The sequence below is a fragment of the Heptranchias perlo genome, chromosome 17, assembly GCF_035084215.1.
Source record: "Heptranchias perlo isolate sHepPer1 chromosome 17, sHepPer1.hap1, whole genome shotgun sequence".
Lineage (NCBI taxonomy): Eukaryota > Metazoa > Chordata > Chondrichthyes > Hexanchiformes > Hexanchidae > Heptranchias > Heptranchias perlo.
In genome coordinates this window covers 38,649,149-38,793,327 of record NC_090341.1, presented here as the reverse complement: position 1 = coordinate 38,793,327, position 144,179 = coordinate 38,649,149, and the positions used below count along the sequence as shown (strand labels likewise).

General features: G+C 41.9%; 1 protein-coding gene across 2 annotated transcripts; it reads right to left on the bottom strand.

The window, feature by feature from the left end:
• Nucleotides 1–71,291: 71,291 nt before the first annotated feature.
• Nucleotides 71,292–135,707, bottom strand: ppp4r2b (protein phosphatase 4, regulatory subunit 2b). 2 transcript variants are annotated; one of them, XM_067998909.1, is made up of 9 exons: nucleotides 135,541–135,707; nucleotides 135,323–135,404; nucleotides 105,431–105,601; nucleotides 81,326–81,419; nucleotides 79,108–79,145; nucleotides 78,931–79,011; nucleotides 77,401–77,541; nucleotides 75,104–75,354; nucleotides 71,292–73,149 (listed from the first exon to the last, which is right to left on the bottom strand). In XM_067998909.1, exons 1-9 carry the CDS (start codon nucleotides 135,692–135,694, stop codon nucleotides 72,857–72,859), a joined length of 1,305 nt encoding a protein of 434 aa, XP_067855010.1. In that variant the 5' UTR covers nucleotides 135,695–135,707; the 3' UTR covers nucleotides 71,292–72,856. The 2 variants fall into 2 exon arrangements, with proteins under 2 accessions (XP_067855010.1, XP_067855011.1); XM_067998910.1 differs by lacking the exons at nucleotides 135,323–135,404; nucleotides 135,541–135,707 and adding an exon at nucleotides 133,097–133,223.
• Between the last annotated feature and the right edge of the window lie 8,472 nt (nucleotides 135,708–144,179).

Here is a 144,179-nt window from a genome sequence, read left to right as displayed (position 1 = left end):
TTAGAGCAGAGAAGGTTGAAAGGAGATTTGATAGAAGTGTTTCAAAATCATGAAGGGTTTAGATAAAGTAAATAAAGAGAAACTATTCTCTTTATTTACCATGGGAGGAAGGGGCGAGAACCAGAGAGCACAGATTTAAGGCGATTGGCAAAAGAACCAAAGGGGGCATGAGGAAAAACTGTTTTATACAGCGAGTAGTCGTGATCTGGAATGTGCTGCCTGAATGGGTGGTGGAAGCAGATTCAATCATGGCTTTCAAAAAGGAATTGGATAAACGCTTGAAGGGAAAAAATTTGCATGGCTACGGGGAAAGAGCAGGGTAATGGTACTAACTGATTTGCTCTTACAAAGAGCCAGCATGGGCTCGATTGGCCGAATGACCTCCTTCTGTATTGTAACCATTCTATGAAATGTAGTATCATGCATGTTGGTAGGGCCAACACAGAATACATGTATCATTTGCAAGGAACAATACTGAAAGAGATTGAGCGACAAAAAGATCTGGATGTTATTGTGCACAGATTACTAAAGGTTCATGACCAATGTAGAGAAAGTGTAGCTAAAGCTAACAAGGTATTGAGTTGTATTAATAGAACCATTCATTATAGATCAAAGGACACCATTTTGATACTATACTGATCGGACTGCATCTAGAGTACTGTGTCGAGTTTTCGTTTCCCCACATGGTGAGTGATGCATTGGCCTTGGAAACGATCCAGAGGAGAGGTACAAGAATGATTCCTAGCTTAAAGAACATCAGCTACTCAGATAGACTCAAGGGCCGTGGTCTATTTACTTTAGAGCAGCACAGACTTAGAGGTGACCTGATAGAGGTCTATAAAATAATTAAAGGGCTGGATTCCGTCCCTATTGATAGATTATTCCAGTTTGGGGAGGACCAGGGGGCACGAGTTTAAACTATGGAAGAGTAGGAATAGACTGGATATTAGATGGTTCTTCTTTTCCCAGAGAATTGAGCGCCTCTGGAATACATTGCCGGCTGGTGTGGTGGGTGCTAACTCCCTGCATGCCTTCAAGAGGGAGCTGGACCAGTTCCTGACTGGGGCAGAGACTGCATCATATTGTCTTTATAGATAACACTTGGTTCATGTGATCTCCTGGACTGGTTTCGATCGTCCAATTTTACAAGAGTTTTTTTTCCCTTATTAGCCCTGGTTTCTTTCTGCGGGGGCGGGTGTGGAGGGGTTTAGCCATGATGGTCCCACCATTATGGTGTGGGGCAGGCTTGATGGACCAGCTGGTGTCTTCCTGCCCATCACTTTCGTATGTTCGTATATAGAAAAAAGAACATGCATTTATATAGTACCTTTCACAACCTCATTAGTTGCTTCACTGCCAATTAAATACTTCTGAAGTATAGTCACTGTTGTAATATAGGGAAACGCAGCAGCCAATTTATGCTTAGCAAAGTCCCACAAACACCAGTGAAATAAATGACCACATAATCTGTTCAGTGACATTGGTTGAGGGATAAATGTTGTCCTGGACACTGGGGAGAACTCCCTTACTCATTCAAGTTCTACTATGGGATCTTTTGGATCTACCTGAGGGAGCAGACAGAGCCTCGGTTCAACGTCTCCTCCGAAACACGGCGCCTCTAGCAGTGCAGCACTTCCTCGGTACTGCATAAAATAAGTCAGCATTATAAGACCAAAGATCATATCTAGAAATTAGTGAAGAATAAATTCAGAACAGAAACCAGAAGGAAATTCTTCACACAAAGGGTGATCAGGGTGATCTGGAGTAATCTGCCAAGCAGTGCAGGAGAGCTGCATACTTTGGATATTAAGAATAGTAGAAGGATGAGATTTGTTGTGTCATTCAAGGAGCTTTTTTTCATCCGTACATTATGATGCCATGTTATGTTCTTATGTACCATAAGCAGAAAATATAATTCTTCTCATTGAAGTTTACCAATCTTGCCTTCTACATTTAATTCGATACTGGCATTCCTATGCAATAATCCACACTACTGTCATTAAAACAACTGATATACCATACTTCTGATTTCAAACACACTTTACTTTTGATTTCACCTAGAGAAGAAAAAGATATAAAAGGTATCTTAACAAACAGACTTTTTATATAACTTCTAAAGACTTGGACTTCTTTTAACATGCTAGAGAAAATGAAGGTATTTGATAAATGAAGAAGCATATGCAGTTTTACATAAAGGTAACCAGCTTGAAATGATAATTCACAAACTTAAATAAAAATGAATGTATTCCTTTTTATTAGTCATCTTTATGTCCTGTTACACATATGGAAAAGGCACAAAAAAAATTAAGACAGCCAATTATCTCTAAATATGGCATTTTAGTTATCAAACATCACCAGTCAATTCAAAGCCTAGACATGTATTAGTGGGAAATTTTCATTTTTGTCCAATTAAGAAAAAACTCACAAAATACTGCACTGTTAAAGTTTGGATTGATCCAAGAAAGGAATTACATCATTTAGTATTGCAATTTTCTGTGTCTTAATTTTTAAAATTCAAATAATCTTGAAACCAAATCAGATGCATAGTTTACAAAAAGTGAAAAGAAAATACTGAAACTGCATAAAAACTAGATTAACAGAATTCTTAACTATTTTGCACAAGGCATCACGGCTGTATGGGACAGGCTAAATAGGCCTGTTGCTCTTTTCCTGTCCGACATTTTCGTACATTAGTACGTTTGTGCATTTTCACTTTACAATTTTTGTTTTAAATCAAGGAGTTGATTATACGATAAATAATTTGTGATGTACTTAACCAAAGGACAACATTTTTTAACCTGAGAAAGGTACAGCATGGTTTCAAAATTTCTGACCATTTCATAAGGTATGTAATTTCCCAGAATCACTTCAGAAAAATGCCTAGACCATCATTTGATGTTAAATATTAAAGAACTTGGGTCCTAAAACTTGCTTTACCTCCTCATATTCTTTCATGACAGAGCTCTCACCATCTTCAGGAAATGGTCATTGGAAGTGTTTCTTGAAAATAGCAGACTTCACAGCACCATAACTGTTTAGAATTATAATAAATAAATAACCGCTACATAATATTTATTTTATTATTCTGAAGTGCATCTGCTGAAAACCAAATTGTTGTACTACACCATATCATGATATTATTCTTCAGGTCAAATGTTATTGTGTTACCTGCTATCAGATGCATATGCCAATATGGTTCTTAGATGGTATACATCTTTTGCAGTGTAAGTAATAAAGTTCACTCATCAAAAGAAGGAATTTAAGAACAACCGTGATAATACATATTTCTTAAAATAACTTTTACCAATATAAATAGTTTTCTTGTAGAAACCATTTCTAATCATTTACATATACAGGCTTCAAAGTGCCACATGAATAAACCGATCTTCCACCCAGACACCAATTGCAGTGCATCCCCATTCTGCTCACTTTGACTGTACCTCCCGACCCCACAAACTGGACCAAGGAAGACAACAGCAGCAATATCATGGCAAACACCATTACCTTCTAGATTCCCCCCCTCCACCAAAGTCATACACCATCCCAAATTGGACACGCTCTGCCCATTCCTGGAATTCCTGACCTAACATCATCTGGGAGCACAATCACCACAAGGATGCCAGCAGTTCAAGGACAAGGTCTGCTGCCACTATCTAAGGGCAACTAGAGATGAGCAATAAATGTAGCCTTTCCAGCATTACCCACATTACAAGTTAAAAAATAATAAAAGACTAACTTTGGCAAAATCCTCAATAGATTTTAAATCACTCAACATTTATTATGTGGAACAGTTGAGTGGACTGAGCTAGAAACTATTATGCAATCTTGCAATTCTGATTAAAAGTTCAGAAATTATACAAGCTTCATACTCATGGTTCAGGGACATCATCTGAATCCTATGATTGCCATACAGCACACGTCAGTTCCAACTATATATTTTATATGTGCAGGACAAGAGGTAGTGTATGAAACATGTGTATTAAATAAAAACTGATGAGTTAAAAAGGAAAAAAGAACTTCCAAAGCTGGAAATCTGAAATAGAAACAACACTGAAATATGCAGCAGCTGTGTCAGGATATGTAAAGAGGAAAATTGATTGGATTGGTTTCGAGTAAAGACCCTTCATCACAATCTGAGTTTCTTACTTTAGATACTAATGGGTATTTTCAGCTTTTTTGTTCATGCTGTTGAGCTAGTTTCCAATATTGCAGTTACCTCCTAGATTTAGTTAGACAAAAAAAATGTGTTTACTTATATTGTGCATTACATACTTGAATGATCAGCTAAGCACAACATTACTGTTGTGTAAAAGGCATTGTAAAAGTGACTGACAGCCTCTTTTCACAATAAAACAATAAAAACACACCTGGCATGATTAAAGTGCACAGCATGAAACTGTCAGCAACAGTAAACTGCAGCATAATTGCTCAAATTATTTAAAATAATGGTGGCATTCTACAGTCCCCAGTGGAATTAAAATTGCTGAAAGTGGTAGTCGTGACACGTAAGAAAACATAAGTACTGAGCAGATTTATAAAATTCGCGTTTCTTTCACCAAAGGGATTTGCTTCCTCCTGTGATAATGTTAACATAAAACACATTTAGACAGAGTCTTTTCAAGAGAAAATGATGCTGGGACACAGAAAACTGCCTCCAATAAACAAACCCAGAACATCTGCTGTACAAATTAAAGTACAGGTTTAAATCCCAGGAGAGCAAAGTGTACATATGACTCTGTGAAGTTACATGATTCAATTCTATAGCATCTAAACTTAAAGTAAAAACCAAATCAGATGTGGAAACAGCTAGGCCTCTTGTCTGACAATAGAAATCTTTTGATGCACATTCATTTGGGCTATGGCAACATGTACATTAGATGTTCACATTGCTGTTCAAGCTGCGTAGACAGCTGATCCTACATTGTAATTGTCTCATCTCTTCATGAACACACAAGTTGTGGCATTTAGCAATAGAGCCAGTGACCTGCATCATACCTGTGAGTGTCCGTGATCCAATAAAATTTTCTCAAACTCTTAAATTTTAGCTAAGAGACTGGATTAATCTGTGAACAGTTTAGCTGCAATGCTGGCTGGACAACATAAATAAACGGAGCTACAGCATCCTGAATTAAAGCACGAATAAACAAAATGTTACAATTTGGATGTGCCAAACAAGAATCTTCAAATCCATGTTCATGAAGTTGTTTATTTTGGTTCAGAACTATAAAATATTATTTCTGAATTGGTTGCTAGCTGGCACTATTCATTAAAGTTTTTTTAACTGGGGAAATATGGAGCACCTATCTATAGTACCACAATATTATTGGTCCCCAGAACCAAACGAGGCTTTACTCCTATGGTGCGTGGAGGATGCTTCCATGAAGAAGAATTAGAAGGTAAATTTGTTTATGAGGGTAATGTATTGAAACTGTTAGGTGTTATAATGGAATAATAGAACACTGGGTCATGCCCATGGTTCTCACATGACAAGCTCTCAATCTCAGCCGTGCTATCTCAAAAAGACACATAAATGAAGCTAGACAGTTCCCCAAGGGGAGAGCACAAAAATGAAAAAATGTCACCCGAGTAGTTTTTCCATATTTATTGAGGCTTGGTTATATAAAGGGCTTAGGGCAGGTTGCCCATCTTCAGCGTATGGTAAGAAAACTTAGAAACACGAAGCAAAAAGAAAATAATTATTTATACACACAAAAAATTTTTGCCTGACACACAAAACACAAATTGTCACTATAATAGGAAAGAATCTTTCTGCTAAACAAAAGCTACCTGCTATTCCTTTTGTTGCAATTCAACAGAAACAGGAACAGTTTGACTTTTCAATTAACATATCTTAAGTATTTGAAATTCAAATAGAATGCTTTTAACCTTGTCGTACTCATTTCAAAATCACTGAGAAAAGGTTAGGTTAAAAATGCATTACACTTATCCATTAGGTCAATAAATATTATTGAATACTCTACAAGAACTAGCAAAGGAGCAGAAGCAAGTCAGGGACTCACAAAATATTTCAAAAGCAAAAATGATTAAGTAAATTCTCTACTGCCTTCGGTATCATAGGGTAATCAAATAATGTAGTCATGACAGTTTAAATACATATTGTATTTTTCATATTGATTTTACATTTACCAACTTCAGCCTCAATATTCTGCATACAAATTATTATCTAGCTGTCATTAGTGGCGAGTTTATTGAGGCTGTTTTTTGTTTTATTGTGACATACAATATAACATTAATGAAAGTTGCAATGTGTTGCACAATGTTGAAAAATAACTATTTTCTGATCAATTGACATCTGTGACCTTCAAAATATTTTTCATTGGCTTCTGTAGTAACAGCCTATCTGACAAGCCTTCCCTACTTACCTCAGGGGGTTACTGTCCAGCAAGAGCAATAATGGATTGAGACCCCCTAATATCACATATATAAGAGAATAAAATCAATAGTTTTAATTTTCACATTTAAACCTACCATTTTCAACTGCCGAGCTCAGCAGGTTTTAATAGGCACAACCAATTCCTTTTTATTGTTTTAATTGTTTAAAGCTTAAAGTCAATCATCTTGTGTCCCAGCTTCCTGACAGCACTAGGAGAGTATGCATTAAATGATTTGTATAAAAGGGCAGTGAGATCAAAAACCACAATGTATGTTCAATACTGGAGGAGCTTGATAGATCTACGTATTTCTGGTTATATTGTAATTGTCTCCCACAAGGTCAAAAGTTAACTTAAAAATTCTTGCAAATATAAAATATAATATTCCATCTAGAATCTGTTTTACAGAAGAGCAAACCTCTTGAAATATTGTATTGGAACCTTGTGTTGTTAATAAGAAAACTGTTCATTTGTTTGCCCAATGAAGGATAGTTTCAGAACACCTTCCTAGCTGTAATTATGCTGCATGTAATGAAAATATACTGAAAAAAAATTTAAATTATTAATTTAGTGTTATTGTTGCTAATGTGACTGTGTGTGCTACGCTGCAAAAAACTTAGTCAATGAAGCAGTGCAATACAATCAAAAAGGACAGCCATCTGCACATATAAATTTTGATCTGTATGCATTCTTGGCAGACTCACTCAAAAGTGTGATGACATGTGCAAGTGCTATAGTTCTGGAGAACAAAGAAATATGGAATGCTTAAAGGATATTTGTCTCCTCGAGTATGTTCCTTCCAACAAACTTTGTACAGTTTGCATTCACATGAAGACATGATCTTCTGAGGAAGGTGGCTAACCATCAGATAACAGGTTCTCTTTTCAACCGTTGGCTCTTCATCTTGAATTCTCCATTTTAAAAAAAATCTTCCAGATAAAATTCAAGGAAATTTTTCCCAGAGTCCTAAAACTCCAAGATAACAACTCAACTTTGTAATGTACAGGGAAACTTCTAACTCCTGGGCAGAAAGCCAGCTGGCCACCTGCCTAAGAGCTGAAGTGGGAGGCCTAGTCCATTTTAACAACTAGTCCTTATTAACATTCAGCTGATTGCCCGAAATGGACATCCAGAAGATAATGGGCGTCATTTTAGCACCCGCTATCGGGTGCGTTCCTGGCGGGGGGGGGGGCTCCGAAAATCGGAGAATCCCGGAGTGGGACCGGAGCCCGCCCCGAACCCGCGCACTTCCGGGTTCCCCGCTGACGCGCCGGCATGCGCGCGCAGCCCCCGCTGGTGGGAATCCCGCAGGCAATTAAAGCCAGCGGGATGTCACTTGAAGGTATTTATTTAGGTATTTCAGGTCATTAACTGACCTGATTAAGGGATTATGTGAGGAGGGGTGGGATTTTAGAGCAAACTGGGACTGTTTCCCACACTGGGGGAAACACTCCCAGGTCAAATGGACGTGTTGCAGCTGTCAGCCTGTGGCAGCTACAAAGGTCCATTTGACAGGTGGCGGGGGGAGACCCTCACCCATTGCAGGAGGCCACTCTGTCACTTGGGACAAAGTTTGGCCTCCACCACCCTCCTCCTGACAGTCAAAGTCACCAACCTGCACACTTACCCCGGGGTCCGGAGACATGTACCTACCTTGCGGACCCCCTCAGATGTACATCTTCCGGATTGGGGCCGCTGTAGCTGCAGTCATGACCTCCTCGGAGGGCGAACAGCATCACCAGCCTCACCATCCACGCCGTCCACCTCTGACACGTGGAGCTCCACAACACAGTGCTGTGACACATCCACCTGTACAGCAGGAGGGAGGGCTACCGCAGAGAGAGATGCGTCGCAGAGGGCACTACCCTCGCCACAGGGTCCACAGACCGAGGCTCAGCCTCCTGGACCTCTCTGAGCAGCAGTGCACATGGAGGCTCAGAGTCACTCGACATGTAGTCGTGGACATCTGCAGCCTCCTTCATGCCGAGCTGCTCCTGGCTGGCCCGAGCACCATCTTCTTACCTGTCGCTGTCAAAGTCACCACTGCCTTCAACAACTTCTCCTCTGCATCCTTCCAGGGTGCAACCGGGGACATCGCCGATGTCTCTCAGTCGTCTGCGCAAAAGAGCCCTGTAAATACACCTACACCCACTCTGCAGTGACACAATGAGTGGCATCAGTTGTGGGTCCTCATAGTGATCCTCAGGAGAGGGCATTATTGCACAAACCAGACAGGATTTGCGAAGACATGGCAGTAGTGGTGCCAATATAATATGTAATGTGAGTTGGTCAGAAATTCAATATAAGTAACACCCATGACAAACCCTCAAACACCCTTGTGCATCCCCTTCATGCTCACGACACGTTTGCCTTACGCTGCCTACTGCACATATGTGATGCATGCCCTGTGGCTGTAGCACAGGTAGTGGCAGGTTGAGTGAGGCTGGCCGTGAAAGAGATGCACGAGAGGGTGAGTATGAGATAGAGCCATGAGATTGTATGAGGATTGGGTTGAGTGGTAGTGGCGGGATGAGTACTGGCGAGGTGAGTAAGTGCAGGTAAGATGAGGATGAGGTTTGAGTGGGTATGAGGGGTGATGTGACAGAGTAGTGTTGGCAATGCTGAAGGAGATGTGGGGTGGGGGCAGTGATGTGGCAGACGGAGTGTAGGGGAAAGACTACGTGTACTCACTTTGGCTGACCTACTGAGGTTATTGGAGCGCCTCCTGCACTGTATGCAGGTGGGCGATATGTTGGTTGCGCTGGTGACCTCCTCTGCCACCTCGAGCCAGGCCTTCCTGGTGGCAGAGGCAGGCCACTTCCTCCCGCACGCTGGGAGGAAGATCTCTGTCCTCCCCCTCCTCCTCACCCCATGTATTGATACCTGGAGTGAGGCATCATTAAACTGGGAGCAGCCTTCCCCCTGGGCTGCTCCATGCTGTAATTTTTGCTATTTGTTGCAGCATCTGTCAGTGGAGGACTGCCCCTTTAAATAGAGCTCCTCCAGCTGACAGATCTTAATGCGCATGCGCAGCCCGCCCGACGCGCAGATCAGCAGCAGGGAAACTGGAGGAGCAGGTAAGTGGATCCAATTAGTGGACTGGATGCTACAATCGCACGGGAAGCTGACTAATTTCACCGGGCGCGTTACCCACGCGCCCGATAGCCCCCCCCGCCGAGAACCCGCAGCCCTGCTAACATCGGGCCCAATATGGCTGCAGGGCGGGAAAAGAACAGTAAATCCACTGCTTGGATTTTAACTTCCTTTCCACCGGTTTCCTTTGGGCGGAGGGAGTTAAAATTCCCCCTTACACTTCTCAACCCTAACCAGATGGTTTCCACAGCCGACATTCTGCTGCCCAATAGGACTGAAGCTATCTTACCCCTTGAAGTATTTGGGCCCTGATATTAGCAGGAAAGCGGGGTGGCAGCGGGAAGGGTGATTGGGCGTGTGGGTAACCAGTCGAATAAAATCTGTCCATTTCCCACTCGATCGCAGGTCAATTGGAGCCACTTAACGTGGCTTCCGGGTTTGCCGTCCGAAAGCTGCGCAGCAGGCGGACTGCGCACCCTCATCATAGGCTGTCAGCTGAAGGAGTCCTACTTAAAGGGGCATTCCTCCAATGGCTGCTCCTGGAGCAAACACCCACACACCACAATGGTGCAGCACAGGTGAAAAGCTGCTCCTAGATTTAGTGATGCCTCACTCCAGGTGCTACTAGATGGGGTGAGGAGGAAGAGGCATGTGCTCTACCCGGAGGAAGTGGCCTACCTCTGCCACCAAGAAGGCCTGACTCGAGGTGGCAGAGGAGGTCACCAGCAGCAGCAGCAACATCTCCCACATCTGGATCCAGTGCAGGAAGCGCTTCAATGAACTAACTAGGTCAGCCAAAGTGAGCACACTTATTCATTCTCCTACATTCCATCTTCCACATCACCGCCCCCACCCCCAACTCATTCTGCACTGCCAACACCACTCTATAACATCACTCCTCACACCCACTCAAAGCTCATCCTCAACTTACCTGCACTTCCTCACCTCCCTATTACTCACCCCACCAATATCACTCAACCCAATCCTTATACAATGTCGTGGCTCTGTCTCATACTCACCCTCTGATGCATCTCTTTCACAGTCAGCCTCACCCAAACCAATGCATTCATCGATTGGCCACAACACCATCATTCACTCACATGTCTTTACTTTCTCCCCTTATAGGAGAAGAGAGTCCAGAATACACGGGAGAGGGCGAAGACCGGAGGGGGGCCGCAACAGATAGTCGTCCTCACGGACGCAAAGCAGGAGTCGCTGGAGCTGAGCCGTACCCTCGAGTACCTGTCCGTCAGGGACGCCGAGACTGGCACTCGACAAGCGTCTGGTGACAGAACTTTAACATTCAGCACACACAATATGAATTGATGTTAACATGCCTTGCCATCTTCAGCACCTCAGTGTGCTCATCGCAACATGACACATCTGTGATCATGCTTAATATTGTCTTCTGTTCTCTTACAGGCCTTCAGTGACCGCTGTGACAGCAGAGGGCGATTCCTCAGGAGGACCTGCCGACCTCCGAGGGTGCACCATCACATCTGAGTGAGCCATCTACCAGTGCAGATACTCACATCTTGGTGGGTCCTAGTCCGCAGTTAGTTGGGGTCGCACATGGTGAGTTATCACACACGAGCACGAGCAGACTCTGGTGGTAGGGGCAGCTGTGGAGAGTCCGCATCAGTGGGAGCACTCCTCTCCAAGCTCTGCTCAGCTGGACACAGATTCTGAACCTGGGGGTCATCCTTTTAAAAGGAGAATGATTGAGGGGCAGCAGCACATTTGCGAGATGCTGGAACAGGTGCCACGCGCACTCTCCGCAATCGCGCAGAGGATGGAGGAGTCCAACTCCTGCATGAGTGGAATGGTGGCACAGGTACGGGAGGGAATCTCAAAGGGACGAGAGGGCATCCCTGAGATAGTGTCGCGGCAGGCAGATACACTAGCACTGGCCTTACAAGGCTTCACACATGTCCTCCAAACTGTCGTCCAGCAGCATGGTAGGAGTGGTGTGGCCTGGCCCAGGGGAGGGATGATGGCGAAAGGGGACATGGAAGTGGGGACGCCACTCAAAGCGCCCCCATGTCTCACCCGTTGCCCCCCTCTCAACCAGTACCCACAATGCTGCCTCCTCTCCAGGTGGCCGAGTCTGCCCCTGCACAGGTGCAGGTGGAGCAGTCTTTGGAGGGGCCCTCACAGGCACCGAAACCTAGAGGGCATCGGCCCAAAGTATCTAATCGGTCAGGGCATGAACAAAAGCACCCTGCCACGACCTCTGCTGCAGCCACAGGGGAAGCACCGTGTAGCAGTAGTCAGAAGCGAAAGGCGAAGGTTTTGTAAGCACAAAGGGGATGCACAAGGGTGTTTGACAGTTGGTCATGTTTTTTATTTATATTTGCTTTTTGTTAAACTCACATTAAATATTATTATTGTCACCACTACTGCCACATCTTGGCCATGTTTGACTGGCTTTTGTAATAAGGCCCTTTCATGAGGTTCACCATGAACTTGATGCCACCCATTGGGTCTCTCTACAGTGGGTGTATGTGTAGTTGCAGGACTGTTCTGTGCAGGGAGTTGGCTGGGCTGATGTGGCCGCTGCTCTATCCAGGTGGTGAGGACTGGGCTCTTCACACTGTCTGATGTTAGGAGAACCGTTCATATATCAGTGACTCCCTGGCCTTACGAGCAGTCAGGTGAGCTGCTGTTCACCCCATGGGTTGCTCCGGCTCCTCCTCCTCCTCCACCTCCACCTCCTCAATGTGGGTGGCAGGTGTGGATGGGGTCTCCTCAAGCAGCACCCCTCTCTGTTGTGCCATGTTGTGCAGGGCACAACACACAACTATAATGGTCCCACTCTGTCTGGTGCATATGAAAGCGCTCCCCCAGAATGATCAAGGCACCTGAAGCGTGTCTTGAGCAGCCCGATAGCTTGCTCAATTGTAGACCTAGTAGCGATGTGGCTGTCGTTATATCGACACTGTTGCTCGATGGTGGGGTCCCTTATAGGTGTCATGAGCCATGTGTGCAGGGGGTATCCCTTGTTCCGAGGAGCCAGCCCTTACGGGTGTTCGGTGCATGGAAAAAGGGCGGGATGTTGGACTCCTGGAGGATGAAGGAATCGTGGCAGCTGCCAGGGTATCTGGCGCACACGTGAAGGATTCTCTTGCGGTGGTCACAAATGAGCTGAGTGTTGATGGAGTGATAGCCCTTCCTATGGATGAATAGTCCTGGCTCATGTGGAGGTGCTCACATTGCTATATGGGTGCAATCGATTACACCCTGCACCCGTGGGAAGCCAGCCACAGCGTGGAATCCCACTGCCCTCTCCGTCTGGCTAAGGTCGTTCATGGGGAAGTTGATGTGATGCGAGGCCCTGTGAAACAAGCCGTTGGTGACCTGCCTTATGCACTTGTGTGCAGACGACTGAGAGACCCCGGCAATGTCCCAGTAGCAACCTGGAATGATCCGGAGGCAAAGAAGTTGAGGGCAGTGGTGACTTTGACAGCGACGGGTAAGGAGATGCTGCTCGGCCCAGTCGGGAGCAGCTCGGCACGGAGGAGGCTGCAGATGTCTGCGATTACCTGGCGGCTGACTCTGAGCCTCTGTCTGTAGGCCCTGTTGCGAGGGTAGTGTCTCCTGCGACGTCGCTCTCTCTGTTGTTGCCCTCTGTGCTCTTGTGCAGGTGCCTGTGGCGCAACACTGTGTTGTGGAGCTCCAAGCGGCGGAGGTGGACGCTGTGCCTGGTGAGGCTGGTGATGTTGTTTGTCCTCGGATGAAGTGGTGAATGCAGCCATGGCGCCCCCCCCATCCGCCCCCCCATCCTGACGGTGTGAGTTTGAGGGGGTCCGCAAAGTAGTTAAATATGTTTGCACAGCAGAGTTTTGGGTGGAACGTAAGAATTTTGAGTGAAAACGCAAAGGTCTTGCAGCCAAAACTTTGTCTGAAGTGACAGAGTGCCCTGCTGCAATAAATGAGGTTTTCTTCCCACCTGTCAAATAAGCATTTGCACCTCCCACTGGCTGCTGGCTGAAAAACGTCTGTTGCAACAGGAAGTGTTTCCCACAGCACGAGAGACAGGCTGAGGATCCTTCAAAATCGCACCCCTGCCAAAATATCTACTCACTCAAGTAGTTCAAGTACCTCAACTATCGGAGAAAGTATGCAAATTATCATCCCACTGGATTTAATTGCTGGTGGGACTCCCGCATTCGGGAGGCAGCGTGCACTCGGACATGTCACTGGGGCACCCGGAAGTCAGAGGGTTGGAGCCAGGCTCTGAATCCGCTCGGCATTTAAGCAATTTTCGAAGCCCCCCGCACCCCACCGTCACCCGAAAATCGGCCCCTTGATCATTTATGTCTATATTTATAATCTTCAATTCAATTGAATGTCCAGCTGAAGATTACCTAGCCAGGCGAAAGGGTTCTGCCCCTGGAAACAAGTCATACGTGTCTCCTTTGGTTCCCTTTGCTTTAAAAGGTTAAAAAAGAAATCCTTCCAAATCTTTGATGGTCCAAGCCATTATCTCAGCTTAGCCCCCAGGTGGCCCACAATTGCTGGTGGTCGGGAGATACGCCTGGTCCTCTGGCCATATCCCGGGTCACAGTTAAGGCCCTGGGTATGGGAACTATTGATGTGCGGAGTCCCTGCTCGTGCCCCCAAATTCCCACACAATCATAGTATCATAGAAAATTTACGGCACAGAAGGAGGCCATTCGGTCTATCGTGTCCGCGCCGGCTGAGAAACGAGCCACCCAGCCTAATCCAACTTTCCCGCATTTGGTCCGTAGCCCTGCAGGTCATGGCTCTTCAGGTGCACATCCAGGTACTTTTTAAATGAGTTGAGGGTTTCTGCCTCTACCACTCTCTCAGGCAGTGAGTTCCAGACTGCCACCACCCTCTGGGTGAAAAAAAATGTCCTCATTTCCGCTCTAATCCTTCTACCAATCACTTTAAATCTATGCCCCCTGATTATTGACCCCTCCGCTAAGAGAAATAGGTCCTTCCTATCCACTCTATCTAGGCCCCTCATAATTTTGTATAGCTCAATCAAATCACCCCTCAGCCTCTGTTCCAAGGAAAACAACCCCAGCCATCCAATCTGTCATCATAGCTAAAATTCTCCAGTCCTGGCAATATCCTCGTAAATCTCCTCTGCACCCTCTCTTGTGCAATTACATCCTTTGTTTTACAATAAAGGCCAAGTTTGAGGTTGACCACACTATCCTCCTCCAATTCCTCTCTTCTGTTATCCAGTTGAGTAGGACTGACCTCATCTGTTCCATTCTTATCTATCCAGTCGTAGCAGAGAATCTCCTACAATGGCTTCTCTCCCCGCTCCTGCACCCGTACCTCTGGAGTCCCCCAAAGATCTATCCTTGACCGCCTCCTACATTTCTCTTCCACATGCTATCCCTCAGCGACATAATCCGAAAACACAATGTGAGGTCCACATGTACGGTAATGACACTTTACCTCAACACCACTGCCTGTGTTGTCAGACTTGTTTTCCGACATCCAGTGCTGGATGAGCTGAAATGCTCTCCAATTAGGCATTTGGAAGACCGAAGCCATTGTTTGTGGCCCCCGCTGAGCTGAGCTTCAACTCCATATCTTCTCCATCACCAAGACATCTACTTCCACCTCCATAACATCGCCCGTCTCTGCCCCTGCCTCAGCCCATCTGCTGCTGAAACACTCATCCATGTTTCTGTTACCTCCAGATTGGACTATTCCAATGCTCTCCTGGCAGACCTCCTATCTTCCATCCCTCATAAACTAGAGCTCATCCAAAACACTGCTGCCTGTATCCTAATTTGCACCAGATCCCGTTCACCCACTACCCCTGTTCTCGTTGAAAATAAGCAAAGATTTTCAACCAAGAAAAAATTAAGTAAAAATCTTAACACAGAGGTTATAGTGAAAGCTGAAAGTAGCCAATGTTAAACATTTCAGGAATTTTTCCATATTTATTAATCTTGTTATTTTAGTATATTTCTTTTGAATATTTTTTTCCCACTATCATTTGGTATATGCCAGTAAGTGGAACACAGGAATTTTTACAACTAAAAAAATTGCTCCAAAGTTCAAAAACATGACAGTTCCTACCTACTCTGATTTTTTTCACCAAATGCCCATCCAACTCCCTTAAAATCATTCATGCTATCAGCCTAGATCGCCTCCACAGAAGGTCAATTCTAAGCATTCACCATCCTGTAAGTGAAGCAGTTATATCTGATCTATCTATCCACCTTCCCTCTTCTGAGTTATCATGATCCCTCATTATCGTTTTGGGGGTCATGATAAACAGTTTCTCAGAGTTCAACTTGACAATACCCTTAAGGATCTTGAATACTAAAAAAGATCCCCTCTTGGTTATCTCTAACATAGACAAACTCAGCCTTCCATCTCAGGCATAGGATGCCAGGTATCAGACAGGTAACCTTCAGCTTCATCTTTTTCAGCACCATGTAACATAGCGACCAGAACTGCACAGAACTTTCCAGCTGCCAATGCTCAGCATAACCTTAGTATTGCATCTTGTGATTTGTGTTCTACTCCATGGGCTCGAATTTAGCAGGCCTGCGGGTTCCCAGCGGGTGGTCCTCCGGGAGCATGGTCAACACGCTCGGCGAAATTAGTGGGTTGCCCACGCGATCGTAGCAGGCAACCCACTAATAGGAATCAATTACCTGCTCCTCCGGGGTCCACGGCGCTGGCCTGCGCGTCGGTCGGGCTGCGCATGCGCAGTACGATCTGTCAGCTGGAGGCTCTCGAGTTAAAGGGGCAGTCCTCCACTGACAGATGCTGCAACCAATGGGACAAATTGCAGCATGGAGCAGCCCAGGGGAAAGGCTGCTCCCAGTTTAATGATGCCTCACCCCAGCTATCATCAGATGGGGTGAGGAGGAGGGGGAGGACACAGATCCTCCCCCCGGCGGGCGGGAGGAAGCGGTCTGCCTCTGCCACCAAGAAGGCCTGGCTCGAGGTGGCAGAGGGGGTCACCTGCGCCACCAACATATCGCCCACCTGCATACAGTGCAGGAGGCGCTGCAATGACCGCAGTAGGTCAGCCGCAGTGAGAACACGAAGTCTTTCCCCTACACTCCGTCTGCCACAACACTGCCCCCACCCCACATTTCCTTCGGCACCGCCAACACTATTCTGTCACATCACCCTTCATACCCACTCACACCCCATCCTCATCTTACCTCCACCTACTCACCTCGCCAGTACTCACCCTGCCACTAACACGCAACCCAATCCTCATACAATCTCATTGTTCCATCCCATACTCACCCTCTCGTGCATCTCCCTCACGGCCAGCCTCACTCAACCTGCCACCACCTGTGCTGCAGCCACAGGGCATGCATCACATATGTGCAGTAGGCAGCGTAAGGCAAACGTCTCGTCAGCATGAAGGGGGTGCACAAGGGTGTCTGAGGGTTTGTCATGGGTGTTACCCATATTGAATTTCAGAGCAACAAACAGCACACATTATATTGACACCACCACTGCCATGTCTCCGCGAATCCTGTCCGTTGTGTCCAATAATGCCCGGTCCTGGGTATCACTATGAGGACCCACCACTGATGCCACCCATCGTGTTACTGCAGAGTAGGTGCAGGTGTATTTGCAGGGCTCGTCCGCGCAGATGACTGAGAGACATCGGCGGTGTAGCCGGCTGCACCCTGGATGGATGCGGAGAAGGTGTGGAGGGCAGTGGTGACTTTGCCAGCGACAGGTAAGCAGTTGGTGCTGGGGCCAGCCAGGAGCAGCTCGGCATGAAAGAGGCTGCAGATCTCCACGACTACATGTCGAGCGAATCTGCGCCTCCCTCTGCACTGCTGCTCGGAGAGGTCTGGGGAGCTGCGCCTCGGTCTGTGGACCCTGTGGCGAGGGTAGTGCCCTCTGCGACGCGTCTCTCTCTGCGGTAGCCCTCCCTCCTGCTGTGCAGGTGGGCGTGCAACAACACCGTGTTGGGGGGATCCACGTCTCTGCGGCGGACGGCGTGGACTGCGAGGCTGCTGGTGCTGGTCATGCTCTTCGTCCTCTGAGGGTCTCCACACACTACCCAACTGGCAGGTGTTGGTCTGAGGGGTTGTGCAGGGTAGGTGTGTGGTTCCTCGGACTGGGGCTGCAGTTTCGTGTCGGTCTGTCCTCTGGCTTGGCGGGGGGTGGTGGAGGGCAGGGGTTGCCCTATGTGACGCGGTGGCCTCCTGCGTGGGTGAGGGCTCTCCCCCGTGGAGCGCACCTTGGCACCTGCCTCAGGCTGCTGGCTGCAACACGCCTGGTTGGAGGGAGACTGTTTCCCCCAGTGTGGGAAACTCACTGCCTTGAACCGAAAATCCCACACTTCCTCTTTTGACAGCTGCTTCAGCTCATTAACTGACCACAACGAGCAAGGTAAGTACTCTCAAGTGGAACCCCGCTGGCTTTAATTTCCTGCGGGATTCCCACCAGCGGGGCTTGCGCGCGCAGCCCCGCACGTCAGCGCGGTACCCGGAAGTGGCCGGGATTTCGTCGCGATCCGGTCACGTGACCAGATATCGGGATTTTCGGGGCCACCCCGCTGGGAACCCGCCGGAAACACGATCCTAAAATCGAGCCCCATGTGTTACATAGCCCAAGATTTTATTTGCTTCATTTACAACCACTGTACACCATGCAGATGGTTTCAATGATCTGTCCACTAACACCCCCAAATCCTTTTCCTGTGCTGTATCCTGGAGACTTTATGGTTTCTAGTTCCAATATTTATTCTTCTTCACTTTGCACTTGTCGATACTGAATTTAATTTGTCATTTTTCATCCCAACTTCCCAATCTATCTGAAATCCTCTGCACCTGATCAGCCTGCTTTTGACTATGTGCAACTCCCCCTCCTGCCCCTCCTCACTCCCCACATGGTGTCATTAATAATAAAATAATGAGTAGCCAAGAACCCAGCACTGATCCCTGGGTACTCCCCACGTCATTTCTCACCAGTCCAGTGCAGCTCCAAGTATGACCATCCACTGGCTCCTGATGTACAGCCAGTTACTAATTCACTTCAATGACTGCCTACTTATTTAAAGTTTTTCTAATTTATAGACCAATTCCCTATGTGCTACTGTATCAAAACCTTGCTGAAATCTTTATAAACAATGTCCATGGAGTTTCTTTTATCTACAAGCTCCGATACCAACTCAAAGAATTCTAACTGGTTTGTCAAGTGTGATTCTCAATCCCTATTAAGCCACGCTGACTTGCTCTGATGACTACATACTCCTTTAAGTGTTTCACAATAATGTTCTTCAGAATAGTCTCTAGCATCTTACCCACAACAGATGTGCGGCTCACTTCCCTATAAATTCCAGAAGAATCCTTTTACCCTTCTCTCCACTCCTTTGGTTTAATTCCCAATTCTAATGATTCCATAAAGATCCCACTTGAACGCAACCCTTCTGCGCAGGATATCCAGTCCCAGGGTCTTATCCTCTTTTAGTGCCTTCAAAACTTCCACCACAAATCTAGAGTCATAAGAATTTTATAAAGCCACTTAAAAGGCATTTGTTTTGAACCCAGATTAACATTAAAATAAAGGATTACCTATTTCTATATTTCATTCTCTCTCTCTATGATCATATTTATAGTCCTGTCAGCCCAATGTGATGATACAGTTGAGTTATATGGCTAAATAAAAAAAACACAAATGTTGGATTTCAAATAATACACAATACATAAATGGCATATCTAAAACTTTAATCCCATTCCTCTCACAAGAGGGATTTCTAATCGATTCAGCAATCTTAGCTCAGGATCGTCTTAGTTATTTTTAACCAATTATTAATTTATACTTTCTTTAAGCAGAATGTAACAAGGATGCTTAGAACTGGGAGAGCTCACCGTGGCAGGAGGCTGAGGCAAGTTCCACATTTGGCTGGGAAAGTGGGCTGTGGTCAGAACTGTGCCAGGCCAGGAGACAGCAGATAGACTGGAGACTGTCAAGAGAGAGGGTTGAAGCCAGGGTCACAACAGGATGAGAAAGAGTACTGATGTGGTGTTGCAGCAGGCCAGAAAGCACAATGAGTTCTGACCACAGCCCACTTTCCCAGCCTAATGTGGCTCTTGCCTCAGCCTGCTGCCTTGGCGAGCTCTCAAAATCACTCCTTGGTCAACACACAAGTTAACATTTTACGGCAAAGGGCGATACAGCCACATGTAGTGTAGTTTTCTCTGCCTCTGCGAGGTGATTCAGTCAAGGAAAACTGGAAAACTCACCACTTATAGACAGCTAATAGCGAAGATTGATATTTATGATAATTAAGATCCAATAGCTTATTTGGAAGGACTCCCAACCTGGTTGCTATAGACTTGCTGAGAAATTTTAGCCCAAAAACATAACTATGGATACATTAAAATTATTTTTAAATTATTCTTCTTGGCACCATTTATCAATTATTGGGCCGAAACTTGCTCTGACCAGCGTGGCAAAGCTGTCCATGCATTACAAGCACTACAAGAAAACTTACCCCACGGTCTCCAACGTCCACTTGCTTCCTTTTCATTTTTTTTTTAAGTTCAGTGCTGCAATTTCAGCGCAGGTTCATTCGGAACCAATACAGACTGTGGGAAGCCATGCCCACAGAATCTGTCAAGAAGGGAAGTCACACCCAAAAGCAGACAAGTAGAAATCATTCATTTAAAGTAAATTTCTGTACATTAGTTTAAATAAAAATTTAACACATATAAAAAGCCAAGCAAATGATTTAATGTAATGAAACTTACAGAAGTTAAAAGTTAAAAAAAAACTTTTTAATTTTTAAAAAATAATTTTAATGATCAAAAATGAGTAATATGACATTTCTCATTTTTAAAATTTTTTTTTGTTGTTTCACAGTCATTAACAGTCATTGCGCTTTCAAAAAGTAGTGTAGGGCTGGTATTTTCCAGCAGACCTTTTGGTGGCGTAAGTATCTTCGTTCCAGCTGGGCAGATGGGTAAGTTTACGAATGTTTAATGATTTTATTGACTGTAGTGTAGGTTGAAAAATGGTACCAAAGCAAGCGGGTTCCTCCTTATCTGCATTTGGAGGTGTATGGTTAAACTCATTTCCACTATGATGCTCCAGTTCAAGTTGAATCTTCTAATCTTTTCACTGAAATTGTCTCTATCTGTAGTTACACCACGGCAGACTTCTTTATATTACCTTTGGAAATGTCATCAGCAGCCAGAGAATGGTAAGTAGCACTCAGAGCTTGAGTTTTTAAGCATGCCTTCCCTACAACTGCACTTGGTGCAGCAAAACTGGGACATATTGCACTCACTATCATAGTTAGAAAGCAAGGAATTCACAGCAGAATTAACCTCCAGTTTCGCTTTTGCATTAAATCAAAGTAGCTGCAGAAGAATAACTGCACTAATAAGGCCAAGACTGTACAATCCTTGGAAAATCTAGCCTAGACACACAGACACTAGAACCTCAGAAAAAAATGTTCAACCTTCACAGATTGACCATTTGATCTACCACTTTGCCTGCACACTGACTGTGAGACGTAAGTTAAGTCTGAGAAGGAGCTAGGAGATACGCGTGAAAATGAAAAGAAGGAAGAAAACAAAGAGGAGTTGGAAAATGAAGAGGAGTAATAAGTGGAAAGGGAAGTAAGGATGGAAATTGCAGAGGCCCTGGCCACAATCTTCCAATCCTCCTTAGACATGGGGATGGTGCCGGAGGATTGGAGCATTGCAAACATTACACCCCTGTTCAAAAAAGGGAAGAGGGATAAAACGGCAATTACAGGCCAGTCGGCCTAATGTCGGTGATGGGGAAACTTTTAGAGGCAATAATCCGGGACAAAATAAATTGGTACTTGGAAAAGTATGGGCTAATAAATAAAAGTCAGCACAGACTTGTTAAAGGAAAATCATGTTTGACTGACTTGATCGAGTTCTTTGATGAAGTAACGGAGAGGGTTGATGAGGGTAGTGCAGTTGATGTTGTGTATATGGACTTTCAAAAGGCATTTGACAAAGTACCACATAATAGACTTGTTAGCAACATTAAAACCCATGGGATTAAAGGGACAGTGGCAGCGTAGATACAACAGTGGCTAGGGGCCAGAAAGTAGAGTGTTGTGGTGAACGGTTGTTTTTCAGACTGGAGAGAAGTATGCAGTGGTGTTTATCAGGGGTCAGTATTAGGACCACTGCTCTTTTTGATATATATTAATAACCTGGACTTGGGTATAGAGGGTATAATTTCAAAGGTTGCAGATGACACGAAATTTGGAAATATAGTGAACAATATGGAGGATAGTAACAGACTTCAGGAGGACATAGACAGACTGGTGAAATTTAATGCAGAGAAGTGTCAAGTGATGCATTTTGGTAGGAAGAATGAGGAGAGACAATATAAACTAAATAATACAATTTTAAAGGGGATGCAGGAACAGAAAGACCTGGGGTTGCACATATACAAATCTTTGAAGGTGGCAGGACAAGTTGAGAAGGCTGTTAAAAAAGCATATGGGATCCTGGGCTTTATTAATAAAGGCATAGAACACAAAAGCAAGGAAGTTACGCTAATCCTTTATAAAACACTAGTCAGCTGGAGTATTGTGTTCAATTCTGGGCACCATACTTTAGGAAGAATGTCAAGGCCTTAGAGAGGGTGTAGAAGAGATTTACTAGAATGGTGCCAGGGATGAGGGACTTCAGTTATGTGGAGAGATTGAAGAAGCTGGGCTTGTTCTCCTTAGAACAGAGAAGGTTAAGGGGAGATTTAATAGGTGCTCAAAATTCTGAGGGGTTTTGATAGAGTAGATAGAGAGAAATTGTTTCCACTGCCAGGAGGATTGGTAACCAGAGGACACAGATTTACGGTGATCGTCAAAAGAGCCAGAGGCGACATGAGGCAAATTTTTTTTTAACGCAGAGAGTTGTTATGATCTGGAATGTACCGCCTGAAAGGGTGGTGGAGGCAGATTCAATAGTAACTTTCAAAAGAGAATTGGATAAACACTTAAAGGCAAAAAAATTTACAAGGCTATGAGGAAAGTGCACAGGAATCGAACTAATTGAATAGCTCTTTCAAGCCAGCACAGGCATGTTGGGCCGAATGGCCTCCTCCTGTGCTGTACCTACTGTGATACTATGATAAGAATTAATTGTATTGGAAAAATAATAAAGGTAAAATAAACCTAACATGGAAATACATCATAATGTGTAAACATATTTCAACCTCTCACATATGAAGCAATGTTGCCCTGTGTTATGTATGATTGCGGTTTTAAGTGAATTCTTGAGATACATTGGGTGGTGTAGGTTATTGAGTCAAGGGCATGACTTACAACCACGATGAGAACTTCCATTTGGATGAAAAATTCCTGAAACAAACAATATCTTTAAAAGCTTTTAAAGTTTGCTATTGAAGTTTCAATTTGTAATTTGAGCCCAGAGCAGCTCTACTGAAGAATTAAAATCAATTCCAGCAAAAAAGAATAACAACTATATGGCATTGTCTTAAAGAAGTACTGCTGTCTGTTGAAGAATCTCAAAAAAATCATAAATAAATGAGTAAACAATCATGTGATTATTTTGGATGCTGCATTCTTTTTGAAAAGTGCAAAACCTAATGTTGGAGTGAGAACTTATTCCAGTGGCGAACATCGCAGACTTTTCAGCCCCGATTTTAACCTAACCTGTCTGGCAAGAACAGGGCAAGTTCAGATCAGACCCCCGTTTTACACCCCATCCGATTTTACTCTCCACTGAAGTCAATGGAGAGTAAAATTGGGCGAGGTGTAAAACGGGCATTCGACCCGAACCCGCCCAGTTCCTACCAGGCAGGTTAGGTTAAAATTGGGACTTTCAAACCAGATTGCTCCCATAACAACCTTGCTCCGATAACAATCTAACTGAAAACTCCCCAGTGTAGTGACAATGATTCATTAATTAAGAGTTCCTACAGAAAATAGGATAAACCACTTTCTTGGCCAAAGCAATGTCGATTTTTATATAACATTAAAACCAAAATTTAGTTACTGATTCTTTTTCAAAGATTTATCTGTAAAATCTAAATTTGTGAAGTGTTCTTATTTCCTGAAAGACGGCACATTTTTGCAGCCAACCAATAGATCATGATATTACTGTGACTATTCATTCCATACCTCTCGCCAGCATTCTCACACAAAATCATGCATTTGTCAATATCCTTTCTGTGCAGCAGCTACAATTATTTACCAAGAAGCACAGCCAGAGAAGGTTACTTTACTGCTGTTTACAATGTCCATCACTCATACTGACAGAAACTGTGAAGCTAACAAGAGCAACCTCAACTATGGAATGGCCTTTCACACAGGTCTGAGGTCTCTTCACATCTTTCTGTAGTGGCGTAATGGACATGAAAATGCACAACACTGCAATCCAAGTAGCACTTATAAATATTACCTATGGCGCAATATTCATTTTCCCTGGTCAGAAATGAAACCTTGTAAATTGCATTTTTATTAGTGCCCTTTTCAGGATTTACTGCTGGATGCAAAGAGCCATTTTCACCACAAAAGATTTAGAAAAGCCTCGATGCAGTAATAAACCAAACCTTTCAAAGGATTAATAGATTCAGTACAAATGTGCAAAAGGCTGTTTATTGCAGTCTCTTGCTCAGCGCTGCTCAAGTTTTTCCATTTGCTATCCACTAAGGAAAAATCTTCAATATTGCAGCTAATAAAGACACTCAGATTGAACCGTCTTAGGCTGACACATGATTTGCAAATATAATTCAAATAATTACAGTGAAGAGATAATATCTTTCTTTTCCTGATGCATAGAACAAATTGCATCCATACCAAATACAATTGTCTTTTAGACAGACAAGCAGGACTCGTTATTAAGGCAAATCCAAATTAAAATTGCATTTTCTTTCATACTTTTGACAGCGAATGAGATAGTTTCAAAGCTCATTTTCTATAAAATCTAATTGATTATATTCACTCAACGGACTCACAGACATTTCGTCAGAGGCAATGAAATGTGGCTATTCTGTCACTGCATAATTTAATACCCTATCTCTGTACCAGTCCACAGTAAACACAGATTGAAGCAAGGCAAAAGACTCTATTTGTCTGTAAATAGCCTCAAGACTATCTCTACATGAAGACAGAAGACACATGAAAACATCATTACTAGCATATTTTATAACCTCTGGGTACCTGCTGCTATACTGCAGTAGAAAGTGTAATGAAATGGTTTCTGCCAAATTTTTATTGAGTTATTTTCTGTCAGAATTTGTTTCATCCACTAAAATGCAATGTTTTAATCCCGCAAATAAGGGAAAAAAGCTGCTTATTACAAAGTTTTAAAACCACATTTGATGCTAATTAGTGACTTATTCAGGAAAGGTTCTATGGTTCTTGAACCAGAATTAGAGAAAGGAAAATACTGACTGCTTAATATGTTTGGTATACAATGTAAATACAGTACCATCGTAAAATTTAGACTTCTCAGATCTAAAAAAATCTATTTTTTTCCATTTCCATTCCTACCTTCAATCCCCACGTATTTTGGCCTATTTTCAGAATTTTCCAGGTTTGATTCATGAGAGACACAAAAGGGGGGGGGGGGGGGGGAATCAAGTTCACATTACAGGGCTATAAAAAAAGAAAGGTAGCAAGACTTTATTGTATAAATGCTAGTTCCAATCTTGAGTCTCTACAGTTTCGTGGCTTTCAAGGATTTTTTTTGCTGCTGTTTTCATCTTGTTATTTAGCTTTATACAGATTGCATATAACCCAGTCACAATTACAGAACAATTATACTGAGAAAACCCTTTCATTGATTTCTTTGAACAAAAACTTACATTTTAATTTTAAAAGATATGCTTAATAACAGTGTAATTAGAAAATTGCACCTTATGTTTAAAGAAATGGTGTTCTGTTATCAATACATGAAACATGTAATACCACTCTTTGGCACTTCAAGTTGAATTTGGAGAATCATACTGATTGCTTTTACAAAGGTAAACATTTCAGTAGCTTAAAGTTAAAAATGGTCAGTTGCCAGTTGGGTTTTACTTTTGCTTTTTGTTCAGTGTCAGTAGCAGTGGTGCACCATTACTATCAGCTCCACTTTCAATCACCAGATAAGCTATGACAATTGATTACAGCACAGTTAACAACCTACATGCACAGGACAGCCACATTGCAACAGCAACACGTAATACAGTTTTAAATAAAAGCACAACACAATTACAATAATATTCTAAAGAAATCTCATTAGGAACTAGTCTGCAATTGGCATTTAAAAATGTCAATGGAGTTGCATGATAGGAACAGTGCATATAACTGCCAATCCACTGCTAAAACCAACTCGGGATCTTTTGTTCATCCCCTCTCCCTTTACCCCACCATTGGCAGCTGTGTTTTCAGCTACCTAGGTCCCACTCTCAAGAATTCCCACCCTAAAACTTTCCATCTCCCTCTCCTCAAAGACCCTCCTTAAAACACAACTCTTTGATCAAACTTTTGGTTATCCCTCTTAATCTTTCCTTCTTTGGCTCAGCATCGATTTTTGTCATGCCACTTTGAAATACCTTGGAATATTTTTCTTACGTCAAAGGTGCTATGTAAATGAAGTTATTGTTGCTGATTTCATTAGTTATCTAGCCCACATGTAGTACAAGCATCATAAGCCAACTTCAAGAGTTGCACATGCTCACTTACTTACTCATTTACTTCCAGAAATAGAAGACTTCATAATCTTGGTAAACTGTTCAAACTTAAAATTTGAAATATCACTTGCAGATATACAAAACATACATGTATCTGGTATTTATTTTGAAATAACTGGCTTTGAGTGAGCTACTGATACAAGTACAATCTTGGAATTCTGATTACTGCATAAATCATTTAAGCTTTGACTTTACAGTAATAACAACATCCCTGATTGGGTTACAACAATGCAACACACTCCAATCCATCGCCTATTCTAACTATATATCTACTTACATAATAAAAATTTGTGTACAAATGTAGCTTTCTAACTTTCTTTCTGATTGATCCCACTGGCCACATGATCAATAATACCATGTGGTTAGCAGAGACGAATCACAAGCTAAATATAGATTAGTTCATCCACCCAGAAAGACACGACAGTCCCCTCATTGCAGCAACCAATTGTTTCTTAAATAATTCCAAGAGTTTCACATCCACTACTATACCTGCAAGTCTATTGTAACTGATGATCACTCTTTGCACGAAAAAGAACTTCTTGACATCAGTCCTAAATTTGCCTTTCACTAGTCCGAATCCGTGTCCCCATACCCTACTCTCACAAATTTGTTTTAAGTAATTTTCCAGATCTACCTTCTCGAAACGGTTTATTATCTTATGCATCTTTACAAAATCACCTTCAGCCACCTCCTGCTAAGGCTCAATCTTCATACAGAAAATCTGAACAGTACTGTATTTGCAACACGTATATTTCTGAACACTTGGGCATAAAAAAAATCAGCCTTACAATTTGACTCTTTCATCTGTGACAATGTGTTAAAGGAACACTGTATGATAAGTCTCTACTATGGGGGTAACTTTAAACTTCGGCAGGGATGTTAAACTGGCGGTATCAAATCGGCCACCTGTTATACACCCCACTCAATTTTCCTTTCCATTCAATGGGGTGTATAATGGGCAACCAATCCACTACTGCCAGTTTTACGCTCCCACTGAAGTTGAAAGTTACCCCCCATTGTTCCTATCCTGGAATATGTAAGGAGACTTGACAGGGTAGATGCTGAGAGGCTGTTTTCCCCTGGCTGGAGAGTCTAGAACGAGGGGTCATAAACTCAAGATAAGGGTTCGGTCATTTAGAACCGAGACGAGGAAAAATTTCTTCACTTTGGAGGTTGTGAATCTTTGGAATTCTCTACCCCAGAGGGCTGTGGATGCTCAGTCATTGAGTATATTCAAGACCGAGATCGATAGATTTTTGGACACTAAGGGAATCAAGGGATATGGGCAAAGGGCAGGAAAGTGGAATTGAGGTAGAAGATCAGCCATGATCTTATTGAATGGCGGAGCAGGCTTGAGGGGCCATATGGCCTATTCTTGCTCCTATTTCTTATGTTCTTATGAGACAAATTCCCCCATACTTGAATATTAAAACAATTTCTAAGTGAATTAATTTTTTCTTTAAACTTGCCATATGGTGGCCAGACACCCAATCTTGGTCACTACCTTCACAAGACCAATCTTTGGTTCCCTTCCACTACTCTACCGAAAGTACTAGGTTGAGCAAAATTTATTGCATATCAGTGCCTTGGCCTTGGAAGTGGCAAAAAGCATGCTAAATTAGTTTTAAAATTTATTTTGAGATAATCACTTTAAAAAACATAATACATGAGTTATCTTCATCCTTGAATACTCGCACATTAGCATACTTTGTCAAACTAAACAAATATTCCAGGATATGTTAATCGCTCTTTCACTGTGAGAAGCTTTGCAATCAAATTGAACAACACTGGCAATTCTAAAATTATACGCGTAGATACATTCTTACACAGATTCAGTGATAGATTATAAGGAATCACAAGGCAGAAACACAATCTAGAAATGCAATCAACCATAAGACACTCGTAGTTTTTTTTTTAAGATATTTGAACCCCATTACCTTTAAATTTATTATTTAGCCTATTCCTATCCACTGTCCCTAAATAAGGAGGATGTCATGCTGATCTACTTCTTGTGTTTGGCTTCCCACTGTGCTGGAGAAAAAGGTCTTACTGAAAATATTAACTCCACCACAGATATTTTTTAAAATTACATACACTTAGATTTAGGTTTCAGTGGAAAACTCTAGTCCATTTCAAAAAAATTCTGCGGAACACACAATGTGAATTTGCCCTTTATAGAGAACGGAGGGGGAATTTTGAATTCCCCGGCAGAGAGCATTCTGGGGAGCAACATCAGGAGGCCTGGCTGATGTGAACGGCCAGGCCCATTTACATCCCGTTGACTAACTGCCTGCCCGAAACAGATGGAAAGGGGCAGCTGGCCGGCTACCAGCAGATCGGATGGCCCGGAGACCGCCTGTTGGCATTCAAGTAAGTGGCAAGACTTCAGCTCCTCCAGCCCCACAAAGGAAAGTTTAACGCTTACCTTACAGGGCCTCTTCTTCCTGCAGACCAGATTTCATTGGGCATGGCAGCCGCAGCAGGAGCCCCACTCAGGTCAGTGCTTAAAATGTCATCAGGGTCCTATGCACCTCCTAGCACCTCGAGTTGTATAAACGGATGAGGCTCCCACTTGAATCAGGCGGGCTTCTTGGCTGTCCAAAAAATCAGCAGCGTGGAAATTATCACAGGCCGGGAATGGAACAGTAAATTGACCCACCTCATTTTAACTCCCACTCCACCCTATTTTTGCCAGGTTTGGGGTGGGGAGTGGGTGGAGGCAGAGCTAAAATTCCCCCTTTGCAGTTTACTCCTGTTCCACTTGCATAACAAGATTCCACCTGTTAAGTTTGCCACCATGATTATCATGCAACGATCAGGATCATAAGACATTTCAACTATATCTCAATAGTTTCTTATTTGTCGTGGATGAAGTTTATAGTATAACCAGTGTAAAAATTAATTTTAAAACTTTTACAGAACCAGCAGCTCCCTCTAGTGATAACTTTAAATATTACTGCAGTTTCATAACAGTTCCAAATAATTTCATCCATCCAGTATTTTACAAATGCAGAATAATGTACAGTTTTTATTAAACTATATTTAAATGAATATTGGTATCTCAATGGGTTTATTAAGAGTCAAAGTGAAATAATCTATTCTTGTAACACTGTACATCTTGCAGAGCATACCATGACCACAAGTATTAAAATAATCGGACAGTTCTAGGCTCGATTCCCAGTCTGTGCTGAGTTGCCTGATCTTAGCCAGGGAAACAGTAGGGATTCTATAGTTATTTTCAATGCTCCTGAACTAGGAAGGCAAAATCAGCCAGGGCTCTGCCTCTGATCACTATCCAATGGCCCCATGCAAGAAAGTTCCCATGTGAGGGCTTGGCTATGGTACCCCCATGATTGAACAGACTGCCAACACTCAATATCTAGGCTCGCATATGAATAATGATCAGTTGGGTGAGGTATTGGAGGGCATCTTATGTCTGTGGAGCCATACCCTGACAAGGAATCAAAATATTCAAAAGAGGAGGAAAGGGAATAAGGGTAGGAAACTGGCAAAAAAAAAATTCTTGCTTTACTGCTGTGAAGATCTGTAGAAAATATCATAGCAATAGCTTCACCTTTGATTTTAATAAAATGCCACTAATGGTGCTGTAGTTTCACAGTTGTATTACTGCATAAATGGAGTCTGACTCTGTTGTCAGGGACTGAACTAACAATGAGATCAAATGGAATGAGACTCCCTGTGGGATGGAGTCTTACGCGTTCTCTGACACTAAGAGTGCATTCAAATTCCACAAGTTAAGTTTGGACAATTTTTCATTTGGAACCACATTGTTTAATGTAATCAGCAAAACAGATTTTATAAAGTGGGCAGTGCAGCATTTTTACATCTTTTGTAGAAAACCATTGAAAAATTATGGAAATTTCAATTGTGAAAAATAGGAACTGAAATGTTAAGCAAGTCTTATTTTGGACAGCCATTGCAATATATTTGAATACAATGCTCATGTTCCTGCATTGAAATATTTTTACATTTTCATTGCCTTGAAAAGAAAGAAGGAAATAATTTGCATTTCTATAGTGCCTTTCACATCCTCAGATAATCCCAAAGTGATTCACTGCCAATGAATTACTTTTTTGAAGTGTAGTCACTATTGTAATGTACAGAAATGTGGCAGCCAATTTGTACACAAGGTCCCACAAACAGCATTGAGATAAATGACGAATGACCATAAAACATTTTTTTCTTGTGACGTTTCTTGAGGGATAAAAGTTGGCCAGGACATCAGGAGGACTCCCCTGCTCATCTTCAAATACTGCCATAGTATCTTTCACATCCACCTGGGGGGGCAGACTGGGTTTCAGTTTAACATCTCATTTGAAAGGCAACACCTTTAGCAATGCAGCATTCCATCAGTACTGCCCTGAAGCGTCCATATAGATTATATACTCAAATCACTGGTGTGATGCTTGAACCCACAACCTCTGACACAGAGGCAAGAACGCTACCACTGAGCCAAGGTTGACACTTTGTAGCACACATACATTTTTTAAAAATACAGTATTGCCAAAATAAACTGAACTGCAAAATGTCTCAGAAGTCACAACATCCTTGTTAGAAAACTTTGGCGCAGAAATGCTTCTGCAATCTTCAGTATATTGAAAACAGAGTAAAATATCACAAAATGAGTTACCGGGCATTCATTTCAAAAGGGTTAGGGTTAGGGTTTCAAATGGCATAAAACATGTGAGCAGAATTTAAAGCATGACAAGCAGTAGCTCTAAACAGAGCAGGATAATGTTTTATCTTCAGTGCTCAAAGACCAAACCAATAATTCTATCATTTTCCCTGTCACCCTTTATTCTAGAAGGATACATCATTTTCTTCAGTTAGTCATTCGGCTGCGTGGGTTGATCACTTCCAAGCTATGGTGAGGCAAGCACGACAAGAAAAATGAGAAGATTGAGAATAATAGAAAACGCGCTCATTTGTCCTCATCAACAACTTCAAAGATTAACAAAACACATATTTTGCACAGTGATGGAATAATGCAGCCAAGTATCAGCTTGGCTCAGTTGGTTGTACTCTCTATCTGAGTCAGAAGTTCAAGCCCTACTCCAGGATTTGACCACATAATCTAGGTTGACATGGTGTAATACTGAGGGAATGCTGTATTGTCTTTCAGCTGCTTACAGAACAACAGTGGCTGCACTCCATAGTAATTAATTGGTTGTGAAGCAATTTGGGATATCACGAGGATGTGCAAGCTGCTTCTTTCTTGTTTCTGGAATTCAATATAGTCCAAAGCCGTGCAGACCAATGGACTGGATGGGGATGCCCGCTACACAAGAGTTCATCCTGTATAACATCATGCAAACATCGCAGGACTGTCCATCCTCTGTAAGATCACAACATTTGCAAGTGCTTAAGTTAGATTTTAAAGTTTATTCCAAGCATGAGAGCTGCTTTAGCTGCATCTTAATATTCTCTATTAATCCAAAAAATCTGCATGAAATAATTGGTTCATACACTACCTGTCCCTGCCTACACAAGACATAGGAACACAGGAACAGGAGTAGGCCATTCAGCCCCTTGTGCCTGCTCCGCCATTTGATAAGATCATGGCTGATCTGTGATCTAACTCCATATACCTGCCTTTGGCCCATATCCCTTAATACCTTTGGTTGCCAAAAAGCTATCTATCTCAGATTTAAATTTAGCAATTGAGCAAGTATCAATTGCCGTTTGCGGAAGAGAGTTTCCAAACTTCTACCACCCTTTGTGTGTAGAAATGTTTTCTAATCTCACTCCTGAAAGGTCTGGCTCTAATTTTTAGACTGTGCCCCTACTCCTAGAATCCCCAACCAGTGGAAATAGTTTCTCTCTATCCACCCTATCTGTTCCCCTTAATATCTGATAAACTTCGATCAGATCACCCCTTAACCTTCTAAACTCTAGAGAACCCCAATTTGTATAGTCTCTCCTCGTAACTTAACCCTTGAAGTCCAGATATCATTCTAGTAAACCTACTCTGCACTCCCTCCAAGGCTAATATGTCCTTCCGAAGGTGCGGTGCCCAGAACTGCTCACAGTACCATAATCATAGCCACTGTCTCTTGGAAATACTGAAATAGGCTCCCATACCTGTCCAGGCAACTGAAGCAACTCTTCAGCACCCCAATTGTTATCTCAATGACCTGTCTGGTGGACACGTGTTGGCCAGGGGCTGCAGTAACCTGAGACATCAGCTGCTGACACACAGGCAAGAGCAACTTTTGAACTGAAGTAACCTGAGTTCAGTCGCTGGCCTGAGCTGGCTGGAACCGGTTTGAATTAGCTAAGTTTTGTGAAAGACAAAGGAGATGTGATAAGACACAAGTCCTTATTTAGAAAAGGAGTAATGAGGTAATGCTACCTAAGTCCTTGGGACAGAGCCAATGAGGAGAAGACACAGACTAGGCGAGCAAGCCTAAACCAACAGGAGAGAGAGAGAACACAGCTTGAAGAGATAAGATTCTGAATTAGAATGAAGAATCTGGGGCGTGGAGCCAGAGCGAAGACTCCGGAGACCAACCATTGCAGAAGTGGAAGAACCTACGTCAGGGACGTAGAGACGACGTCAAAAGAGAGAGAGAACAGAACGCCTGGCCAGCGTCAGCTCTCCTTTTCGAATATTATCCTTTATATTCTGTGACCACTCAGGGAGTGTCAGAGAAACCTAGTGGGTGTGCGTTTAGATCCTAGTTTGGGTATAAAACTGTATAACCTGGTGCAAACTATATGTCTATATCTAACCAGACGTATAGCGTTTAGATCCTAGTTTGGGTATAAAACAGTATAACCTGGTGCAAACTGCATGTCTATATCTAACCAGACATATAAGCTATATGGATATGATCTAACGGCGTGAATAAAGTGAATTGAGAGTTAAGAGAGAATTGACTCTTCTCCTCTTTGTACTAAGCCAATAACCGTAACCGGTGACCTCCGGTTAACACATGCTTCATTGTACCTCTCCTCTGCCTCAGTCTGTGCCATCTGAAACGGTGTCATAAGCCACTGCAGTGGGGGGTACACCTTGTCATCAATAAGCCATCCATCAACCGGTTCACTTTCCCCATACATGTGGGCTATTAAGGAAATTTGCACGATAAAGGCATCATGACACGCACCCGCGTGCTGTGGTTAATGTGCAGCTAGGCATCGCAGACTATCAGCACATTAAGGGAGTAGAATCCCTTCATGTTCACGTAGCTCAGTGCCTTTTTAAGGGGAGCTTTCAATGCCGCATGCATCCCGTCAATCGCTCCAAGCACCTTAGGAAAGCCAGCGATCCAATAGAAGGTCAGTGCCCTCCGACTTTGCTCCACCAGTGTCATTTCAAATTCTATGAACGCTCCAGTCCTACGGAACAAGGCGTCAGTCACCTGCCAAATGCTGTCCCTCACTGCCCCATGATTGATCTGGCACAGGTCCCCCATGGATACCTGGAATGATCCACACCCACAGAAGTTTAGGGCCACAGTGACCTTCATCTCCTCTATAATGACTCTGCAGTTTGTGGACCAAGACTTAAGATCATTTTGCAGAAGTTCACATGGTTGGCCAATAACACCCTTAGTGAATCGTAGGCGGCAAACAGCCAAATCCTCAGACATCTCCTCGTATCTCATTTGAGCCCTGTATACTCTATGGACAGGGTACCTGTGAGACGGATGCAGCCTTTTCCTGTGACGCTTAATTCTTTGGACCTCAAGTCTCCAGAACTCTCTCTCTTCTCTCTGCTCCTCCAGCATTAGAAAGAGTTGTGGTAGCGCCAGAAAATGAGCCATCCTTCAAGTTTTTACAAAAAAAGTATGATTTCTGCAACAACAGGATTGACTGGAGGCTTTAATTCATTGCTGGTCAGCTGATTTGCACTGGTTTCATGTGACCACGAGTGCCTGTGCGCCAGAGTATCTGGGCGCAATATAAGGAAACCGCCTCAACAAGCACAATTGGAGGAATCTCGTGTTTCAGTGCTGGGGGAAGTGTCCAGTTTTGTGGGCGGGGACTCGTTTGGACACATGGTTCAATTGACACAATTAAAAGATCGCGGATACTCGTGCGTATTATGGTTACGAGCATAACTCATTTATACCCAAATTTCTGCCATCTTTTAAGCCGCTTAATGCGCTGGCGCCCAGATTACGCATACATCTGGGCGCAAATCACGAAGAAACTCCGGGCCCTCGTCTTTATCAAAATGCAGTTTACTGTTTTAATGACACTATCTTTAAACTATTCACCAATTTAATCTATTGCTATTTGCAAACAAGGTTGTAGACTTTTAATGTCATGAATTGTTCATTGAAATCTGATTGACCTATATTTTTATACACTGCAACATTTCAATGTGAAGCTTCATTACTCAAGTCAACAGCAACCACTAATCTCCAGTCCCCAGTGAAGCGGCTAAATCAGAAAATAATTTCTAATACTTAATTCAATTTCTACTCTAGACCTCTCAAAGATATTCCTCTTTTTCAATCTTGATTTATATGCAAATATAACATGCATTCAGAATTCAAAGTTATATTATAACCATTGCTCTGACTATCCTTAACATTTAAATATGGGACTACAAAAGCAACATAGACCATTCGTTATAAGCACTGTTTATTCCAGCAAGCTGCTGCTGAGCATCTTGTACAGGCAATTGACAACATAAGGCTATTCTTTCCTAGCAACTACTACGCATCTGTTTCTCTTGTGCTAATGTGAATTTATTTTGTGAGTTTCTTGGGTACAGTAAATAGATGCATTGTGGAGACTTAACATATGTTGTCACAGTTGTAAACAGCTTGAAATTTCACACTGTAACTTTTATCTATCCTCAACATACCAAGAATTTTAAAAAATATGCAATCATCAGCAAAGTGATGGAAGGTGTCGTCGACAGTGCTATCAAGTGGCACTTACTCACCAATAACCTGCTCACCGATGCTCAGTTTGGGTTCCGCCAGGACCACTCGGCTCCAGACCTCATTACAGCCTTGGTCCAAACATGGACAAAAGAGCTGAATTCCAAAGGTGAGGTCAGAGTGACTGCCCTTGACATCAAGGCAGCATTTGACCGAGTGTGGCACCAAGGAGCCCTAGTAAAATTGAAGTCAATGGGAATCAGGGGGAAAACTCTTCAGTGGCTGGAGTCATACCTAGCACAAAGGAAGATGGTGGTGGTTGTTGGAGGCCAACCATCTCAGCCCCAGGGGATTGCTGCAGGAGTTCCTCAGGGCAGTGTCCTAGGCCCAACCATCTTCAGCTGCTTCATCAATGACCTTCCCTCCATCATAAGGTCAGAAATGGGGATGTTCGCTGATGATTGCAGTGTTCAGTTCCATTCGCAACCCCTCAAATAATGAAGCAGTCCGAGCCCGCATGCAGCAAGACCTGGACAACATCCAGGCTTGGGCTCATAGGTGGCAAGTAACATTCGCGCCAGATAAGTGCCAGGCAATGACCATCTCCAACAAGAGAGTGTCTAACCACCTCCCCACGACATTCAACGGCATTACCATCGCCGAATCCCCCACCATCAACATCCTGGAGGTCACCATTGACAAGAAACCTAACTGGACCTGCCATATAAATACTGTGGCTACGAGAGCAGGTCAGAGACTGGGAATTCTGCGGCGAGTGACTCACCTCCTGACTCCCCAAAGCCTTTCCACCATCTACAAGGCACAAGTCAGGAGTGTGATGGAATACTCTCCACTTGCTTAGATGAGTGCAGCTCCAACAACACTCAAGAAGCTCGACACCATCCAAGATAAAGCAGCCCGCTTGATTGGCACTCCATCCACCACCCTAAACATTCACTCCCTTCACCACCGGCGCACTGTGGCTGCAGTGTGTACCATCCACAGGGTGCACTGCAGCAACTTGCCAAGGCTTCTTCAACAGCACCTCCCAAACCTGAGACCTCTACCACCTAGAAGGACAAGAGCAGCAGGCACATGGGAACAACACCACCTGCACGTTCTCCTCCAAGTCACCCACCATCCCGACTTGGAAATATATCGCCGTTCCTTCATCGTCGCTGGGTCAAAATCCTGGAACTCCCTTCCTAACAGCACTGTGGGAGAACCGTCACCACACGGACTGCAGCGGTTCAAGACGGCGGCTCACCACCACCTTCTCAAGGGCAATTAGGGATGGGCAATAAATGCCGGCCTCGCCAGCGATGCCCACATCCCATAAACAAATAAAAAAAAGTTGCTTTTTCAATTTTTTTGCTCAGCACCAACTTGATTATATTAATTAATCCACATTCAATTTATTTTTACTGCAGCAAACTTGTAAATCTTAATGGACAAAGCAAAATAATGAAAAGGGTGGCATCCAATATTTTAAATATCACTATAGCAAATACTAAGGTTACACCTTTGTACTGAAGGAAAATATTTACTGTTCAACAAAGCCTACTTCAATTCTTTTCCTCGATCTGAGAGCAAATCACAAATTAACTTCAATAATCTTACACAAATGAAATTCAGTTAAGTCTTTATTTACAGAAGCAAAACATTCAGAGACTTCTTACTGTGTCAAGTCAAAACAAAATGGTAAAGCATTTACAGCTTTTATGCATCACTCGTATACATACAGCCAAGTAAACCCAAAAAGAAAGCACTAACAAATTAATGATGAATTTCTGTCCTGGAATTTCATTTTAAAAATTTGCATTGATATCGTGCCTTTCACAACCTCAGAATGTCCCAAAATGCTTTACAGTCAATTAAGTGCTTTTGAAGTGTAGTAGTCACTGTTGTGACTACTACACTAGAAAATTTCATACATGATAGTCAAAGGAAAGGTGGGGCCAATTAAGGACCAAAAAGGAAATCTTTTTGTGAAGACAGAAGGCATTGCTAAGATACTAAATGAGTACTTTTCATCCGTCTTCAGTAAAGAAGAGGATGCTGCTAATGTCATAGTAAAGGAGGAAGGGGTAGAGAAATTGGATAGGATAAAAATAGAGGATGTATTAAAACTGTTGGCAGTGCTCAAAGTAGAAAAGTTACCCGGTCCAGATGGGATGTTGCTGAGGGAAGTAAGGGTGGAAATAACGGAGGCTCTGGCCACAATCTTTCAATCCTCCTTGGATATGGGAGTGGTGCCAGAGGACTGGAGGTTTGCAAATTTACATCCCTGTTCAAAAAGGGGCAAGAGAGATAAGCCATTACTGGCCACTAACATCGATGGTGGGGATACTTCTAAAGACAATAATCCGAGACAAAATGAATTGGCACTTCAGAACATGGGTTATGTGGAAAGACTAGACATGGAAAATGGAAAGGAAAAGAGTGGAGTGTAAAACAGGATAAATATTCTACGTTCTTTTCACAAAAGCGCCTATTTGTAAATCAGAATAAGGTTGACCAAGGCCAAGCTTCTTTATACCAATACCAAATTTTGATTTAGATAAAATATGTTTAACACTCTGAAGTCCCTTCTATTACCACCTAATCCAAACAAACAAACTATAGACTATTGACTGGCATTACCATGAGAGATTTGATCTTCAAAATCTCCCCAAATTTCTTCAATAGTAATGAAAAAAAGGATCAGAAATTAAGATCTAACAAATGTCTTCAAATGAGTTACAAACATACACTGCATTGGAGAGTTTTGGATTGTCATAAATTGAGAATCTTGTATGGTTCTGTACATTGTGGTAGCCATTATGCAGTGTGATGAAAGAGTGGATGTCATTCCTGAGTAAGGCAGATAAGGTTAAACAAGGGAATTATATTCTATAAAATGGAAAAAAACATTGCACTAATCTTGACACCAACAACCCAAGTCTAGCATCTTAATTCCAGATAATCTTTACATGTCATGCAATTTGAAAAGTACCTTCAAGCTTCAAAGAGACAACCACATCCCATAACATCGAAGTGTTTTCAACACACAGCACTACCATATGCTGTCTATGGCTAAGAAATTCCTAAAAATATCCACAGAAGTGTCATTACAATATAACCAACAGACACCAAAGGAATAAATTCCATTAGCAACCATGCAATTTCAAACACGAGATGTTACTGAATATATATTCCAATAAATTGCACTAGAGCACTCATGGCTAACCTAGTTTCAAGCCTGTATAGATTGTGGACTTGATTCAAAATAACTCTAACTGCAAAGAATTAACGAAATCTACAGTGTAGGATTTAACGTTACATAGTTTTACAACTTCTATCTTGGATGCAATTCTATTATGGTCTAAGACTTTTAGTAGCTAGACTGGTTGCTCTATACTCTAAATATTTACTAGACTAATCTTAAAAAGGCTGGGAATTATCCAACATTTAGTCTTAAACACATACACACGAGTGTTGTACATATCCCACAACTAATTATACCCATGTGAAGCACTTAATAGACCTGGGAAGGTGAGGAGGTGGAAAAAGAAAATGTCTATCATGATTATGTTCAGGCACCTCCTAAATGGTGACTCATAAAAATATAGACTAAGCTGCAACTGAAGTAGATAACTGAGCTTTTTTTAAAGCCGAATTTGAATCAATATATTTCAACTACTTTCAGGAGCCACTATCTAAGGATGTTTACAAGATATCATAAAAAGTAACAAATGTCTGGGAGTGTGTCCATGATCCCATATCTACAAATATTACCACATTTAATGACAACTTTGATTTCAGTAAAAGAAGCTGAGAGGAAAATAATCCAACAAACCATGGAAGTTTTGCATTGCTGTTTCCTACCCTGTTAAAATGTTTGATACTTGCAGCAGTCAGCAATCTTGCAAACCACCCTGACAGAGTGCCATACCTGACACAGATTTACAATGCCCCCAGCCTCTGTACTGTTTCCAGTTCGCTCTGGACATTGCCTCCTTACGCCATATACCCAAAAATCCCACTATATGTTATTCTGAGGTATCGAGCAAGTTTGAATGTCAGGATGTCTGCTTTTTTGCATGACTGTATGGGGACCCAATTCTAGCCTGCACAGAAAACTTTCTTTTACAGATTGTGAAAGAAAGGAGACAGAAGAAGAAAAGGCACCAGAAGATAATGGAAAGTATGGCAAGAAAATTGAAATATATGAAGAATTGATGGATAAACGAAGACATGATTGTGCAGTGCACTGCAGTGCCAGCTTGCTGCAGTTTAAATGGTAGGATGTAGGGCAACATCTGTAATCCCCAAATGGCCAGTTTCCCATCTCAGCCATCCGATGTAAGAAAATGTAAAGCAGAGACTAGGAGCTTCTCTGCATATCATGGTCATTTCAAACGTAGCTTCAAAGCTGATTTTAAAAAGAAAGGAAAGATCAGTATCTTTACTAGGGCTGCTTTTGCACACTTCACAGTGCCTAGATTCAGAGTTCCTAAATTTCATGTTTTAAAATGAAATAATTCATATGTTATCCATAAGTACTACATGCACATGTAAAGTAAATTTCTCAGTGCAGTGAAATCTGATTTGTGTCCCTATGGACATTCGTTGACCAGTTCAGCTTCAAAAAATTCATTCGGGTTTTGTAGATCCTAATAAGTTAAATTATACTCTAAATTAATTTACTACATCAAGTCTGTAAATTAAACAAATCCACATAACAAATGTTTCTAAAAAGGTATTTTATTCAATGCATTCTAGAATAGTTATCCGTGTTCTATATAGATTATGACAAGCAAATGCAAGGAAATAAAGTAATTTGATGTTCTAATTATTCTATTATTTTACCTCTTTCTACATTGAAAGATGCCAGGAGCTATGTTCAATTACAAAGTACAATTTTGTGAAGTTATGTGGATGAAAACATATTACTGTGCTGCAAGCTACAAAAGCAATTCAGCACTTAGTAGATTAAACAAGATGTTATCTGCACTAACAGCAGTTATGCTTACCCAGAGGTTTATATCCCCCACAGATAGCCTTAGCATAATTCTACGGATGGGAAACTTAGCTAATGTGGAAATTATGAAAAAATGCAAATTGATGACTAGTCTCTCATAAATTCATTTACAAAGTTATTTATATTAAATAGGTTGAACCACATAAAAGTCTAATGAATTCCCAAAGAATCCTTTCAACCACTGCATTTCAAAATGGAAAAAGCCAACAAAGGTAGTCAAGTCAAACAAAATGGCTTTGAAAATGAATGCTCAATATTTCAATACAAATGTGCCAAACCATGTTTTAATACATAAAAGTGAGTTAAAGATACCAACACTTCTATTGCTCTTTTTAAAAAAAAAATCAGCAGTTAATAAACTTGGTACATGATGTATGCAACACTGCAATTTGAGTTAAATATTAAAAAGGATATACCAGAACTTACATATCCCTGCTTTGCTGGCATAAATGTTTTGGTTCTGAATCCCCAGTTCAAGGAACTAGCTAGTCAAAGTACATTTGAAACACAGCAAGTTTTAACTTTGGCTTATTTTGATCCAGTCGTGCAATGTTATAATGACCTCCTGTAACATTGCTTACAAGCAAAGAGAAAAGGGTTTAGTAGTGAGGATTTAAATAACTTCTTGTGCATTTATCATGAAGGTAACACTCCTTCAAGATCATACTGCATCCAAATATGCTGGCAAGGAGGAGACTGCTCCAATCAACATCCTGGACAGCATCAGTACATTGAAGACCACAGTCCTGATTTTAACTCAGGGTGTGAGTGCAGTGTGCAGGGGTGAGGGCAGGCGGGAAGCACCCATGACTGTGCCGGCTTGACGCCCAGGCCATTTTACCTCCCAGGCCTCATTACAATATTACAGGATGGGCTCCCATCTGAATCCGGGGGGATTTTGCAAGGCAGGACACTGCCGCCAGGGCCTTGAGGAAACGGTCCCTAGCACTAAGGTAAGTTGTGAGGTGGGGGCGGGGGAGGGGGGGTCCAGAGGCAATCCTGGTTGGAGGAGGAGAAGGGAAGCCCAAGTTAGGGGAAGGCCCAAGGTTTCCTTGTGAAGCCTGGAGGAGCACTCCCACTCCTCCTGGTCCTCAAGGAAATATTTTGTAAAATTAAACGCTTTAACTTAACTTGGCCTCTTGTGGCCCCCCGATTGTGCCTGCTGCCAGGTTTCACTGGCAGGTCTGGCACTATTCGCAACTTGTGCGATCCAAAGTAAAAATCGTGTTAGGATCAGAATTACCTCATCGGATCCCGACTTTCAAATATTAATGAGGCCCCTGCCTGCCTGCAGCAGCTGCCCTAACACTGTCGAAAACTCATCGGTTAAAATAGCAGAGGATGTGAATGTGTCGGAACGCAGCGGGAAGTTCCCGACCGCCATTTTAATCACCTGCCCACTGTGTTCCTGCTGGGTGGACAGGGTTAAAATGTCCCTCAAATATTTGGTAGAGTGTGGGACAGAGCAGGTGAACAGGCCAGGAACTGAGAGGCAGTGAGAGAGTTGGGCTGAAAGACAGTTGATGGGCTGAGATTGAGAGGAAGTGGACAAACTGCAAGCGGTAGAGGTGAACCTAAGCAGTACTTGTGAGACGGCTTAAGGCAAGAGACCATTAATGGAGGGGGAAGGTGGGTGGAGAAAGAGACTGGGGTGTGGGGGCACTTCAAGGAGAAAAGCAGGCCTGGAATCACATTCTAGAATGCTGAAGGAAGTCCTCTCATCAGAATCAGATGTTACAGATGAACAGCTTATAAGAAGGAACAGAGCCAGAGAAAAGGGGGCGGAGAGAAAAAAAGACCTGTAATTTGGCAGAGGACAGGAGATGATTAAATGGCAGAAGTGATGCTGTGCAAGACAAAAGGAGGCAATAATGAGAGAAATTAGATAAACAAAAGATGTATCTGAGACCCAGAGAATGGAAAGCAGAATAGCATAGGGGGAGGGAAGCATGGAAAATCTGGCAAAACTGAGAAGGCTCCTGTTGCCCAGGAGTGTGGCAGAAAAAAAAAGCTGGTAGATGCCAGAACTGCAGACCACCATGCCGGCCATGAGGATCCCCACCACAAGCAGCAGCCCACAACCATTCCAATTCCCAGAAGTGCTGGCACGCCCATCCTACAGTACAAGCATCTATCGTCAGAAAGAAAATGGGAGCTGTGGTTAAGGCTGAAGTTGTTAAAGTCAATGTTAAGGCCAGAGGGCTGCAAAGTGCCTAGAAGGAGGTTAGGTGCTGTTCCTCGAGCTTGTGTTGAGTTTCATTGGAAGAAGCCAAGGACAGAGAGGTCAGATTGGGAATGCGACAGAGAATTAAAGTGGCAGGTGACTGGAAGCTCAGGGTCGCACTTGCAGACTGAGCGGAGGTGTTCAATAAAGTGATCACTCAATCTGCATTTGGTCTCCCCAATGTAGAGGACCCTATCACGAGCAGCGAATACAGTATACTAATTTGGAAGAAATACAAGTAAATCACTCTTACCCGGAAGGAATGTTTGGGGCCTGGACAGTGTTATGGGATGAGGTGAAAGGGCAGGTGTTGCATCTTTTGTGCTTGCAAAAGAAAGATGGGAAGGAGCCAGGGGAAGGAGAACAGGTATTTGGGTGATAGAGGAGTGGATCAAGGTGTTACAGACAGAATGGTCCCTTTGGAATGATAAAAGGGGAGGGAAGGATGTGTTTGGTGGTGGGATCGTATTGGAGGTGGCGGAGGATGATCCGTCGAATATTGAGGTTGGTAAGGTGGAAGGGAGGACAAGGGGAAACCTTTCGTGATTCTGGGACGGAGGAGAAGGGGGGAGGGCTGAAGTACAGGAAATGAGATGGACGCAGTCGAGGGTCCTGTCTACCACAGTGGAGTGGAATCTTTGACTGAGGAGAAAGGAGGAAATTTCGGAAGCTCTGGTGTGGTAGGTGGTATTGTTTTTTTTTCACAATATATTGCTTTATACTTACCCACAGATACAATACTATCAAGATTGCTGTGGCAGTAGAATTTGCAATTGTTTATGAAAGTGGTCCTCTAAAGCTGTCACAAGACAATATGTAGTAGCAGTTATAACAGAAATTATCAGTTGTACCATATCATTTGGAAAGAACGGTTAATAATACGAGAATATTTTCACTGCTATGCTATCCATAGTGTTGTTAGATGGTTAAACAGAATTAATGTCTCGTAGAAGTTTCAGTTTTTTTCGGGGAGTGCGACAAGTTCCAGTCTGCAGAAATAGTGCTATTGAAGGGTTTTTAAAAAAAAAATGAAGTATTTGAAATACACCAGCCACATTATAATATGACATGACCTAGACCGTTGTGGAGAAATCCAGCTTATAATAGTGATTGGATGGGGGAGAGGGCAGGGGCTGGAAGGACAATACAATTATGGTTCTTCTTTACCCAATGAGTTCTGAACAATAGCTCTCAGTGACATGACTTGTTTCAGAATTTCCCACACAAATTTAGTTCATAAAAAGGACGTTCATTTTTAATATAATTGACAAAATTCACACAATATTGTTATTTGACATTTTCAAGCTCTTTGACTGTATTTTTGACCTGAACCACAGTTAGTAGTACATCTCTCTAATTTTTAGATTGGCCTTTGCTAAATAGTCTGATTTGAGGAATAATCAATGGCTTACAATAATCATATCTGTGATTCTGAACCCAATCAAATTAGATCCCTTATATTAAGTACAACAGTAAGTCTGCTTATAATTAGTTTTTTTTTCCCTATTGACTATCTTGCATTTTGGGATCTATGCAGCCAATGAAACCTTCCTGTACGGATTTTTAGAACACTATAATGTTTGAAAGTGATATGGAAATGTTTTGTGTTGAGTGTAAGCTCCTTGTGACTTCATTCCTGAGTTGAGTACTGAATTAAAATAAAGTACAACTGGATTGCTGGTTGGAGAGTAGTTTATCATTAAAATAAGGTTTTAATTCAGCAGCAGCAGTCAGTATTGAAGTCAGAAGCACAGAAAATCTCCAGTGACAATACATATGCCAATATACAGTGCTAAAATATTAGGAAAGAAAAGGTTATTTGGAAGTATTTTTTTTTAAAAAGATGAAACTGGCTAACTAATGTCACAAGTTTGGGTCATACCTCAGTTTTTTTTCCATCTACCTGACTGAAAAGTGTGGGGGGGATAATATAAAGCACACTCCAGATCAAAACTGCCTTAAGGTGTGTTACTCTCAAAAGGTGTTAATCTGCTTAACTGAAAAGTATAAAAATACAATTTAAGCACATTCCAGATTTCTTTTATCCTTCAATTAATTTCAATTTAGGGATTTTGCTCAACTCTTATTTTTGTGGCAATATTTATTTTGAACACGTAATGGAGGACTTTAAGGTACCTAAATTTTCCTCCCCTTCCAAGTAACCAAACCAGACCACGGAGATGGTAATTTAATTTCCCCAGATCGAACAGAGGTTTAAAGGGTTAAATCCAATAACTTTATAAATTTTCACAATAAATCAAATATAAATTTGTACAGTGAAAAAAAACTTTCATTTATGTTGCATTTTCTTTGTCCTCAGGACAGACCAAGTGTTTCACAGCCAAGGAAATACTTTTGAAGTACAGTCACTGTTGTTTTGAAGGCAAATAGCATCCAATTTGTGCACAGCAAGGTCCCACAAACAGGAATGAGAGGAATGACCAGTTAATCTGTTTTTGTTGACGTCTGAAAGAGGAATATTGGTGACTCCCTGCTGTCCTTCGAATAGTGCCTTGCGATCTTTTACATCCACTTGAATAGGCAGATGAGGCCTCAGTTTAACATTTCATCCAAAAGATGGTGCCTACAACAATACAACCCTCCCTCAGTACCACACTGAAGCATCAGTCTCAATTAGATGCTCACGTCCTAGAGTGGGGCTTGAATCTACAACTTTCTGACTCAGAGCTGAGAATACTTCCACTGAGCCAAGATTGACACTAAAACAGACTATATGTAAACTATGATGTTGGTTATTTGGGAATTGGTTAATATCCAGAATGCACCTGAAAAAAAAGCATCAATACCATTCTTACCAGGTTTAATGTTACAACCTGGATTGTTACACAAGGCAACATTTCATTCTGAATATTTGACGAAGCATTTTGTTTTCAAATAAACACATCTAAATTGATCGAAAATAAAAATTCTCCTTCAATAGTTGTAATAGTCGGTATCAAGAACTGGCTCACGTAATATTGTCAAACAAGCGATATACAATTAGTTCCATATGTCCTTGTTAATCAAATAACTTCAGTTTTAAAATAGTTTTCTCAATCAATACATATATTATTAATCCTTTCTATTACTTTTCGTACTTTGATATATTTGTATTCTGTACCCTTTGGAGGCATAAATGTTCTGTAGCTCACTGTTTGAAAGTACAATTTCAATATTTTTGGATTAGCATTGCCAGTTGACATTTTAAATATTCAGTGTTCAGATAGAAAGGTGAAAAATAAAATTAAACTAAGTGGCAAAATGAAAATAGCCAGCCTGAAATTAGAGTTTGAGAGACAACTGCACAGGGAGAAAGCACATGGCCACCCATGATGTTAGCAGTTCTCCTATTTTTAGATTACATTATGGTGAAAGCCAATAAGAAGGCAGATTCACAAATTTAAAAATTCATACATGCATATTAGACAAGCAGAGCCACAGAATTATGAGTGATATTTACAGTCCTACACTGATTTAAGAAATGTTGTTTTTGACAGGAATATGCAAATAAAGGTTCTCTGGAGTGATGTGGGAGGAAACAGTATTCGATGTAAACCCTTTCCTTATGCCTTCCATTTTATTATCTTAAGGTGCTTTATTACTTTTGTTAAACTTACGATAATTTAAAACAAAGTGGGGTAAAAAGGAGAAAAAATGCAAATACCGGAAATCTGAAACAAAAGTGGGAAATGCTGGAAACAAACAGAAGGTTTGTCAGTGTCTGAAAACAGAAAAGACAGATTAATGTTTTTGTTGGAGACTCTTGGTCAGAACTGTGACCCAGTTCCAACAGGGGATCTCTACTCAAAATATTAACCTATCCTTTATCTTTTCAGATGCTGATGGGCCAGATATGGACTTCAGCATTTCCTGCTTCCATAACTTAAAACATTTGCTCTCATCTTTGTTCAAAATTGTAATAAATGTTAACTGTTTTAAAATTTTTCGCTTGTAACTTCAAAAAGTTTTGTGGAGGTGAAGGAAGGTGTGTCAGTCTTCATAATAACCCAAAAACCCCAAAGCCTTCTTTTACCAATTTTGAAAGGTAATAATTAGTTGAGATCAAAGATAATTTGGAGCATTTATAAATTCTACAATACGTGTCCAGGCCAAATCCTCGCAAAGATTTTTTGAAACAAATGATCCAAATAACATACACAAATGATTTTGAACAGAACCTGATCTTCATGTCTTTTCTCTAGTGAGAGGTACTACATCAAGATCACACGCAGCAGTTTGAACAGCAGGAAACAGGGAGCATTCCACTAGGCACCAAGATGTCACATCTCAGAAGTGAGAATCACTCATAAAATGACGGCTCCTGCCAGGACAACAGGCGCAGGGCAGGAGAATATTAAAAGTAATTTTATGAAGATACAGTCTAAAACATTGTGCAAGCAGTTTTGATATGGGACTGTATAAATAATAATGCAACTCTCAATTAAGGTTATTCGAAGACCTTATATTGGATTATACAGTTGATCTCAACAATTTATCACTTACAGGTATAAAGTGAAGTTGACTACATGTAACATTACTAAACCAAGTTTATCTAGAAAATGCTTTCATATTTACACTGGCTCCCAAAAGAAGTGAATTTCCTCTGCTTATATATATCATACATCCCCAGTTTATTGCTTGACATTTTCATTATTGAACTAGGAACTAAACTTGACTTTTGATGATGTTCATTAACTAGTTTCATAACCTGAAATTTTAGATAATGAACAAAATACACATGACATTCAAGAGAATCACTTTTGTTTACCACCTAGTTTGGTCACATAAAATAGACAATGAGGAGAAACAAATGCATTTCAGAGGGCTTTATATAAATATTTTATGAGGAATAAGAATAGGTTGTAAAACAATTTACAGGGATGTATTTCAGTGTTCTTATTTATTATCTAGGGAGAGCATCATGTAATGTTTATTGTGTGTGAATGAGATTTTTATCAAGTTGAGAAAATCAATTTAAGGGGAATTATATTTTGTTGTGGTTCTAAGTATTTCATGTCTGCGGACTTCCTTCTACTTCAAATCTTAACAGTTTGTTTTTAAAACGTTCTGGGTGGAGAGATATTCCTTCTTTAAAAGATATCCATCCACGATGGAAAATATCTTTATGTGGGGGAAAAAGTCACATGCTCACTGAGGCTAAACCAGAAGAACCAGAAGTAGCGCTCCATACTGTTTGCTTCACGCACAACATGTCACATCTGCAAACAGCAGTAATCCAAGATTGTGCAGTTCGAAACATCCGGTATGCGACATTCCTGCCCTTTCAGACTGCAACTTAATAGATCGTGGATCTGGAGGTGTTTGATTGGAATATCCCCCAGCATGGTCCCGATGCTTCGGGTAGTGGACAGGCAATGAAATGCATTCTTCTCATTGTTAAGTATAGGCAAGGACACAACCATATCCAAGAGAAAGCTAGCAATTAAATAGTCTTGACCACACTTTCCTGACCTTTGCTAGATTTTATGTTGATTCTAGAATGATACCTTTTCATGGGTCATACCCAGGTGATTTATGTTTCTCATGGGTGCATTTGTATCTTTTTCCCTGACCCCTCAGTTCAGGTTATCATAACATTCACCAATATTACCCATGATCACCTAGGGCGATGAGATTAGACATTTTCCTGCTTCTATTTTATAAACTCAGTAGCTTCCTCGTGTCCAATTAAGTTACACGTCCACATAATATTATCATACAATCTTGCCATTTCATTTCAGTCATGAGCCCTGAAGGAACCTAATCATACAATAAGCTATATAGAGCATTTTTATGGTTATCTATTATATTTACCATTAAACACAGATCATTTCTTTTACAGCCCGGTCCAATGCATCATTAATATTTTTACTTATTTTATTAAACCCTTCTTGGAACTCTTTCAAATATCATGCATATTATCCATGCCTACCAGGAATGACATCACTTTTCATGATGACTGTACATTTGACAGGAAAGGGCTTTAAGTACTTTAGATTGGAAACCTTTAAAAGCAGATTTCTGAGTGTCATGGCAAAATGTCACTATTGACTGACAGACTAAGCATGAATGTCGGACAGTTTGATAAAAAAAAAGAAACCACGCAAATTATAGTCCTGAAACTCATCACAAATTACATCTGTTTACATTTTTAAAAAATGCTCCAGAGACTTCAATAAAGTCACTTTCAGATTGGGAGCCTGACCAGCCATTCTTCACAATGCAGTTTGATTGAGGGACTGACTCCTGTGGCTAAACTGAAATTAAAAATTTTGAACTAAGAGATTTAGTCAATGGGCAGTAATTTGAGGCACTGTTTTCAATTGATCTGTAATGTGCATTCATTGCTTCTTGTGTGAGAAACAAAAGATTTGATACCTGTATTTTCATTCTTAGCAGATTAAAATTCATTACAACAGGTGTATTAATCCATTCAGTTACATCGTAAACGAATGGCGGCATTGGGACATTTTCCACAATAAACGTACATACCACTCCATATGCAGTACAATTTAATTCCTTCCACCTAATAACTTAAAGATTTCAAAAATCTCAGATACTTTCAATGGGAAGTTACTGAGGGAAAAAAAGTGAAGACTGATAACTGCTGAGCATGAAAGAGACACACTACATTAGGAAGCAGACATGCTCCAAGGAAATCTTACTGTCTTGGGTTAACCCAGTACATCAGCCACAGGTAGTTGCTGGTAAAGAGCAGTCTGTACCATGGATCTTTTTCTTTAAAAAAAAGCTGGTTAAAAAGATTACTTAATAGCCAGACACTGCTCGGGTAAATATTCACCAATGCAGCTACCTTCCTCTTGAGCTAAAGATACAGGCCCCAATGGATTGCTAGGCCTTAAAACCAGCAGATCTACAGGGGCAGGAGGCTGGAATTTCGGGAAGAAAAAAGACCTGCCAGTTTTATACAACATCTATAATTATCAGGATGCTCCACACAAATTAAATGTACAACCCTTCAGATCACTCCATTTATCATTAAAAGCACAAGTCTCAAATCCACAAGCATCTTTCTCAGATCCAGTTGAATGTCGTTTTCAACAAAATAATCATAAATATTTCTGATAGCAATAATCATAAGGTTTCTAGAACTATATAATTGAGAAGTCAATTCAACTCACCATTAGGCGTTCTCCTTATTTATTTTATTTTTCCTTAGTCCTATATTAACACTTCTTCTAAGAGCCTGAGGTGCAAGATGTGGATGGCTGCTCTTTACGAATATGAACCTCTTAGGATGGAGATAGCACTCATCTCAAGAGTTTTGAATCCAGGGATAGACCGGTGACAGAATGCTTCAGTGGGGTTGGAATCTCCACAAATTTGCCTGCTGACTTTTTTCCAGCTGTGAAAGCATCTGATGGGACTGAGCAGAGAACTCTCTGGTGCTACTATCCTAAAGGAAGACAGAATCTTTGTAGGCTTTTCCTGTTCTTTCACCAGGCATGGGATCAGGATATTGGTTTCCACTGATCTGCAGGAAAACTGACATTATGGAATTACCAGTATCCCTTGATTGCTGGGAGAGAGTATATAAAATATCTTGCAATCCCTCCAAAATGATGCCCTGGAGGACTTGGAACCTGGTAGATATTGCTCTTTGGGGTAATGATTTGACTCCAGGCCTCTGTGTTTGTGGGACCTAAGCAGAGGTTCCTGCAGCTACTACTCACTCCAGGTTATTCTACGTTGAGAAGCTCTCTCTCATGTTATCACAAAGGAGGGCATTGGACTCTGCTGCTAGTCCTGCCACCTGCTTCACATGAGAGGCATTGCAGTGCCTTTGTATGAGTTTCATGCTTTGCTAGAGTCCTTCAGGGCCCTTGAGATCATTGTCCGAATGCTAGGGACCGTCATTTCCTTAGCCTCTGCTCAGTAACATACTTCTGCACTTCCATTACCTCCTCCTCTGGCTCCCTTATGTGTCATACAGCACCCAGTGTCCATTCCTCATCTATACAATCTATATCCCCCGAGTGACTATGTGGGCCGGTGAGTGAGAGGGTGAATGTCAGTATGCATGAATTTCTACTGGCTGTCCCTTCCACTGAGGGTCCTGTTACTAGCTCATTTTTTTTCTCTGCCTCTTCTTTCTTGATTCCAGCTCCTATTGAGAGAGAAAAAGACAGAGAAATGTAAGTTTGCTGCTATCCATTTTTTCCTTCCTGTTCTTCTCATGCAAGGATCTTCTCAGAGTACAAGAATCAAAAAACTGATTTTTGTTTTGATCAGCGAACATTAGCACTTGTTCTGCATAAATCAATTGTGGGTGCAGAACCTCCCACCACTTCTTCCCTGATCACCTCAGCTGAATCCCTGTATCTCAAATGCCTTTTCCTGCTGCTGGGTTAATGGATGAATGTCAGCTATTCCTCCTATAGTTTCTTGTTCCCAAATATTATGTGCCATTTATTCCTACATGAGAACAAAATGTTACTTTCAGGCACAGACTCGTTTACTTGACAACTATTGGAGAACTTGCATCACGTCTGTTATGGAACTTCATAGAGAAAATGATTCTTCAAATGCCTTGCAGAATTTTCTCGTGATATTATTTTTAATTGTTCCACGTGAAGGAGCCAGTATAGTTCATTTAGTTCACTGGATTATACCATTAAGTTTGTTACTGCACTTTTAGGGTTAATATCAGTCTGTAAAGTTTAGAATATCTATGAATGGCAGTTTCTGATCCAATTCATTGATGTAAGTTAGAAGAGTGTGGTGTCCCAAGACTGAGCCCTGGGACACCACACTCAGTAATTCCTCCACCCTGATATAACTATTCTAACAAGTACCTTTTCTTTTCTACCCATCAGCAAATTTCCTATCCACACCCAAGATTTTCTCTGAATGCCCACAGCTTTGAGCTTAACAAATAGAATTTTATCGGGAACTTTGTAAAACGTCTTCTGAAGTCTATGTGCAACACATCATATGGGATATCAATATCACAGTCCACTTGGGATATCAATTCCTGAAAAAAGGAGGTTGGTCAGGAGGATTTACCCTTTCTGAATCCATGTTGACCATACTGATTCCCATTAGAATTATTTGAATCAGGAAGCAAAACCACATGCAGATACAGGGAGATCTTAGGAGCAGAAATATCTAGCGGTACAAATCTGCCATCAGGATGCCCCTCCTCAAAAAACCCACCCTTGACCCCTCTGTCCTTGTAAACTACTGCCCCATCTCCAAACTCCCTTTCCTCTCCAAAGTCCTTGAACGTGTTGTCACCTCCCAAATCCGTGCCCATCTTACCTGCAACTCCATTTTTGAATCCCTCCAAACAGGTTTCCGCCCCTGCCACAGTACTGAAACGGCCCTTATCAAAGTCTCAAATGACATCCTGTGTGACTGTGACGATGCTAAACTATCCCTCTTCAACTTGTCTGCAGCCTTTGACATGGTTGACCACACCATCCTCCTCCAGCGCCTCTCATCCGTCGTCCAGCTGGGTGGGACTGCGCCCGCCTGGTTCCATTCTTACCTATCCAGTCGTAGCCAGAGAATCACCTGCAATGGTTTCTCTTCCCGCTCCCACACTGTTACTTCTGGAGTCCCCAAAGGATCTATCCTAGGCCCCCTTCTATTTCTCATCTACATGCTGCCCCTCGGCAACGTCATCCGAAAACACAATGTCAGGTTCCACATGTACGCTGATGACATCCAGCTCTACCTCACTACCACCTCCCTCGGCCCCTCCATTGCTTCTGATTTGTTACACTACTTGCCCAACATCCAGTATAGGATAAGCAACAATTTCCTCCTACTAAATATTAGGAAGACCGAAGCCATTGTCTTTGTTCCCCGCCACAAAACTCTGTTCCCTAGCCACCAACTCCATCCCTCTCCCTGGCCACTGTCTGAGGCTCAACCAGACCGTTCGCAACCTTGGCGTCCCATTTGACCCTGAGATGAGCTTCCAACCACATATCCGCTCCATCGCCAAGACTGCCTACTTCCACCTCCGTAATATCGCCCGTCTCCGCCCCTGCCTCAACTCATTTGCTGCTGAAACCTTCGTCCATGCCTTTATTACCACTAGACTTGACTATTCCAGTGCTCTCCAGGCCGGCCTCCCATCTTCCACCCTTTATAAACTTGAGCTCATTCAAAATTCTGCTACCCGTATCCTAACTCGCACCAAGTCCCATTCACTCATCATCCCCGTGCTCGCTGGCCTAAATTGGTTCCCGGTCCGAGAACGCCTGATTTTAAAATTCTCATCCTTGTTTTCAAATCTCTCCATATCCCTGGAACCTTCAGAGATTTCTGCACTCCTCTAATTCTCGCCTCTTGTGCATCCCTAATTTTAATCACTCCACCACTGGCGGCCGTGCCTTCAGCTGCCTAGGCTCAAGCTCTGGAATTCCCTCCCTAAACCTCTCCGCCTCTCGACCCCTCTCTCCTTCTTGAAGACGCTCCTTAAACCCTACCTCTTTGACCAAGCTTTTGGTCACCTGTCCTAATATCTCCTTATGTGGCTCGGTGTCAAATTTTGTTTGATAATGCTCCTGTGTAGCGCCTTAGGACATTTTACGACATTAAAGGCGCTATATAAATGCAAGTACTTGTTGTTGTTGTAGTAGTAGAAGGGCTTAAACGGAACATACATACACAGACACCAATATTCTACCATTGAATTCTAATTACCTCACCACTGCTTCCAGTAAAAAGCTGGGACTCATATAAACTACTAAATACCGTTTTGTAATATTTGTAACCTAGATCATTTGATCACTCAAGTTGTATTGGAGGCTAAATGAAACATGTTATTATACACAGTGTGATCAAACAGTTAATATGTGAAAGTCCGCTGAACGCAATGTACTGAGACAGCAATGCACAGTTCTTGAGAATATTTCATACCTCAAGTCAGTTATATTGATGTATTATGTCTTAATCAGAAATTTAATATACAGGAATGAATGGAAATGGATTTGTTTCAATGTAATTATATGGTTTTAAGCAGAATTGACCTGTTAGTTGCAATCCACTGCACGAAGCAGGACAGTTCTATAAGGCGAGGCAGACCACAGTTGCATCTCCTGTGGACCACTTGATCAAGGCCTTGTAATATAATTTTACTTCAATAACTATTGGAAAAATACCATTTCATTCAATGTAAGAGTTTAAAGTTATTTTTTATTAACAGACCAATGCTGCCCTTTTGCACTATGAAGTAATTAGGAATGAGAGTAAATGACCTTGAAATCATTTATCATAGTATCATAAAGGTCAGTTTCTAAGTAGGTTAAACTCTCAATTTAATGAGCAAAAATAATCTGTAGAAAAACACAATTTGCATAATCCTTTCAATAATCCCTTTTAAATGTTAACTGGCCATTATCAGATAAACCATAGCCATAAACTTTCCTTTAAGGTTTTTATGGGAAGGTGGGGAAGAGCATAACTCACAACTCGTAATCGCATTAGACAGCCATAATGTATATACATCAACATAAACAATCATAAAATCCAGAATTTCTTGTACAAGGTATGACTGGGTCAAACAAAGAATGCATGAGGTAGTCAATTGCTTGCCATTAACAGAGAATATTTATGACTTAGTGAAGAAAGAGAGTTCTACTAAAAGGCTTTATCAGCAGAGCTCCAAGAAATGGTTCATGAACACAGACATAAGCCTTAAAACATATCAATGTTGACCGATAGATTTTGTTGAGTAAGGGTATCAAAGGATATGGAACAAAGGCAGGTAAATGGAGTTTAGGTACAGATCAGCCATGATCTAACTGAGTGGTGGAAGTGGTTCGAGGGGTTGAATTGTCTACTCCTGTGCCTATGTTAATTTACTGAGTTTTTGGAGAAAGCAACATTCTAGGTTTTATATTTTTCAAAAATAAACAATAAGGCCAATAATACAATCAGAGGTACACCATGTTCACAAGGCTCATTCAAGGCTCCCATGATACACCTACAGTGCCCAGTCGACTAAGTGCTCATGTAGAACGGACACTGCAAGAGAGGTCACTTTCAGTTGGGATCTTATTGTTAAAGCTACCACGAACTGTAAAATCAGTGATATGGGTTGAAGCTCAAAACATCAGTGTGAAGACAGTTTAAATTTAACCACTTTACACAGAGGCTGGTAAACAACTGGAATGGACTGCCCAGGGAGACGGTGCAGGCAGATAGCGTGGATTTTCCTTCTCCCCCGCTGGCCAACTGTCACTTTCTGCCGAAAATGGCTGAGCAGCTGATTGGCGGCATTCAAATGAGTTAAAATCTGCTGGGCCACCAACTCACTGCCGTGGGGGATTGCCATCTGTTTCCACCGAGAGCTAAAATTGTCCCTTTGGTTTATGGTACAGGTGCGTTCAGTGGGCTTTGCTCCAGTGCTGGCCTTAGCTCCAGTGCTGGCCTTAGTGAAAGTGTGTTTAGTGTGCCTTCTCTTTCCCTCTAAGTGTTTTACCCAGTGGAAGGAGGAAGTGAAGTGAACGGCTGCTGGATGTTGTTGTAGGCTCTTAGGAATGGAGGTGACCCAGTAACAACTTGTGCTCAGCACCAAGAAAAATTGGTCAATTCAACACTATCAGTTTTGGTACCAGCATTCCATATTTTCCAGATTAGCTGATTCAGAAGTTAAAAATGAGAGAAGGATGGGGAAAAAGGACACCTGAGGATGGGCATAACTTTACAGATTAGGGTATTTTGGAACACAATGTAAATACAGAATTTCATGAGGCTGCAGGAAGGGAAGGACAAACTTGAGCAACAGCAGGTGTCACTGCAGTGTATCCGTGAGGCTGACAGCTATATGGATAGCACGTTTCAGGAGGTGGTCACCTCACAGCTTAAGAGAGTGCAGGCAGAGAGGAACTGGGAGACCACCAGACATACAATGAGGAGGAGGCAGGTAGTGCAGGAGTCCCCTGAGTTCATCTCACTCTCTAACCAGTATTCAGTTCTGAATACTGGTTAGAGAGGGAGTAGGTTCCTCTGCGGAGTGCAGCCAGAGCCAAGACCATACCACCATGGTATAGGGGTGGGGGGGGGGGGGGGTTTGGGGGAGCTGAAATTTCAGCAGAACAAAGGTGATAGGTGATTCTATAGTTAGGGGGAGCAGGCAGGCATTCCTGCAGCCGCAGACATGAGAGCAGGATGGTATGTTGCTTCCCTGGTGCAGGGTCAAGGATGTCGCTAAGCGGCTGCAGAGCATTCTGAGGGGGGTTGTGGCAGGGGGGTGAACGGCCGGAGGTCATAGTCCATAACAGTACCAACGACATAGGTAGAAAGAGGGATGAGGTCCTGCAGGAAGATTTTAAGGAGCTACGCAAGAGAGTAAGAAGCAGGACCTCAAAGGTAGTAATCTCCTCCCGGTGCCATGCGCTAGTGCGTACAGAAATAGGAGGATAGAGCAGATGAATGCGTGGCTGCAGAGATGCTGGAGGAGGGAGGGCTTTAGACTCCTGGGGCATTGGGACCAGTTCTAGGGGAGGTGGGACCTGTACAAGCCGGACGGGTTGCACCTCAACAGGGCCAGGACCAATATCCTTTGGGGGGGGGGGGGGGCGGGGGGCGTTTGCTAGTGCTGTTGGGGAGGATTTAAACTAGCTTGACAGGGGGATGGGAACCTAAGTGTAGATTCAGATGGGACAGAATCAGAACTGGAGATAGAAGGCAGAAAATTAGTAAGTGACTTAGGAAGGCAGAGGAAACAAAGGTTAGAAAATAAACAGCAAGGGAGTTTGGCAGTGCTTAAAGGTAGATACCTCAATTCATGGAGTATAGTGAATAAGGCAGATGAGCTGAGGGCACAGATAGATACGTGGCAGTACGATATCTTAGCTATTACAGAAACATGGTTTAAAGAGGGGCAGGAATGGCAGCTCAACGTTCCTGGTTACAAGGTTTTCAAACGAGATAGATAAGGGGAGAAAAAAGGAGGGGGAGTGGCAATTTTGGTTAAAGAAACAATTACAGCTGTGAGGAAGGAAGATATGTTAGAAGGATCATCAAATGAGGCCATATGGGTTGAGCTAAGGAACAAAAAAGGGGCAGTCACACGACTGGGAATGTATTATAGACCCCCAAACAGTCAGAGGGAGATAGAAGAGCAAACATGCAGGCAAATTTCTGAGAACTGCAAAAACATTAGGGCAGTAATAGTAGGAGATTTCAACTATCCTAATATTAACTGCAACACAAACAATGTGAAGGGTATAGAGGGCACAAAAATCTTAAATTGCATTCAGGAGAACGTTTTTGGCCAGTACGTAGCAAGCCTACCAAGAGAGGGGGCAGTTCTACATTTAGTTTTAGGAAATGAGGCTGGGCAGGTGGAAGGAATATCTTTGGGAGAGCATTTTGGTGTTAGTGATCATAATTCAGTTAGTTTTAGCATAGTTATGGAAAAGGACAAAGATAGAACAGGAGTTAAAGGTCTCAATTGGAGTAAGGCCAATTTTACTAAGCTAAGAAGTGATTTAGCAAAAGTGGACTGGAAATAGCTACTTGAAGGTAAATCAATGTCAGAACAATGGGAGGCATTCAAGGGGAAGATTCAAGCGGTGCACAGTAAATATGTTCCCACAAAGAAAAAGGGTGGGGCTATCAAATCGAGAGCCCCGTGGATGTCAAGGAGCATAAAGGGTAAGATAAAGCAGAAAAGGAAAGCTTATGTCAAACATTGAGAGCTCAATACTACAGAAAGCCCCGAGGAGTACAAAACGTGCAGGGGTGAAATTAAAAAGGAAATTAAGAAAGCAAGGAGAGGGCATGAAAAAATATTGGCAAGTAAAATCAAGGAAAACCCAAAGATGTTTTATAAATATGTTAAGAGCAAGAGGACAGTTAAGGAAAGAGTAGGGCTGATTAGAGACCAAAAGGGTAACCTGTGTGTGGAGGCAGAAGATGTTGATATGGTTCTTAATGAATAACTTGTGTCTGTCTTCACAAAAGAGGGGGATGATGCAGGCATTGTAGTTAAGGAGGAGGAGTGTGAAATATTGGATGGGATAAACTTAGTGAGAGAGGAAGTATTAAGGGGATTAGCATTTTTGAAAGTAGATAAATCACTAGGGCCGGATGAAATGTATCCCAGGCTATTAAAAGAAGCAAGGGAGGAAATAGCAGAGGCTCTGACCATCGTTTTCCAATCCTCTCTGGATACAGGCATAATGCCGGACGATTGGAGGACTGCTAACATTGTACCATTGTTTAAAAAGGGAGCGAGGGATAGACCGAGTAATTACAGGCCAGTCAGTCTAATCTCAGTGGTGGGCAAATTATTAGAATCAATTCTGAGGGACAGGATAAACCGTCACTTAGAAAGGCACGTAGTAATCAAGGACAGTCAGCATTGATATGTTAAGGGAAGGTTGTGTCTGACTAACTTGATCCAATTTTTTGAGGAGGTAACAAGGAGGGTCGATGAGGGTAGTGCATCTGATGTAGTCTACGTGGATTTTAGCAGGGCTTTTGACAAGGTCCCACATGGCAGACTGGTCAAAAAAGTACAAGCCCATGAGATCCAAGGGAGAGTGGCAAGTTGGATCCAAAATTGTCTCAATGGCAGGAAGCAAAGGGTAATGGTCAATGGGTGTTTTTGTGACTGGAAGGCTGTTTCCAGTGGGGTTCCGCAGGGCTCAGTATTGGGTCTCTTGCTTTTTGTGATATATATTAATGATTTGGACTTAAATGTAGGGGGCATGATTAAGAAGTTTGCAGATAATACAAAAATTGGCCGTGTGGTTGATAGTGAGGAGGAAAGCTGCAGACTACAGGAAGATATCAATGGACTGGTCAGGTGGGCAGAAAAGTGGCAAATGGAATTCAACCCAGAAAAGTGTGAGGTAATGCATTTGGGGAGGGCAAACAAAGCAAGGGAGTATACAATAAATCGGAGGATACTGAGAGATGTAGAGGAAGTGAGGGACCTTGGAGTGCATGTCCACAGATCACTGAAAGTGGCAGAACAGGTAGATAAGGTGGTTAAAAAGACAAATGGAATACTTTCTTTAATTAGCCGAGACATAGAATATAAGAGAAGGGAGGTTATGCTGGAATTGTATAAAACAATGGTTAGGCCACAGCTTGAGTACTGTGTACAGTTCTGGTCACATTACAGGAAGGGTGCAATTGCACTAGAGAGGGTACAGAGATTTACGAGGATGTTGCCTGGGCTGGAGAATTTTAGCTATGAGGTTGTTCTCTTTGGAACAGAGGAGGCTGAGGGGTGATTTAATTGAGGTGTACAAAATTACAAGGGGCCTAGATAGACTGGTAGGAAGGACCTATTTCCCTTAGCAGAGAGGTCAATAACCAGGGGGCATAGATTTAAAGTGATTAGCAGGAGGATTAGAGGGGAGCTGAGGAAACAAATTTTCACCCAGAGGGTGGTAGGGGTCTGGAACTCACTGCCTGAAAGGGTGGTAGAGGCAAAAACCCTCAACTCATTTAAAAAGTACTTGGATGTGCACCTGAAGTGCCATGACCTACAAGGCTACGGACCAAGTGCTGGAAAGTGGGATTAGGCTGGGTGGCTCATTTTTGGCTGGCACGGACATGATGGGCCAAATAACCTCCTTCTGTGCTGTAAATTTTCTATGGTTCTATGACAAATCTGTTCAGCAGGGATTAGTGTCTGGCTACTACAGTCCAGCAACTTGGTTCTAATTACTATTGTCCTTCAAAAATATCCACTTGCTACACTGAATTGGTGACCTGAGTTCATTCACACGTGGTCTTTTAAACTATCAACAATTAATTTTTAACTGTTAGTTGTATTTTAAGAACTTCAGAATATTGTGAAACAGCAGTATCTTTTGGAAACTGCCTGAATATCTTTCTCAGTACCTCTCATTGAAAATAAACTTTTCATTTTGTTAGGGTGAACCATATTAGTTCCAAACAATACATCATTTTAAAAACAATATTACTATCTGCTCTGTACGTGAAGTTAAACACGTTTATTAGATTTTATAGTCTGCTTGCAATACATCATTTGAATCCCTACAACAGATAAATAATGTTTTATAGCTGTGTTTTTACTGGAATAGATTGCAAATACAACAGAGGTGACAACAAATGTTTTCATAGAGAAATTGGTTTATCTATTACCATAAATGAGTAATGGAAAGAACCCGCGTTCTCCAGCCTGACTGAGGCCTCTTGGAAGGACATTTCCACAATTAGCAGCAATCACATCAGACTATTTGATTCACTTCTCCTCAGTGATCAACCTCTCCCAATGAATCTGAACATTTTATAATCATAAACATGCTACTTAATTAAGATAAACATTCATTGATAAATGGTTTATTAAACTTGCATTCAAAGTATTAAAGTAACCCACTCACGAAGAATGGATTCATCCTCCATCTGCTTGGGTCATGGGCTCTTTGGAAATGTTAATAACACAGATGCTACCTGGTAATTTTGATAGTAGCAACTATCTAAGCTTTTTAACATCTTTTATGCTGGTTGAAATCATTCTCAACTGGTTGGGAGACATTGATTTACAACGTACATTACTGTTTTAATACATCTCCTGGGCTCTTTACAGAACTGGCTGCCAGAACTTTTCCTGAGTGACTGAATTCTTGTACATCATCAATCAGAGAGCAGACTTATTTCCGAGAAACAAACCTATTTCTCAAATTTACAATCACATTCATGGAACCTGTAAATATGTTCAAAAAGCTGTAAATATCCTTTCTTTAAAATAAATTTGCAAAATTATGCTACAGCCATGAAAGTATTAATTTTAAACAACTTATGCACCTCAATGTAGTGCTTTTTCAAAGTGTTACAGTTAATAGTAATTGGAATTTGTGTTGTACCATGATGTCTAAAAGTATTGTTTAAAAGTTATGCAATGTATCACTGTCTTCTGTCCCAAGTCATGAGGGTTGGTTGCTGTACATTACAGGTATTTTCAATGTTGTTCCTTGGTCAACCAATAGACGTTTGTATGGTGAAAGTTTTCAATCATTTTCTGAATTTTACCAAGGTTGGTAAACCTCATCTTTCGAAGGGGAGGCAAAATGTAATCATGTTCTTATATTTGAAATCTTCATGTTCCACCCAGAACTACATTCTTCCCATACAGCAGCCATTGTTATTAGAACACTACAATCCACTTGCCCATGAGAAGAAATTAACATTGCAAAATCAAATAACGTTATGCAAACTGTAAACTGGCATGTATAAGAAATCCCTCTCATACATAGAAACAGATGTATGTTATGCACAAAGATGACTATAAAATTAATTTTTCAAGGGGATGCTACGTTGATTTTAATTCTTGTGAGGGAATTATGACAGTTATGATGTAACACAGCTTTAATGATTACATAAGCAATATTTTCCAAATATTCAGAACTGTATCTTATGTACAAAAGCAGGCTGCAATAAGATTTTGCACACAAGCTAAACACAATTAAAATGTTATTGAAAAATGAGATCATTTTACATTCCAAACCTTTTGCAATATAATAATGACTAGCAAAACAGGTTTTCACTACAGCACCTGAGACCTTGTGTTGGAGTCCCAGAGGTAACCAACACTCAAAGTCAGTTATATCGTATGCAATAAATTTAAGTCAGTACTCAGCTGCACAGCTAGTCAGGGTATCCTCACTGAACAAAACCTATATCCTGTCCATCAAATACTGACAGTTTGCCTCATCCATGGTGCAGGACTGACCTTAATGTTTTGTAGACTATTCAACAACCTTGTTAATCCAACTTTCCAAGTTACAGCTCAAGCCTAAAGAGAAGCAAAAGGAGGGCACGTAACAAAAAAATGCTTTGCTAGAGAAATTAAATGAATAGAGAAATGAAGGAACATACTCAAACAACAACAGATTTTTATCACCAGGTTTTTCCACAAAAGTCTAATCATGCAGGGGTACTACTATAAACAAGACAATTGAAGCAGTCACCTTGGTCAGTTTACAGGAAACATTTAGTGACCATGCACTTACTCTGCTAAAATATGAGCCAAAACTTCACTTTCATCTTCTCATATTTGCAGCTTGATTATAACTGAAAACCCAGTTTAAAAGCAAGACTATCGCACTTAACATCTGTACTATGTCAGTTAGATCAGCTGCCTTACAATACTCCATTAACTGTTATTATATATATAATATACTGCTCACAAATTCTAAAACACCTGTCTATTCCTGATCCTCACCCCACCACACGCAAAGCTTATATTTTAATTCCTAATTTCCAGATATTTTCAACTGAAGACCCTACATTCTACATCTTTGTTACTGGGCCAGAAATCGCGCGCGAAATAACGGAGGAGCTCAACAGCGCTCTGTTTTTAGTGGCAAATTGAAGGAGCAAGATCCCGCATTCGCACATGCGTAGTGAAAGGCAAAAATCTGGAACTTGCTCCGAGTGGTTCGCCGGCGATATGACAACTTCAAATTAAAGGGCCATCGCATGCTGCAATCAGAAAAATCATTGAAAAATCACAAACTTGCTTATCTGCCCAGCTGGAAAGTAACTAATTACACCAAACAGGTATGTTTAAAATACCAGGTCTAAACTAAGTTTTAACAGCGTGGTAAGTCTTAATGACTGCCAAACAACTAAAACTTAAATTTTAAAAATGTGGAGTTTCATATTATTCCTTATTTTAATAGTTTTTGGTCATCAAAAAAAAATTAAATTAATTATTTTTTTACTTTTCCCTTCTGTCTCTTTAATTTAGTTCAATTTTTTTCTTTAGCTTTTTATTAAAAAAAATATTTTTTTTATTTATAATGACATACAGAATACTAACTTTAAATGAATGAAGTCTGTTTGCCTGTTTGGACAATGCAGCCTGAATTTGTGGGCGTGACTTCTCTTCCTCACAGATTTTGTAGGCGTGTCTTCTCCTCACAGACTGTTCCATTCAAGTCAACTCATACTGCTCAGAGGCTGGGTTAATAGCACACAATTTTTTTTTAAAGTTCAAATTCAAGCAATTCCACACCACAGAGCCTGCAGTAAATATTTTCATTAATTTAATTGGCAGGAGCTGCGGTGAGCGTTGCCTCGCCGCTCGGAGCAATTTCTGGCCCAGCATAAATATACTCCCACGATCATAACTTGTCATGTTCACCAATAAAAAAATGTCCACTATCTGTAAATAATGAATGCTTATGGCATCATCTGCGGTACTGTAACAAAATTAAGGCGTAGAGTCTTCAGTGAAATGTTCTCATTCACCTCCTAACAGTTTGCCAAAACCAGCAGCATTGGCAATAGTGTGGAAATAGGCTGTCTGGCTCTCCACCACAGGGAGGAAAAAGTAAGCATGTCCTCAGAAAATAAACAAAACCACGAGGTAAAAGTGAAAGGGTGTTGTTATTTATTCAAAATGCATCCCACGTGTATCAACCTTACCTACATACGCCTGTTTTTAACCTAACACTGTAATTACAAAAAGGTTTTAAAAATATATTGTAAAAACTTTCTGGAAGCATAAAAATAAAAAGTGACAAGCCTGAAAACTGAACCTGTGAAACAATCACGATTTAAAAAAAAGTCATTCAATGTAAATAAACAATTCCAACTGTGCTGGGTCAGGCTAGGAAGGGCCGTGCAAAACAGAAAGTGCACTGGCCTATCTGTGAAAATTAGTTGTGCATTTTTGTTCACTCACAATGGCGTGTACTTTCAGTACCGGAGTTCCGTATTTGTTTGTCACAAAATGTTTACCTGTTGTACAAATCACGAACCGAAAGTTATGACTGCCAAGTGCTATTTCCACGACTGCTTCATGAGCCAGGTGGAGTGCTGGGATAGTGGGCACCCAAATAAATCACACCTGCGTGTGAACATGAATCACTGCGCATGAGCAGCTTCTCGACAACACTTGCCGGGATGTTCAAAAACCAATCTGAATGCTTTTAGTACAATATTTATTTATGTAAATACAGTATTAAAACACCACAGCTGGTGCAGAGCTGTCTGGGTTACAGAAATCCGTCGGGAAGTTTTGCTACATAAAACACAAGTATAAACTTCATATAAAAGTAATGCAAAAATGCATTTGAAGGCTGGCCCCAAATGTGAGTAATAATGCTCAAGAAATTAGAACTAGATCTTATCTTGTTTTTTTTTGCAAAACTTCTTAAAACGCGATTATCACAAAGTAGTGATGTGAGCTGAAAACAAATATTCTTAAATCAATTTTTATGTTCAGATTTATTTCCAGTCAGACTGCAATAAAAAAGACAGCTCGGCCGCAGTGCCGCCTTTGATTTTCATTGTCATCCTTTGGTTGTATTTGAATCTCATTGGTATGTAAAGTGTGGACCTTTAATAACTTTGGGCATTTATTTATACATATTAAATTACTACTTACCCTATAACACATAGCAGATGATCACCAGTGGCCCGCACTTTATTTCCTTGGAGACTAATGTTCAAAGTCTGTAGTTAAATGGCTAGCAATGACACACCGCATTATACCTAATACCTGTAACTTTGATTTATTTCCTCGGAGACCCTAAGCAAATTCTAAAATAAATTAAAGAAATAATGCTAATCTCCCTGATCGTATGTACAATGCAATAAGGCTAAAACCAAACACCAGCTCTCACTATTATTGTATCAATAACACTCAAATGGTATATTACTTAGACCCTTAATTATTTACAAGTTCCTCTCCAGTGATTTGCTCATGAAATATACAAACATAGCAAATCCTACAAACTGCACTATCCTGCACAGACGTAGATTAAAACAATAAAACAGAACATTAAAGCTTATGGTTCGAGTGGGTTCTTGTTTATTTCTTCTGGTCCGTACTGAAAACTGTTGGAAATCGAAGTTAATTATTTCATATGCAAACTGTCATAATTAGTTCCATCTGAACTTTCATTGTGTTTATGAATGTAAAGTATTTATTAATCCAAAGTGGCATTGCAATTCTCGGATTTTTTGTTTGGTCAGTGTGGGTTGTCCAACATGCAAACAAACCCATCACCATGCTTAAGTTTCTAATGCCAGTACATCAGTGCAAAACCAAATAGAGTGCTAGGATGTACTGCCAGGGCGATTAAATACAATACAAAAAAATGCTACACTGTTTGTATGAAACCTTGATTAAACCTGATTTAGAATTGTGTGGCCAATGTTGGCCCTATCACATTATGGTTGATAAAGGCCCTGGAAAAGATTCAGAGGAGATCCAGTAGATTGATAGCGAGTTTCAAGGCTTATAGTTAAAACAATAGGTTTAAAGTGTTGGATTTTTTTTAATTCTAGAAAAGCGTAGACTTTAAGGAGACTTGATCAAGATTTTTAAAATAATGAAAGGATTAGATTCAGTCCATGCGAATATGCTGTTTGAGTTAAATAGGTTAGGGAATTCCTTAACCGCCATCACATAAGCATACACTAGGTTACAGGTTAGGATGTATTTGAGGTATTTCGTTTCACAGAGGGTCATTGACCTTTACAACAAATTGCCAGCTCGTGCAGCACGTGAGGATTTGCTGCAATCAAAAGTGAGCTGGGTGAGTTCCTGTCTGTGGCCGACTTCACTACATATAGAGGGTAGGTGGAGGACATGTCTCCAAGTCACTGTGCTCTCCTGGAACGTGTTTGAGCGCCTTGAAAGGTCAGCGAGGAATTTCCCAGTTTTGTTTCACCTAAATTGGTCCAGGGTTTTTTCCGCTGCTCACAGAAGATTGTGTAGCTGGCTGGCTGGGGAGGAGGGAGGGTGGAGAGGAAATGCATAAGTTACACCACAAGAGCATGGGATAGACATGATGGACCAGCTGTTCTTTTCCTGTCAGTAGTTTTAATATGTTCATAAAACAAACTACTAACATAAACATAAGCAGAGTTTCCAGTTAGCAGATACAGGGTGCACACTCACTAACTGTAGGAACCCCAAGTATACACAATGCTAATGCTGAAATTTAACCATGACATTTACCAGATTGGATTGGCTGCAACCTCCCATTGCCAGGCTGTTCTCGTGGAGCCAACTGGACTTGAAAGACGTACGATTCTTCTGACTTTGCCCTTTTTACATCCTCCCTCCCATCATGTCATTGGCAACTATGCCTTCATCCGCTTATAGCCCACTTTCGAATTCCCTAAGCGCCTGCGCCTCATAACCTCCCACTCCTTTAAGACCCTCCCTAAAATTCACCTCTTTAACCAAATAGTTAGTCATACTATTGGCTTCTTTAGCTCAAGTCAATGTCCCATTTATCTCTCATTACACTTCTGAAGTGCCTTAGGACACTTTTCTACATTAAAGGCGTTATATAAATGCAAGTTGTTTTATACTGAAGGTGGAGTTCCTTTTGGCATTTTTAATAAATGTTATGATTTTTACAAGAATACTTCATGCAATGCGAGGCCTAACCAATATTAATCACATGCATTTTTGTCCTGTTCTGTGATGTCAGGTTTAATAGAGGTAATCCATCATACTCCTACTCACGGGATATCTTCTATAGCAGGCGTATGGTCCGTGTCCTGAAAGTAATTTATAGTTAGCCTGCCTACTCATAACACATGCTTTGTTTTGAATATTTTCATTGATTTTAGCAATGCAAATTATATGATTACACTTTTGACATCGAAATTTATTTCTGCAACCTCTGGTGTGACCAATTGCCAGATTTACATTCGCCACTTCTGAGGAGCTGCTGAGCAAACACTAGGCACTTTCTTAAAGACAAGGGAGAACCACACTTCTGCTCTCACTTACTGATCAGCAACTAGTAAAAATAATAATGACGGCTTCTGTCTGTAGATGTTTCTATGCATTTTGAAGTACAAGTTAACACTTCAGTACAAGACTGCGGGAATGCGACATTACTGGAGGTGCCGTCTTTTGGATGAGATATTAAACTGAAGCGCCCAGTGCGCCTGCTCAGGTGGACTTAAATTACCCCGTTGCACTATTCAAAGATGAACAGGGGAGGTAACCCGTTGTTTATCCCTTAACTACCACAAACATATTATATGGTCACTAGTCACATTGCTATGCCCAAATTAGCTGCCATGTTTGTTTACATTAGAACAGTGATTACACTTCAAAAGTACTTCATTAGCTATGACGCACTGTGAAATGGAGGATGTGAAAGATGCTTAAATGCAAAAATAGGTGCTTAGCTGTTGTAACAGAAGTGCTCCAGAACTAAAGTTTGGTTAGTTTTAGTAGTTTTATCATATTGTGTCTCCCCAGCTTTTATTATAAAAGCAATCCTCTGCAGTTACCTTTCTAACAGTTCTTTTAGGACGTAGTGACAGCTGAAAATATATTTTTTTTATATATAACTACATATCAGTGAGTGCATTAATACCTAGCAACCAAGGACATTTCTATTACTTAGGAATTTTTATCTAAAGTAAATTCATTCTTAACAGTAAGAGTTGTTCTAAACCCAGCATGTGCAAAACCACAAAACACATTTATCCCAGTCAAATATGAGTGTTTCATAACATTAATCCTGACTTTCATGAACCTGCAAATGAGTTAAAAATTTTTATATGAAAAATCACTTTAAAAACAAAGTATTTTAAAATATTTCAGTTTAGTGAAGTTATTTGAAACGTAGTACTTATAGAGCATAACAGTTTCAAAATCTTCTGTACCCAGGAATTCTTTCACAGCATGCCCATATGCTCTTTTGTATTAGAATTAAATAATTCTGTTAGAACCTTTGTATTAAGATACAAGACTGTACATAATTCAATCAAGAAATTTTGATAATAATGCCAAGCCAACTGTTAGCATGTTTGGTGCTTCCATGCTGAGAAACACAGTACAGCACACATACTGAAATTTATACATCATTTTCATTAAGTACCACAAAATGGCAATCACCATGTAGATGATCATTTTATATCAGGAGTTCTTCCATGACATTGCTCACAGGTATTCTGGAACTTGGAGTCTGATCTCACATTTATTGTGATCCTGCTTGACAAGTTCCATATGAAGGTCTATTCGTTAAGCTCACAGTTGTGTCGATTCAGGGTAAATCTTGGGTATGGGAAAAAAAGGGTTAAAAAAAGGTATTTGTTAGCGGTGTTACATCAGGGGTGGAGGGGGGATTGGGGTGCACCCGGATGCAATGTTGCGTCGGTGACTGTCTCGAATGTGCGTCAATGACTTGGATTCAGAAACTCAATGGAATCTGGTCGAATTTGCAAATACCAAACGAGGTGAGGCAGTGGAATGTCTAACTACTGCAGAGCAACAAACAAAGCCAATAGAATGTAAACTATACAACCAAAACAGTAGAATACAAATCAGGGAAGTCATGATTAAACCAGAGTTCTGGTCAAATCACACTTTGTCTACTGGTTCTGGTCACCATGACACAAGGAAGACATTCAAGTCCTGAACAAACCACAAAGGTGATTCCCAGTTTTAGAGGTTTTAGTTCTGAGGAAAGAAGAGAGAAACCTGGGCTCTTTCGCCTTGAAAGGAAAATCTGACTACAATCTTGAATACCTCTCTGAGGTAAACAGTATGGGAAAGGTAAATCCAGAACATTAATTTAAATGGAAAGTAGGGCAAGGTGTCACAGGTTTAAACGAAGAAAAGGTAAATTTATGATGTCAGGAAGTTCTTCAAACAAAGTGTGATCAATACATGGAATGGACTCCCAGATAAAGTTGTGGAGGCATAAACCCTGGAATCATAAGAACCAATTGCATACTGCAATGGAGGGACTTTAGGGTCATTCTAGATGGATGGACCAAATGACGTTTCAACTCTAATTACCCTGTCACAATGTTTTGCTCATCATTAACACAGCAAATTTACTGAAGTAATATATTGGACGGGTGAATTGCATAAAAATTACAAATACCTTAGTTAGGTAAATAATAATATCTTTTGCTACTTTACAAAAGCTGCTTAGGGATCATAGAAATTACCATACTGAAGAAGGATGCCCATTGCACCTGTGCTAATGCTGGCTCTTCAAATGGAGCTATCTACTGTCATCCCATTTTCCTGTCCTTTCAATCTTTTTATGTTCTTCCTTTTCAAACGTTCTTCCTTTTCAAACACTTATCCTACTCGCTTTTAGATTGTATGGCTTCTGCCCCAATAGCCACTAGTAAAGCATGCCTAATTGTAATTTTAAAAATCCTTCTAATTTCCCCCCTGCTACTTGTAAATCTTGAGTTTATGCCACTTTGTATGCCACCAACCAATAACAACAAATCTTAATTTTATCAACTCAAATCGTTCCACAATGTTGAAAGCCTTCCTTACCTTTGTTTCAGTGAAAAAAGCCAATCTTTCAAGACTCTTATCCCTGGTATCATTCCAGTGAAAATTGTTTATTCATCCCTTCTCCCCATTCCAAACCTAACTTTTTCTATTCATGTCAACAAATGAAAAAAAAAACCCTCCCTTTACTTCCCATGATGGAGTTGTGGTCCTTGCTTATGCAAACGTAGCATTCCCCAGGAATATTTTTCCACTGTTAAGTCGGCAACAACCAGCACCTGAACAGATGATCTTTTGTACCATTATCAGGGCCTGACTGCCTCACTCTGGCTGTAATGTCTGAACTCGGCATCAAAACACCCACTGCTTAATCCTGACCATTATAACTCTACAAGAAGTCATATTTGAAACCTGAGCTTTTTTTTTTGCCTGTTCCCTAGCCTGAGGCAAGCTGCACTTCTAGTACTGCCCAGCTAAGATCAAGCTATCAATACATTGAAGAATGACATCAAAAGATCTAACAAAACAGTTTTTAAGTGAAGATGAAGTCATGTGGACCAGTGCTGTAATATAAGCACTTATTTATTCTGGCAGAACACTCAGAAGTTAGTGTCGTTCAGCTTAATTTTCAAAGTTTTAAACAGAAATTAAGTTAAGTCAATAAAACAAATTATTTGTCTGGTGGAGAGTACACAAGGCAAAAATAAGGAACTTTTGCTCCAGCTGACAACTATAGGAGACGCAACCCAGAAATAATTTTAATAGTAACAAAAACCTTAAACACTATTTTTGGTCTGACTTATTTTAAAGGGGTTAGAAAACAAACCTCCAGAGAAAAACAAACTTAATCATCAAATTTAGCGTGGTAGATTGGCACTTCAACCCGTCCTCCTACAAATTTCTGGTCAATAGAAAACCCCTGCACAAGGTAGAATGGGTTTAGGAAAGTGCAAGGAAAGCATCATATGCAACTGCATAATGGAGATAGAGGAGGGCTTTTGAGGTGCAGGCTGGAAATGCAGAGTTAGAATTTTTTTAAACAATGTAATTGTTATTAAGTTGAAGATATGGAAGAAATATTCAACATGCAAGGATTTAAGCTTGGACATCTCTATATAAATGCAACTCTAGTCAAAGTTTACTTTTAAAAGATTGAATTGGGACGAAAGTTCCTTTCACTATGCACTGCCTGAAAGGGTGGTTGTAAACAATTTTACAACACCAAGTTATAGTCCAGCAATTTTATTTTAAATTCACAAGCTTTCGGAGACTTCCTCCTTCCTCAGGTAAATGTTCAGGAGCTCCTGAACATTTACCTGAGGAAGGAGGAAGTCTCCAAAAGCTTGTGAATTTAAAATAAAATTGCTGGACTATAACTTGGTGTTGTAAAATTGTTTACAATTGTCAACCCCAGTCCATCACCGGCATCTCCACATCATGAAAGGGTGGTGGAAGCAGACTCAGCTAACTTTCAAAAGGGAATTGGATAAACACTTGAAGGCAAAAATTTACAAGGCTATGGGGAAAGAGCAGGGGAATGGGACTAAATGGATAGCTCTTTCAAAGAGCCAGCACAGGCACAATGGCCGAATGGCCTCCTCCTGTGCTGTACCTACTATGATTATTATTTAAGCAGTATTAAACTAATGCCAAGCTGTAAATAGGAGCATCCCACAACATTCTTCTAGGTGAACAGTAGGAAAACCCCAGTTCATCCATGCACTACTTGCTCTTCTAGCTAGTATTGCATTATGGGAGGCAGATCATGCCTATTCTTTCTTTGCATAGTTAGAATGAGAGTTTGTGCTACATTAAGGAACCCAGATGAGTTTCACATACTATAAAACAGACAAATATGAAGCCAGAGCTGCAGCACAATTTTAAACATGAGCCAGGAAATAAGAACGATGTTGTGCCATCCATTACTCATTATCAGGCTTCAGTCAGTTGTGCAAACCCAACCTCAAAATACACGAATGCTCATGTAACACCCTCTCCCCAAACTTCATGTTTTCACATTCACTAATACTTCGAATACACTATATTGAAAGGTAATTATAGACTAGCCAGTTGAACAATAGTAATGGGGCTAAGCTACAAAATAAACAAGTTAGGTTAACTAAGCCAGCACAGAAGCACTGGTGGAGGCAGAATCTAACAGTATTTAAAAAAAGGCAGTGGACAAATTTTTGGAAAGGAAAAATGTAAAAGTGGATTGAGAAGAGATGGGAAATGGGACTAAGTTGACAGCCAGCACAGCCATGACTGGCCAAATTACTACCATATGTGCTATAAAATTCTATTAACACTATACATTTTAGTTACTAATTAAAAGCTTTTCTATAAGGTGAAAAGAAATGCTCATTTAGAATCTTTCCAAATAATAACGTTGGGCAACATGACTGTTCCTACAAATTGAATTTCTTCCTTCAAGGCAAAAAATGGGCAAACTTTCAGATGGCTTTTTTTTGGTCACATTTACAATCAAAGAAAACAACCAACTCAACTCCGGTTTTCTGCTTAACTGGATCATAAGTATTCAGCTTATTGAAAACTAGGCTGTGGAATATGCATTCAAATATGTTACACAAAGAGCTCGGTTGCAAGTCATGCTGGTGTAGTAAAGATTTCCACAAGAAATTTGGCCTTCTTCCGCACACTCAAGCACAGCAGTGCACGAAACATGAACGTGGCTTTTACAAGCAGAATTAGTGGGTACACTAGATAGAGAAAATTCAAGTCCTCAATACTGCTAAAGTTCTGCCAGTGATATTGACAACAAGATTAAGATTCAAAAACATTTTTGCTGATCAGATTGGTAAAAACTTGTGAAAACTATTGTTTAATTAGCAACTTAAGATGCATATTCTTCCCAACCACAGCACTGAGGAGAAACAATGTTACAGCGCTTATGCATCCTGTAAAAACTTTACATACTGGTTAGGATGAAGACTATTAATGCTCTCATAAGAAAGTGAATTTAAGATCCCACAAAACTATATCTTTAGAATATTCACTTAACAAGTGCAAAATACTACATTCACAGGAAAGACAAAACTGTCAATCTTGCAGATTGTCAGTTACGTGCAGTCATTATGGCCTCTGGTAAACCTGTGCAAATTTTATCAACGGGAACTGGAGTGTATCTCCAGACTCTGTGTCCAGATATAACATTTATTGCTTTATATGAATACTGTATTGAAAGCCAAAGCATTCAGTTTACACACAAATTATACAATTATATAACGTTTCACAAAGGCAGTGAACAATTACAATCTACAAAATCTACTTACAGAAATTTAAAAATTCTAAATATCAAAAAGTACAGTTGCCAGAAACAAGTACAAACTTGACAGCCAGTAATTGTGACTGAAAGTTACAGTTAAAGAATTTTGAATTTACAAGCTGGATATCAGAAAACATCAGAAGTACAGATTAAGATTTGTGCTTTGAGTTCTCATCTCCAAAAATGTACAACCACTGGCTGTCAAAATGTAGTAGCATGTTCAAAAATATCTCATTCACTTCAAAATTTTGTACAAATCACGGTGGTTCAATGCACCCCCTAAAATTGCATTACCAGTACATAAGATCTGGCACAAGACTAAATTAACAGGTTAATCGCAGTAGCTCTTCAATGCAGTCAGTGGTGTAAATGTAACAATGCTGTCCGCATGCTACAAAAAATATAACTGGAAGGAACTTACTCAAATATTCAGAGTGTTCTAACCACTGAGTATAAATTGAGTGACTACCTCCCACTTTTTACTGCTTGAACAGTGAATCAAAAATGCATTTATTCTGCAACCAAAACAAACTGATTTTGAAACAAGTCCTAAACTATGCTGTTTCACATTAACGTGAACCACACACTCCCTTTTGATTAATGAGTCCCATCAATACAGGATCAGAAGTAAATGAAAGTGATGTATAGTTGAGTTTTTCCTGGAATGTGTCTTAACCTGTTGTTTCAGCAGTGTTTAAAGTATATGTATTAAATGTTGAAACAATGACCATGTAGGAAATTAAATTTTGCTGAAGAGGTTTAAAAACTAGACAAAAAGAAAACTATGGTAAATGGCCTAGTCCAATGAATTGCAAAACAACTTGACAATTATAGTTTTACTTTCCAGTTTAAAAACTTTCTCTAAATAAAAATCTATACACAAACCACTGATTTGACCAAACAAAAAAAAAAATGGGAGCAGTAGATGAGACCTGAAGGAGCTGGTTTCACAGTTCTCATCTAGTACAGCTCTTCCAGGTATTTCTTGGAGAAGGTTTGTCCCTCCTTCTCCTGGAAAACAAAGGTCCACTTTATTACATAAAATTTTATACAGTGTAAAATCAACACCTCATGGAAAATACTGCAGAGTATCTCAATATTTAGTCCTGTTCCATTGGTTCTTCTGTGGCATCTGTACTGTTCTCCATTGGGCTCTCAGAAGGCATCTCTGGAGTTTCGGGAGGTGTATCTGGTTCTTCTGTACCACTGCAGTCCACGCTGTTACTAACAGCGTCAGTGTTTTCACTGATCTCACTTGCCTCAGAAGTTAATGTCTTGGTTGGCTCAGATTGGTCCATTTGGTTTTCATCTGAAGTTTTGACATTTTCAGATGAAACTTCAACTTTCTCTTGCTCAGATTCAAACATGGCTTTCACTTGTATGCTCGAGGACTCTGGAAAATACACAAAATGCCATCAGACGCCACTTTTTCTCCAGTGCAGCGCAGCTGCCAGTTTTCAATTAAAGAAAAAGATCAATTGAAGCCATTGTAATTAGGCAGACATATACATTGAAAAAAAAAATTGGTGTGCAAGAGATTTCATGTATTTCTGTTCAGAAATTAACTCCAGCACTTCCAAGAGAGATCAGCATATATGTTTGTGACATCTGACACTCGTGTGCACAGAAGGAACAGCAAATAAATCTATTCACAACATTCACATTTTGATGCGTAAAAATAGAATGACCTGTTTTTACACATCAGAACAGTAGTGGACAACTGGAGAACAAGCAGTTATTGGTAGCTCAGAGGAAGGCAAGCTAAAATTGAAAATTCTAAAGATGTTCCTGAATTCAGGCCCATGAACCATAATAATTTGATAGTGCAATTTTAGATGGGAACAGATACATTTGTTTACATGTGCCAGTTACTTCACTAAATCACTTCCCTTCACACTTCCCACTGATTTACAAATAAAGGGGCCTTCAAAGCCAGGTCAATCAGTCCATGTCATTCTTTTTTTTAAAAAAGTGTACTGTTACCTCCAAAATGGTAGGCAACAACCAATGGGGGCATGCAAGAACTTCACTGCTTTATTTGTTTCATCTATACAATACATGAATTGAAAATTTACACACTGGTCAACCCTGGGATCTAGTCAATTCCTTGGATCTATCAGTGGCTTAAACATTAAAAGCCTTTAAGAAGTCACAAAGAGAGATGTCACAAATGAAGTTCTGAATGTTAATATACACTCACTGGAATTTTAAGCAGGAAAAGTTGAATTTAGTGGATCTTAATAAGGTTAGTGAATCCAAATGCTACAAAAGCCAGTTATTTCTTTGTATTTTTTTTGCTGCAGAAAAATATTATGATGTGCCTGCCTGAGAGTGGTGGAAGCAGATTCAATAGTAGCTTTCAAAAGGGAACTGGATATATACTTGAAAAGGAAAAGTTTGCAGGACTACAGGGAAAGAGCAGGGGAGTGGAACTAAATGGATAGCTCTTTCAAAGAGCCTGCACAGGCAGGATGAGCTGAATGACCTCCTTCTGCGTTGCAAGATTCTATGAATTCCTGCTATATATTACATACATCATAAGGGAACAGCAAAACAAATGTGGATACTTAAATCACTATAGAAACCATCAATGCTACCCAAACAAAAAATTCAGAGAGTTTCAAAACTCAGTTTATTTCCTGTACTGAAACAAAAGCAGATAAAATTGCCAGAATATCACTGTGCTGATTTCACGAGAAAATTCATGAGCCCCATGGATGAACTATGAAATACAGCCATGAAGTAAATCCTATTAGTTATGTATTATTTCATTCACTAGCGAGAAAGTTGGAGATGATATAAGACGACAAAGGAATCCAGAGAGCTGGATTAAATGTAACTAATTTTGTGTTCAAGACCATTATAAGTACTGCTCTTAGACCAATGATTGCAGACTGCAGTGCACGGCCACATGTGATTGATGCCCAGAGGGAAAGGAACACCCTAATTGTGTGCAAGCAAACATGCAGAGAGCTTTGCTTGTTTACCTGTTACATTTTAATAGTTGGAGAAAGGGAGAACATATACTTAAGGAATTTTAATACCGAAACCCATAAGTCTAATATTTTTAAACTTAGTTTCTCACTGCTGTAGTTGTACTGAATCTAACAAAGCCAAAGTGGTGCAAGATTACTTCCTGGAGTCTGGCCTGCACTTTCAAGGCGTAATCCTAGTTTTCAATTTCTCACTTGGCTTTAGTGTACTGAAGACTGAAACTGCTAATGTGACTACCAAGCTGCACTGTCACTTTCCTATTAGTAGTAGAATAGCACAGCAAGTTTGCTAATCAAAAGGTGATTCTAGCTGACTGTAGTCCTACTGTATATATTGAAGGGGGTAAACAGTACCTTGCTTATCTACGTTAGCCAGATCCGTCCATTCACTCTCGTCTTTGGCTTCTTCCTGCTTGCCTGTGTTCTCAATTTCTTCAGGCATTTCTGAAGAACTCTCAGAATGTGCAGGCAGGTCTTCCTCCTCATTTTCTGTGTCAAATTTCAGTCGTTTCACCTCAGGAGCCTCAGCTTCCATTGTGTCCTCTAAATGTTTATTTTTCGAACAGCTACTCTGAATGTCTTCTCCGTGGGATGTGGGTGAATCACTGTTTAAAAATAAAAACAATCTTACAATAAAAATGTGCAACCATTGTAATGATGCCTACACAAGTCAAAATATGGCTTGAACCTGCCAATAGGCCTAGGAACACAACCAAATTTAATAGTAAAGTCCCTTCTCCATTATTCTCCCCAAACCCAAGGACCTAATTCTCAAAATAACCTTACTGGTGTTATCAAAAGCAAAATACTGTGTAGGCTGGAAATCTGAAATGAAAACAGAAAATGCTGGAAATACTCAGCAAGTCAGGCAGCACCTGTGGAGAAACAAAGTTAACGTTTCAGGTTGATGACCTTTCGGCAGAACTGGAAGAAGTTAAAGATTTAACAGTTTTTATACAAGTACAGAGCCAGGGAAGGGGGAGGAAGGGAAAGAACAAAAGAGAAGATCTGTGATAGGGTTGGGGGGCAGGAGTGATTAAATGACAGAAGAGATGATGGTGCAAGGCAAGGAGGGTGGTAATGGGATAAGTAAAGAAACAAAAGATGGGTCTAGAGGAGCTATAAATGCTAACAGTAGAATCCTCCTCTCTTTTCCCTGGCTCTGCACTTGCTTAAAAATTGTTAAATCTTTAAATTCTCCCAGTTCTGACGAAAGGTCAGTGACTTGAAACGTTAACTCTCTTTCTCCACAGATGCTGCCTGTCTGACTGATGCTATCTTTGGCCCAGTACACACTTAAGATGCAAAGGTGCTGACAACGTGGAAACTTCAACCCCACATTTTACTTCATCGTGTTCAATTGTGCTCTCTGAACACGGGACAAATTCTACTGCCACACTTAGAAGATGTATACCATTACCAGTTCACACATTCGGGTCCTGAAGTGGCAGACTTAAAATAGTGCTGCTCAGTCAGTTTTATAATAGGAATTTTAGACATTGTAACGAGCAATGTATTATTCTCCTGCTAAAGTGGAGCAGTGTTTCGTCTAGTAAGGCCACAAAGTTCACAATCTGAGGTCAATTAGGTTATTTCTTACTGCTGAGGAAGTTTATAGATTTAAATTCCTGGCGCCATCTCAGAAGAAACCAGCAGTAAATCACTTATTTTTAAAAATCACTTTAAATTGACAGATTGTCGTTGTTTTAGAAATATATGAGTAAATTAGCTGCAAGTGTGACATTAGTGCAATGAACACACTAGCTGCAAGACACACAAACACATTATGAGCAGACCATTTGAACACCTAAGATTACAAAATGTGCCACTACATCCATTTTTGAAAGTGGTGTACTTTATGCAAGATGCTATTTAGCACAAACTCAATGCTTTTAAGGTACATTGCATTGTAGGTTTCAAACAGAATTCCGTATTCCTCAGTAGACTAAGAAAATATCCAATTGGTAGTATATATACTACCATTCCTCATTGTCACAGAATAAAATGGAACGGAATTTGACCTGAAACAGATCTGTTTAGATTGTAATGGACAAAAATCGAAGTTGATGCAGGAAGTTGCTTTCTGTCACCAGACATCACTATTCCATTAAATAATATAGAGGACCGCCAGAGAATAATAAAGAGCCCAACACAACAAGTTGGTAGATTGTGGATAATTACAAAACCCTCAGGAGGTATAAAGTCAGCATAAAATACAACTTATAATTTCAAAGTATAAGTGACTGGCTTCATATGCTCCATAAAGATTTTATTCACACAATAAACTAAGACTACTGTTATGGGAAAAGAAAATGACAGATGAAAGTTGTGGTATTTTAAAAAATGAGTAAGATTTGATCTAGAAATTAGCTAACAAATATGTTTATACTGAATGCACAGGTTAACTGGTTCTACTCTCATTCTGGTTGCAGCTTTGCAAAATCAGTTGCAGACGACACAGTATCATTTTTAGTTGAACTAGAACATTTAATTATTGCTTTCAGTAGAAATTAATCATTTACATTGGTCCTCAATAGTATCAAGAACTTTAGTGGGATGACACTTTCACACACCCTAACTAAGTGAATGATTTACCTTTTATCTGTGTTTTTACAGATTACCAACTCTGTTCAAAGATTTGTAAAATATACCTGTGAGATTTGTCTTCCGTTTGTTGCACATTTATTTCTCTATCAGAGCTGTCCGGCAAACCGTTTGCTGTTAAAGGGCTTGATAATGAAACCTTTGATCGACTCAGAGGCCTTGGAGTACCAGGACCATTTATATTAGATCTGAAAGCAAAACAAGTACTCCATACTTAGATTCTATTGAACTACATCAGGAAAACACACAAGCAACTCATCTGATCCAGTTAGACAAAACAATTGCACACCAGGAATTAAAGAATGATTGTGCACAGTAAATGTTAGTGTATATTCTGAATTTTCAAGCCCATTGAATATTTCACCAACCATATTTGTCTGCAAAACTAAATAATGCTCCACATTTGGTAAAATGCTAAAAATAAGCTTGAATCCAGTTATTTATGCTTATCTACTAATTTTAAAAAAAAATCCACCCAACCATCTTTTTCATACACCATCCTGAGCTGAAGTGAAATCAGATCTCCCATTTATTTGTTACCACCAGAGGGCCCCTTATTTTGATTTTTGCTCAATGGAGAAACACCTGGAATTTCATGTAGCACAAACAAATCCCTCACTATGTAAATAAAACTAAATCCAGTGGTTCAAAGGAAATTAAACTACGCAAGTTTTAACTGAGGGCACAAGTAAACATATGCAGCTTATTTTCAGGCTCAACCAGAAGAACAATGTGAAGTTTACTTCAAGGTTTCACCTATGGCATGCCACCAACACCCTGCACAATATCGAAGTTATCACTGACATCATGAGAAATGATCAGATTTTCAGGTGCAAATGACAATGTTTGACGCTTAAAACCACCACTTAAATTACACTTTCCCATTTCTGTTCCATACTTGCATTTCACTATTTTCACTGAAAATTATATGATGTCTCACCTTTATTGTTGTTTTTAATATGTTCACATTTCCTGTCCTCCCTTTGAGGTTTCTATTTTCCTCTTGGAAACAAGCACAGAGAAGGTGCACAGGAAGGGCCCACAAGTATGAATTAAGTCGACAACAATTGCCTGTTCAGGAACAACTGAATGTTTGAGTGTCCTCAAGAGTCTAACTGTAATTAGACAACCAGGAAGGCATTCTTCACAAAACCCCTCAACAGTTAAACAGAAAAAGCCGAAATCTAAGAGTTGTTAACGTAACAGCGGCAAGATATAAAATGTGACAACTATTTCCAAAGCACTCACTCTGAATATTCAAGAAACAGAAATAGAAAGTGTAGTTCTACAGGTTCAATTTACAGGGTGAGTAGTAGTAGACAAAGACTTGCAATGATTTGGAGCTACAGCCTACAGCTACCTATCAACACTTTATCTGCCACATTTGGGACAAAGTCATCACTTTTCACCCTGGTAGCCTTGTAAGTATGCCTTTAAGGAAAAGCATCATAGAACAGCATTGGTTGTTTTCAAAAGGCTACAGCCTGGATCACCTATTTTTTAAGCTAAGGGAATAAAAAGGTAATCTTTTACAAACAATTGACAATATCACAAAAAAAACAAACACTGTGGCTCACCTGTCTGTATAGCCAGTATGGCTTCCTGATAGCATGATGCCATTCACTCGATTCAAACTATTCGAGCCAAAGTTGTACTTCCTAAAGAAATTATCAGGGAGATTTTAAATCCTTGAAGTATTATCAAATTCTTGGAATGAAAGGTTTGTACCATAAAATATTTTAAGTTTTACTTACTCTGTAGAGGGATACACACAGCTGACAACCATTACATTCTGTAAATTTACAAAAAGTACACAAGATTAAAGACAAGAAATTTCTACACCCAAAATCTTACTATGATAAAACTTCATGTATTTCATTAACATTTCAGCTACATAGTAATATGTTCAAAGAAGCATGTTTTATGCTTACTGGATTTCAGACATTAATAGTCTTAAAGATTTAGTGAACTCCTGTCTTTCCCAGATATTCCAGTTGAGATCAAGAGCTCTGTGAGATGACAAATGTCTCCCCAGATAGAAAATCAGCCAATAGCAAGATAACTTGCTTTGTTCTGGTGCGCCTCATGACTATTTCAAAAACAGCAAGGAAGAGGCAATAGGTCATGATCACATTCTGTCGGTTAAACAGGAGTATCAGGGAAAATAACAGGGGAAGAAAAATCAAAATTGCCATTTGACAATATGATACAGGAGGTAATCTGACTAATCCAGTTGAATTTTTTTGAGGAGATCACTATCATGGTGGATAGGGGATTGTCTATAGATGTTGTCTATATAGATTTCCAGAAGGCATTTGATAAGGTTCCACACGAGAGATTATTAGCATAAGTGAAAGCTCAAGGCATTGGAAGTAACCTTGTAACATGGGTCGATAATTCGTTGGGAGGTAGAGACAGAGAGTAAAGATGAAGGGAATGTAAAAATAAAGGGTTTTCCTCAGGAATCTGTACTGGGGTCTTAGCTTTTCACCATATATATTAATGACGAGAGAGTTGCATATCCAAGTTTGCAAATTACATCAAGTTAGGAGGCATAGTAAATTGTGTGGATGGGAGCAGGACTTGACAAAGGGACATAGACAAATTAAATGCGTGGGCAAAACTGTGGCAGATGGAGTTCAACGTGGGGAAGTGTGTGGTCATCCCCTTTGGACCCAAGGAAGGCAAATCGGGAAGAGACTAGGAACTGTTGAGGAGCAAAGGGATTTGGGTGACCATGTACACAAATCACTAAAAGTGAATGCACAGGTACATATTCAAAGAAGTGAGGAAGTGATGCTTCAGTTGTACAGGGTCTTGGTTAGCCCCCATCTGGTGTACAGCATTCAGTTTCAGGCACCGTACCGCACCTCCGGAATGATACGTTGGCCTTGGTGGGGGAGGGTACTTCACAGATTCACCAGAATGATACCAGAGTTAAAGGGTTAAATTATAAGGACAGGTTGCATAAACATGGCTTGTATTCCCTTGAGTTTAGATGGTTGAGGGATGATCTAATCAAGGTGTTTAAAATGATAAAGCAATGCGGTAGTGTAGATAGAGAAATTATTTCCTCTGGTGGGGGAATCCAAAACAAGGGGGCATCATCTTAAAATTAGAGCTAGGCCATTCAGGAGTGAGATTAGGAATCACTGTCACGCAAAGGGGAGTGGAAATCTGGCACACTCTTCCTCCAAAAGGCTCTGGATGCAGGGTCAATGAAAATTTTCAAGACGAAGATAGATTTTTGTTCAGTAAGGGTATCAAGGGAAATGGAGTGAAGACAGGTAAATGGAGTTGAGGTACAGATCAGCATGGCAGAGCAGGCTTGAGGGGTTGAATGACCTACTCCTGGTCTTATGTTCCCAGAGTTTCAAAAACATTCATCTCTGGCAAAAGACAACTTCTGATAAGATTTTTTGTAAAATCACAATGATAGTCTAGTTTTATTAACTTTTTCACATTGCAGGTAGCTCTTTTTTTTTAGGGCAAAAGGCCATATTTCTTTCAAAAACAATCGGTGGGGTATTTGATTTAAATCTTTTTACTGATTAGATTAAGTGATAAATCCCTCATATACACTCAGCAGAGCTAAAATCCAAGCGTCAGCATTTGGAGTTACTACAACCATAAGAAAACAAAAAAAAAGTCTCTCAGCAATTACATCAAGCTACCTTACTCAACAAAGTCAATCGAATTAAAATAAAGGCATAAACTCCTAAAGTATCAACATATGTATGAAATGGTTTTTTTGGTTTCTGAAGATAGTTGGGGTAAGAACAAAGTGGTAGAAGAAACAACCCTCTTATTTGGAGCCTCATGGATGTAATTTCACTGATTACCACCCTCAAATCTTTTGAAAACTTGACAAAACTTGAATGGGTACAACCAAAGTTTAGTGTTAAAAAGGGGAGACAGTGGACTAAGTGGTTAGTAATAAAGGTGAATAGCAGTTTCTAGATTCTTGGTTACCTTTTCAACTCCCCTGAGAAATTTGTCTGTCCCAGTGTAATTCTTCTTAGGATCTGTAAGCAGCTCACATAAACGCTGGATAGTGAAGGGAATACTGCAGACACAAACAAGTACATTATGCATTAACCAGAACATGCAACAAGAGCTGAGATAGGGGAAAAGTGCATGTTTTGGAGGTAAGGAGGCAGCTTTCAAAACAGAGGAAAATTTTAAGTTTGTGCAGAAGCATCTGTTAAATTTAATGAGTTTTTAAAAAAAATTGTAACATTTATTAAAACTGTGAGCCTAAATTCTCTCTGATTCCAATTCCCAAATCTGCCTCCCCCTCTCAAATTATTCCACTGAACTAGATCATAGCTTGCACAGCAACTAAGACATAAGACAGACAAAATCCCTTACAGACCTAATGGGGAAGAAAAGGAAAGCTGATATAGATTTACAGCAAAGTGACAATTTTGATAGTTCACAAAAATAGGAAGGAGATTGGTGGAATTATTTGTTGCTCAATGTCTTAATCAATCCATCCCACATCAAGAGTTAATACCAGCTTGTCTCAGTGATAGCACAATCACTTCAGAGTTGGAAGGTTATGCATTCAAATATCATTTCAGGACCTCAGCACATAAGGGTGCTGCATTTTTGAGGTGCCATCTTTTGGATGAGACTTCAAATCAAGCTGTTCAGGTGGATATCAAAGATCCTATGGCACTATTTTAAGCTCTCCCAGAGTCTTGGCCAACATTTATCTCTGAACCAGCATCACCAAAAGCAGATTAACTGGTCATCCATCTCATTACTGTTCGTGGGTACTTACTGTGCAAAAATTGACTGCCACGTTTGCCTACATTACAACAGTAATGACATTTGAAAAGTAATTCAATGGCTGTGAAAGGGCTATGGACATCTTCATGACATGAAAGGCACTATATATTTGCAATTTTTTTCTTAGACATTTTACTGTGCAGTCTACAGTTTTATGCATGAATTTTCTTGAAAAAAATGAGTTTGTGTACTTATGAGTTGCAGAGAAGTTTTCCAAAAAATCTGAACCGAGAATGCATTCAATTTTGATTAAGTTTTGGTTCTAAAACAAAATCTGCAACGGTTTGACACCAATTCCAGAGGTACTATAATGACTTGCATTTAGGTTGCCGCTGTACATAGGCTCAATCCCAGTTTGACACACCACCCCAAGAAAAATACAAAAATAAAAATTTGCAGTTTTAAAGATAGGTTTAATTTCAATTACATACCAAGAATCAAAATTAATACACTCCATAACTTTCCACAAAAAATTGCACTATCCTATTGTGAGCATTGTCCGTTAGAAGGTGGTGTAAATAAATTGCAATGCTGGCTACGATATGTTCTTCCATTTCTCCACCCCCCCACCCCCAAAATATATTTACACCTCAAGTAAAGTGGCAGGGACACATGGATATGGCTGAAGTTATCAGTATTTGCAGCTATTTGGAGCTGTATGGCCCAACAAAAAAAAACTTACATTTAACTGATCCTGAAATCAGCAGCTGGGAAAAATGCCTGTACAATTCAGCAGATTTCTAGCAAGTAGCAGATATAAATTCACAGGAACAGAAAAAGCAGATGCACTTCAATACTGCAATTTTTATACCAAATTAGAAAGAGCAATGCTTATACAAATGCTTCACATTCAAAATTAATCAAAGCATATCACATTACTTTAGGAAGTGTTCAATGGAAAGTGTTAAAAAGTTATTAAAATATTGTTTCAAGATGGCACCTCAAAAATGCAGCACCCTTATGTGCTGAGGTCCTGAAATGATATTTGAATGCATAACCTTCCAACTCTGAAGTGATTGTGCTATCACTGGGACAAGCTGGTATTAACTCTTGATGTGGGATGGATTGATTAAAGACATTGAGCAACAAATAATTCCACCAATCTCCTTCCTATTGAAGTGGAACCATTTCCAAAACATATTTGGACACCTAAACCTAGAGCGCTGGAAATGTTATTACAACATTCAGCTATTCTGGCATTGAAGAGTAAAGCCTCATGGAACAGATTCTATTAAAGTTCCATACAATCGGTCAATAATAGAAAGTTTTGTTTCTGCCATATGCAATATATCTGTAGGGCACAAAGCATCTCAATTGGCTCAAATTTGCTAAAAAAAAAACAAATTAAAAACTTAACATTAACTGTTGACTCGTCTGGTGTAGCTGAATTGTTGGAGAGGAAGTAAGAGCTTCAAAAGTCAAACTGAAGAAAGCTCAAAATACTAAATGAGCAGCTTCTAGACGTATTCACCAAAGTGGGTAACTGCTTGCTACTCATTTTTGTAATGCGCCCAATATCCTAGAAAAGTTAGAAGTCAATATGGTAGTAAGTTAGTGACTAGAAACTAAAATCTGAGTCAGGTGATGTGTATCCAAGGGTACTGGATACCTGCAGGAATCTTTGGGCTCTGGAAGGTTTTACAGGACTAGAAGCATGCATAGATGATGCTTATATTTAAGAATGCAATGAGTCTGACCCAAACAACTACAGGCCCATCACCCAACGTCAGTAATGGATGAAATAATTGACACTGCGTTAGGGTTAGGCTTACGACATTAGGATTGGGGTTAGGGGGTGGAGGTTAGGGTTACTGCATTGTGTTAAGAATTGGAGTTAAGGGTTGGGGTGGGAGGGTACGCTGCATTGCATTAGGGTAACACGACTGATTTAAGGGTTAGGGTTGCACTACATTGCATTAGGGATTAGGGTTGTACTGTCTTCGGGTTAGGAGATTAGGGTTAGTGGATTAGGATTAGGGTTACGGTTAGGGTTAGTGTTCAAGGGTGTGGATCAGAGTTAGGGGGTTAAAGTCTGGTCAAGGGTGAGGGCATTAGGCTTAGGGTTCGTGTGTTAGGTTTTTGGGATTAGGGGTTAGGGACACTGCATTGGTGTTAGGGTCGGGTTTAGGGTAAGGATTATTGTTACGGGTTAGGGTTTGGAGTTAGGGTAACACTGCATTGGGGTTAGGCTTAGTGCTACACTGCATTGCGTTAGAGTCAGGATGAGGGGTAGGGTTAGGGTAATTGCATTAGGCTTGGGGTTAGGGTGAGTTAGAGTTGTACAGCATTAGGGTTAGGGTATGAGGGTTAGGGTCAAGGTATTGCGGGCAGGAGGGCAGTTACACCCTCTTGTGTTCGTATTCTCACTCAGCCCTGGAGCTTGTTGTCACTTATACCTGCCACTTTTGGTTGGCCTACGCTTTACCTTACCACCGGTCTTATTTTTCTTGCTGATCTTTTCTTGGTAGTTGCTTAATCGGTGGTCCTTTGATCCCTAACGGAGGTTAGGGCACTGGGCTTGTTCCTGGATTTTACTAAATTTTGGCCCCAAATAGTGGTTGTTTGCTTGTATATTGAGTGTTTTATTATTGGTGTTGGAATTGTATCCCTTGATTTCTTTAGAGCAGTGTAAACTTGAGGTGCATCAAATAATTAAAGGGCTGGATAGAGTGGTGGAGCCTGGACTGCTCTTGACTGGGGCAGTGCTTATATCTCCTTTTCCTTTGTGAGGTTGTCCAGTTCATGTTGGTCTCCAATACGATGATCTCCAGGGTCTCAAGACCATGCTCCATGAAATGTCAGGTGGTAGGTTTGTATACATCCTTCATTGTAATAGTACTGAGGTGCCCAGTGAGCCTCATCCTTAGACTGTTCCCTGTCTCTCCTATGTACTAGATGTGGCATTGTTTGTATCATATTGCATAGACAACGTTGTGCAGTTCACATGTAACTAGGGCTGTTTTTGCTGTGTTCCTTTTTTTGTATCATGTTTTGGATAATCAGATATTTTTTTAAAAAGCATACGGGATCCTGGGCTTTATAAATAGAGGCATAGAGTACAAAAGCAAGTAAGTCATGATGAACCTTCATAAAACACTGGTTCGACCACAACTTGAGTATTGTGTCCAGTTCTGGACACCACACTTTAGGAAAGATGTCAAGGCCTGAGAGGGTGCAGAAAGGATTTACTAGAATGATTCCAGGAATGAGGGACTTCAGTCACGTGGCTAGACTGGAGAAGCTGGGGTTGTTCTCCTTGGAACAGCGAAGATTGAGAGGAGATTTGATAGAGGTATTTAAAATCATGAAGGGCCTGGACAGAATAGATAGAGGGAAACTATTCCCATTGGCGGATGAGTCAAGAACCAGAGGGCAGAGATTAAAGGTGATTGGCAAGAGAACCAAAGGTGACATGAGGACAAACTTTTTTGCACAGCGAGTGGTTATGATCTGGAATGGATCGGGGGGGTGGTGGAGGCAGAATCAATCGTGGCTTTCAAAAGGGAACCGGATAAGTACTTGAAAGGACAAGATTGGCAGCGTTGCAGGGATAGGGTGGGGGAGTGGGACTAACTGGATTGCTCTTGCAAAGAGCCGGCACGGACTCGATGGGCCGAATGGCCTCCTTCCATGCTGTAACCTTTCTATTCTATGAAAACAAAAAACATTCACTAAAACAAATAAAAAGCCACCCAAAATCTTAAAATACCTTTCAGGTATTTAGCATTTATGACCATTTGCCATTTTCTGTTCTCATCCTCTTCATCTCCCCGCACCCCCCCCCTCCTCCCAACAAATGCATAACATTGCTCAAGTAAAACAGATCAAGACATTTTGTACACAGTGTGCTCAGTTGCAAAAGGAATTTAACATATGACATGATAGTATGGAGCTTTCTTTTGAAATCTGATCAAAATTAAAAAGGAGAAAGTTAACACTTATAGATAAACAGGATGAAACACAAATACCCTTTCGCTGGGAGTACCTCATAGCACTACTGAAGAGCAAGAGTTATCAAAAATAGTATACATAACAAGTGCTTTTGAGACTTCCCAACAGCAGAACCAAGTCTCTCCAGAGAAATAAGTTATTCGGAGCAATTCTGCCAAGCAATAGCACCCTGGCTAGCTGGTCACCTCATCATCCAACTAAGTAAATTCCATTACCCCTCACACAAAAAAAAATTTCACAGGGTACACGATTTACAGCTTCAACAGTTCAGGAATAGACATGTTGCAGTTCTATCCACTGCTCCAAACCGGCTTCCTTTCTCCCTCCTACAAGTATCTCCATTTCTGCATACTCTGTTACACACTAACTGAAAGAGGTAAACAATTTGCTCATAAGTGTCCGTTACTAGCCACCAGGAATCATACAAAGGGTATCTAGCTTTCCTTCCCGTCTCTGGGGAAAGGAGTGTACTTTCCCAATATAAAAAACAGAACTGACAATTATATTGAGAATACTAGAATTAAGCAAGTTTAATTACTTTACAGTCAGTTGAAAATAATGTGCTGAAACCATCTGAATTTTTGGCCAGGTTTCAGTTTAAATGATAGAACAATTTAAACTGTTTATTTTCAGTAACAATATAAATTTTAGGTGCACAAATTTAACATGACTGGTTAAGCAATTAAACTTATTGTGATAATTTAAAAATTAAATTATGTTCCATCTAGTGCATAGCTCAAAACCGAGGCAGCAGTTAACATCACTGGATGACAGCAAATTATAGTTGCAAAGACGAACATTTTACCACCCTGTAATTTTGAACCGTTAAGACTCAGTCTCCAAAAGGAAAGCTATTTATAATTAAGCCATATTGACAATTAGATCCTCCCTCCCAACACCTGCACCTGTTTGCTAATTAACAAACCTGCATATATCCAGGGATGTAAACAGTTACAGAGCAAAAAATACCATAATGACCAATTATACACTGCACTATATTATAATAATTTTTCCAAAATCGGTTAAGTTGAGAGGTTCAACTTATGAAGAGATTCAATTTCAAACACCTTAACTGGCCTGTCCAACTTACCATGGTGTAATGTTGAACATCATGTCAGCATTATTGCATTGAGTAACTTTGTTGATGAAGCAGCTGAACACGTTAGCTAATATGTCTGAAAAAGACTGCAATACACTGCAAGCTTCGCCAACGCAGAAAAATCAAGCAGTTGTTCAGCCTTTTGAGAATTGAAACCTGGACAAGTCTATGTTGTTCCCAGAAACAGAAAAACAAACTGCTGCCATATATTTGCAACAGAAAGCATTTTAGAAGGCACCATCTGAAAAACGAGTACGAGCGTAAAACAGTTTGTGGAAGAAACACGGGGGGGGGGGGGGCGGGAGGGGCGGGATAATTAGGCCACGGTAAGGCAAAGTGCAGTAAACAAAAATGTCCCCAATGATGAGTTTGACGCGAGTGAAGAAGGATAGGCGTATTGTTTCATATGCTCATCAGTTTTCCATTGTAACATTGTACAACAATTAACTAGTACCTGCCAGATGATTAGATGAAAAAGCTGGTAGAATACCAGCTTGAAATCAGACTGTATAAACAGCATCATTCATTAGACGGAATGGACAATGTAGATGAAACTCCTGTGTACGATATGTCGAGCAACACCACAGTGAATGCAAAGGGTTACTTTAACATTTCCAGCTGAACGGATACTGAAAGACAGCACATTAGAGTAACGGTGGCAGCCACAGCAATGTCCTGTTTGTAATACTGAAACAAAAGACACCACCCAGCTGACATACACAAATTGTCCCAATAGGGCTAGATGACAGAATTTAACATGGGACTGGATATTAATTGCATAGAATCAAAAGGTGCCATGCAACACAAACATGTTGTCTGTCATTTAACATTAACTGTTAAGAGGCTAATTTATCAATGCAACACTAATTTGGCTGTGCCACCAGGAAGGATGCCTAGTTAACTGCAATCATGAATACAGTTGGAAACAAACTATTTAGAGATGCTTTGCATATCGTAGCACAATTAAAACTGCAGGTTTGGAGTTGAACCATTTTTCTTCCAGACTAAGGGGAAGCATTATGAATATACATAGGAACAACCCATATGTGGCTCAATATAGTATTTATACAATGAATCAGGCACACTCCATCACCCAACCCCATGGGTTCAGTAATGTCCAGAGCGCTTTTACAAGCAAACTTCAAAAAGGAGCACGGAGCGTGTACCCATTATAGGCAATATGTGCTGTCCGAATAGTTAAACATTAAAAACTAATCCTGTGAAAATAAAGCCTAAAATTTAAGTTCACAGAAATTAAACATCAAATGCCTATTTTAATTCAATGATTCTGGTCAATACAATTGATAAGATTACACAAGTACAGAAATATTATTTCCCACACTTGTATTGACTATCTGCGCTTTGAGCACATCGAACAGCTTTTAATTTCAACGCCATCATCCAGTAGGACTGCAATGTAAATCAGGTAGCACAAATGCATCCACAAACGGAAACCACGACACCAAGTGGTTTGGATTCCTACATCCAGAAACAAACTGCAGCTGGGGAAAAGTAAACCGTGCCACCACTTTCTGTCAGGTTACCATTTTATTCTGGCGCACAGCTGGACTAAGCTGTGCGAATCAGCAATATAATTTTGATATTGCTGGACTGTAAGGACATATCCCCCAATTATCAGTAAAGATCTGCAAGCAAAATGCTGGAGTCATGTGACATTTATGCATGGAGTTGCGAAATCTGCCTCAAAGTATAAATGGAGTGAATTTGATAGAGAAACCAGGCCATGAAGGTCCCATTTATTAGAACACTGGCTCTGGAGGCAGCCAAGATTTGACACCTGCCTTCAGTTTCAGCAGCACCGAAATTGAAGGCAAAAGCAGTAAAGAGAAATTGCACCTGCCAATCTCAATGGCCAACATTCTCCTGACTCTTGCTGTGCAATAATTCTCACTTCTTTGGAACTTTCTCAGTGTTTGAGCAAATTATTGGAGCAGTAAACTTGTTCCAAAAAGGCCAGCTGAGTGTTCATGCCAGCTGAGTGACCATCAAAGCAATTTTTACATTGCTGGCTTAAGTCATCTGAGAAGAGCCAGTGATACGAGCGGGGACGACTGCCCAATACTGGAAGCAAACTATTTTATTTTATTATAAGCTCATGAAAAGTGGGTTACCCAGTATCTGTCCCAGACTATATCCGACCTGGAGTAATTCATAAGGGAAGAAATCAGAAAGGAATCAACAGTAGCATCCCAGCATAATCTCTAGTTTTCAGTATTTTTGTCTGTTCACAGCTTGTCTATGATAACTCACTGCACATTTTTCTACTTATGTTTTTCAGCAACTGAATTCCACACAGATGGAAATATGTCCTAAATATACAAGAAGCATGTGTGCATAGCTTATTGTGCAAACTTTTAGTACCTCAAAACTATAGAATCATTTACCTGTCTGTCTTGCTTCCTCCGACAGGGTTTCAAAATCAAAAAGCTTAGCAGCAACCCAACCATCACTACTTAATTTATCTTGTGATCTCCAGTACTCTTCAAACTTTGCAGGGCGCTGGATGATGGGTTTTAGCTGATCTTCTACATTACTCAACAAAAAATCCAGAGATTTACTAAAAAGTTAGATTTAGAAATGTTGGTTTAGGGCCCAAATGGCAAGAAATATTTTGCCAAGTTGATGATCTTGTTAAATGCAGTATCTTATTTCCATCTCTTAAAGACTATGAATTGTGCAAACAGAGCTCTCTAGTGGCAAGAAGTAGATACTGGATCACTCAGTAACTCATTGAACATTTCTGCCAACATCCTGGAGGGTGGCCATACATTCTTTATCAGTTACCTTTAGCCCTTGTAGTACAGCTTCACAAAAACCTCACAAAGAATGACCCACACCCTCTGTTGAACTATGGGGCTGGCAGTATTTTTTGGGAGGGGCGGCGGCGGGGAAAGACGGTGACGGTAGGAATAGGGGAGAGTGAGTGTGGAGGAATGAATAACAGCACTGGAACTTATTTTCACCAGCTTCTAACAATCATTGCTTGGATTAGGAAAAATAGCCAACATCGTGATTTGTTGCTGGAATCACACTGTTTTGGCAAAAGCCGTGCTTGCCATTGTCTGGGAGCATGTATTTCAAAATCCTATCATTTACATGCAGGATCCCAAGTGCTCAGTGATTCCAGGGCCATAAAAGCCACAGAGATTCTCTCATTCTTTTCGACGCTCCAGATGCTGTAGCAGGGAATTGCTCTGCTCTGACTCTTAGTGCTTCCTAATTGCACTTGCTATGCAGTGGCTGGGACCCATTTTGTATTTGGCTAGGTACTTTCAGTGCAATTAGCAAAAGCACAGAGTCAGCATTGTAAATACAGAGCGAGTCGAACAGAGACTTAGTCCTAGCTACAAACTGCAAGTATCAATAAGAGCAAGTACAGATACACGTATGTTACATCTTAGACTGGACAACCTCCTGCAGTCTGCCCAATAATACTCTGCCACTTGATCAGCTCCTGGATTCACTCCCTCTTTGTGACAATCTCCAAACCTGGACATCGATTCATCAGTATGCTGAATAAACATACACCCTTCAGGGAAAAGCATTAAAGCAAGTGGAGAAAGATGATCTGGGCATTCTAGTGCACAGATCTCTAAAGGTTCATGAAAAATGCCGTGAAGCGATAGCTAGAACAAATAGGGTGTCAGGGTGGCATTTGCAGGACAATTGACTACAAAACAATACGTACTATTTTGACCTTGTACAAGACCTTGGTGAGGCCTCAATTAGAATACTGTGTCGTTTTGGTCTCCTCTCGTGGTGGCCTTGGAAAGGGTGCAGAGGGCCACTTGACTAATTCCCAATTTAAAGCATCTTAGTTATCAAGATAGGCGAATTGACACTTTAGTGAAGCATGGATTTTTTTTCCCTCAAATTGATCTGGGTTTTATGCTGGTTTTTCACCTCTCCTAGGAGATCATATGGTTTTGGGTGGTGTGGAGTGTGTATATCATGAGACACAAGATATCACAATTGTGTGGGACAGGCTGGATGGATCTGAGGGTCTTTTCCTGACAGACAAGCTGAATTCACCTCGAGACCCACAAGACCTCGAAATTAAACTTTGGACACTTTCATGTCCTCACCTCCGTTCTCTGTTTACAGCAAAGACAACTCTCCTCGACTTTATTATGCCTGTGTAACCCGAGTTCCCAGTGTCCATTTACATGCACATTTTTGGCTATTGCTCCAGACCCAAGCCTACTACTTTTACCTTGCTTTTTTTTCCCCTCTTGGCCGCCTCTCAAAGGACCTTGTTCGGTGTCTCCACCCCTTCCCATCACCCAGTGATGCCACTTTTTATTTCTCCCCCCTCAAGTACGTTGCCCCTCGCCCAATCATTATCCCAACCTATCACGACTCGTCTGCCTTCTTACTCTCCAGCCGCCATCCCAGGTCCACAGCAACCCTCTGAGCTTCAACATTCGCCGAAGGGTCCATTGAGGCCCCAGTCATTGCCTCCTCACAAGCTTTGACCCCAACTGCCCCGTCCTCCTCTCGCCAACCTTCCTGCCTAGCATTCCCACTGGGGACTAATCTTGCCAATCGTCTTCCCAATCCACTCACTTCCTCACCACTGTCCCTTCAGACTCTGCCAGATGTACATTTAACATCACTCTTGCATCTCCCTCCAGAATTCCCATTCCCCACAAACATGGCCTTTGCCATCCATGACCTTATTGTGGACAACTGCATTGACATATTGGCTTTGACCGAATCTTGGCTCCCAGGTGGCGACATCTTGTCCTTCACTGAAGCTTCCCCATCAGACTACATTTTCTGTCATCTATCCCACCCAAACAACCACTGTGGCAGTATGGTCTTCAAAACCAAATCACAACTTGGTCTCTTCCCCCAACTCCTCTGGTACCTTCTCCTTCAAGCATCTCACCTTGTTCCACCTCTCCTTCAAAAACCTCGTTCTCAACTACCACCCCACTCCCCCGCCGCGAGTATCTCATGGAGATATACTCTATCACCCTACGACCTCTCTTGACTCCTCTACTGCCTTTGTGCTGTCAGACTGCTAGTCCAACATCCAGTATTGGGTGAAACACAATTTTCTGCAGTTAAATATTGAGACGACTGAAGTCATCATCTTCAGCTCCTCAACAAGCTCCAAATTCTTTCCACTGATTGCACCCCCCTCCTCAACCACTGCCGCTGGTTGAACCAGACCGTTGGCAACTTCAACGCCCTATTCGATTCAAAGCGGAGTTTCCGAACTCATATCCTCTCCGTCGCCAAGACCACCTACTTCCATTTCCATAACATTACCCAACTCCGTCCCTACCGCAGTCCATTTACTGATAAAATCTCTATCCATGCTTTTGTCACCTCCAGGCTTCACCATTTCAATGCTCTCCTGGTTGGCGTCCCATCCTTCATAAAATGCAGCTTATCCAAAACTGTGCTGCGCATAACCAATCCCACACCATGTCCTGTTTATCCCTCACCCGATGACCTATACTGGCTCCTGGTCACCCCGCGACTCCAATTAAAAATTCTCAACTTTGTGTTTAAATCGCTTCATGGCCTCACCCTCCCTAACTCTAACACCTCCTCAAGCCCGACAACTGTGATCCTCTGACTCTGGCCTCTTGTGCATTCCATCACCAAGCCCCCACCCCCATTAGCAGCTGTTCTTTCAACTGTCGAGGCCCCTTGCTTTGGAATTCCTTCCCAAAAAAGCCCTGCATCTCACCACCTCCCTCCCCTCCTCTAAGATCCTCATTAAAACTTTTCTTCTGATCAAATTTTTCGTCACCCCTCAAAAATATCTCCTTCTTTGGCCCAACATTCATTGTGGTCTGTTAGTGCCTCTTTGAAGTACCGTTCTACCTTAAAGGTGCTACATAAATCAAAGTGTTGTTATCGTCCAATTATCGTTGGAGATGGAGTACTTCTTAAATAATTCTTAGCCAAATGAATAAAAAACGCAACAAAGGAAGCTTGAGTGACTGTCGTCTATGGTTCTTCGACAGAGGTCTTGTAGACTGCTTCAAGGGAAGCCTAAAATGGAGAAATGTCTTTGTAAGAAATGGAATCCAAACAGAAGAACTATGGGTCTCAAAACAATGTTTCATAAGCCACTTATTTGGTTATAAGCAAATATGTGGGATTAAACTTTAAAGAGATGGGAGTACTGAAGGTGCAAGCTTCATTTTCTACATGGACTAGGGGAATGCTCCTGCAGAAAATACAACGGAACCATTACTCAATAGAAAAACAGACAATACAAATTTGCCATTTCTTCAACCATGGACAGACTAGCTGCTGAATCTATATTGTTCGGTCATAGAATTTCACCAGGCATATTGGAGACTCTGGTCTTACAGGTGCCACAGAATTTTTCAGAGCCTGATTTCACAGCTGCATCAAGACCAATTTAAAAAATTGCGCAGACTCCAATTAGTGAACATTAAAGTTGTACCAATGATAACAGTTGAAAGGCAACACTTCAGTAATGTTTTAGCCAACTATCAGTTTGACTCTTAATAGCACTGTTGCTGAGTGAGAAGGTTGTGGGTTCAAACACCACTTCGGGATTTAAGCAGGTAATGTACGCCAATATTTCAATGCACTACTTAGGAAGTACAGCACCATTAGAGGTGCCATCCTTCTCATGAAATGTGAAGCAAAAGTCACATCTGTCTGTTCAAATATTCCACAGTAGTGTCTGAAGAGCAGGGATTTCACCCTGCATCTTGACCAACATCTCACCTTTGAGTAAAACCACTTAGGGATTAGCTGGTCAACTCACTGGAATCTTGGGAGTGCACAAAATGGTTGCCACATTTGCCGACATAAGTCATGGCACTTCAAAATAACGGATTGCATGCAAAGTGCTTTGATATGTTGAAGACATAATAAGCCACTATATAAATGGAAGGTTTTTTTCACTAATATCCTTTACTGTGAACCAAAGGCTCAGATCTGAAGGTGTACTTGTACTTTATAACCCATCACTAACAGTTAAAAAAATTATGTACAAGAAACCGATAAAAAGAACATGCATTATTTGTATAGCTTACACAGCATGAAGCAACTGTGAACTAAAGCTATGTTATGGAACTTTTTGGCAATGCTGGCAACAGCAGCACTGAAGTAAATGAGGCAGCAATACCCACCAAAAGTACCTCCTGAGGCAGAAGGACCCAATTCAAGTCCGGGCATTGAAGAGAGTTTGTCAGTGGAGCAAACAATAAACTCGCCCCTGAAAGTTTGGTTTTCAGATTGCTGGTTCAAAATAAAGTAACAAGCCACAACTTTCAAACAGCAAACATGCGCAACAGTTTGCCTGCTGCTCTAGTGGTGTGCAATCCGCCCATAATATAAGTAGGATGGATGGACGGATTCAGAAACAGTCTTGTGTAAAATATTGCTTCTGTAAAAATTACCTGCCTTCTAGAGTAATCAAAAAAAGTTAATGAAATGACATTAACCCTTTGAGCACACTTGAACTTGTCTGAGAACTGGGCTCTAGAAGTTTCAAAGAATACTTGTTTAGTAACCTTCTTGTTGGTTTGATGCATAAAAAGTGTCAAAGCCCCTCATCTCAATTTTCTAAGCCTGGGCTTGGACTGGATAAAAGTCAGCTTTACTCATAGAAAAACCTGTTTGCACCTCCAAATTGGATGATGGGAGCTATGCTACCAAAAAATAAGCAAAAAAGTTAAAAAATTTATCTTTAAAGGGAAAATGATTAAGAAAACATTAAGTTGTAATATCCCAGATCTTGCTGGAGTGGGGTAACTCACGGTGTGTCCCGTTTGTTAAACTTTTTCCCTCACCCTTCAGCTCAAAAACAATTTGCTGGAAGTGCGAGCTGATAATGGCATCTGGGACCTGAATGAACGATGGGTCCAACTCCTTAAGCAATAAGATTTAAGAATTGAGAAAGAAATAGGAACAATGGAGAAGGAGGGTGAATTAAGAGTCAAATCAGGTACAGAAAGAGGGATAAAGAGAGGGAACAAAACATTGGATTGAGAGAGAGAGAGAGAGAGAGAAGAGACAACGGGAAAGTAAGAAAACAATTCAAAAATTTATTTTAAATCTCTAAGAGGAATTTATTACATGCAGGAATGAGACTAAACAGTTTAAACTCTTCCCTTTCTGGGCCGGAAAGGTTGAATAGCATTACATTAACAATTATCGTGTCGTTAAAAGGGTACTTACATTGTTAAGTACGAAGCCTAACTTTCTGCGGTGAGCTTAATGTGCAAATCCAGCAAGTCCTTATAAATAACGGGGAGGTCGAGGGTGAGCCGCCATTTTCACATGGAACAGCAACTTGTGGCGACTCACAATTCAGGGGTCATCTCTTCCTCACCACAAGTTGCTGGACGATTTATACATTAAGGGTGAGTGCCATTAAACTCGCAATTATTTTGTCAGCAAATTCTGGGTTATTATCTATACAAAGTAAATTTATGTGCAGTGAAAAATTTAAAATGGTGCACAGAACAGGAAACAAGAATGAGGGAATGGGTTAAAGTTGTGCCGTTCCAATTTATTTTACTTTTATTACGATAAAGCTTTTTCTGATTAATTGCATTAATGTTTCACCACAATCGTGGGCTGAAAATAAAAGTCAACCGAGAGAAAATTTCTCTGCATTTATCACCAGCTTAATAGTTAAATCAAAGAACAATCTGGTCTGATACACAAACACAAGGTTCTCTCAATAACTGATCAACCTACAAATCAAGTAGCAATTTCCTTTTGATCTTGCCCTCTCCCAAAGATGAAGTACATTACAGCATGCTTTATTAGGCAGCAACAGAACTTCTGTGACTTGTCCAAGTAATCATTCTTCACATGTAACCTTGGACAGTGAACAGCAGGGGGCCATTTGAACATAGGGTTCATCAGAACAGAGCTCAACACACAGCCTTCATCCAGAGCTACAAACATGCACGTTCAGTCATGATTATTAAAGTGCAATCAGCAGTGGGAATCCTCACTTCTTTATCCACTCTTTAACCTAAGGAGACCCAAGACCAATTGTATATTGCTCATGAATATCTAATCCTAATAATGTTCAACAGAAGAGATCATGAAAAAGAAAGTTCCATCAAGATTGCAAAGGCTGCAGTTTCACTTGTGGACAGAGGAGGGAGCATTGGAATCTAGTTTGCATAGAAGAGTCACAATGGCAATCCATGCAGGCTTTTATGCCACCAAAAGGGTGTTGCTAGTACTTGGTAGAAATGTCCTCTTTATCAAAGCAAGATCTTCCCTCTGGCTGTACATACCGAAATTTTAAAAATAATTGAAATTGTGGCTCCTGCACTAGTTTAACTGACTAAGAATAAGTATTGTGGCATACGGACCAGTTAGTTCCCAGGTTCAATCACTGCTACGTGCTGAATTAGCTCTTAACCAGTGCAGCGGTAGAGGGTACTACAACTGGCATCTGCACTTACAAGTCAGTATGCAAGTCTTCATCTGAACCTTTTAGTTTGTCCTCAACTAGTATCACCGGGCTTATTTATGTTTGTGCACTTAAGGCAACATGTTTTAACATTGTACGATACTCTTAATTCATCATATTAAATTGCTCCCATCATCACTACTAGTGACAAACCTCTAATCCTAATGCAATACGTCCCCTTGCTATTATATGACTCAAATTACTTTCCAAACAACTTTTGTTTAGAAAGGCAAAATCTATTTGAATTGCTGGGTGTTTTGCCGAGTAGTCAGAGTACAAAAAATTCAAATGTCCACTATTAGTCACTGCTGAAATCAGAGCGACAGTACTGAATCCCACAGACTATCGCATGCAAGCCAGAAATTTGTAACAACTGGTGGCAGCTACCTGGGATCCTGATTTGCAACGGTGACACAATCACAATTTATAATATTGATAATTTATAACTCAATGGACAAAAACAGAGATATTTAAAAATGTCGACCAGATCAAGAGGCAGAAATTGAATTGCTTGATGTAAGAACAATGTAAATGTGAAGCCAATGAGAAAGAGAAACAATACCAGAAAGAGGCTGAGGAGAAGGAGAAAAAGCAACATTGGACTTGAACTGGCAGAGGAACACACATCAATAGCGAATCCAGTCAGTGACCTCGCAGAACACTTCGCTTATATTTTTTTTAAAAATTATCTTGACACTTTTATTCAGGCATTCGAATAGTCAGCTTGTTACCATAAGTGGGATCAACACATATGGGCCAGTCATCCAGCAACTTTTCTTGGATCAATCCAGCAAACAGGCTGAATTGTGATGTTGTAAAATGTGCTGTTCTTAATGCATATGAATTTAACACCAAAGCAAACAGACAGAAGTTTAAGGAATTAAGCAAAAATGTGTTCAGTACATATAGAGAAACTTACTGAATCATAAGATGTATGGAAGCATAGGTCAAAAAGCAAACATGTAACAGATTACAAAGGATTTAGTCACCAAATGTAAAAGGACAGCTTTTTGGAAATAGTTGCAGAGAATTTAGGTACTTGGTTACTTAATCTGAAATGTAAAGCAGCTGGGCAAACATGCCAAGCAATTTATGATCTCACAAGCATAGGTGGGCTGATACACGTTGAGACAAAATGGCTCATGCCATCCCACTGATGAACCATTCGGTGAGCCAGCAGCTCAGCCTATATAAAGCAAGCCTGGATCAGGGCAGCCAAACAGAATTGCAAGGGCTGAAGATAATGAAATCAGGTATGTTAAGTATGGAAAGGTAGGCCACAAGCTAAGCCTCTGCTAAAAAGAACTAAAGTGACATTAGCACAAGCGAAGAAGCTGATTGGTGAGTAGCTAGTGAGTGTTTTTTTTTAATTTGAAGTCTTTAGTTTATTTCTGTTAAGTTTAGTTAGTAATCTAATAGAGAGGCATGGCAGGGCACCTCAGTCCCATCGAATGCACATCTTGTTCCATGTGGGAACTCCAGGACGCTTCCCGGGTCCTGGACAATAACAGATGCAGAAAATGTCATCAGCTGGAGGTGCCAGAGCTCCAGGTTTCGGAGCTTGAGCAATAGCTGGCATCACTGCAGTGCATCCGTGAGGTTAAGAGCCACGTGGATAGCACGTTTCAGGAGGTGGTCACCCCACAGCTTAAGAGTGCAGGCAGAGGGGGACTGGGTGACTGTCAGACAGACAAGGAGGGCCAGACAGGTAGTGCAGGAGTCCCGAGTGTCATCTCACTCTCAAACCCAATACTGGAGAGGGAGATGGTTCCTCTGGGGAGTACAGCCAGAACCAAGTCCACGGCACCACAGGTGACTCAGCTGTACCAGGTTTTGGTGTGGGGGGGGGGGGGGGGGAGAGGGGGTGGAGAAAAGAGGAAGATTGGGAAAGCAATAGTGATAGGGGATTCAACAGTTGGGGAACAGACAGGCGTTCCTGCGGCTGCAGATGTGATTCCAGGATGGTATGTTGCCTCCCTGGTGCCAGGGTCAAGGATGTTACCAAGTGGCTTCAGAACATTCTGAAGGGGAAGAGTGAACAGCCAGAGGTTGTGGTCCATATCGGTACCAACGACATAGGTAGAAAGAGGGATGAGGTCCTGTAGGCAGATTTTAGGGATTAGGAAAGAGATTAATAAGCAGGACCTCAAAAGGCAGTAATCTCCGGATTCTCCCGGTGCCACACACCAGTGAGTATAGAAATAGGGGATACAGCAGATGAATGCATGGTTGGAGAGATGGTGCAGGAGGGAGGGCTTCAGATTCCTGAGGCAATGGGACCAGTTCTGGGAAAGTGGGGCCTGTATAGGCCGGATGGGTTGTACCTCAACAGAGCTGGGACCAATGCCCTTGCGGGGAGGTTTGCTAGTGCTGCGGGGCGGGGGGTTTAAACTATTTCGGCAGGGGTTGGATACCAGGATGTAGCACTGGAAAGGAGAAACAAGGTGCACAAAGGATTGGGAGAGAAAGATAGCTCCAGAATAAGTAATAATATGGTATTAGGTGGGTTCAGGCTAAGAAAGTACAAGCCTGTGATAGGTTTAGAGTGCATATGTGTAAATGAATAAAGCGTGGTAAATAAAGTTTGTGAACTGCAGGCGCAAATAGCCATATGGGAATAGATTTTAGGGATTAGGAAAGAGATTAATAAGCAGGACCTCAAAAGGCAGTAATCTCCAGATTCTCCCGGTGCCACACACCAGTGAGTGTAGAAATAGGGGATAAAGCAGATGAATGCAGGCGCAAATAGCCATATGGGACTTAGCTTAAAAAAGGGCAGGATTGGGTACTAAATATTCCTGGATACAAGGTGTTCAGGAAAGATAGGGCAGGAAAGAAAGGCGGGGGGTTGGTAGTAGTATTGATTAAGGAGAATATTGCTGTGCTGGAGAGAAAGCATGTCCTGAGGTTTTGGTGGGGGGGTTGCGGACAAAGACAGAATCTATTTGGTTAGAGTTTAGAAACAAAAGAGGTGCCATTATATGACTGGATGTGTTCTATAGGCCACCAACTAGTGGGAAGGATATAAAGGAGCAAATTTGCAGGGAAATTAGAGGTGTAAAAGCCATAGAGTAGTGATGTCAGAGGACTTCAACAATCCTAATGTGGACTGGGATAGGAATAATAAGGGACAAAGAGGGGGAGGAATTTTTGAAGTGTGTTCAGGAGAACTTTCTTGACCAGTACATTTCCAGCCCAACGAGGAAGGAGGCATTGCTGGATGTCGTTTTGGGGAATGAGACGGGCCAAGTGGAGCAAGTGTTAGTGGAGGAACATTTAGGGAACAGCGATCATAGTATTATAAGGTTCAGAATAGCTATGGAAAAGGACATGGACCACTCTAAGGTAAAAATACTCAATTGGCGGAGGGCCAATTTCAGTGGGATGAGAACGGATCTGGCCCGGGTAAATTGGAATCAAAGATTGGCAGGCAAAATTATAATTGAACAATGGGCAGCCTTTAAGGAGGAGATGGTTCGGGTACAGTTTAGGTATGTTCCCATGAGGGAGAAAGGTACGGCAACTAAAGCCAGAGCTCCCTGGACGACAAAAGAGATAGAAAGTAAGATCAAGCAGAAAAAAAGGCATGCATGACAGATGTCAGGTTGATAACACAATTGAGAACCAGACAGAATATAGAAAGTTCAGAGGGGAAGTGATAAAGGAAATAACAAGGTCAAAGAGAGTGTATGAGAAGAGACCGGCAGCAAACATAAAAGGGAATCCAAAAGACTTCTACAGGCATGTAAACAGTAAACGGGCAGTAAGAGGAGGGATGGGGCCGATTCGGGACCAAAAAGGAGATCTACTTATGGAGGCAGAGGGCACAGGGTACTAAATGAATACTTTACATCTACCTTTACCAAGGAAGATGCTGCCAGAGTCTCAGTAAAGGAAGATGTAGTTGAGATATTGGATGGGCTAAAAATTGATCAAGAGGAGGTACTGGAAAGGCGAGCTGTACTTAAGTCACTTGGTCTGGATGGGATGCATCCTAGGTTGCTGAGGGAAGTATGGGTGGAAATTGCAGAGGTACTGACCATAATCTTCCAAACATCCTTAGATACGGGGGGGGGGGGGGGGGGGGGATGGTGCCGGAGGACTGAAGGATCGCAAATGTTACACCCTTTTTTGAACAAGGGTGTAAGGATAAACCTAGCAACTACAGGCCAGTCAGTTTAACCTCGGTGGTGGGGAAACTTTTAGAAACAATAATCCGGGACAGAATTAGCAGTCACTTTGACAAGTATGGATTGATTTGGGAAAGCCAGCACAGATGTGTGTTAAAGGCAAATCGTGTTTAACTAACTTGATAGAGTTTTTTGATGAGGTAACAGAGAGGGTAGATCAGGGCAATACAGTTGACGTGGTATATACGGACTTTCAAAAGGTGTTTGATAAAGTGCTTGTCATCAAGATTGAAGTCCATGGAATAAAGGGGGCAGTAGCAGCATGGATACAAAATTGGCGAAGTAACAGGAAGCAGAGAGTAGTGGTGAACGGTTGTTTTTCAGACGAGAGGAAGGTGTACAGTATTCCCCAGGGGTCGGTACGAGGACCACTACTTTTCTTGCTATATATTAATGACTTGGACCTGGGTGTACAGGGAACAATTTCCAAATTGGCAGATGACACAAAACTTGGAAGTGTAATGAACAGTGAGGAGGATAGCGGCAGACTTCAAAAGGATATAGACAGGCTGGTGGAATGGGCGGACACGTGGCAGATTAAATTTAGTGCAGAGAAGTGCAAAGTGACACATTTTGGTAGGAAGAATGAGGAGAGGCAATATAAACTGAGGGATACAATTCTTAAGGGGGTGCAGGAACAGAGAGACTTGGGGTATATATGCACAAATTGCTGAGGGTGGCAGGGCAGATTGAGAAAGCGGTTAAAAAAGCATATGGGAACCTGGGCTTTATAAACAGAGGCATAGACCACAAAAGCAAGGAAGTTATAATGAACCTTTATAAAACACTGGTTCGGCTGCAACTCTAGTGTGGTGTCCAATTCTGGGCACCGAACTTTAGGAAGGACGTGAAGGCCTTAGAGAGAGTGCAGAACAGATTTATTAGAATGGTTCCAGGGATGAGGGACTTCAGTTATGTGGATAGACTGGAGAAGCTGGGGTTGTTCTCCTTAGAGCACAGAAGGTTGAGAGGAGATTTGATAGAGGTGCTCAAAATCATGAGCGGTCGAGACAGAGTAGATAGAGAGAAACTGTTCCCATGGCAGAAGGGTGGATAACCAGAGAACACAGATTTAAGCTAATTGGCAAAAGTACCAAAGGCGACATATGGGAAAACTTTTTTACGCAGCAAGTGGTTATGATCTGCAATGCAGCCTGAAAGGGTGGTGGAGGCGGATTCAATCATGGCTTTCAAAAAGGGAATTGGATAAGTACTTGAAGGAAAAAAACGTGCAGGGCGACGGGAAAAGGGCGGGGGAGTGGGTCTAGTTGGAATACTCTTGCAGAGAGCCAGCACGGGCTTGATGGGATGAATGGCTTCCTTCTGTGCTGTAACCATTCTATGATCCTAGTCTTTTAGAAATCTGCATGACCTCCAAAAGTAGGAGACAGCTGGTTATGTGGTGACTGCAGATGCAGAGAAATTGACTCCTTACCTTCACCCAAAAACAGTAAATGAGATGAAAGGGGTTACAGGATACCAGCTGTTCCTTCATGACAGTTGAAATCTTGCATCAGGTAGGCACACACTATTGTAAAGGGGCAAAGATTCAGGGATTTCGGAAAACCAGAGATACCCATGGCCAAAATTTGGCTGGAATATTTCACTTAAGCAATAGTGGCAGTCTATTTGTCTATGCCATTTGAGGTATTGATTGGGGATATCAGATACCAAAGGGTTATAGACAAGCTGCTCAGGAAGGCAGCAGCAAAGGTGTCAGTGAAAAGCAAGTCTCATTAGTTCAGCAGGAAGACATGGGAGGTGGGGGGCTCACATGGGAAACCCATGGGCAACACCTAGCTGCAATAGGAGGATAAGGATGGACGTTCCAGATGGCTCGGAGGAACCTAGCAGGCAATTCAGGGCCAGTTAGCCAAAGCTGACAGACCCTTCTGCACCATACATGTAACTGTAATTGGAGTAAGTAATCGGAGATGCTCAGCCCTTGAGTAGTACATCGCTCCAGCAGGATTCCACACATCCTTCGCAACCTTGGGGTCCAGGAAGATTTTCTGCCATAGTGGCATACCTAGTAGAGGGTGACAGCCTTGCCGAGGAAGCCACAGGGTTCTCATACGTAAGACTTGTCGTAGGGCAAGGGAGGAGGGGTGCACGAAGGGAAGGAGAGGGAGAAAAAGACGTGTCACATTTTGGGTTGTTGTATATTTGGCCGATGAGGGATTTTAGGTACTTTATATTACAATATTGCTATTAAGGTAGATTTATCTCAAGGGACTAAATCCAGAGCATAAATTCTAGGGATGCAAATTAGAGGCAAATCTAGGTTGGTGTTTCTCACATACCACATCAGCTTGGGACAATGACGTTTGTTAACTCATCCAGAGAGGGAACTGGGTGTATGTTAGAATGACTTCAGTCATGAGCCCAGCAGATGCTGCTTCCAGGGAAGCCCATTTCTCGGAGGGTGGCAGCCAGTTTGATTGGCAAATTATCAAACAGAGCACAAGGTACGGGTCAGGTCAAGTCCTGGACTTCCAGTTCGTAAGAATTAAAATACTCTTTCTAGAATGCATTCCTTAAGCAGTTTGACAACTGACAGGGCTCATGGGCAAAATGGTCTGTTATAAACCTATATGGTGACTAGTGGATGGTACAGATCAGCAATCCACAAGTGTTCAAAACTCTAAATAGAACTTGTAAAGGGAAGTTGTAGCAGGTACATTTTTCAGACCAAAGGTCCTGATGGACAGAGGTCATCAATCAATATCAAGGACACAATGGAGCAAACGATTACACAGAATAACTGAGGAGATGTTCACAAATCGCCTGTTTATCTAGAACCTGTTAAGGCTCCAACTAAGTGCAAATTAGTTAGCATTTAGGGCAATGACTCTGTATGCCTACTAATTTACAGAATAACCTGACCTGTCCTGCAGACAACTAAGCTCCAGTCTCTTATTTCAAATATATTTTAAAAAAAGACAGCTTCCATTTTAACTTTAGATATTTTTAGAACACTTAATTAAATGTTCCATAGAACCATACAAGTTTACCTCTCAAGAAGCCAGGCAATTTGGCCCATTGCCTGTATACCAGCTCTTTGCAAGGGCAATCCAAAATTAATTCCACAGCCCTACTCTCTCCCCATACCCCTCTATCTTCCGCTGCTTCAAATATTTATCCACTTTTCCCTTGTAAGTTTTAATGATTTATGCCTCAACTATTCCCTCTGGAAAAACATTTCATGCGCCAACCCTGTCTACAACACAAATTCTCAACCTCTGTCAGCTAGTGTGAGGACAATTTTAAATAGATGACCCCATGTCACTAACTAGAGGAAATAGTCTTTCCCCACTGGCCCTATGAAAACCATTGATAATTTTTTAAAACTCAAATCTCCTCTTGGCCTTCTATGATTGTGAAAATAGTCCTAGTATCTCAAATCTCTCCTCATAACTAGTTTCTTACCCCAGGTCGATTTGACAAAAGACAAAAAGTTTGCTATCACAGTAAGAAAATGATTGCAGTGACTTGAAAACAAATGCACATGTATCCACTTACACATGCAAAGCTGTTTTAAAGTCCATTGAGCTGCTGTTGAAACTACCTACAATAGCAACATGACAGTGCTACAGGGGTGGAGCTGCGAGCCAATGGGAAGCAGTTATCAAATATAAAAGGGCCATCAACTACACCTTATTAAACAAATAGCTGTTCAATAAACAAAACTTGACAGACATTTTACAGCCTAAAAATTGGTTACCTTCTGCATTCTGTCCTATAGGGTACAATATAAATAAAAATTCAGCAAACTGTACAATTTTGTAATGTAGCACTGAACAGCTTTTTTAAAATATACTTTAAAAAAAGTAAACACAATTGAAAAAAAGTCCCTGGAAACAAAATTTCTTTGGGTGTATCATAGATTACTGATTTCAAGGAATCAGAAATAATGGGCCAGGAATTGCTCCCGAAATAACGGAGGAGCTCAACAGCACACTCAGTTTTTAGTGGCAAATTGAAGGAGCAAGTCCCGCATTTGCACATGCGGACAATAAACGCGGAAATCGTGAACTTGCTCCTATTGGTTCACCAGAGATTTGACAGCTTCAAATTAAAGGGCCACCGCATGCTGCAATCAGAGAAATCGTTGAAAAATCATAAACTTGCTCATCTGCCCAGTTAGAAAACAACTAATTATACCAAACAGGTACGCTTAAAAATACAGGTCTAAACTAAGTTTTAAAAGTCTTAATGACTGCCAAACAACTAAAAATTAAATTTTAAAAAAATGTGGAGTCTAATATTACTCCTTATTTTATTAGTTTTTGGTCATTAGCGCACAATTTTTTTTTGAAGTTCACAATCAAGCAATTCGACGTCACAGAGCTCGCAGTCAGTATTTTCGTTAATTTAATTTGCAGGAGCTGCGAGCTGCGGTGAGCGTTACCACACCACTCTGCGTGATGTCTGGCCCAATATTTTTAAATAGACTCGAAACTGGTAGTATAGCTGTCTTGTAAGCAAGTATTTTTACACATCTTTTAATTGCTCGTGCATTTTCAATGCAATACGAATTAATTGAATGGATTTTTTTTAAATCACCAAAGTGAGCAACTTACCCCGTAAACCCATTAACAATTTTAAGAATTCGGTCCTTCATTTCTTCATAAGGAACGTATTCCACATTTGGATTGGGTGGAGCTCTGAGTTCAGGGGCTGAGGCTCTGAAGTCATCCATGACTTTCTCCAATTTGAATACAAAGTAGCTTTTAAACTGTGACCAAGGAATCCTGAAATTACAAACCCAGGTAATAAATTAATGTACAAAAAAAGTGTCTTGGGCTAGATTAATAACTGATCTTAAATCAGACTAGACAATAGAATACCCTGACAGACTCTCATTCAGTCTTGTCTCCCAGCCCCACACTAAACCGAAAGCAAAAATAAAGCCAACAATTCCTGTGGAGTTCTCAGTTTAGCACATACATAAATCCAACCTAAATGTTCTGAACTCAAAACCTAATCAGAAACTTTAGTTTGCTTCCGAAGTGACATGCTGCTTTGCAATTTTTTTTTTAAATTGACATTTGTAGAAGTAGTCTTAGACAATCCCAATTTTTTCAGGGAGTAACCTGGCACACCATCTATATTAAAAATCTTGTCTGCATCCACTTTGGATTCTACAAATCCTGACTTCCTGTTGCCATGTTCATCACACTTGTCATCATCCCCCATTATAAATTCTTATGTTCACATTTATAATAGCAACTGTTTACGTAAACTTGGCATGCTGTAATTACACCCTCCTGCAAGTGGTGACACAGAAGCACTTCACCTTTGTACCCTACCCCCACTTTTCCGCTGGTATTGCAGAGGAACTCCAAATCTGCAACCAATTCTGCTTCCCAGTTTATCCCACTATGAATACCATCAAATCCAAGTACTATATAATATGGACAGAATGTACGACTTTAAAATAGGGACTGAATTACTTCTGTGCCCCCAGTCCATTTATGCCAGCCCTCCAACCCCCCATGCACCTAAAGACTATATTTGGTGTTCACTGGCAATCAAGATCGTCACAGGAACTCAACTAACGATGGATTAAGAATTGCTTTTATTAAATTGAACAAATCCTGACCAATAAAAGCTTGCACGTCATTAGTTTTGATTTCATGATGCTAAGATTTAAACAGCAAACAACTCTATACAAGTCTCACCATTTGAAACTGCACCTTGTACGGCTACTTACATTAAGCATTGGGTTCCTACCAGCACGGAATGCAATTACTAGAACATATAAAATCAGAATAGTCCAGTTTCTCATCTCAACTAGGCTGTTTCAATAACAAGGAACTGGCAACCTATACCGAAAGCTTCGGCCAACAATCATCCTGAAACCCAAGTTAGCAGAGGTTCTGCCGTAATATACCCATTTCATGTGATTTTCCATGAAGACTGATAACAGATGCTAGCCAAGGTTTCCGATTGCTGGACTGGAGATATTATCTTGACTGCCTGCCCATTTGTTACCAGCAAAAAAAGACACTGAGGTGATAGTTTCCATGCCAGAAAGCCTCCAGCAGATGCACTCAAACTCCAAGTTCATTCACAATCTCAGAAAATGTTCAATCTAGTACAAATGCACAAACACAATTAAACAAGATGATGCAGTTTCAATGTGAAACAAAACCTACAGCAATTCATTCTGCATAACAACTTTTTATATATAAAATGTTACAAATTTGTAACTTTGCTATGAACTCATGAAACATGTAATTCATGCAATTGTTAAAATGCTGCACAGAAATAAGAAAAATAGCAGCATAATCTCTATCCTTCAAAATTAAATGGTGCTGGCACAGCTGAAGTCTGCAAATTGATGTTTTGCAAGATTCCAGTTAATTAAAGCTTCCTTGCTGTTCCAGGTTATTTCTGGCCTGTCTCAGTGCAACTGGGAGTAGAATTCTGCCATTTGGAAGAAAAGCACAGCTGATCAAAGCACCTCCATAACCCTTGATAAATGTCAGTACACCGTGTCAATAGGTCCACAACAGAAAACGCAGCTGTACTTCAAGTCAGGAAAAACACACTGACCAATTGGTGTATTTTTTTAAGCTTTAAGGAAAAAATCAGATTGATGCAATTCACAGAATTTACCATTTTAGTACACTTGCTTCCATAACTCTTCATTGCAGTCTTCAAAAAAGCATGCTGTAGCTGCTGTTTACAATAAAAGTTAGATTTAATCAATTTTGAACAAAACCCACACTTTTGGCTTTCATTTATTTCAAATGATCTGCAGCTAATCGAAACGGGACTAGGCTGCCTGCTTCTGCTATTATCCTGCCACTCCCTTCTTTTGTCACAGCAATTTGTTAAGCTAAGAGCAGCCCTATCCCAATTCTAAGCAACAAATTTATTTAAAGGTAGGTGCAAGAGACAGACTTATTGTTTGCTCCTGTTTGTAAAAAAGTGGTATTTCGAGACAGAGATGTGGAATCCTGTTGTTCTTCATTACACGAATTACAAATAAAATTTGATTACTAAAAACCAAACCAACAATCTGTGCATGACAACAGCTAACAATAATGACCCAGCAACTCAGTGCAACAGGGAAGTCATGATGTGGAGATGCCGGTGATGGACTGGGGTGGACAAATGTAAGGAATCTTACAACACCAGGTTAAAGTCCAACAGTTTTATTTGAAAATCACAAGCTTTTGGAGATTATCTCCTTCGTCAAGTGAGTGAGTGAAAGGTTCTCAAAACCTTTCACTCACTCACTCAGAACCTTTCACTCACTCACTCAGAACCTTTCACTCACTCACCTGACAAAGGAGATAATCTCCAAAAGCTTGTGATTTTCAAATAAAACTGTTGGACTATAACCTGGTGTTGTAAGATTCCTTACAACAGGGAAGTGACAAGGTTTTGGTTAAATGGGAGAAAACAGAGTAGGAGTTAACAGTGTTTTAAAGTGCTTGGAAGTGGGTAGTAGTGGCCCTTAAGGTTATGTTCACTGTCTATCAACAATTTGAATATCGGCCTACAGGAAGTGGTGTCAAAATTTTCAAATGATACCAAGATAGGAGGTAGTTAATACCGGCATGGACTGGTTGGGCCAAATGACCAGTTTCAAAATTGTAACTTCTATGTATTTCTATGACCCAATCCAAAGTTGTATCAGGATAAACCTGTTAAGTGAAATACCATGAAATGAAAGGAAAATGTGGCCATCCTTTACAATATTAAAAAATGTCTCATTTCTTGCTGTATTAACTGTTCTGATTAGTCTCAATTCATCAAATGTAACTATTTCAGCAGGTATCAGTGCAAAGCCGATATACTGAACACAAGCTATTTAACACAACCAATATCATGCGGGAAATCCCAAAAAACTCCCTAATTCAATCATGACTGGGTCATGCAGTTTGGACTGGAGTGGTGGAAATTCCATATTTAATATCTTATGTGCAATATTTTATACTGTAATTTGTACCAGTATTGTTTAAAATGCAAGAAATAGGTGTGAGCTAGAGTAAATGGGAAAGATATTTCAACAGAGAAACATAGAAAATAGGAGGAGTAGGCCATTCGGCCATTCAATATGATCATGGCTGATCCGATATCTCAATACCATTTTCCCATTCTCTCCCCATACCCGCCTTGATGCTTTTTGTGTCCAGAAATCTATCTAGCTCCTTCTTAAATATATTCAGTGACTTGGCCGCCATAGCCTTCTATGGTGGAGAATTCCACAGGTTCACCACCCTCTCAGTGAAGACATTTCTCCTCATCTCAGTCCTAAATGTCCTACCCTGTATCCAGAGACTGTGATCCCTCATTCTGGACCCCCCCCCCACCCCCAGCCAGGGGAAACATCCTCCCTTCGTCCAGTCTGTCTTGCCCTGTCAGAATTTTATATGTTTCAATGAGATCCCCTCTCATTCTTCTAAACTCGAGTGAATACAGGCCGAGTCGACCCAATCTCTCCTCAAACGACAGTCCTGCCATCCCAGGAATCAGTCTGGTGAACCTTCGCTGAACTCCCTCTATGGCAAGTATATCCTTTCTTAGGTAAGGAGACCAAAACTGCACACAATACTCCAGGTGTGGTCTCACCAAGGCCCTGTATAACTGCAGTAAGACATTCTTGCTCCTGTACTCAAATCCTCTCGCAACGAAGGCCAACATACCATTTGACTTCCTAACTGCTTGCTGCATCTGCATGTTTGCTTTCAGTAACTGTTGTACAAGGACACCCAGGTCCCTTTGTACATCAACATTTCCCAATCTATCACCATTTAAATAATGCTCTGCCTTTCTGTTTTTCCTTCCGAAGTGGATAACTTCACATTTGTCCACATTATACTGCATCTGCCATGTATTTGCCTACTCACTCAACTTGTCTAAATCACCTTGAAGCCTCTTTGCATCCTCCTCACAACTCATGATCCCACCTAGTTTTGTATTGTCAGCAAACTTGGAAATATTACATTTGGTTCCCTCATCCAAATCATTGATATATATTGTGAATACCTGGGTCCCAAGCACTGATCCCTGCGGTACCCCATTAGTCACTGCCTGCCACCCCGAAAAAGACCCATTTATTCATACTCTCTGTTTCCTGTCTGTTGACCAATTTTCAATCCATGCCAGTATATTACCCCCAATCCCATGTGCTTCAATTTTGCACACTAACCTCTTATGTGGGATTCTATCAAAGGCCTTCTGAAAATCCAAATAAACCACATCCACTGGTTCTCCCTTATCTATTCTACCAGTTTCATCCTCAAAAAACTCCAGTAGGTTTGTCAAACATAATTTCCCTTTCATAAAGCCATGTTGACTTGGTCTAATCCCGTTGATATTTTCTAAGTGTCCTGTTATCACATCCGTATAATAGACTCTCGCATTTTCCCTACCACTGATGTTAGGCTAACCAGTCTGTAGTTCCCTGTTTTTTCTCTCTCTCTCTTTTCCCCCCCCCCCACTCCCTTTTTTAAATAGTGGGGTTACATTTGCCACCCTCCAATCTGCAGGAACTGTTCCAGAATCTATAGAATTTTGGAAGATGGCAACTAATGCATTCACTATTTCCATGGCTACCTCTTTTAGTACTCTGGGATGCAGATGATCAGGCCCTGGGATTTATCGGTTTTCATTCCCATTAATTTCTCCAGCACTATTTTTTTTACTAATATTAATTTCCTTTAATTCCTCCTTCTCACGAGTCTCTTGCTTCCCTCGCATTTCTGGGAAATTATTTGTGTCCTCTTCCGTGAAGACAAACCCAAAGTATTTGTTTAATTGCTCTGCCATTTCCCTGTTCCCCATTATAAATTCTCCCGTTTCTGACTGTAAGGGACCCACATTTATCTTCACTAATCTTTTTCTTTTTACATACTTGTAGAAGCTTTTACAGTCCACTTTTATGTTCATTGCAAGTTTACTCTCATACTCTATTTTTCCCCTCTTAATCAATCTCTTGGTCCGTCTTTGCTGAACATCATGCTTATGAAACCATTTTCACTTCTTCCCAAACATCACATCATTAAATCTTCCAAATAAACATCATGGATGCAGACTGTCCCAAACACGTCACTAAAATGTTGTGTAGACTGCTAAAATCCCAACTCTCTCACTTAAGCATTTAGTGTCAATCTTGTTGGATCTCAATCACTTTTCAAATAACACCATCATAAACTATAGGAACTTATCTAATTTTAACTGGTTCTGAGGAATGTTTTAGGGACCGCTTCCATACGAGTCCCTGCTACCAACTTTTATCAAGCACCAACAGCTGTGTGATAGCCCAGTTCTTTTTTGACCTACATCATTGCAAAAACTGCTTCAAAACTGCTCCACCATAAAACAACAACCACCCCAACCCCTGAGGGAATGGGTCAGGAGGGATTGTGGTGAGTGATGACATTATCATTTGAAAATTAAAGACTGTACAAGTCACGTAATCTTACTTTTTTCATGATTCAGTATCCCTAACGCACCACAGAAGTCATACAAACTAGTACAATTTAGGAGGGAGGCCATAACTGAGATAGCCCAATCCATGCTATCAAAAAGATCTGCTGAAAACATGGTACTGAATGTTTACTGATACAGGCAAGAGTCATATCTGGTAAACCTGTGAGGGATATTCTGTGCAACTGCGTTACAGATACAGTCAATGGAAACCTAATTAAGAGAAGTCCAAATAGCAGCAGCCATGGGATAAAATTAATGGCCCTAAACTGGACCTTGGACATATAATGGCTAAATGATAAAACGGAGGATTGTATTAGCCATTTTGCCACTTGCTGCTTTGTCAGTGATTTATCAAAGTTCTCCATTCTATCCATTAATGATAGTTGCAACTTTCTAAAGTCCCAAGTTCAGTCAACATAAAAACAAGAGACTACTAATTCTGTCTTCCACGAAAGACACTTAAAATCACACAAAATGTTTTGACCAGTATACCCATAGTTTAAGGATTACATTAAGGCCCCATGATGAACTAAGGGAAGTGTATGCAACGTTCATATTCCAGCTCACATAAAATGAGACAGGAAGCGATGACAACCAACAAGACATGAAGTTAATGGTTCATGAGGTCATGATGACAGTGACATACTGAAACAGAATTGGGCTTTACACCTAACTCAGTCACAAGGTATTCTGGGATATAATGAACCTCAACTGTGGCAGGGAGAATAAAACGAGCCATGCATCATTCGGCAAACTTCTGCCACTGACGCAACAAAACCTCAACCCGGAGCAGGATCTCAGCCACCAACGTGGGAAGATCTTCATCAAGAAGCTGACTCCGCAAAATAACCGTGCTACCAGCCAAAGGTTTTCGGACTTTGGATACAGAAATGGACATGACCTACCTCCCCATGTCCATGCAGGGGAGAATAATAGCTCTGCTCACTGCCAAGATCACAGAACTACGAATGACCACACTAGTCTAAGGTGATCAGAAGTTTCACCTGGTCGACACGTGCCTTCTGCAGCACCAAAGGGATCGGGGAAACGAGAGGAAAACAATGAAACTTGGCTAATCTTGTGCCGCATGAACATAGCTTCTATCCTGTGGAACAGAGCTGATGATTATCTGGAAGTCTAATAATTTTGATCATTGACCACACCAGATGTGAAATATTCCTTGAACCACCCGAGGATGGATCTTCCACTCTTGTGGACAGTCCACTCCCACCAGATGAAAGGCTAAGAGAGATAGCCCTTAGGGAGGTTACCATAATGTTAGCCATATCAGGTCCCAAGACAGTAAAGACACGAGTCTCCCCATTTGTTAATGCAACAAAATAGTGAGGTTATCTGTCCAGATGCAGGGCATTGTTTCTTGGAAAAAAACTGCAAGTTAGTTAGTGATTCAGGTTAGGTTAGTGATCAGGGACAGTAGGATGTGACTGCTAGTCAGGCAAGTGAGGGAACCCCAGATGCAGTGGTGGAGGAGCCTCAGCCTTTGCCCTTGTCCAATAGGTACAAGCTTCCTGAATGGATGGGATCAAAGACTGCAGGGAGGATGGCCTAATTGACCATGGCACTGTGGTACAGGGGGCCATTCAAGTTGGGGGGGGGGGGGGGGGGAAAGAGGAGAAGCGAAAAGGAATGTGGTAGTGTTTGGGGATAGTATAGTCAGAGGGATAGATACTATTATCTGCAGCCTCGACCGGGAGACCGGAGGCTGTATTGGCTGCCCAGTGCCAAGGTTAAGAACATCCCCTCGCAGTTAGAGAAGAACTTGAAGCAGGAGGGGGAGGATCCAGTTTTCGTGGTCCACGAAGGAACCAACAACATAGGTAGAACTAGGAATGAGGTTCCGCTGAGGGAGTTCAGGAGCTAGGGTCCAAATTAAAAGCAGAACCTCAAGGTAATAATATCTGGATTACTACCTGAGCCACACACACAGGGACAAACAGATTAGATGGTTAAATGCGTGGCTGAAAGAGTGGTTTGGGAAGCAGGGATTTCAATTCATGGGGCACTGGCGCTAGCACTGGGGAAAGAAAAAGTTGTTCCGTTGGGACGGGCTCCACTTAAACCTGGCTAGGACTAATGTTCTGGCGAATCGAATAACTAGGGCGGTAGATAGGGCTTTTGAACTAATAAGGGGGAGGGGGAATTCAGGTTAGGGTAAATTTATAAGTCTAAAGTCAAGGCTGTACAGCAGAGTAGCAATTTGGGTGAAAACAAGCAGAGATTTTCAGGAAGGGACAGAAAGTTCAACAACGGTAATAGGGCATTAGTGACTAAGGTCACATCAGGGAAAAATAGTAAAAAGTTAAAATTAAAGGTGCTATATCTGAATGCAAACAAATGTTTTGCATCTGTCCTCACAGAAGACGACACAAAAAAACATACCAGAATAATGGGGAACCAAGAGTCTAATGACAGTGAGGAACTTAAGACAATTAAAATTAGTTTTAGAAAAAAAATTACTAGAGAAATTAATGGGACTAAAAGCTGACAAATCCCCTGGACCTGATGGCCTACATCCTAGGGTTTTAAAAGAGGTGGTTGCAGAGATAGTGGACGCATCGGTTTTGACCTTTGAGAATTCCCTAGATTGTAGAACGGTCCCAGTGGATTGGAAGGTAGCAAATGTAACCCCACTAATCAAGAGGAGGGAGAGTCAGGCCACTTGGCCTGACATCAGTAGCAGGGAACATGCTAGAATTTATTATTAAGGATGTAGTAACAGGGCACTTAGAAAATCATAATAGGATTAGGCAGAGTCAACAAGGTTTTATAAAAGGGAAACCTTGTTTGACAAATCTATTGGAGCTTTTTGAGGGTGTAACGAGCAGGGTCAATAAGGGAAAACCAGTGGATGTAGTATACTTGGATTTTCAAAAGGCATTCACTAAGGTGCCATACAAGATTAGGGCTCATGGGATTGGGGGTAATATATTAGCATGACTTGAGGATTGGTTAACGGACAGAAAACAGTAGGAATGAACAGGTCATTTAGGGTTGGCAGGTTGTAACTAGTGGGGTGCCACAAGGGTCAGTGCTTGGGCTTCAACTGTTTACAATCTATATCAATGACTTAGATGCGGGGACAGAGTGCAGTGTATCCAAGTTGGCTGACGATACAAAGCTAGATGGGAAAATAAGCTGTGAGTAAGACTCAAAAAGGCTGCAAAGGGATTATAGACAGGTTCAGGGAATGGGCGAGAAGGTGGCAGATGGAGTATAATGTGGGGAAATATGAAATTATTCACTTTGATAGGAAGAACAGAGAAACAGAATATTTTTTAAAAGGTGAGAGACTAAGAAATGTTGGTAGTCAGTGGGTGGGGTGTCTTTATACATGAATTACGAAAAGTTAGTATGCAGGTACAGCAAGTGATTAGGAAGGCAAATGTAATGTAATTTATTGCAAGGGGAATGGAATATAAAAGTAGGGATGTTGTACGACATTTGTACAAGACCACATCTAGAATACGGTGTACAGTTTTGGTTTCCTTATTTAAGAAAGCACATAATTGCTTTGCAGGCGGTTTAGAGAAGGTTCACTCGACTGATTCCTGGGATGAGGGGGTTATCTTATGAGGAAAGGTTGGACAAGTTGGGCCTGTATACATTGGAGTTTAGAAGAATGAGAGGTGATCTTACTGACAAGTATAAGATCTTGAGGGGACTTGAAGGGGTAGATGCTGAGAAGATGTTTCCCCTTGTGGGAGAGACTAGAACTAGGGGCCACAGTTTAAAAATAAGGGGTTTCCCATTTAAGACAGAGATGAGGAGAATTTTTTTCTCTGAGGGTCGTGAGTCTGTGGAACTCCCTTCCCCAGAGAGCTGTGGAGGCAGGGCCATTGAATATTTTTTTTAAGGCTGAGTTAGATAGATTCCTGATTAACAAGGGAGTCAAAAGTTATGGTAGGTAGACAGGAAAGTCGGGTTGAGATCACAATCAGATCAGCCATGATCTTATCAAATGGAAGAGCAGGCTCGAGGGGCCGAATGGCCTACTCCTGCTCTTAATTCGTATGTTCGTAGGTACAGCAAGCTATTCGGGAGGCAAATGGTATGCAAGCCTTTATTGCAAGGGGGTTGGAGTATAAGAGTATGGAGGCCTTACTGCAATTATAAAAGGGCTCTGGTGAGACCACATCTGGAGTACCGTGTAGAGATTTGGTCTCCTTACCTAAGGAAGGATATACGTGCCTTAAAGAGCGTACAACGAAGATTCACTAGATTGATTCCTGGATGAGAGGGTTGTCCTATGAGGGGAGATTGAGCAGAATGGGCCGATATTCTCTGGAGTTTAGAAGAATGAGAGGTGATCTCATTGAAATGTATAAAATTCTTTGAGGGTTTGACAGAGTGGATGCTGAGAGGCTGTTTCCCCTGGCTGTAGAACTAGAGGTCATAGTCTCAAAATAAGGGGTTGGCCCTTTAGGACCGAGATGAGAAAAATTCCTTCACTTAGGAGGTTGTGAATCTTTGGAATTCTCCACCCCAGAGGGCTGTGGATGCTCAGTCGTTGAATATATTCAAGGCTGAGACTGATGGATACTTGGACACTAAGGGAATCAAGGGATATGGGGATAGGGCCGGAAAGTGGAGTTGAGGTAGATCAGCCATGATCTTATTGAACGGCAGAGCAGGCTTGAGGAGCCATATGGCCGACTCCTGCTCCTAATTTCTTATGTAAATTTCTGCCAAGACCTGAACTGTGAATTAGCCAGAGCTACATTGGCAAACGGGGTCATATTCACTTACTGCACACTTCAAAGTGTCTACAGCTGTCCCAACCACCCATAAGCAGCTCACCATCCCAAATTGGCAAGCTTGCTGCAGAGGCCAGAAACAGTCATGGGCAACAACTATTTTTCCCTGATTGCAATTTCACAACCGATCAATATAAACTGTTGATTTCACAACTCAGCAGGGACACGGATGGATTAATCCAATGATTCCTAAGTTAATATTTTTGGACAGCAACATTTTTGAAAAATAAGTGACATAGACTTGCAAACTGGTTTTCCTAGAACCATAGAACCACAGAAATGAGACGGCACAGAAGGGGGCCATTCGGCCCATCGTGTCCGCACCGGCTCAAAGAACAACCAGGTGCCCATTCTGATCCCACCTTCCAGCACCTGGTCTGCAGCCCTGCAGCTTACAGCACTTTAGCCGCAAGTCCAGGTACTTTTTAAAGAGTTGAGGGTCCTTGCCTCTACCACCAATTCGGGCAGCGGATTCCATACATCCACCACCCTTCTGGGTGAAAAAGTTTTTCCTCATGTCCCCTCTAATCCTTCCGCCAATCAGCTTAAATCTATGTCCTCTAGTTCTTGAACTCTCCGCTTGGGGAAACAGATACTTCCTGTCTACTCTCTCTGGGCCCCTCAATTTTGTGCACCTCAATCAAGTCACCCCTCAGCCTCCTCTGCTCCAAGCAAAACAACCCAAGCCTATCCAATCTCTCTTTGTAGCTGCAATTTTCAAGCCCTGGCAACATTCTTGTAAATCTTCTCTGCACTCTCTCCAGAGCAATTACGGCCTTCCTGTAATGTGGTGACCAGAACTGCACACAATACTCCAGCTGTGGCCTTACCAGCGTTTTATACAGTTCCATCATTACATCTCTGCTTTTGTATTCTATACCTCGGCTAATAACGGACAGCATTCCATATGCCTTCTTCACAACCTTATCTACCTGTACTGCCACCTTCATGGACCTGTGCGCATGCACTCCAAGATCTCTTACTGCCTCTACCCCTCAATATATTCCTGTTTACTGTGTATTCCCTTTTACTGTTTGCCCTCCCTAAGTGCATTACCTCACACTTCTCCGGGTTGAACTCCTTTTGCCACTTTTCCACCCACTCCACCAACCCATTGATATCTTCTTGGAGTCTACAGCTATCCTCTTCACTATCAACTGCATGGCCAATTTTTGTGTTGTCTGCAAATTTGCCAATCATGCCCCCTACATTCAAGTCCAAATCATTAATACATACCACAAACAGCAAGGGACCAACAATGAGCCCTGTTCGAGAATTATAAATGAATGCTCTATTAATTAGGAAATTCATATTTTTTCTTTCAAATTACCTTTCACAAGCTAGCTGTTCAGCAATGAAATGTTATTCCATTATTAGCCCATTTTATTTATAGAAGTTTACATGCTCTCAGATTATAGTTACAGACAACGTAAAAGCTATACACATTTCACAATACTTGCTGATAGATGCAGTGATAGTCATACAGTTCTCTCTATTAGGGCAAGGAGTGTTCAATGACAAGGCTTGGTTACCGCTGGTCACGGGGCTGGGTGCTTGTGGGGAGGAGCGAGGTGCTGCAACAGGTCACAGCAGTGACCCCTGGTGCCAATACATACTTCAAGTCTGCCCACATAAACGTAGTTAGACTGAGGTCTTGTGTTGAGATTATACCTTATCTTCTGATTAGCATACACTAGATTATAAATTTGGCTAGACTTTAATCAATAAAATTATTCACTCAAAAAAACCAATCGAGAAGGAAGAAAAAGTTCCAGATAATCCTGTGCATGGCGAGGCATGCTGTTTGCTTTCATAGCACAGAGAAGAATTTCAAATAATTAACTGACAAGCCACCTACACATGTAACCCAACAAACAAAGTGCTTCCAATTAAACATCAGCAAGACCAAAGTCATCCTGCCTGGTCTTTGCCATTGATTACACATTTTAGCCTCCCCAAATGTTTGTTCAACTCGAAAATTCCTGCTCAACCTGAGCAAAGCTGCAAACCCCACATTCAGTCCATTACTAAGACTGCTTATTGCTAACTTTGAAGTATCACCCATCGCCATCCAAATATTCTCCTCACTACTGCTGTAACGATTACGCATGCCTTCATCTTCCGTACAGATATACAGAAAAATAGATAAATGGAAAGACAGTGACTGCACAATCGAAAGAGACAAGCGAAGAAACTGCAAGAGCCCCGACACAAACTCCATTCCCGAGGCACCGACTCCATCCCTCTCGCTGGGCACAGTCTGACGCTGAACCAGACAGTTCACAACTGTGGCATCCTGTTTGACCCTGAGATGAGCTTCCAACCACATATCCACTCAATTACCAAGACTGCCTACTTCCACCTCCGTAACACGGCCATCTCCACCCCGCCTCAGTTCATCTGCTGCTGAAACCCTCATCCATTTGTTGCCTCTGGACTCAACTATTCCAATGCTCTCCTGACCAGCCTCCCATCTTCCACCCTCCATAAACTTGAGCTCATCCAAAACTCTGCTGCCCACATCCTAACTCACACCAAGTCCGGTTCACCCATTACCCATGTGGTCCCGGACCTAAATTGGCTCCTGGTCTGGGAATGCATCAATTTTAAAATTCTCATCCTTGTTTTCCTACAACCCTCCAAGATCTCTGTGTTCCTCCAATTCTTGTCTCTTGTGCATCCCCGATTTTAATCGCTCCACCATTGGCAGCCGTGCCTTCAACTGCCTAGGCCCGAAGCTCTGGAATTCCCTCCCTAAAACTCTTGACTTCTCCTTTAAGACGCTCCTTAAAACCAACCTCTTTGACAAAGCTTTTGGTCACCAGTCCCAATATCTCATGCAGCTCGGTGTCAAATTTTGTTTGGCAATCCCTTCTGTGAAGCGCCTTGCGACATTTTACTACATTAAAGGCACTATATAAATGCAAGTTGTTGTTGTTAAGATAAGAAACAGCAAGAGACAGTGAAAGAGACAATAGCAGACTGTGGTAGCATGGGAAGTTGCTACATGATACTTGAAACACTGATGTTTGTCTTGCATCATAACCAAAATGTTTAACAGTTCTTCAAGCATAATAGTTTCTCATGCCGAGTTTTTACTTTGCCCAGGAACTGAGCAACTCAAACTCATTCCTCTTTTTCAGTCATGGGTGAAAAAGTAAATTCATCCCACACTCTACATTTTACACACATGAATTTCATCAACAGTTAAGAGATTAATTCAATTGTGATCCATTTCAGAATTAAAATGTTGAAGTACCTCACCAGGAAGAGGTAAGAATCAATTGTTAAGGATCAACATCACCTATATAATTTTGATCCATTTGGTTAAAAAAAATCAATACCAAATGTCAACAGTTTTTTTTTTCAAAAAGCAGTCATGGGGCTCAAGTCACAGTGTGATGCACATCAGTCAGAGCAGATTAGCATCTGCAACACCACATGGGCAGTTTCAGTTTTCACTCAAAACCAAATTTTGTGCTGACAAGGCACCTCTCCTGAGAAGGGAGGAACATCGAAACACAGTCAACCACTATTGGTCTTGCACACCTATTAGTTTATCAGTATACATGGCTTTGGAAGGTCACATGACCATATGAGGAAACAAATCAAAAATGAGGATTTGGTAAATACCACAATACTATCGAAACAAGCTTGGGAGTGCACACTTCAGACATGAATGCCGAGAAAATATTTGTCCCATGGGCTAAGTCAGGTACTCACTAATTTTCCAGTGAGATAATGCATTATCCTGTGTGGTAGTGAATCACAGGTCCTTCCACAGAATGTGAAATTAATTGCCTTAGAACAGCATCTTTAGTAATGCTCTAATGTACAGATGAGACAATACATGGAAAGGATTTTGGTCAAACTGATTTGCGACTTGGTTGTAAAGGAGCGATAATCAATAAAAATTCAGCCATTTCCTTACTATTCATTATAGCCTCGTCTGCATCCGTCATTAATGGGCCCACACTCCCTTTTACCACTTTCTTATTCTTAATATATTTAGAAAAACTTTTACTGTTAGCTTTGATATCCCATGCAAGTCTTTTTTCATATTCTTTTTTGCTGTTATTACTTTCTTTAACTCCTAGTGGCTTTTTATAGCTCTCACATTCTGCTGGGTTTCCACTTTTCCTTGCACTTGCGTAAGCTGTTAGCTGAATACTGTCTCTTACCCCATTTGTTGACCATGGTTGCTTAACTACACAAGTGGGCCTTTGCCTTTTAAGGGAATGCACTGGTTTTGTATCATACCAAATACTTTGTTGAATACTGCCCACCGCTTGTTTGTAAGTTTACCCATTAAAAGTTTATTGTAGTGCAATGTGTGTCGTTCCACTAGCACTGGGAAGGCAGGACAACTGAAAGCAGTATTAACAAAATCATGAATGCCAATTACAGAGTTAGGGTGAACCACGAGGCATGCATGGACTTTCTTAATGTTTTTATGCTAATGTTAGAAGTACAAGAGGCATGTACTTTCACAGAACAGTTGGACACAACTTGTATCTCTGAAACCTGTTTGGATAACAGCAGTGGATAAGAGTACATTTAAACAGTTACAAAATACTGCAGAAAGAAAGGCAGGGTCACAAAGGAAGGTGTAGCTTTATTTAGGAGAGGATATAGCTGCATCTGAGGGAGGATATTGGTCAGCAGGAAGTCAAATAATTTTGGTGGTCCTGGAACATGAGTTTGATGCCAAGTTGATCCTCTGGGGTAACAGGTGGAGCAAGTCAGGAAACTATGAACAAATTAGAAGACAAGAGTATTGAATAATGAGGAATTTTAATTCTCTTTCTATTAAGTAATACAATATGGGGCAGCCAAGTACAGAGGGAGAAAAGATTGATTATTTGTTGATATGGTAAATGATCATTTCTTTATTTAATGTTAGGGATATACCAGAGAAGACAACTTATTAGATTTAGGACATAGAACCAAAAGTTTATAGCACAAGAGGCTGCCACTCAGCCCATTGTGTTCATGCTAGCTCTTTGCAACTGCAATCTAAAAGTAATTCCACTGCCTCGTTCTCCTCATGTACTTCTAACATTACCATTCGCATAACAGGCATGTACTTTCACAGAACATTTGGACATAATGGGTATCTCTGAAACCTGTTTGGACAATAAAAGAGTGGATAGAAGTACATTGAAACAGTTATAAATTATGATTTAGACAAGTTGGGTGAGTGGGCAAGAACATGGCAGATGCAGTATAATGTGGATAAATGTGAGGTTATCCACTTTGGTTGTAAAAACAGAAAGACAGATTATCTGAATGGTGATAGATTGGAAAAAGGAGGTGCAACCAGACCTGGGTGTCCTTGTACACCAGTCACTGAAAGCGAGCATTCAGGTGCAGCAAGCAGTTAGGAAGGTGAATGGTATGTTGGCATTCATTGCAAGAGGATTTGAGTACAGGGGCAGGGATGTCTTACTGCAGTTGTACAGGGCCTTGGTGAGACCTCATCTGGAGTATTGTGTGCAGTTTTGGTCTCCTTATCTGAGGATGTCCTTGCCACGGAGGGAGTGCAATGAAGGTTTACCAGACTGATTCCTGGGATGGCAGGACTGAAGTATGAGGAGAGACTGGGTCAACTAGGCCTATATTTACTAGAGTTTAGAAGAATGACAGGTGATCTCATCGAAACATAAAATTTTAACAGGACTAGACAGATTAGATACAGGGAGGATGTTCCCGATGGCTGGGGAGTCCAGAACCAGGGGTCACAGTCTCAGGATACGGGGTGTGCCATTTAGAACAGAGATGAGGAGAAATTTCTTCACTCAGAGGGTGGTGAACCTGTTGAATTCTCTACTACAGAAGGCAGTGGAGGCCAAGTCATTAGATGTATTCAAGAAGGAGACAGATATATTTCTTAATGCTAAAGGGATCAAGGGATATGGGGAAAAAGCGGGAACAGGGTACTGAGGTGGACGATCAGCCATGATCATTTTGAATGGCAGAGCAGGCCCAAAGGGCCTACTCTTGCTCCTATTTTCTATGTTTCTATGAAATACTACAGAAAGATAAGCAAGGTCACAAAGGAAGGTGTAGCTTTATTTAGAAGAGGACATGTCAACAAATAATTTAATCTTTCATCCCTCTGTAATTGGCTACCCCATATTGTATTACTTAACAGGAAGATAATTGAAATTGCTCATAATTCAATACTCTTGTCTTTTCTCCTATTATCTTCCTCTGCTTCAAATAATGATCCACTTTTCCCTCAAAAGAGAACGGTCTGCTCAGCAGCAAGATGGTGATGATACTTTATCTCTATATGGGGGAACGGCTGGGAAATAGTAATTACTGCGTTAGATTTCAGTTGCAGATGCAACCGAATATTCCTGACAATTTAATGTTGGCACCACACTCAATTTCAGAAGAGCCAAATTTTCCAATTGGCAGTTGGCAAACTCTTGGAAAGCACTGATTGGAATGCAGCATTGTCATTGAGAAGTCAGCCATCAAGATACACGACGTGGCTTGATGAAATGTAGGTCCTGCCTCAGTAATTTGATTGAGTTCTTTTGAGGAAGTGACCAGAATGATAGATAGTGCGTCTGGTTGGTGTTCTATACTTGGAACTTACAAAATTAATTTCATAACACACACACCCATGAAACTACCGGATTGTCGTAAAAACCCATCTGGTTCACTAATGTCCTTTAGGGAAGGAAGCCTGCCGCCCTTACCCAGTCTGGCCGATATGTGACTCGAGACCCACAGCAATGTGGTTGATTCTTAATTGCCCTCTGAAATGGCCTAGCAAGCCACTCAGTTGTAAAATCTCGCTACGAAAAGTCATAATAAGAATAAAACTGGATGGACCACCCGGCATCGGACCACTAGGCACCGGACACGACAACGGCAAAACACCAAGCCCAGTCGACCCTGCAAGGTCCTCCTTGCTAACATCTGGGGACTTGTGCCAAAATTGGGAGAGCTGTCCCACAGACTAGTCAAGCAACAGCCTGACATAGCCATACTTACAGAATCATACCTTTCAGCCAACGTCCCAGACTCTTCCATCACCATCCCCGGGTATGTCCTGTCCCACCGGCAGGACAGACCCACCAGAGGTGGCGGTACAGTGATATACAGTCAGGAGGGAGTGGCCCTGGGAGTCCTCAAGATTGACTCTGGACCCCATGAAATCTCATGGCATCAGGTCAAACATGGGCAAGGAAACCTCCTGCTGATTACCACCTACCGTCCTCCCTCAGCTGATGAATCAGTCCTCCTCCATGTTGAACACCACTTGGAGGAAGCACTGAGGGTAGCAAGGGCACAAAATGTACTCTGGGTGGGGGACTTCAATGTCCATCACCAAGAGTGGCTCGGTCGCACCACTACTGACCGAGCTGGCCGAGTCCTGAAGGACATAGCTGCTAGACTGGGCCTGCGGCAGGTGGTGAGCGAACCAACACGAGGGAAAAACTTACTTGACCTCGTCCTCACCAATCTACCTGTCGCAAATGCATCTGTCCATGACAGTATTGGTAGGAGTGACCACCGCACAGTCCTCGTGGAGATGAAGTCCCGTCTTCGCACTGAGGACACCATCCAACGTGTTGTGTGGCACCACCACCGTGCTAAATGGGATAGATTCAGAACAGATCTAGCAGCTCAAAACTGGGCATCCATGAGGCGCTGTGGGCCATCAGCAGCAGCAGAATTGTATTCCAGCACAATCTGTAACCTCATGGCCCGGCATATTCCTCACTCTACCATTACCAACAAGCCAGGGGATCAACCCTGGTTCAATGAGGAGTGTAGAAGAGCATGCCAGGAGCAGCACCAGGCGTACCTAAAAATGAGGTGCCAACCTGGTGAAGCTACAACTCAGGACTACATGCATGCTAAACAGCGGAAGCAACATGCTATAGACAGAGCTAAGCGATTCCACAACCAACGGATCAGATCAAAGCTCTGCAGTCCTGCCACATCCAGTCGTGAATGGTGGTGGACAATTAAACAACTAACGGGAGGAGGAGGCTCTGCAAACATCCCCATTCTCAATGATGGCGGAGTCCAGCACGTGAGTGCAAAAGACAAGGCTGAAGCGTTTGCAACCATCTTCAGCCAGAAGTGCCGAGTGGATAATCCATCTCAGCCTCCTCCCGATATCCCCACCATCACGGAAGCCAGTCTTCGGCCAATTCGATTCACTCCACGTGATATCAAGAAACGGCTGAGTGCACTGGATACAGCAAAGGCTATGGGCCCTGACAACATCCCAGCTGTAGTGCTGAAGACTTGTGCTCCAGAACTAGCTGCGCCTCTAGCCAAGCTGTTCCAGTACAGCTACAACACTGGCATCCACCCGACAATGTGGAAAATTGCCCAGGTATGTCCTGTCCACAAAAAGCAGGACAAATCCAATCCGGCCAATTACCGCCCCATCAGTCTACTCTCAATCATCAGCAAAGTGATGGAAGGTGTCGTCGACAGTGCTATCAAGCGGTGCCCTTGACATCAAGGCAGCATTTGACCGAGTGTGGCACCAAGGAGCCCTAGTAAAATTGAAGTCCATGGGAATCGGGGGGAAAACTCTCCAGTGGCTGGAGTCATACCTAGCACAAAGGAAGATGGTAGTGGTTGTTGGAGGCCAATCATCTCAGCCCCAGGACACTGCTGCAGGAGTTCCTCAGGGCAGTGTCCTAGGCCCAACCATCTTCAGCTGCTTCATCAATGACCTTCCCTCCATCATAAGGTCAGAAATGGGGATGTTCGCTGATGACTGCACAGTGTTCAGTTCCATTCGCAACCCCTCAGATAATGAAGCAGTCCGAGCCTGCATGCAGCAAGACCTGGACAACATCCAGGCTTGGGCTGATAAGTGGCAAGTAACATTCGCGCCAGATCAGTGCCAGGCAATGACCATCTCCAACAAGAGAGTCTAACCACCTCCCCTTGACATTCAACGGCATTACCATCGCCGAATCCCCCACCATCAACATCCTGGGGGTCACCATTGACCAGAAACTTAACTGGACCAGCCATATAAATACTGTGGCTACAAGAGCAGGTCAGAGGCTGGGTATTCTGCGGCGAGTGACTCACCTCCTGACTCCCCAAAGCCTTTCCACCATCTACAAGGCACAAGTCAGGAGTGTGATGGAATACTCTCCACTTGCCTGGATGAGTGCAGCTCCAACAACACTCAAGAAGCTCGACACCATCCAAGATAAAGCAGCCCGCTTGATTGGCACCCCATCCACCCCCCTAAACATTCACTCCCTTCACCACCGGCGCACTGTGGCTGCAGTGTGTACCATCCACAGGATGCACTGCAGCAACTCGCCAAGGCTTCTTCGACAGCACCTCCCAAACCCGCGACCTCTACCACCTGGAAGGACAAGGGCAGCAGGCGCATGGGAACAACACCACCTGCACGTTCCCCTCCAAGTCACACACCATCCCGACTTGGAAATATATCGCCGTTCCTTCATTGTCGCTGGGTCAAAATCCTGGAACTCCCTTCCTAACAGCACTGTGGGAGAACAGTCACCACACGGACTGCAGCGGTTCAAGAAGGCGGCTCACCACCACCTTCTCGAGGGCAATTAGGGATGGGCAATAAATGCCGGCCTTGCCAGCGACGCCCACATCCAGTGAACGAATTAAAAAAAACACACATATATATATATATATATATATATATATATATATATATAAAGGGTATATGTGCACAAATCTTTGAAGGTAGCAGGACAGGTTGAGAAAGCAGTTAAAAAAAACATACGGGATCCTGGGCTTTACAAATAGACGCATAGAGTACAAAAGCAAGGAAATTATGTTGAACCTTTAGAAAACACTGGCTCGGCTAGAGTAGTGTCCCCAATTCTGGACACCGCACTTTAAGAAGGATGTGAAGGCCTTAGAGAGGGTGCAGAAAAGATTTACGAGAATGGTTCCAGGGATGAGGGACTTCAGTTACATGGATAGACTGTAGAAACTGGGGTTATTCTCCTCAGAGCAGAGAAAGTTAAGATTTGATAAAAGTGTTCAAAATCAAACGGTTTAAGTAAATAAAGAGAAACTGTTCCCACTGGCGGAAGGGTTGAGAACCAGAGGATACAGATTTAAGGTGATTGGCAAAAGAACCAAAGGCGACATGAGGAAAAACGTTATTACGCTGCGAGTCGTTATGAACTGGAGTGCGCTGCCTGAAAGGGTGGTGGAAGCAGATTTAATCCTGGCTTTCAAAAAATTGAATACTTGAAGGGAAAAATTTGCAGGGCTACGGGGAAAGAGCAGGGGAATGGGACTAACTGGATTGCTCTCACAAAGAGCCAGCATGGGTTCAATGGGCCGAATGGCCGCCTTCTGTGCTGTAACCATTCTATGATATGGTTATTGCCAAACAAGATCTCATGGATTTATAGGACAATTAATTGGCTGATATCGTGCAAGCAGCAGGTTGTGATTAATAGAAGTGGGTGCAATTGGGGCCCGCTTATAGGTGCAGCACTGCAGGGATCCGACGCACTAATCAGCAGCTATCATCCCAATCCTTTGCCTCATCACAGAAGCTGATCAAAAATACACAGGATAGGAAACTTCAGCTCACCTCCTTCAGGCTACATTGAAAGCTTAAGCGCTAATGGGCACCAACTGTTGGGGCAGTAAACTGGTGCACAAAAATAATCTTGCATTCTTATAAATAGAACACATTGAAAAGGGAAACTCCAACATCTAATTCCAAGCAACAAATTATTTTTCATAACACCAACTCAGGAAAAACACATCTGCACTTATGAGAAATCATTAGCACCATTTATCACCGGGTATCACTTATCTGGTCAAATACAGAGAGAAACTATAGTCAACATGGGGGAGTTTTAAAGCAGAACTTTAAAATAGTGATCGGTCAATCTCCATTTTGCACTTTGAGGTGGGGGGGGGGGGGTGGGGAGGGGGGAAAGAAGAGGGGTAGAAAAAAAAAATCAAAATTAACTCCATACATGCAACTCCTGCATGTCCTTGTAATTTCAGTAAGCAGCTAGCAATGGGCCATGACCATCTGGTTAAAAAAGGCTGCGAGCCACCTTTTCACAACAATCAAAGCTGCAATCAGTAAATAAACACACATTTTGAAACAGATCATCATGTAGATGAAATGCTGAGATGAATTTCTGCTGGGAGCTACAATGGTCAGCATATAGAAAAGAATGAGACACCTTGCTGGTGTCTAAGGCTAACTCCATCACTGCGTGGTGCATTTACCTAGTAAGTCACCGAATGAGCCTTTGAAAACTAATATTTCGATCTACAATTTTTTTTAAAATAAAGTAAATGTCTTTCTAATACAGTTTATGTTCCAGTTACAAGATTGAAGACCTCTAGTCACACCTAGGGGTAATGTTGATAATGTAGGTCACGTGATATATTTCAGACCCGCCCAAATGCCAGTCTAAATATGGCACAGCTATCGCGAGTTACTCCAGGTTAGGTATAGATCACATAATACGAACGTTGTTACTGAAATTGTCAACAATAAGCCAAAATATAATAACTTACCCATCTGTAACAAAAAACAGTGCAAGTGGAAAACTTGACTTACAGTAGCTCAGTTTCCAAGAAATAAAGTTACCTGGATGCCAAAGTAGAATACTAACAGAATAGTCAAAGTCCTGGCTCCATATAAAAAACAGGCTTCATTACACAATTTACTGGACGAGTGAGATCATATGGTGATATCAAGTAGCAAACTAAACATCTAAAACACTTATGCTAAAATGCTATTTTTCGGGTTGATACAAAAATCTGCATTGCTTAACATAAATACTACGTCAACTCAATAGTACAGATTGTAGATTTTGCTACATCGTCCCTTCAATTGCTTACAAACATTGCTCAGAATTACAGTGGAGAAATTAAATGCCACTATTATTAGTAAAGAAAGAACTTGCATTTATACAGGACCTTCAAATGAATTCATTTTGAACTGATGCACAAGAGGCCAGAGTTGGAGGAACGCAGAGATCTTGGAAGTTTTAGGACTGGAGGAGGTTACAGAGATGGGAAAGGACTATGCCACTGAAGGATTTAAATGAGGAGAATTTTATATTTGAAGCGTTGATGGACTGGGATCCAATGTCGATCAGTAAGCACAGGGGTGATGGGTGAGAGGGTGTAGATTAGGATACGGGCAGCAAAGTTTTGAATGAGCTCAAGTTTACGGAGGGTGGATGATGGGAGGTCAGCCAGGAAGGCATTGGAACAGTCGAGTCTGGAGGTAATAAAAACATGGATAAAGGCTCTAACAGCTGAGGAAGGGGCGGAGATGGGCTAAGTTACGGAGGTTGAAGTGGGCAGTCTTTTTGATGGATATAAAACAAAATTCATTTTGTATCCCTACCATTCGTCTCATGAAGAATAAAAACAAAGCCTGGCTCAGTGGCAGGAAGCAAAGAGTAATGGTGTTTTTGCAACTGGAAGGCTGTTTCCAGTGTAGTTCCGCAAGGCTCTGTACTAGGTCCCTTGTGGTACATATTAATGATTTGGACTTGAATGTGGGGGGCTTGGTCAAGAAGTTTGCAGATCATACAAAAATTGGCCGTGTGGTTCATAACGTGGAGGAAAGCTGTAGACGATAGGAAGAGATCAATGGACTGGTCAGGTGGGCAGAGAAGTGGCAATCCAGAGAAGCGTGAGGTAATGCATTTGGGGAGGGCAAACAAGGCAGGGGAGTACACAATAAATGGGAGGATACTGAGAGGTGTAGAGGAACAAAGGGACCTTGGTGTGCATGTCTGCAGATCCCTGAAGGTAGCAGGACAGGTAGACAAGGTGGTTCGGAAGGCATACAGGTTACTTTTCTTTGTTAGCCGAGGCATAGAAAATAAGAGCAGGGAGGTTATGCGACAACTGTATAAAACATTGGTTCGGCCACAGCTTGAAGACTACATACAGTTCTAGTCACCACATTACAGGAAAGATGTGATTGGAGAGGGTACAGAGGAGATTTACGAGGATGTTGCCAGGGCTGGAGAATTTTAGCTATGAGAAAAGATTGGATAGGCTGGGGTTGTTTTCTTTTGAACAAAGGAGGCTGAGGGGAGATTTAATTGAGGTATATAAGATTATGACAGGACTCGATAGAGTGGATAGGTAGGACCTATTTCCCTTAGCAGAGGGGTCAGTGACCGGGAGGGGGGGGGAACAGATTTAAAGTAATTGTTAGAATGATTAGAGGGGAGTCAAGGAGAGATATTTTCACCCAGCGGGTGGTGGTGATCTGGAACTCACTGCCTGAAAGGGTGTAGAGGCAGAAACCCTCATCTCATTTTAAAAGTACTTGAAGTGCCGTAACCCACAGGGCTGCGGACCAAGTGCTGGAAAGTGGGATTAAGCTGGATAGCTCTTTTTCGGCCTGCATGGACACGATGGGCCGAATGGCCTCCTTGTGTGCTGTAACTTTCTATGATTCAATGAAAGCCAGTAGGGCGAGCAATGCAATAGCAGTTTTCAACTTGTTCACTTGTGAGTCATCACATTTTTTGACAATGCAGACGAACAGCAGTGTCGCACTCCCATTGCCAATGGGAAATCACAATGATAATTTGAAAGGCCAACTGGAGGACCACCCTTCCCTTTTTATGGAAGCAAGTGTGTGGTGCCCGTTGACAACTTGCAAAAGGTACTGAAGTAAAATACCAATCAGGACACATTTCCAAAGTCTTTCGCATTGTCACATAATGCATCAACATGTAAATTAGATTGGACTATTTACCCCATTAAAATTTGGTGTGTGCACAGCTCTCAACCCCATCCCAATTCTGTAAAAGTTCAACAAGATTAAAAACTCCACTGTATTCCTGTAGGAGTATAATTACTCAGCTGCAAAGCTGAATCTATCATGAGGCATGTGCTGATCAGGTGGGAATACCTGAAAATTGGTGTTTATTATTTTCAAAATGGTGTGTTCAACTGCCTTACAAGAACTCAAGAATATTCCTTTAAATAAACCAATATAGCAGTTGCCGACCTCCTCCCCTCACTTTTCTCTCCTTGACAATTTGGAGACAGCAGTACCACAGATAAGCCTAATTCTGTCTTCACCCAGTCCCCACTTTGCAGCAGCGATTACTGGATAGCGATCAGGAGTGTGGTTTCAGGGCGAATTTTCTCCTCCGCAGTCCAGCGGCACTGATGCTGACAGTAACACCTCAACCAATGTCAACCAAGTCAGCACGGATCAAGGATGACATCTCTTACTGCGTCCAGTTAATCTATTGTTGGTTGACAGTGAACGTTTGACCAGGACGCTGCGAGATCTCACTGCTCTGCTTTAAACAGTGTCACGGGATCTTTAATATCCATTTTAACAGACAGGCGGGCATCAGTATAATAACTCATTTGAAGTAAAGCATCTTAAAGATAATATCAAATGATGGAGTGGGTTTTCAACCGACAACCTTTAAACTCAAGCGGCCAAAGGGCTACCAACTACAGCAAGATGACACCAACCAATTGAAAAGCAAGCAACATCAATAACCAGCTCAGTTCCACAGACATGGAATTTGTATAAAATCTGAGGCAAATGTAACAATATTTTATAGGAAGCCCAACAACCTCCCAAGCTCTGAATTGGGCTGGGTCAGAGCTATCGCATCATAGAAAGGTTACAGCAAGAAAGGAGGCCATTCAGCCCATCGAGTCTGCGCCTGCTCCATGCAAGAGCAATCCAGCTCATCCCACTCCCCCACCCTATCCCCGTAGCCCTGCAATTTTTTTTTACTCAAGCAACTAACTATCCAGTTCCCCTCTGAAGGCCACGATTGAACCTATCTCCATCACCACCGCCCCCCCCACCCAGATCCTAACCATGCACTGTGCAAAAAAAGTTCTTCCTCACGTCACACCTGGTTCTCCTGCCAATCAACCCAAATCCATGCCCTCTGGTTCTTGACCCCCTCCCGCCAATGAAAACAGCCTCTCCACCACTCTGTCCAGACCCCTCACGATCCTGAACACTTGTATCAAATCTCCTCGTAACCCTCTCTGTTCCAAGAAGAACCTCGGCTTCTCCAGTCCATCCACGTAACCCAAGTCCTCCATCCCTGGAATCATTCCAGTAAATCTCTTCCGCAACCTCTCTAAGGCCCTCACATCCTTCCTAAAGTGCGATGCCCAGAACTGGACACAACACTCCAGCTGTGGCCAGACCAGTGTTTTACAAAGGATCATTGTGACTTTCCTACCTTTGTACTCCACACCAATCAATTTTAAGTCCTGATCAAAAAGCAGGATTGCAGACTCAATATCCAAAAGCCAAATATCTAAAAAAATGTCTATCACCACTCACAATCACTCCTGTAACCAGCCTATCCTTCAACTGAATGATATTTCTACAACTGACAGAAAAAAATACAAATACTATAACCATTTTACTTGTTTTCTAATTCAAAATCATCTGGAGCATAAACCAGTTTTAAGGCAGCAGAATCATCCATGAAATATTTGCCATGTTTTAGCAAAAACTCATACTGATAATAATGATGCCACATTTTTGAGCTATACGGTGTGAACGATGAATTACAATCAGTAGATAGATTGTTCTGATCAAAGTGGAAGAGCTTCTGCTTGAATTGATAATCCTGCTGCCTCATAATGGCTCAGCAATCCCTCCACTGGTGTCCATACAACATGGTCAGCACTTTTAAAACTAATAGAACAAAAAGTTAATTTAAATTTTAAAAATGATTGGCAGATACATTCCAGATCTCCTGCACAGACCAGATGAATCCTGATGTTTTCCAAATGCTTCACAATATACAAACTGAAGCTTCGAATTCCAAACACTCATGGGACCAAAAAAAACCAAGATACTTTGTTTCTCGGTGGAACAACTAAACACCCTACAAACCCCAGATTTGCTGTGAGCCTTTTCAGAAAGGAGTCCAGTATCATACAACCTTTCAAAAGCAACTCAGCGGGTACGGACAACTTTTGTTACTGTCCACGCTGTGTGTGTGAGATATTGCCAGTGAAGGACCCGCGGATACTGAACAACTTATTAGGAAAGCGCCAACAGTGAAGCCACATTCAGCTGACGGGCTGCGAGCTCTGACCCCCCAAATCCTTGCGCAATGCGGCTCCGGGCCCCACGAACAAGGATCCCACATCGGCATCGGGGCAGGCCAGAACCAGAACCCCACCGGCAAGCCGGTTAAAATTCCATATCCAGAGCGCAGGCTGGGGTTCGGCCCCGTCAAGGTGTCCAAAAGCCAGTGAACGTGCCGCGGGCCGAGGTTTTCTCCCTCCTTCGATGCCTTCACTTCACTCGGCCGCGGGACAGGCCTTGAGCTCACACCGGAGCAGACGCCACAGTGTCGGTCGCATTTAAAAATAGAAATGCCGGTTGTGGGTTTAGGCCTCGTTTTAGGCCCGAAATCCTCTAACGACAGGATCTCTGCGACTGGCGGGCCGAGGCGGCGACTCAACCGGTGCCCTTCGACACTCCGATATCAACCCGGGCCCTGACCCAACAACCGGGCCCGGGAAAAGGCGGCAGCGCCCGAACCACAGCGAGCAACAAAGGGAGGGTGAAGCCCGCGGCCCCCAGGAGAAAGTTCAAGTCAAGCCCGGTAGCTCGGAGTGGCTGTGCCAGGGCTGCCCAAGATTGAGATTTAATCCGCTCACTTTCTGCCCGGTGGGCTGAGGGCTGGGATGCTCTTCAGTGTTCGTTAAATTACCAGAGACTCGGGGAGGCAGGAATTCAGGTTTAAATCTAAAACACGGATCAAGTTTGTTTTACAGGTTCCCCTCAAACGGTTCAATCTTTCTGCGGGCCCCGAGGATCGAGAGAGAGAGAAATAAAGTTCAGGGCTTCCCACTGACCTCCATTTCCTGTGGGATTCACAACCAAACTGAAGTCACCAAATGCCAATCTATCAAAAACACACATTTGAATACCTCATCGACCCCATAAAATATAAAAAATCCTAACTTGGGACGGTAAAGCCTGAGCTGATTTAATGCCTTTGAGAAGCTTACTTTTTCCACCCCACCAAAAGACCCGCATACAAATCCTTATGTTTCATGTTTCACTTTTCTGTTCCATAATTGGACATAACTCTCGGTTCTGGAAGCACCCCTGGGTCTCCTATTTACAAAGCAAGTGTTTCAGTGAATTCTGCCACACACCAAGGCTGCCTGTTGATCAGATGATGTGGGGACTGAGTATGAGCTGAGAAGTGAATTCATCCAGAGATTGGTCCGCTTTAAACACAAATCTCATCTGTTTGGATTGGAGGATAATTATTGTTCCCACGGTCCAACAGCCAAAAGGGTCTGAAGTCTGACCCAGTGATAGTAACACCAAGGGCTCAACTGCTGAGAGCCAACACCGACCCAAATTACAGATGCGGCATCTCCCGATCTCCCCTCTCTCTCTCTCTCTCTTTCTGTCCACCCACACCATCTCTCGATCCACCCTCCCCCAGCACACTTCTGTCCTCCCCCCACCAATCCTCTCTCTGTCTGTTCACCAGCCCCCCACCCCCAACCACCTCTGTCGGTCCATTCCCCCCCTCCCCACCACCACCACCCCAGACCGCCTGTCGGTCCATTCTCCACCACCCCCCCCCAGACCGCCTCTCTCGCCCCAGCCCCCCTCTCCCCGCCCTCCCCCAGACCGCCCTTCCCCTCCTCTGTCCGCCCTCCCCCAGCTCGCCCCCTCCTCTGTCCGCCCTCCCCCAGACCGCCCCTCTCCCCCCTCCTGTCCGCCCTCCCCCAGACCGCCCCTCTCCCCCCTCCTGTCCGCCCTCCCCCAGACCGCCCCTCTCCCCCCTCCTGTCCGCCCTCCCCCAGACCGCCCCTCTCCCCCCTCCTGTCCGCCCTCCCCCAGACCGCCCCTCTCCCCCCTCCTGTCCGCCCTCCCCCAGACCGCCCCTCTCCCCCCTCCTGTCCGCCCTCCCCCAGACCGCCCCTCTCCCCCCTCCTGTCCGCCCTCCCCCAGACCGCCCCTCTCCCCCCTCCTGTCCGCCCTCCCCCTGTCCGCCCCTCTCCCCCCTCCTGTCCGCCCTCCCCCAGGCCGCCCGCCCCTCCTCTGTCCGCCCGCCCGCCCCTCCTCCTCCTCCTCCTCTGTCCACCCGCCCCCAGGCCGCCTCTCCCTTTCCCCCAGACAGCCCCTCCCTCTCTCCGCCCTCCCCCAAGCCCTCTCCCCCAGACCGCCCCTCTCCCCCTCCTCTGTCCGCCCTCCCCTCTCCCCCAGACAGCCCCCACATGTCCGCCCCCTCAACACAGCCCTCCCCCAGACCGCCCTTCTCCCCCTCCTCTGTCCGCCCTCCCCTCTCCCCCAGACAGCCCCCACATGTCCGCCCCCTCAACACAGCCCTCCCCCAAACCGCCCCTCTCCCCCCTCCTCTGTCCGCCCCTCTCCCAGACAGCCCCCACATGTCCGCCCCCTCAACACAGCCCTCCCCCAGACCGCCCCCTCAACACAGCCCTCCCTCAGACCGCCCCCTCAACACAGCCCTCCCCCAGACCGCCCCCTCAACACAGCCCTCCCCCAGACCGCCCCCTCAACACAGCCCTCCCCCAGACCGCCCCCTCAACACAGCCCTCCCTCAGACCGCCCCCTCAACACAGCCCTCCCCCAGACCGCCCCCTCAACACAGCCCTCCCCCAGACCGCCCCCTCAACACAGCCCTCCCCCAGACCGCCCCCTCAACACAGCCCTCCCCCAGACTGCCCCCTCAACACAGCCCTCCCCCAGACTGCCCCCTCAACACAGCCCTCCCCCAGACTGCCCCCTCAACACAGCCCTCCCCCAGACTGCCCCCTCAACACAGCCCTCCCCCAGACTGCCCCCTCAACACAGCCCTCCCCCAGACTGCCCCTCCGCCCTCCCCATATCCGCCCCCCCCCAGACTGCCCCTCCCTCTGTCCACCCTCCCCCTCTGTCCTAATATCTCTCTTCCCTTCCCATCGTCAAATACTGAGCACGTGTTAACTACCTGGGAAAGTGTGATCAATGTGGGATTCAAACCGGAGGCTTCCAGGTCCTGAGCCGAACGCTGCGAACAACTGAAGTTAATCCCGCCCCTTGCACCTCTTTCTTTCACCCCCAGCTCTCTCCCCTCCCCCAAGGCAAAGTGCTCCTCTTCTCCGAGCACATCCTGCGGGGGGTTTCAAACCCGAGCTCAGTAATCAACTGGTTGAGAGTTGGCCTCAGTTCCCTGACCTCCCTCCTCCCTCAGGCCCCACACTCTCACTCACAGGGTTTCTCCGGTCTTTGCGACATGACAAAGGAACTGGTCCAACAGCGACGACACTTCCTTCTTGGATTTTTTCTCGAAATCTGCTGGTGAGAAACAGAGCGCGAGTTATCAAGGGGAGGCAAAGGAAAGCCGAAGCTTTAAAAACCAGCACAGGAAGCAGATTATTGCTCAGTGCACGCAGAAAACACCAATAAATAATCGTCCGAGGCCACTGACCTGCCAGAGCTTCCAGAAGGCTTTCGGGCTCCATCTTGGAGGTGCAACTGAAACCGTCCCCCCCGCGCCAGTTACCGGGTACGAGAGTACCGCCGAATAAAGTTTCCCCCGCGCCAGTCAGCGGCCCCGGCACCGAGTGAGACACACACAACATGGCGCCATTCGCTGACGTCACCTCCATCCCGGGCGCGAGCCTCAAGGTCGGGAATACAATGCCGCGCGCACGCGCGCGCGCCGCCGACAGTGGGGACCGTGGCACGAGTGAACTTTAGTGCACCCAACTCAGCAAGCAGCAGGCAGAGGGACGGACTGTCGCTGTGTCCTGTACACGAAAGCAATATACACATCAGTGTGTATTTTGACACACAATGCGTCATTAGAAAATAGATGATAATTGTATACTTTTTAATCCCTATGCCATACTAAGAAAGCGCAGCCAGCGAGAACTGTCACAAGAACGCATATTTCACTAATTTGATCCCAGGTGGTGAGTAAAAAGAAGGCAGAAAGACTGGGAGCCATTGCACTGGTGTCCCAAGCGACATATTTGCCATAACCTACTGTATATTCCAGCAACCCAGGTTCAACATATGCCAGTTGCAAGTGCATATAAGCAACATAATTAAGCAAGTGCATATAAGCAACAAGCCAAGAGGAGTATAGAAAGTGCAGGGGTGAAATTAAAAAGGAAATTAGGAAAGCAAAGAGAGGGGCATGAAAATATACTGGCAAGTAAAATTAAGGAAAACTCAGAAATGTTTTATAAATACATAAAGAGCAAAAGGATAACTAAGGAAAGAGTAGGGCCTATTAGTGACTAAAAAGGTAACCTATGTGCGGAGGCAGAAGATGGTTCTTAATGAATACTTTGCGTCTGTCTTCACAAAAGAGGGGGACGATGCAGAGATTGCAGGTCAGGAGGAGGAGGAGTGTGAAATATTGGATGGGATAAACATCATGAGAGAAAGTATTAAGGAGTTTAGCATCTTTGAAAGTAGATAAATCGCCCGGCGCACATGAAATGTATCCCAGGCTGCTAAGAGAAGCAAGGGAGAAAATAGCAGAGGCTCTGACTATCATTTTGCAATCCTCCCTGGATACAGGCGTGGTGCCAGAGGATTGGAGGACTGCCAATGTTGTCCCGTTGTTTAAAAAGGGAGAAAGAGATAGACCGAGTAATTATAGGCCAGTCAGTCTAACCTCGGTGGTGGGCAAATTATTAGAATCGATTCTGACGGACAGCATAAATCGTCATTTAGAAAGGCACAGTTTAATCAAGGACAGTCAGCATGGATTTGTTAAGGGAAGGTCGTGTCTGACTAACTTGATTGAATTTTTTGAGGAGGTAACAAGGAGGGTTGATGAGAGTAACGCATTTGATGTGTACATAGATTTTAGCAAAGCTTTTGACAAGGTCCCACACGGCAGACTGGTCAAAAAAGTAAAAACTCAAGGGAAAGTGGCTTGTTGGATCCAAAATTGGCTCAGTGGCAGGAAGGAAAGGATAATGGTTGACGGGTGTTTTTGTGACTGGAAGGCTGTTTCCAGTGGGGTCCCGCAAGTCTCAGTACTAGGTCCCTTGCTTTTTGTGGTAAATATTAATGATTTGGACTTGAATGTGGGGGCTTGATCAAGAAGTTTGCAGATCATACAAAAATTGGCTGTGTGGTTGAGAGTGAGAAGAAAGCTGTAGACTGCAGGAAGATATCAATGGACTGAGCAGGTGGCAGAAAAGTGACAAATGGAATTCAATCCAGGGAAGTGTGAGGTAATACATTTGGGGAGGGCAAACAAGGCAAGGGAGTACACAATAAATGGGAGGATACTGAGAGGTGCAGAGAAACAAAGGGACTCTGGAGTGCATGTTTACAGATCCCTGAAGGTAGCAGGACAGGTAGACAAGGTGGTTCAGAAGGCATACAGGATACTTTCCTTTATTATTTGAGGCATAGAATATAAGAGAAGGGAGGTTATGCTGGAATTGTATAAAACAATGGTTAGGCCACAGCTTGAATACTGCATACAGTTCTGGTCACCACATTACAGGAAAGATGTGATTGCACTAGAGAAGGTACAGAGGAGATTTACGAGGATGTTGCCAGGGCTGGAGAATTTTAGCTACAAGAAAAGATTGGATAGGCTGGGGTTGTTTTCTTTGGAACAAAGGAGGCTGAGGGGAGATTTAATTGAGGTGTACAAAATTATGAGGGGAGTAGATAGGGAGGACCTATTTCCCTCAGCAGAGGGGTCAGTGACCAGGGGGCATAAATTTAAAGTAATTGGTACAAGGATTAGAGGGGAGCTGAGGAGAATTATTTTCACCCAGAGGGTGGTGGGGGTCTGGAACTCACTGCCTGAAAGGGTGGTAGAGGCAGAAACCCTCATCTCATTTAAAAAATACTTGGATGTGCGCTTGAAGTGCTGTCACCTCAGACTACGGACCAAGTGCTGGAAAGTGGGATTAAGCTGGATAGCTCTTTTTTGGCCAGCATGGACACAATGGGCCAATTGGCCTCCTTCTGTGCCGTAACTTTCTATGATTCTGTAGGTTCAGGCAAGGAAGAGCTTCACAGACAAGCAAGGAAATTTGTGAAGCTTTGCCACGACTATTCTGTTCAGATTTTTACATACTTGATTTAAAAGTAATTGATGTTCAGCTGCCTCACATCCCATGTTCCTGGCAGAAATGTTTTTTGTCTATGTTGGCAATATTTGTGGTGCTGCTCCAATCGTGATTTTGCACAGAGCCACACCTCCAATATTGCACAGATTGGGGTGTGATACTGAAGAAGCTATCCTTATATTGTGCATTGGTCTGCATGACTTTGGAATGTACTTTCCAGGAACAGGTGTGTTTTTTCTGTCCACTAATACCACAACAAAATAGGTTTATATAAAACTGGCAAAAATCTTCCTTACTTTAAACATTTTTACATCAAAGCCATGTTAATCTAACCAATACTTTTGCTGCACTGATGCTTTATCACACTTCCAACTCAAACATATTCACACAATTACCATTATAATTATGCATGAGTAATTCTTGCACACATATTTATGCTGCTACATAAAGGTGTACTGTGTTATTACAATGCACTGAGCCATGAAGGAGCAGAATGATTTCACATCTACGACTTTTCACTCACCAAGTTCCTGATCTAAATTCGAATATCTGAGAGTACAGACCGGGCATTTTTCCCACAGTAAGGCGGGGGGGGGGGGGGGAGCGTTCAGGAAGGAATTGTAATTCGTCCATGACTTAATGTCAGACAATTGTAAACAATTTTACAACACCAAGTTATAGTCCAGCAATTTTATTTTAAATTCACAAGCTTTCGGAGGCTTCCTCCTTCGTCAGGTGAACGATGTGAAGGAGGAAGGCTTCCTCCTTTCGGAGGCTTCCTCCTTCACCTGACGAAGGAGGAAGCCTCCGAAAGCTTGTGAATTTAAAATAAAATTGCTGGACTATAACTTGGTGTTGTAAAATTGTTTACAATTGTCAACCCCAGTCCATCACCGGCATCTCCACATAATGTCAGACAGGCAGCCCAACAGTGTGGAGGTGGTGATGGGGTCAGGAGAGGTGGTGGAGAGGGAGAATTGAGTGTCATCAACACACATATGGAAGCTGACCCTTTGCAGTCAATGTCACTGAGGAGCAGCATGTAGATGGAGGAGGCGGGAGGAGGCAACAGTACGTCTTAGGGGACTTTGCAGGTGCCAGTGCGGGAGTGTGAAAGTAAGGCATTGCTGGAGATGTGCTGTTCCTAATGGGAAAGGGAGGAGTGGAGCCATGCAAGGGAAGTGCCATGGAGCCAAACAACAGAGTCTCAATGCACTGACAAATATAATACTCATTGCATTGAGTGATGACTTAAGCTGACAATGTGTGCAGATTTGTGCTTATATTGTACAGTAGGCAAGAAGGAACTCTTGATGATAGGATAATACCATACAAGCTGCACCCTGTATAATGTAAATATTTAGAGAAGCAACAAGAAATTTTCTTTCAGCATTGGGACATCTGGTTTTATCACAAATGCTCAAAAAGCATGCAGTTTTGTCATGAGGTTGATATTGAAAAGTAAGCAGTGTTAAGAACTCATTCAAAGTAGTGAAGTAAAAGGATCTTTAGATATTGGAAACAAAAACAGAAAATGCTGGAAATACACTGCAGGTCTGTCAGCATCTGAAAAAAAGAAACAATTCAACATGGTAGATGGTCGTTGTGATACAGAGTCTACGTCCATTTTTTTAAATTTCAGATTTCCAGCATCTGTAGTTTTTTTCTTTTCATCTGTTCAGATTTTTATGTTCTCAGAGGACATTTAATACTCTACAATAAAACTTTGTTCATTTGATGCTTGCAGAATAGCTATAAACCTTTGTACATAATATTATCAGTCAATTTGTAGTTATCTCTGTCAGCTATGACCTCTTCTGAATAAAGATCCACATCCCAGAAGGAATCAGTATCAAATGCTTATCAAATAAGCACTTATCCTCCATTATCACACCATGTGAATGAGGCTTAACAGCAGGAATAGCTAACAATTTTAGTCCAAAAGAAAACGGAGGAAAGCTGGACAAATACGCCAAGCTCAGTTTGACTTCAATTAAACAAACTAAAGATTTTCTCACAAAACAACATGGTTGTTTCCACCAAATACAATGTGCTGCTTTTGATACACTATAAATTTATTGCAAATTTATTGCACATTGGTATGAGTAACTGACAAAAATGAAGTACTTTTGTTCAGTTTTAGCTTGTTAGTGGATCCTTTAATTTAATAACATATAAAAGGTTAAAAACCAGCTGCATTCAGAATTATGTCCCCAGTCTAACTTGATACAACTGTTGCAAAGACTTCTGTTCATTGTCTCTGAAGCTGTTGGTTCGAGGGAGGAGCCAAGCTACATCTTCAAACAAAAATAATTTGCGTGATTTGTTCAGTTATGTACGTGCCTCTCACTCGCTTCCGCCCCCCCCCACTCCTGGTCGCCTCCCTGATATGGGGATCGGGCGGGTAAGTGGAGTTGAGGTCGTAGATCAGCCGTGATCTGATTGAATGGCAGAGCAGGCTCGAGGGACCATATGGCCTACTCCTGCTCCTATATCTTATTTTCTCATGTTCTCATGTTCCTTCCGATCGCTTACCCCTGTCCCAGGAACTACCTGAGGGCAGCTGCCATCAACACAGTGACCCGAAATTTAAATCCTCTTTGCTGACGAGCTGGGCGGGGATGCCTAGCAGGCTGGCCTTATGTATGAGTCTCAAGGCCTAATATCAGGTGGGCCTCAAGCCTACCAGTTCCAGTGCATTGACCGTTCCCTGCACCCAGTGCACGCCGACAGGCTGGACCGAACCAATTTCGAGGCACTTATGTCTACATGCATTTCCCGTGTATAAAACTTTACTTCTGTTTTGTCACAATTTTGGGTCAACTTTTTCCATATAAATTCCTATGTCCATCTTTATAATGGAAGCTGCTTATATAAACTTGTCATGCTGTAATTACACTGCCAGTGTTGGTGTCGTAGTGCTTCAGTTTTATTTCCCCCAACTCCTCAACCTTTGCTGCTTCGAAACACCTATGCTCCAAACAATTCTACTCCTCTGCTTCCCAAACTGCTATAGGTTTTGCTATTTAACTATAAATACTAGTCGATCTCCCGTAAGTTGAAGAATATGGTCTTGCTCTTACCTGTCTCTGCTGTCTGCATGCTGATGTTTCTCGCTCTGTCTCACCTCCATTGCTGTTTGTGGGACCTTGCTATGTGCAAATTGGCTGTCGCATTTCCGACATTGCAACAGTGACTACACTTCAAAAGTACTTCATTGGCTGCAAAGCGCTTTAGGATGTCCTGAGATTGTGAAAGGTGTGAAAAGTGAATTGCTAACAGAGTGAGGACTTTCAATTGGAAATTTGGTGAGTGTGGGAATTAGGTGCAGAGGGGGAGGGAGGTGCTAAGTGATTTAAACCAAGGGACTATAAACTTATCTATCAACTTTTAACATTTTTAAGACTTAAGTAAAACTACAGAAAATTTAAAAAAAGACTAAGTTATTACTAATTATTTTGAAATCAAGCTAAATCCAGTTACTAAATATAATCTAGATCTCAAGTGATTCTATTGTCCCACAAATAAAGTACTGATTAAATAAATACAAACTAGAGATGGGAGTACAGGCTTGTATCAGGACTGTAATATGTGGGAGTTTATGGACAGCGAGACTGTCCCAGATTACCACATCTACAGTAAATGTCTCTGGCTTGAGACACTCCGGCTCTGAGTCTTTGAGCTGGAGTGCGAGTTAGATACACACTGACGTATAAGGGAGGGGGGGTGGAAAAGAAGGTCCCACAGACACTGGTCCTATGCAACAGGTACAAGGTGCTTGATACCTGTGAGAATAAGGATGAAAGCTGCAGGGAGGATGCCCAGAATGCTAACCATGGCATGAGGCAGTCCAAGGTGTGGGTGGGGGGGGGGGGGGGGGGTGGCAGGGAGGATCAGCATAGAAAGGTTGTAATCATAAGAGATTCTATAATCAGGGGGATAGATGGCGACCTCTGCAGTCGTGACCAAGAGTTCAGGAGGGTGTGTTGCCTACCTGTGCCAGGGTAAAGGATCTCTCGGAGCAACTGGAGAGGAAGTTGGAAAGGGAGGGGGAGGAACTAGTTTTCATGGTCCATGTCGGCACCAATGACATAAGGAAGAACAAGGAGGAAGTCCTGCTAAGGGAATATCAGAAGCTAGGAACTAAATTAAAAAGCAGGACCTCACGAATGGTAATCTCAGGTATACTACTCGAACCATGTGTCAATTGGCATAAGGACAGGCAGATCAGAAAGGTGAATGCGTGGCTGAAAGCTAGGTGTGTGAAGGAGGGGTTCCATTTCATGGGACACTGGCACCAGTACTGGGACAGGAAGGAGCTGTGCCATTGGGACAGGCTCCACCTGAACCGGAATGGGATCAGAGTCCTAGCGAAAAGGATAAATAGGGTGGTGGATAAGGTTTTCAACGAGCAAGATAGGGGGAGGGATCTGGTAGCAATAACAAAACCTAAACGATAAAAGAAACAGGAAATGAGTGTCAAGGTCAGACCAGAGTAAAGGATAAAGATAACATAAATGGTCAAGAAACAAATACAGTTATAAAACAAAACAACACAACAACAACTTGCATTTATATAGCGCCTTTAACATAGTAAAACATCCCAAGGCGCTTTACAGGAGCGTTAGCAAACAAAATTTGACACCGAGCCACATAAAGAGGTATTAGGACAGGTGACCAAAAGCTTGGTCCAAGTGGTAGGTTTTAAGGAGCGTCTTAAAGGAGGAGAGAGAGGGTGGAAATTCTAGAGCTTAGGGCCTAGACAGTTGAAGGCACAGCCGCCAATGGTGGAGCGATTAAAACCGGGGATGCGCAACAGGCAGGAATTGGAGGAGCGCAGAGATCTCAGAGGGATGTGGGGCTGGAGGAGGTTACAGGGATAGGGAGGGGCAGTCATTCAATGGAACAGTATATCATGGACTTTAACGAATTGTACAAAAGGTTGGTAAAGTTCAAATTGAAATCCCTGGATTGGTACCAGCAATTCATTTACTAGATTGTGCTATAGGGGTCCTGGAGAAGGGTCGCCTCAGAATGTAATGCTGTGAATAATAAGTTGTAAAGAATGTGGAAGATTTTGATTTTTTCAAATTTTTGTTTGTATTGTGTGTATATAAAAAAAGTTTAATTTTTTTAAATTTTAAGTGAGAGAAGGGAATCTGTTCATTGTATGATTTACATCACTGAATGTAAATTGTATTCAGGTGGTGGGTAACAATTGGGGACCCTCTTGTATACTTTTTCTTGGAGAGCTTATCTGGGGTGTGATGTGTGTGTAAGGGGAATCTCTACGAATAAAGGCTTGGAAACAACTAAAGACCAGGCTCTAGTATTCTATCCTTCACCACATGGCTATCCAATTATAACATATTACAGATCACCCAATAGTGGAAAGGAGGTAGAGGAAGAAATATGTAAGCAAATATGTGAAATGAGTAAAGGACATCGAAGAATAATCATGGGAGATTCTAACTATCCCCAAATAAACTGGCAAGAGGTGTGTAAAGGAGTACAGGGAATGGAGCTTTTACAATGTGTGCAGGATTCTTTTCTTACCCAATAGGTAAAAAGCCCAACATGAGAGGAAGCACTGCTGGATCCAGTAATGGGAAATGAACCAGAACAGATAAGAAAAGTAATCATAGAGGAACATCGAGGCAACAGCAATCACAACATAATAAGGTTTAAGATAAAGATTGAGAAGGATATAAGTAAAACAAAGACCAAAGTAATAAATTTGAAAAAAGCTGATTTTCAGGGGATGAGAATAGAACTAGGGAAAATAAACTGGAAAAATTTACCAAAAAACAAAAGTAGAACAGCAGTGGGAAACATTCAAAATGGTGATCAAGAGAGTCCAGGAGAAATTTATCCCACTAAAAAGCAAGAACAAACTAGACAGTAATGATACACCATGTATGAATAAAGAAATAATGGCAAAATTGAAACTAAAGTAAAAGGCATACGCTAAGTACATAGACAACAAAGGGGAGGATGACAAAAAGGAAATACGAAG

Bases quoted from the DNA above. Each gene is read 5' to 3' on its own strand.
- ppp4r2b (XM_067998909.1), bottom strand. From the start codon at position 135,694: ATGTTGTGTGTGTCTCACTCGGTGCCGGGGCCGCTGACTGGCGCGGGG. The intron at 105,602-135,322 runs GTGAGTGAGAGT...TTGTAATTTCAG, and splicing joins GCAAAGACCGGAGAAACCCT to GATTCCTTGGTCACAGTTTA. The intron at 79,146-81,325 runs GTAACCAAGAAT...GTAAATTTACAG, and splicing joins TTCTCAGGGGAGTTGAAAAG to AATGTAATGGTTGTCAGCTG.